We start from the raw sequence: 133,183 nt of genomic DNA, 5'->3' as shown, positions 1-133,183 counted from the left end.
CGTTTATATTTATTGATTGAGAAAGTGAAAAGGGAGGATAATACAAATGCTAACTATCGCATATCATCGGAGTAGCAATGATTTTTCTCTTTTCAAACGAATAGAGGTCAGACCAGTAGAGCATCGCTGCTGATTCTTTCTGATCCAGGGGACTGAACACCGTAAAGCATCCTGAACATCCTTCATCACCTCTCTCAGCTACATCACGCCCGGTGTCTTTGAGCAATGTGCAAAATCAGCACAATTAAATACATCATTATAAATTATGCCGTGGTTTATATGGACAATATAAACATTTTGAAGAAGAAAAAAGGTCAAAACAACTTCTTTGATATTTTAAATTAAATTTATTCAAAAACAACGACTTAATGGACAAGAGTAAAATACTGTGCTCATAGACAGGATCACTTATAAACAAACGTATACAACACTTGTGAAATATCATACTTTACACTTCTGTACATAACTGCAATCAATACATTTTTTCCCCACGAGAAATAATGCCATAAATAAAGTTGCTGCTGGCTGCTCCTTTAAGAACAGCGCGCCTCTCAAACAAAGTGCAAATTGAAGAAGGTATTCGTTGAGACGCAGGGAATCCAAAATTATTCGCTCCTTATCTGTGGAGCTGGAGATTTTCCCACTGCTGTTTTAAAGTGCACCTGATAGTGTAAAGGGGTATCATAAGGATATAATGTGGATTTGTTGCCTTTTTTATTCACAATTAGGATAAAATTGGAAATTCATTATTTGTTGCTCATAATTTTAAAAAAAATCAAATTTTCATCAACTGATGGAATGTGTAATTTTTCATTTTCACTTCGACTTCTGATTAAGAAGCTTTTGCGAAACAACAGGCTACATCTTTCTTGGGGACACGTGGATTTTTAGGGAAAAAAAGTGACTCATCTTCCGCTCAAAAAACTCATATGATTTTATTTACGGGCTGCACATTTGCCTTTGATGTGTTTTGTTTTATTTTTAGGTGTTTTTTTTTCCTTGACTGTGGCGGATGTTGGGTCAGTGTTGGTGTTTTTGTGCAGTCGATATCTGCACCGAGCAGGTGAACTTGTTGTAGCATTATTTATGAAAGCAAAACCCAAAAAGCCACGGATATTTTTTTTTCTTGGAGCAAAAAACAGTTTGAACCTCATTGAGAGATTTTTTTTCTGATAACAGCAAACTCTCAGTCAGTTTGGACAGAGGGATGCGCTTAAATCAATATCTAAAATGTAAAAAAAAAAAAAAAAAAAGATACAGTAAAGGCTCGGATGAGATTGATGATGTAGATGTGATTAAAAGTCAATAATAGGTGTCTCTGTTGGTCTAAACATGTCTCAGTCATTATTTTTGCTGGACTCCTGGTCGCTCTGGTCGTCGGTGAAGCACACGTCTACGTCACTGTCATTGTCGCTCTTGTGCTCTGCGTCCTCGTACAGGCCTCCCGCTTTGTCCTCCAGTTTCTTGATGGTCTGCCCTGGATGCCTGGACTTCACGTGCCTCTCCAGGTCCCGCCTCCGCACGAGCACCTTTCCGCAGAAGTCGCACCTGTAAGGTGTGTTTCCCTCCGCGTGCAGGCGGATGTGTTTGTTCAGGTTGCTGGGGTCTCCAAACGGCCTGAAGCACACTTTGCACTTGAGCGGCTTGTAACCTGTGTGAGTCCTCATGTGGATTTTCAAGCCGTATTTTCTCGAGTATAGCTTTCCACAGTATAGACACAAGTGCCCCTTTTTCGGTTTCCCAGACCCGGCGCTGCCAGTGCCACCAGTGGGCATTGAGTCCAGCCTGGTTCGGTTCTTCTCCGCTGCAATTTCAGACAGCTGTTGCGTGTGCATAGCGATCTCCCGGTCGATGTTGGTGATGGAGCCCAGGTCTTGGCTGAGGGGAGGTGCACCAAAGTAGGACACGGACTCGGGGTACTTGAGGAGGTTGCTAAAGTGGAATTTTAGCGGATAGTATGGTGAGCTGTACAGAAGCTCCCCGTTATACACAGTGAAGGGCATGAGTGGGATGTTGCAGTCTCCTCCGTATGACTTCATGCCGTCAAAGTGGGGGAGAGAGAACCTTTCAAAGTGGAGTCCTGGGGGCATCTGAGGGTAGCGGGATGGAGACAGGCTGGAGTGCATCCTGCTCTCCACGTGCTTAAAAGCAGAGGTCTCCTCCATGTGAGGCAACAACGGGAAGCCTCGGATATTGTTTGTGCATGGCACTATTGGAGAAGTGGAGTCCATGATTGTAGGTGTGCACTTGGGAGGATGGTTCCCTCCTCCACTGAGAGCCTCGCCAACGTTTCGGATTGGTTTCATGTTTCCAATGAGTTTGCTGAATCCCATGCTGCTCAGTTTCCCATTCGCGTCTTCTCTCGACGCGTCCGTACCCGGGACTTTGGAGACACCGGTTGGTTTGAAGGCAGAGCGCACGCCAGGGTGGAAGCCCATGCTGCTCAGCATTGATGATGTGGTGCCCAGACCTAGGATGTGTCCTTGGTTCCTGGCTGAGGTGACGCTCATGTCGAGTGCTCTGTCCTGATCTTCAGAGCTGCTTTTCTTTGAAAGTCCCACTTTGTTTAGGAAAGGTGAGGAAGGCACCCCCCTCCTACCAGAGTCTGAGATTGAGGTGTTGCTGTGACCGCTCCTCGGAGAGGTGGAGGTGTTGGGGATATCTCCTGACTTTGGTGACCTGCTGAAGGTCTCCGTGCCTCTTGCCTGCTCGCTGCTCACAAACCCCCGCCCATTGCTCAGGGCGCAATGAAAGTGCACGTGGGCCTTGAGTGTGTTGGGGTATTTGAATATTCTCCAGCAGTACCAGCAAATGTAACGCTCCTCACCTGCGGAGACAGAATCAAACATGGCATTTAATTTTCATGTTGAAAAATGATTATTAATCATCATTAAATATCACTAATTTCAACGACACAGGTTTATGCCAGCTTACATGATGTCATTATATGTTATATTTCTGCGCATAAAAGCCCACACCCGTGCGTAAAACCTAATAACAGGTTTTTTAACCTGTAGGAAAAATAATACCTTTAAAAACCAACAAGTATCCTGCAACCTATTTACTATTTAACACCACCAACATATACCCAGGACACGCATATAAAATACAATCACATGTTTCAGAAAGAAACATGGTTAAAGGCCACAAAAAGACATGTTATTAAACGCATATAAATGAATCGAATTTCCTTTCAGATTGTCCCTTTAACTCCAGCATTTACTCAGTAATCTGATCAGGAACCCCGGCCTATTTCAAATTGAAGCTCTAATGGATATGATCCGGGTTTTAAGATGTTGTGCCAAATGGTAATAGACACAGGAGGCTATTTAAATGACCCCCAGTCGAGCACTCAGGGGTTAATATAGATGTAATGATTTTGTAATCCTCATACGGGCCTTTGTTTATGATAGCCATCAAAAGAGCAAACGCCCTGCCCAATCTGGCGCTCCGAGTGTGCTGCTTTGAATGCGGGACTTCTCTCTCTGCGCTCTTTCCCGTGGAAGTGACAGCAGCTGTTGCTTGAAATCGCAAGTCTCCAGAAACAATGGTGAAGGCCCATCTGTTGACGCCTAATAATGGAAGCGAGCGTATGTCCAGGAGCGCACTCGGTGTGTTGGGCCGGAGAATCAGGGCAATATACACCCCACATAAAAGTTAGCATTCATTAGGCCACAATACCTTGACGCACCCACCTAATTTACCGTGAAGCACTTGTTTTTGAATTTATTTGCTTTTGAATACATGAATATTAATGACGCGATGACATTTGTTAACCTCCGTCTCGAGACTGAATCACCAGCCTCTTCTTCCTCCACGGTCGCGAGACACGTCTATTACTGCTTTTAATTGCTTTTTTTATTCCCTGCGTCGAGCACCGTTATTACTTTATCACTATTATTTTTCACGATGCAAGAGTGATACCATTTCAAGCTTTGCCATTTTGCTTTTACATTTATTCAATTAGCGAAGAGGCCCCTCCAGATCCAAAAGTGTATAATCCAAAATCATCATCAGCTGATGAATTTCTCTTCTAAGTATGTGTCGAGGATTATTTTCTTCTCATTTCATAAACGGATTACCTCCTGTTGAGCTGGTGTTTAACAAAGATTAGACAATAATCCTCACGCACAAACGCCAGATTCTCAGCACCAGCCAAAACAAACAGATTAAAAGACAAAACAGATTACAAGAGTTTGGAAATAATATCGGTACTGCAAAAGAAAAAAAAACTTGTATTTTTTTTTATATTTTTCGATTAGAGTTTGTTTCATTTTTCAATTCTCAGTTAAAAAAATTGATAAATAACAAAAAAGCAGACTGCCTGCCCGAGGTAACAATAACAATCGATGGGTTTCCATCACTGATTTACAAAGAAGAGCTATATTTTATTGGCAGTCATTTAACTGTGCAGTGATGGACGCTCAACATGTCGATGGTGTGTCAGCTTGAGTCCTCGGTGTACAGCTGAGACCGAGCTCACAACAAGCCAGCCATCAGATTTTACTCCAAACATTTTTATACAAAGAAAATTTAGGCTTCCCACTTGATAGCTCTGTTTTTCTTTTCCTATTATTATTATTATTATTATTATTATTATTATTATTATTATTATTATTATTATTATTATTATTAACAACTCATCATCCCACTGGATCGTTAGGATAATTTTAATTAGCAGTCTGAGTTACCTTTTTCGTCGTGCGTGGGGGTGGCCGTGGTGGGGATGTCGTACCACTGAGCCAAGGCATTGGAGTACCAAACACTGAGCTCCTCTCCGGCAGGGATTTCTCTCAGCACACGGTAGAAAATCTTAAAGAAGAAGAAAAGCTGTGGTTAACTTTTTCTTTCATTCCTATTAAATTTGGATGGAAAAAAACAAAGTCTTAATATCACGGCCTAAAGATGTGCTGCAAAAAGAAAAATCACCTGTCCGCCAGGTAGATCAGACACTGCCTCCAGGTTTTGCTCCTGACTGTTCCTGGCTGCGCGGATGAATCCGATCCAGTCTGGTACGGGGCAGCCCGACTCATCCAAGAACTCTCCCCGTACTAAACGGACCTAAAACAGCAGTAAACGGACAAAGTGAGCCCGAGCTTTGTGACAGACTTTTTATGGGAAATTTAAACACCAAGGCCTTTAACAAGTGTCCCCCCGGAGACAGATTAATGTTGGTGCAAATAAAAACGTGAGCTACACTACTGAAGAAAAAAACTTACCTATTTTTAAAAATGCACTCACCCCAAAAACTTTATTTATACTTACACTTAAATTATTTTTAAATTCGATTAAGCCTTATGTTATTTCACATATATCATCATCAATATGTGAAAAACATACATATCATCGCCCAAGGCAGCCAGCTCTACCTAGAGGTGCTGCGACCAAAACGCGCTTAATGCGTCTTTATCCGCTCTGCTGATGATTTACTAAAGAGAATGACACTCGGGCCTAATTGAGTTGATATGGGAAACGAATTTGAGGAGTGTCAGAGCGTTTCTAAACTGTTCAAGGACATTAAAGATCGAAGCGCGACATTTGACACAGAGAGTGCACCTGATGATCGCCGGCAGCCCGGGGCCACGCATTTAGACGCATCAATCACATCTGCTGACAGCTGCAACAATAACAGGCTGCGCTTATATTTGCACTTATATTCTGCTATCCTGTTGACCCCTCTGTAAAGTAATGTTTGAAAGCTAGAATATTTTAGTTTCGTTCCGTGTCAGCATAAGACTTTTATTTATTTATTTTTAAATGTTTTTAATTTTCATGAATTTAAATTGTGAGTTAGTCTCTGCATGTCTTGGTCTGAATTTATCCTCTCCGTTACATAAATTCACCTGTACTTCTATGTTATCTTTTATTGTTATTATTTATAATATCCCGGTTTTTCCACGCCCCAGGCTGTGGTCTGTGGCCTCAGTGGCATCTTTCTGTGGCCGGATTACATTAAAATTAAACGGCTCATCGGGATAACAGGCCCGCCAGGCAGTGAAATGTGAGGCGGCTGAGGGCATGAAATCCCACACAGCGGAGCCGGGCCGCCCATTAGGCCGGTTAAGTAGAAGCACAGACTGACAAGTCGGCCACTAATGGAGCTCAATTATTTCCAACCTGACAGGCCAAAGCAATTAATGAGTGAAGGCCCGATGGAGTTTGACAGTGCAGCTTTAAAATCCACATCCAGTCCACTCCTGCTCTATTTTATCATCCAACAGTTTAGAGGAAAACAAAATCTCTGTAGATATATAGAAAGGGCTTGTTATTTTTCTAAGTCTCTAAGAAAGAAAACAAGTTTATAGAACCTGGTTAAAAATGACAATAAAAGTTTATTTTATATTTAAAAATTTAAGACAAATCCATTAATATAATAATTTATCCAGTATCCTTTGAATAAATTCAATCCAGGAGTGATGAGCAACAACCGCTTGTGATGTTGCAACGAAAAATAAAACATTTCTTTGATCTGACAGTCAAAAAGCAAACAGATACAGAGAAATGTTTTTATATTTATATATATATATACATTATTTTGAAAGTTGAAATATCTGATACGCACCTTCTTTTTTGGTCCAACTTCCTTTCTGTCCGACACGTACTTCCCAAGTTTGAAGATGCCCGGTACCGGTCCTATTCGGAGTCCGGCCGGGATGCTGCAGTCCGCGAACACACAGACGGTTGTGGACGCCCGGGTGGGTTGCATGGCTTGGGGTGAGATCAGAACCATGAAGACTGATGGAGACCGATTTGAAGAGTGCAGGGAAGGAGGAAGAGGAGGATGAGGAGAGGATGAGGACCGGCCGATATCCGCCCTCAAAGTGACGCGCTGGCGTTAGGCACTCCGGCTTTTCTAGTGATGGTGCAGGCTAGGTAGCCCCCCTCACTCAACAGCCCCCCACCGCCCCGACCTCTCCAGCTCAGGATGCGTGTGTGTGTGTGTGTAAGTGTGTATGGAAAGGGAGGGGGCGTAGAGAGGTGATGCTGTGCTGTTAGGTACTTTAAAGAGGGAGGGGGAAGGAGGGGGGCAGCGGTCCTGAGTTTGCAGCAGCAGCGTGTGTTTGTCCGTGTGAGGGAGTGTGAGAGAGTTGGGTTCTCCCAGCAGCTGTGCGGAGAGGGGAAACGGGCCTGCCTGGTCACATGGAGACTTTCCCTCACCCCGCCGCATAATGAATTGCTCCAAAACGGTCAAGAGACACAAAGGGCCAGGCGACCTTCCCATCCCCAAAATCCAATTTGTCAAGGGCAGAGAAAAGAGGGAGCAGAATCAAAGGTCCAGAGCGACCATTAATCCTCAGCATGTGGCTTTGTCCCCCAGACAGTTCCGATATTTTAACTGACAAATCCACTGTATAATTTCTCCATAAATCCTCACCCTTTCCTATTCTTCCCTTTCAAGCCAGGTTTTGGAAATCAGTGGCTACTTTAAATCTACTTGGCTGGCATTCTTTGGCTTTTATACACTTCAAAGCGCTTTATTCGCTCTCCCCCTTTGTATCCTAAGTGCAACAAAAGGAGCTGGAAAGTTTAGAGGACTTGTTAACTTGTATTGACTCTCGGCGTGTGCCGGGTTGAGATCAGGCAGGTACTGAACCACCAGCAGGAAGCGAGAGAGGGAGAGGAAGGGGAAAGAAAATGACCGTCCGCATCTTCCCGATGGCATGGCTTTTCTTGCCATATTTTCTTTTTAACACGCAAAGAGTATTGTAAAAAAAATTTGAATTGGAAAATCAGTTTCAGAACATTTACATGAATGTATTGTTTCTCATTTTGTCCAGGCATAAAAAAACAGTTTTAACCTTAAAGTTGCTCCATTAAAAAAAAAGACGAAGGGCGTGCATGCAGCAGGGTGCAATTTTTTATGCTTCATTTTATTGTAAGTTTTTTTTAGGAAAACTGATCAAAAATTAGACTCAAGTTTTTTGAATGCCTGGCCGAGTACTGATTCAGTGAATTGTGTTTTTTTCACTGTAAGAATCTGAACATCTCTGCTCTGTGAAAAGCACATTTCTCTGAAATGATCAGAAGCAGCCCTGAATTCAGCTGAAGACCATGCTCTCCAGCTCATTTTTCAACAGTGGTGTTTAGACACGTTCAGTAATGTCTTCCTATAGGGAGATGACTTTAACTTAAAACCTGTAAGGGTGCACTTTGGGGGTCCCCGGTTAAACCAACAAGAATATCACAAACTAGTTGAGGACTCTGGTGAAAGGATTCTTGCAGAAAGCATTTTCTTGCTCAGTGGTATTTAAAACTTTATTGGTATTAACAGTGAAATTGAGTTTGGGTATAAATGGAGCCTGCAGTATATCTCTCTGTGCAGCAGCTTGTAGTATAAAAGGCTGTTGGAGCCTTTTGATGCTCTGCTGATGAGTCTCTGCGGAGAGAACAAGAACCTGTGGGCGATCAACTCAGACCATGACCATGGTGACCTCTGACCTCTGCACTGTGGACTTCATCCCTGAGTCACAACAAGTACTTGTCATGTCCAAAACCTATGAGACTCTGGGGCTGCAGAGACACATAAAATTAAATGATGGAATGTCCAGAAATGGAAAATCTAAGACCTGCTGTTCACCGGTGTTGCTGGATTGATGAAATGAAGAAGTACAGTTTTATTCTTTAGCGCATTTATTGTTCGCAAGAATAGAAACCCATCATTTAAAAGGCTGTGTTAAAGCCAGAAAACTCTCTTTCTCACTGTCACCCTTTCTCTCTCTACAGGAATCCTATGTTGGCCCTTTCTCTTTCTCCTCCCTGCGCTCCTCCACAGTCAAAAAAGCCTGAACGACACGCGAACAATCTCATCAATGGGCGCAATGTTTGCGCCTGGCTGTGCGGAGGGTTATTTATTAACGCTTCGCCATTTGCGGCTGGTTCCCATCCACCCCGCTCCTCTCCAGAATGAACAGAGTACAATTAATTATTCTCCGTGAAAAGGGGAGGGCTGGGTTCGGGGGGCGTCAAAAAGGAGAAGAACACTTTTCCTTTTTCTATTTGCGGCGGAGTCGCTGCGGTGAAGCTGCGCTCCGCTGTGCGCACTGGCGCAGTCAAAAGGCTCCATGTCAGAGAGAAGACGGGGTTGGAGGTAAATGGGATGGAGAATTAAATGAGTTTAAATGGCCTGACCGGCGGTTTTGTTCCTCCTCATTTTTTAAAGGGAAAAGACACATTAATTACACGACTGGATCTTTATCCAGCCACAGTATTGCGGAGTCCATCGGCAGTATTCCACAAGTGCGCTCCTCTCAAATCTGCTTCGCTTCTCTTTAATGAACTTAAATAACGAGCTGAGAAGAATCGGGGCTGTGAGAGGAGGGAGACGTTTTTATGGGCGGCCCTGCCTGGCTCTTGCCAGCCTTTCTTAGATTTTAACTGTCTAAACGGTGGGGCTCTGATTTAACTGGTTGGCCATTAATGAGCCATGAATATAGAGGAACAACCTGCCTGCAAAGCAACGCGGTAAATACTGAGAGCAATGCCCCACCAGGGATCTCCATTCATGCTCCTTGACTATACTTCAGGGGTGCCAAGGGTTCACCACCACCTCTCCTGGGCTGGTTTCAATAGCCTACCATTAAGACCCCTCTGAGCTCAGAAGAAAACACATTTTTTATGTCGACCCATAAACTTTGTTTGGCTCCATTCAATGGATCCCAATCATTGTCCCACTTAGCAATGTGGCCTATTTCTCACAGATTCCCACGTCTCAGAAGTAACTTAATCCATTTATTTCTCAACATGTAAGCCCACACCTTTGGCACCTCTCACATTTATTTAGTCACACTTGTTTTTGTTTTAAAAAAAGGAAAGTTAAAACCCCGCGCGTTTGGTTTTCTGACTGGGTGGACTCCGTTCAGCCGAAGAATCAGAACTTGTTATTATTCCTTTCAGATCTTATAGGCTGTGAACAACAAGAGAAAAGCTTTGGACAGGCCTGTTTATCTTCCTCCTCGCCTCTCTTGTCTTTATTTAAAGCTGCCTGGTCATTTCAGAGGTGTTTCCTTTTCTGTGAAACCTGGGGAAAGTTGCAAGCTGCACCGAGGGCAGACCAGCTGCCTTGATGCGGGTGGGACATTAGCGACGCGTTTGAATAGTAATGATGCTTGTATGGGACTCCCACCAGATGACATGATTGGGGTTTAACCCAGACTAATATTCAAAATCGCATTAGAGAGGAGCCGAATAAACGGCACCTGATTCAACGCTGTTCATGCGTGGTTTCATTCAAAATGCCCCCTCTCTTTTTTTCCAAGAAGTGGGCTGAACCGTTTCGTTATTCAAAGTCTCTACAAAGTTTCTCCGCCAGCCTTTTCCAAGGCACATTTCCCTGACTTAAAATCACTTTGTCTCGCATGAGGAGACGCAGAGAAAAGCGTGAGAAGTTGCCTGAATTGATATGTTTCGGTGTACCTTATAAATTCATACCTTTTCTCACTCGAACGCCTCAGAAAGAACGTGTCAGTCAGGCCGATTCTCTCTGCTGTCCAACGCATTTAGCAGGAGATCTATTTGAGGAGTTCATTCCTAGGCAAATGTATGCACGCAAGGCCCTGCATGAATAGAGCAGCGTGTCAGCCGACCCTAATTGGGATTTAGCCACCCAAAGCATATGCACAAAGTGACAGAAAATCACAGGTTTCAAAGAAAGTCACAACTTTTGCCCTTCTTGCTGAATATAAGGAGCTTTCCTATCCGGCGCGAAGTTAAACTGGATTTTTCTCAGAGGATGGAGGTTAGTGACCCATTTGGCTTTAGGATGTGTTTAAGCAAAGTCAGAGTGTGAGAAAAACATCTGAAATGGCAAAGAGCATGATTCAGGACATGTAGCTTTGACTGGCCTGTAGCCCCGAATTAGGCCAGAGTTAAATTTCTAGTCACCATAGAGCTTTTTCCTTTTAAATGATTTTTTTCCACTTGGTTTTTCAAAGTTTTCATCTTTATTGACGTTTTTAGTATAATAATAATAATAATAATAATAATAATAATAATAATAATAATAATAATAATTATTATTATTATTATTATTATTATTATTATTATTATTATTATTATTATTATTATTATTATTATTATTATTATTATTATCTCGCAATTATTAATTAAATTGTGTTAAATTCTTAAATTATGTGTTAATCTTAAATCAATTACTTGTCCCCTGAGTGAATTCCGTTCCGCTGCAGCCTCATTTCTCCAGCCTGCAGACGAAGCACCATGGAGAGCTCCGCGTTCCACACGCGCGCACACAGACACATGTGTGCGCGTGTCATAAATCATGATTATAATAAATTCCGTCGTATCATGAGAAGTGCATTTTCCTCCCATGATTAAAGCCTAAATATATAGCCTGATTTACATCTCTCGGGCTGGATGCACATTGATAATTCGCTGTAACGAAATGTAATCTGATGATATGAACGTCTCCACTCTCTGGCGCGCGCGGCTCCTCATTATATCTTCGATTGACAGTCCGGGACTCAAACTAATTGTGTCCTGCCTGCTCGGGTGGGATGAGCTTGTGGAAATGATGTCCGAGAGAAACTGTTTATTCCAACATGGTCCCTGTGCATAATCGTGTAAATGGTGATGAGGAAGACGCAGTTAATTCCCACAGATAGACAAACCTTTGTTGTTACTGTAGTGCAGGTACAGTAACATTGACTGGCTATTTAAGGTCATAAGGAATAACAGCAAAGATCACTGGAAATTATCCTAGGTATAAAAACTATCCTAAAACCACACAAGAAACCATGCACCAAATGTTGCACTTTGCCCTTGTATACTCTTCAACCTCTACATTTTTTTTAAATTTTCTGGTGGACAATACACCAGATTACAAGTGATGCTCCTAAAAAGAAGGTGGTACATAGAATAATACACTAAAGCAACTTTTTTAATCTACTTTGCTTTATTTTTTTATGTGTTTCACATTATATATGTTTTCAAATGAAGGTAGGATTGAATATTTCTTTAACGTAATAAATGCCAATACTTTATTTATTCTGGAATCATTTTGATGTAATTTGTTGTTTTTGAGAAAAAATATTTTTTTTATACATTGTGCTTATATTAGGGGTTATATAGAAATTAAGGTCAAAGCCAAAACAGGTGTTTCACCAAAATAATTCCTGATTACATCTAAAGCAAAAATATTATAAAATAAATAGCATAATATGTGTGTATTTTTCATTATTCTAATAACTCAACTGAAAAAAGTTAATTATTGGTGATATTTGTGTAAGTAGAAGCAATGGGCTGCAGAATAATACATGTTTTTCTTATTTCGTTGATGGAGTGCTCAGATGTGTCCTGTTAGAATAATAATCCCACAGCGGTGTTATTGCTGCCATAATAACACTGGTCCTCTTCCTATCTTTTGTTGCAGTTTTTGTCAGAGGATTGGTGTGTTGCATGTTTTTGCTTTCAGGCCCTGAGCGGGACACTGAATGTGTTTGGCATCTGCTGGCCAGATCCAATCGCTCCCAATCAGCAGCAGGAGGAAAAGGTGTGGATGTGGATGGAATGAGGACAGAAAACGGCTGTGTGCCGTCACTCTGCTGCAGGACAAAACATGACTGACGGATTCCTCAGCCCTGCAGAAAGTGTCAGGGTGACCGCCTCAACCCTCAGGTGACTCAGTCCTTCTCTGTCTTTTACGGTCCCCTTACTTCTTTCTTTCCCTTTTTTCATTCGTACTCTTTACCTTCAAGCAAAAGCCATCAAAATAAGCAGCATTTTTCCCAGTTGAGCAAAAATGTACCTTTACCTTCTTTTTATGAATGTTAAAGCTTCATGTGTCTTAAAAAGCTCATCAAACACAAACGGTGAAAAAGACATCAAAAGACAAAAGGACGAGGTGATTGAATGCTGATAGCTTTATTGCAGCACGTAGGGGAGAAAGGAGGAGGGGGTAAGGCTTACAAAACTTTGGAAACCATGTAGAGTGGTCAGGGTGAGGCACATTTAAACCCTAAATAAAGGTTTGGTTTAGTGGCAGAGGGTCATCCATGGTCTTCATGTCCAGGGCAAAGGCCGAAGGTCAGTGTCCAGACACGGGGTTTGGTCAGTGCGAAGCTCAGAGGGGCGTGAATGGTGAAGGGCGAGAGGAGGTCACTTGCGAATTTATGCTGCTTACTCTTCATCAGAGTCATCGGCTGCGCCAGTAATGGTGTAGGTTTGTTCCTGGTGGTCCATCTCAAGCACATCATCTTCATTTTTGACGGTCCTGAAAGGGAGAAAAATGGCAATGGCTTAGGACACTTATGGAAGTGTTTTACAGCTGGTAAATCTGTTAGACCTCAAGAAGTATCATAGAACAAACTCTTGTGGTCATTCTTTTGAATTTGAGGGCGTGTCAAATTTTAGTTCCTGAGGTTTGATGCTCTAAAATAAAAGATACCATACTTTTGATTGATAGAAAGATACCTTGTGGTACCTTTACCTAATAAGCACCGTCCTTCTCTCTGTCAGCTCCACAGCCTGCTCCGCGTAGGCCTCAAGGTTGCCATCAAAACCACTGGATCCATATCCCACCCCAGATCCCCTGGTGTCACCCACTCCTTTCTGTCCTGACCCACCAACACCTGATAATGCCAAATCTCCCCCACCAGTACCCTCTGTAATTCCACAGCCACTGACCCTACCACCCAACCCTGGATCCTTACTACCATCCCTTTCAATGCCTAGATCACCCACTCCTACACCAACACCGCCTGCTGTGCCACCACCAGAAACAGTTCCAGCAACTCCCACAGCACTGCCACCCTTGCCTCCAACACCAGCAGCCAAACCCCCAGCGCCAGAGCCTACACCTCCAGCACTGCCAACCCCTGCTGCAGTCCCCAAACCTCCAGCCCCAGCACCCAAGGCCCCTGTGCCTACACCTCCAGCCCCAGAACCCAAGCCTCCAGCACCTAAAACTCCAGCCCCAGTGCCCAAGTCCCCAACACCTACCCCTCCAGCCCCAGTGCCCAAGCCCCCAGCCCCAACAACCCCAGTCCCAGTGCCGAAGCCCCCAGCACCCACACCTCCAGCCCCAGTGCCCAAGCCCCCAGCCCCAACACCTCCAGCCCCAGTGCCCAAGCCCCCAGCCCCATGACCCAAGCCCCCAGCCCCAACACCTCCAGCCCCAGTGCCTAAGCCCCCAGCCCCAACACCTCCAGCCCCAGTGCCCAAGCCCCCAGCCCCAGTGCCCAAGCCCCCAGCCCCAACACCTCCAGCCCCAGTGCCTACACCTCCAGCTCCAGTGCCCACACCTCCAGCACCAGTGCCCATCCTGCCCACACCAGGTCCAACCCCAGCTCCCAAACCACTACCAACACCCATGTCTGCCCCACTTATCCCACCTGCCCTACTCAGAGGACCCCTCTTGTCATCTGGACCTCCGAGACCTATTCTCCCACCCATTCCTCCTGCACTGCTTCCTGACCCTGTGCCCATGCCCCCACCTATTCCCACTCCAGCTCCCAAGCTGCCAACACTGCCACTACCTCCAATCATCCCGCCACTTACTCCACCAGCACCACCCACGCCTCCTCCACTGATGCTCATCCCTGCACCAATGGCGCTCATGCTACAGCTGGTGAGAGACAAGGTTTGCATCATCCCAGAAAGTCGCAGGTCCTCTCCCTCGATTAGTTTTCTGTAAGACAAAAAAAAAAATTCTTAATGAGATTTTTAGGTGGTATTTCAGAAATATATTCAAGACACCTTTTTGATTTCCCCTTACCTGTACGTGGTGATCTCAAGTTCCAGAGACATTTTGACATTCAGGAGGTCCTGGTACTCACGCAGGTGAAGAGCAATTTTCTCCTTTGTGGTTTTCAGCTCAAGCTGCAGACTCTCAATCCGAGCCTGTGAGTGGACACAGCTTCGAATTACTGTTGGAATTAACTATTGTGCGCTCTTTGCGTTTTGCATTCACAAAGACACATTTTTGAGTTTTTCATCAGCTCTACAGCCACAAGGGATACACCCTTTAACTATGCAAGCATTTCTTTACCTGCAGTTCTTCCTGTTCCTTTCTGTACTTTTCATGCATCTCTCGGATCTGGGCCTCAAGGGCTTCATTCCTGGTCCTCAGTGCGTCCAAGTCGCGCTCTTTGCTTTGGATCTGGAGTTATTTTTGCTTGAATGAATAAAGTAGTGGTGGCCCAGTTGTCAATCAAACTTTATTTCACCTTTTGATACTTACATCTTTTTTGGCGCCTGCTATTTCCTCTCTGAAGCCTCGAACCCTATCCACATGCTTTGAAGTCTTACTAGTGAGATCTTCAAACTTGTTTTTATACCACGAATCCATCTCCTGAAAATAGATAAGAGATGAGGAAATCATAACTGAACACAAGGAGAACGTATGTATGCAGTGCCATTGTGTGAGGATTTTACCTGGAGATTTTTGGCTGCAATGTCATCGTACTGGTTTTGGATTTGTTTCATAGCAGCAGCCAGATCAGGCAGGGCGAATGCACTCTCAGCTGAGGCATGAGCTGCATAGATCTGTTTCATGAGATCATCTATTTCCTGGAAGAAAAGAAATCTTTAGGTGTAATGAAAAGAAATGCACCTGATCTTTGTCATGCACATGTGAATGTGTAATGAACCTGCTGATGGACGCGCTTTAGGAATTCTATTTCAACTTCCAGCTGCTCCAGCTTCTTCTCCAAAGCAATGCGGGAGGATGTAGCTTTGTCAACATCCTGAGTAAAATAAAAACACCATGATTGTTGATTATGAACTGAAAATCAAAAATGATTGTGAGTAAAAGATCAGTGGATTATTGATTGGAACTTACAGGACGGAAGGCTTCAATGTCTAACTCTGCTTTCTTGCGCAGCTCCACTGACTCCTCATATTTGATTTTGATTGCCTCAAGTTGAGCAGCTGTGGACTCTTTAGCCGCCAAGGAGATGTCCTGAAAACCAGGAGCCAGAAGTAATATGACTGTCTGCTACATTTGAAGGTGTGTGCAAGGATTTGTGCAGAATTGGTGTCTCGGATTGCGAGTAAATGTGTTTTTTATCTGTGTGTGTGCATATGTGTGTGCAAATGCATAATCTAGCTGTCTCATGAGTGCATAAAACATAGCTGAAGACAGCTGTACTCTATGACACCTCAGTGCACTCAGCCTCCTCTCCATTTGCCTCCCAGCAGTGAGCCTGTTACCAGGTGAGGAACCTTAAAAACACCAAGTTGACGTCTTGTATCGTAGCTTGGATGGATCTGCAGCTCGGTGAGGCGTAAACCTCGCCAGAAACAAGGAATTCTTTCTTTTTGCTCTATTAATGGTCTGAAACTGATAAGAAAAGGGTAATATGTGGCTTTAGAAACTCCTGTCTCACCCGTTGAACTCTCATCTGTTCAGCGATCTTCCTCAGCTCTCTCAGTTGTTCCTCATACATGAGGCGCAGACCTGTTGGCTTTTCAAAGCGGTTCTTGTAAGCCTCAATCTCTGTTTCCAAAAGCTTGTTCTGCTGCTCAAGAGATCGAACCTGCAAACAAAAGAAGACCATTAAGTTTCCTGTGACTGAAGTGGTACAAGGTAAGCAGTTGCAGGATGCCTCACCTTGTCAATGTAGATAGCAAGTCTGTCGTTGAGGACAATCATCTCCTGTCTTTCATTTGTGCGGGTGCTGCGGAACTCTTGGTTCTCAGCTGCAGCAGCATCCAGATCCATAGCAGGTTCTCCAGTGGGACCAACACACACCATGGCTCCTGCTCCCACACTGAAAGCAAGAGTAGGTGGCATATCAAAAGAAAGACAGATTGAGGAACATGTTTGTAACTTGTCATAAAAGGCAGAAACAAGCCTATTTGTTCCTGAAAATGAACAGATTCTCAGAGCTTACCCTGCTCCAATCATGCGAGTTCTTCGTGCAGCCGAGATGTTCCTTCGTCCCACTGACTCCACCCGCATGCTGCTGGCCCCAGCTCTGCAGGAGTAGCCGACAGAAGCATTGCGGGTGTCTCTCCTGGTGGGGGATGGGCTGGACACCCTGACCTGGTAGGACGAGCTGCTGCTGTCCTCAAAGTGACGACGGTAGGACGAAATCCTCTCTGGGCTGTGGCTCATGGTGGCGGCAGTGACTGTTCCTCTGCTATGTGATGGGAAGGATGAGATACTCAAGCGATGGTAGGCTGTTTGTCGCTCAGGGCTGTTCCACCTTGTCTGCACTCCCCGTTGGTCACCCCAGTAGCAGGTTTTATACTGCCCTCGGTCAGGCAGGTCTGCCAAAGACAGCCCAGTTCATGAACCAACACCTGTGGAATCTTGAACCTCGGCACCAACTCAGGCCTGACCTGCTGCTCAGATATCTGTCAGCAGCCTGTGAGGAGCTGAGCTGAGCCTGGGTTGTGAATGATGGCATTGAAGGTTCACCAATTAGCCCATTGCAAAATACAGTTACATCTTTTTTTTCCTTCCAACCAGAACCATCATAGGGTATTTTTTAAGAATTACAGAATATCCCCATTATGAGTGCTCTCTACAGCCCCAAGCAGTAGATGGGCAAGCTGGCCAACAGACAAGCAGCCAGGGTCTGCTCAGTCATAGCAGCCAGTAGGTGCAGCACTGATGTGATCTGCTCTGATGGGGTGAGGGACTCTAATTGAATGCTGAGCAAAAGCTGGAGGGTGACCTGATGAGGCCTTAGCAGCAGAGGAACCAAGATTTGACCCAAATTAGTACTTATTAGCCTGGTCTACTTTCAAAATATCAAAACTAGAGTATTGAAAAGAAAAATCGTAATTAACCGCTTCTGTAGGAAATAAAAGATGCAGAGGAGAGGGAGGGGTATAAGTCTGGAGTTCACGGTTGACAAGGCACAGTGATGTGAGGGGAGAAACCAGTGGTCAGGTCATCTAAGGCCCATCCTCCATTTACACCTACAGAGTCATTGAGTCAGGCATCAATAAACACTCAAAGATCATGTTAAACAGCTGGTCGATATAAACCTGAGGTTTCATAAGAAACAAAGATAATCAGAACCTGTTTGTGTTGATATATTTTTTTGTAACACATTCAAAGAACAATGCTTGTAAAATGATTTTGTGTCTCGGTGAAATCCCATTTCAGTAGAATAAACAAGCATCTATTCCTTCACACTGACCTCACATCTTGCAGCAATGTGGGACTTTTGGGAAGAGATGGAATTACATGTCAACAATTTATCTCCACTGACCAGCTCTTTTCCAACCGCAGCCAATGACATCCCTCATCATCGTGGTATTTTCTATTACAGCGCGTCTCTCCGATGCCAACAGGACATCACCCCCTGCCATGAAGTGTTTACTCAGCTTCAAATGAATTAACACAAACTACAGAGGACACAGATATGCTTCATTTACTGCAGATTGTATGTTTTTCTAACGAAACAGGTCAAAAGATACACTGAGATGTCAGACTCTGGACCTGCTGTCACACTTAAATGATTTAGGGTGTTCCTCTATTACATGCTGCATAATGTTTAGAGCAAATAGCAGAACTTGTTTTAGCACCTTTGAGCCAGATTATTTACTCATGCACCTGGACAGTCACTTGCAGATCACTTTCCTGTTCAGAGATAAAGATTTGGGATTAACACATTGCTTTGAAGTTTTGCAGGGCACTTTGATCATTTCTACATCTTGGCCAGACTGATCAAGACAAGTTGTCATGTGCCTGGACTTTCAGCTTTAAGCTATATAAAGAGGAGGAAATGGGGAACAAAGTCCATGGCCAGGATTGCTCTGCTGTAGTAGACATTCCTCTCAGTTCACAACAAACACATTCATTATCATGAATGATGAAGGGCCCCGTTAATGTTCCCTAAAGGGTTGGTGGCAAATTCATACAGGGACACAGTGGATATTAGACACAGCATTGTAGTGTTGTAGATCATCTTGGCCTCAGTGGCTGTCACCTCAGCCAACCGCCCCATGTCTATTTATATCATATGATATGCAAATAATCTGATTTGTCATTGTTTATGAGATGGAAAAGAATTATTAATAAAAAAGATCAAATATCATTGTTAATCAAAACTAAATATTTTATTGAATCATGTTGGCAACAACGGAACATTTTTATCTATGTGCAAAAGACATAAAATATTTACAATACATCAAGTTGAAATGTTGAGCTGTTCATAACGTGCAATGGAAGACTTCACATTGAACCAGGCAGACACAGTTAGTAGTCTTTTGCATAGATAGACTGAAACTGATAATAGCACTTTTTATCTATTCAGCAAAGAGCTTCAAAAAAAGTATCTGGTTATTTATTAGTTTGTTGTGAAGTCGTAAAGGAGTTATCAGTAGTTTCTTCTATCAGAGGACGGAGTTGTTGATGTGTACTGAGCCCTCTGGTTTCAGTCTTTGGGATTTATGGTTTAAGAAAAGAGTCTTAAAATCAGTGTTTCTCAATACAATAAAGAAAATTAACTTTTTAAATACCCCATACCCAACTTCTTGTTTTGAACCTTCACTTTAAAGTCAAATTTCAATACACTTCTTAAAAAGAGCTTTAGATAACATTTCAGTGCAGGCTATTCTCGCCATTTTATTATTTGTGTTGTTCGTTTTTTGTCCAGTCTTGCCATCCACCAGGGTAATGCTGAACACTGAAATAGAAAGCAAAGTAATAAAGTGAATGATCTGATGTATAAACAGTCAAAAATAAAATGTAGAGACTTCTATGATAAAAGAAGTTATGAAGACAGATGCCAAGCAAACATGTCTCACTCATTGTATCCCAGTGAAGTGGCTGCTTTGAGAGCGTTCCTGCTCCGGACCCCTGCCAGACACGAAAATACAATGTGATCTTCCTGCTGGGGCATGTCGGCACCAAACTTTTCTTTGAACTCTTCTGGAGCCAGCTGGAGAGCAGTGTTCACCTGTCCCACTGAAAAATCAGAGCAGAGTCAATCATCAGAAGTGTTTTTAATACTGGCTTGTGTTCATAAACCTGCTGTATGCAACTTATCACAGACTGTCTGTATGTTCTGCAGAGATAAGAGGCAAGGTTTAACATGCTGTCCGCTGATACAATCAGTACTGTCGTCAAAAGTGTTTTTTTTTCCCCGTCATGTTTATATGATGATAAATGACTCCCTAACTGACTCATCATCTGCTGACAACCCAATCTGGTTATTTGAAACAAAGGAGTCTGATGCAACATCAACTTGTCTTTAATTCACAGAGTAGATCAGATTAAAGGACACTCACGGGGAATATTAATTGACCCAGGGATGAAGCCGTACTCCCTGAGCTCCCATGGCTCTCTGACATCGATAACCACAGATTTCCGGGCAGCCAGGAGCTGCTTTAGCTCTTCATAGCTCACATCCGTGCCAGCTGGCTCCGAGCTGAACCTACGGGGCAGCAACACTGTAGCTGGAAGCCGGATACATAACATACATACAAGACACAACATACACATAGCATTAATCATTTTTCTGTGTTATAAGCCAATGGGACAGATAAGCTCTATAATAATTTCGATTCCAAAGTGTTTAAGTAACTCACTTTTGCAACCCGGGTGAGTGTTAATGAGGCTGGACACAAAGCCTCGTCCTCCGGGGACAGAGGCTCCGGGAAGGACGGTACTCTTCCATATCATCCGCGGGACAACCCCTGCAAATCTCCAACACCTTCTGAGAGCCATTTCTGTGGAGTTACACCCAATGTTAACACTTTACCAACATAAACCTGCAGTTATGTACTAACACTGCGTGACACAACCGTTAAAGTCACACCGTGCCAACAACGTCCTGCGCATGCGCACATGTACGGATCACAGAAAGGACAAACATATTCTCCTTTGACATTTTATCATCGTAAACACGTTATTATTAGCTCCATGTCATTCACTTCAATTATAATTCAGCCCCAATAAAGCTCTGTGGGCTCCTAGTTTGACCCCATTCATACAGTAAAAAAAATTACCGGAAACATCATTGGTGATGCATTCAATGTCATGTGAATTAAGGAAATCTGTCAATCGCACATCCATACCAAATAAGTGTATCATACATACCCTCAACCAATTTAGATGATCTAGATCTTTTAAAAACAAAACAACCAATTGCTGTTTATCTTTTTCCAATTAAAGAATAGAGCAAGCATTAACATACCCATATAAAAAGTTTAAAATTTCTTTTTTTTTTCCTTCTTCACCGATTAAAATCAATCAAAACAAGTGATACATCAGCACTTTCATATTTTTCATAAACTATAAAAGCATCAGCAAAGTTTAAGGATTGTGGCACTCTGCCCAGGGTCTGGATAACAAGATAGTAAAGACCTGCAGATTCCTTTACAATAAACTAGACTGGTCACACTACGCAAATGTCCAAGAAGGGCCAAAGTTGTTCTCCACCTGCTGAGGGGACTGAGATCATTTGGAGTGTGCAGGACTTTGCTCTGGATATTTTATGACTTTGTAGCAGTATCTAAACTTGCTGGGGAGGAGGGGGCACAGAGAAGGCCAGTTCTGTCCTGGTCTGCTCCCTGGACTTCACAACATTAGCACCACTGTCATCCACAACACATTGCACATGTATTTTTATACTAAATGTTGTTCTTTCATAGAATTTGTTGCAAATTTGCACACTTTGTAACCCCCATTTGTATTACTTTCTCTTATTCTTTTATTGCCTTTTGCAGTGTGTTCCTTTCTGTCAATTAAGATGTAACAAAACACTTTCTCCAATAGATATTAAATATAACGATGTTCCATAAATGTCGGATTTTGTGTTGCCCCTGAACGCAGCACCGGGGCATTTTGGGTTGCCGTAGTGCGTCACATGTTGACGAAGTCTCTCCGTTGTAGCTTCCGAAAGCTGTACAAAATTAATCAATTCAAGGGTTAAAACGAGGAATTATGGATGTGAGAGTAACGTCGTTGTCGTGGCGTTGTATTTTACGTTGACATGCTTTAACGTCCGTGCGTAGAGTTTGTCTAAACATGCCTGTTATTATATATTTGTATACTGTCAAGCTAATGTAGCTAGCATATCTGCTAGCCAGGAAGAGTTAACATATTACTGTTGGCTTAGTTAGCAACAGAGTCAACATAGGAGCCCCATTAAAGAGGTAAGTGTATTCTTCTTTTAAGATATTAGTGAACACGTACAAGCTGTGCATCTATTGTCCTGAGTATTCCCGTAAATAAGCTCTTGCCTGTGTACACATATATAGCCTCTTGAGGTTAATTGTGGCTTGTCAAACGTGTTAATGCAATCATTTTTTCTTTGATCTATTAAGTGAAAATGTTTTTAGTAAGATCCTGAGTAAGACTCAAGTATAGGAAAGGTCATTTTCTCTTCAGCCTCAATAGTTTTTGATTGGTTTAAAAATGCTGGTTTTAGTGATTGAGAAGTTACAAAGTTTAAGATAGTTTCACTTCATTGTAGGTAAATGCAGGGAATGGCTTATCTCAAGTTACGACCATTGAATGACAGGACTGATAAGAAGAATTAATATTGTGTGTAATAAAGAAAAGTGGCAATTGTACATCCATATCTAATCATTGTAATGGCACCATACATGTCTACTTGAGCAGGTGCTACACACTAATAAGTAGACTGAATGTGTAAAGTCATAAGTGAATTGGTGGCAAGGTTATAATAGTTAACTAAAACGAAACTAAAAAGGAAAACTAAAATTTAAAATACATTGCAGTTAACTCAAACTAATAAAAACTAGAAAAGAAAACAAAAGTGATAAGTAAACTATAACTGTATCTTGTGTTCACAAAACTAACTGAAACTAACTAAAATTAAAGACAAAATTCCCTTAGTTATAGTTTTTGACAATATTAATAGCCTTTAGGATTTAAATTAATCCGACACATTTTCCCAACCAATTTTACGACAGTTTTTGGCAGTTGTCAGCACTGTACGGCACCATCACAGCGACGTACTGGGACGTGCTTGTTTACTTCACTGACTGGCTGTGCGCTGTGCTGTGACGAAACGTAGAGGAGCAATGAATCAGAGCATCTGTAATAGTGTAACTTCATGTGAGTCTGACTTTATTGTTACAGAGTCCAAGTTTCTAATTATTGAAGCTCATATTATTTTGTTTTATATAATTTATTTTTTTATTTTTTTTATTTAATTCATGTTAACATTATTTTATTTAATTTATGTTTATATTTTTACATTAAGTTTATATTATTTTCATGTGTTGAAGGCAGCAGCCAACAGTTCAGTATCTGCATTAGCTGAGCAGTGAGCACTGTGTTGGAATTGAAAATAAACAGTATGACAAAAAATTTACTCTGACCTTTTTCAATCCTGCACCTGGTTAATAAGGTATGAAAAAACTTAAACTAAACTAAAACTAAGCCTTGTTGCAAAAATCAAAACTAAATAAAAGAAAGAATGCCTGCTCTAAAACTAATTAAAACTAAACTGTAATGGAAAAAAATGTCAAAACTAACTAAAACTAAACTATAATGAAAAATCCAAAACTATTTTAACCTTGATTGGTGGCGATGATTATAGGCTATTTTTGCAAGATTTGCTCTTGCACAGCTCTTTATGAACTGCAATAGCGGTCTTTGGAAAGCTTGGGCTCCATCAGCGTGTGGTGCTTGATTTTACAGCCACAGTGGTGGCCAAAATTATCTGATCTGACTGGTCTGAAAATGTTGCCCCTTTTTGTCTCCAAAGCATGATCATGAAACATGCAGAGGATAGCTCTGGCACAGCAAATATCAGACAAAGTGAGTCCCAACTTCAATATTTGGTTTGTCCACCTCTTGCAGCAGCTACAACAGCACATGCCTCCGACATAGTGTTAATATAATACCTGAGAACTTTAACACGAATGGTTTCTCATGTCTTCTGCAACTCAAGCCAAACGCTGTCCTTTGAATGTCCAGTTAATCTGTCCTTTTTATTTCAGAATACTTTATTTTTCCCAGAAGGGTAGTTCAGTTTACCAGTCAACCCTACTATAGCTCAAAAATATGTACAATGCAGTGAAGGAAATAAATAATACATCATGGCATCAACAACAACAACCAGAAACAGTACAGCAGAGCAGGATGTAAAATAATTCTTTTGTTTTAATTTTGAGTATTTAACACATTTCTGGGAGAATAGAGTTTTTTTGTTTTTCGCACTGGACAACTCTCCCACATCAGCTGGTTAGGGTTGAGGTCTGGACTTGAGTGGGTCAGTCCGTCATTTTCACGTGTTCTTTTTTAAAAGGAAAATGACCTACATCTCTTCATGATGGCTCTACTCTCTGGTATAAAGAGCATAATGATGACTGTGTAGTTATTACTTTTCTTTTGTGGGTATTTTAATGGCCAATCCAACAAACACAGCTAAAACCTCATAAATACGCCAAGTGTGATGATAATTTTGGCTGCCACTCTGTGTTTTAAAAAAGGATGTTTTAGAAACAAAATAAATGTATAGAGGTAAAATAGTGCTTCAGAAAATTCATAGGAATTAAAAAATAAACTAGAGCTGAAACGATTCCTCAAATGATTCGAGGTACTCGATTACAAAAAATACTCGAGTAATTTTCTCTGCCTCGAGGAATCGTTTAATTTTAAAAAAAGATCAAAGAATGGTGTTTCAAATAGAGCTGAGGCCATATTAAGAGAGTTTTCAGACCCCTCAAGCTACCTCTGATACAAAATAGCAACTAGCAACAAATCTAGCTTCTTTTCTGGAGTTTGGAGACTAATTGGTCATTCTACGAAACGGGTGCCATTTGGGTTCGCAACATTTGGTGAGATGTCCAAGGCACAAAAAATGTGTCAAAGTGTGTTTACAAATTTTGGAGCTACCAAAGCAAGTGCTCTTATTGACATGCTGTATCAGAAAAGACCAAGTCTGAAAGAGAAAAGTTTTCATTTGAAAAATAACTGCTCTTTAACTTAACAAAAAAGTATTTTATCCGATTACTCGATTAATCGATGGGATTTTCAGTAGAATACTCGAATACTAAAATATTCGATAGCTGCAGCCCTAAAATAAACATAAAAGTATATTTCTGGTTATCTTTAGAGAAATGGTCAGACATATCTGCAGTATGAACTGGTGTCTTTAGCCGAGCCATTTTTTGGAAAACTTGACTAAGTGTAGAAAACTTTAGGGAGCTATTTATCTTTTAAAGTTTTCATTTAACTTTATTAGACAGCTGCTGAGCTTGTGAGCTGTTTAATAAACATATGCTTAAAGGCTTTTAAACAAACTTAATTGATGAAGTTTGTATCATCCCAAATTTTGGCACCAATTTTTTCACTTTTACTGCAAATGAATATCAGCCCCAAATATCAGTTATCGTCTTCCTTGACATCTAATAAACGGTATCGGCCCTGAAAAAAACAATTTCTCGGTTAATCTCTAGTATTCTGTATGAACACAGGTGTAAAGGTATGCGTAAACTTAGTTATGTTGTGTGACAGTATACTTTAATTTTGTCTAATAAAGGAAATATTGTCTCTGTCTCTAGAGCTCCAGATGCGGCTAAAAGACCCCTTCTCCCTGAAAGCCGCCGAAATGACCAAGCGGACTAATAAGCCGAAGAAACCTCGAGATGAGGAGTCATCGGATGAAGTCGGTGGTAAGATCCTGAAGTCACACTAATTCAAAGATGGTGAAAGAAGTCAAAAAATAATTAGTGTTTATGACTCATCATACTGTTTGGTACAAAGGTCGGCAAGTAGATTCAGTGGATTAATGTTTAAGTACAATACAGACCCTGAGGGGTATATACTTTTATTCTTGTAGAGCAGAGACATCAGCTGCATGATAAAAAAGGATAAGTCCCATGACCCCATGAGTTACACTGAATATCCCTTTAAAAATGAAAATTACTCAGAATCCTGCCTCAAATGAAATAGAAAGCAAAACTTAAACAATATTTTTCTTTGTTTTAACAGGGTTGCCTTGCCAGCACGTGACTAAAGCTGTGGATCTGAACTCAGTGAAGAAATCAGTTCTGTCCAATGTGTGGCTTGTGTGCTCTGAATGTTTGAAGGAGAGGACAATGATTGATGGAGAGCCCGCAGCATCCAGTGAGATCCTGGTCTGCTTAAAGTGTGGTTTCCAGGTAAGTGTCATTATAATACTGGTTTTTGCAGGCAGTTTTTGAATAAACAAAAGACTTAACGACATATTAAAAATGACCTGGAGCAACAAAACAGTCAAAAAATGTACAATTTGATTCTTTTTTTATATTCATTTACATGCAGTTTGATGCATTTGAGCATCACAAATCACACAAATCACAAATAATGTATTAATACAGATTATTATGCTCACACTGATCCCTTGTTTTTAAATTCACACATTATAAAATTTTCTGATTTGTTTTATTATAAAATAATGTTACTCATGTTTACTGCAAAACTAAACTCTCTTCCTCGTGCTGTGCAAACGTTTTTCTCAATTTGGGAGACTCAATTTGATTTAAGAGGTGTTTGCAAGTTTTCTGTTCAGAAAGCTAGAAAAGGTATAAAAAGGAGATGTGTTTCTGTTGTTGGGGTTAAACTATGGAATGATGCAAAAATAAATATAAAAACCTGCAATTCATGTTATGTCTTCAGAAAAATGGTCTCCAAATTTATCTTTGAAAACTATAAGTGTTGATCATGTAATGATGTTGTTAATGTTGATTCTTTATCTTTGTTTGTTTGTTTATTTATTTATTTATTTATTTATTGGTAGCTTATCTTTGTTTAAATATATGGGCTAGGCTCAGATAAGCATCTGCAAGTTTGTTTAAAATGTCTATTTTGTGACAAATATTGTATAATGTATGTTGACTGAATAAAAAATCCTACTAAATCCTACTAAAAATAAGCCATTTTCAGAAGTTGTTTGTCACAATAAGTTATTAATCTTGTCGTCATAAAAAAGTTTTATTCATTCAGTGTCTTTCATGTGTTGTGGCTTTTTGTGTTGTTATTTGACCGTTAATGCTTGGGTTTGTAAGGCAAGCAGAGTTGGAGATAGAGTAATATATCAAAATTGATCAAAAACTGTATTCATAAATAATGGTCATGCCATTTTCAGTATCACATCATTTATAATGGACATTTTATATTAGGCTGACTTCTTTTTTTCATTTACTTTAAACAGGGCTGTAACCAGTCAGAGATCCAGCACGCAATCAAGCACCATCAAGCTTTCCACCCAGAGTCTCACTGCATCACCATCAGCCTGAGCACATGGAAGGCCTGGTACGAAAAATAATAATAATAATTATACGGAAAATAAAATTCAATACGTCTCAAACTGTCATGTGTATAAACCTGTAGTGTTGCTAGTGTGTATGCTTGCTTGCATTTGACCCATGAAACATTATTTACATTCTGGATATATGTTTAGGTAAGGGTAAATCTTTCTTTCTAAAGTCAAGTGAAATGCTGTTTTCCCCATTCATTAATTTTCACTGTTTACAGCTGTTTTTCTCCTTAAACATGTAATTCTGTCATAGAAAACAGTTAATTCCAACTTCTGACTCTGAAGGGTTGTTGTGGTTCTCCTCTCCGTGTTTGTCTCTGACCCCTTCTCATTGTAACAGGTGTTTTGAATGCAACGAGGAGCTTTCCATTCACTGCAATAAGAAGGCTCTGGCGCAGACCCTGGACTTTTTACAAAAGCACTCTGTCAAGGCAACAACAGGTAAGATTTTTGGCAAGTCTTTGGATGTTTGGCACCTTGCAGATGTTAAGAAAAGCTTTAATTAGACACAGACTTTCTCTCAGTATATCAGCAAGGCTAAATAAGTTAAGTCTGAGTCTTTTAATGTAGCAGCCTTGCCATTAGGTCAAGTATGTGTTGGCCATTGATAAAAGTACCTTGGACTGGTTGTCACATATCAATAGATAATGAAGCTGTTCAAAATTATTCATTGGACGGCTTCAAGCCAATTCAGTGTGCTCAGCTTCAGTGTCCACTTTGGACCTGTGCACAACAGACTAAAAGCACTTTTAGAGCAGCATGGCTAGTCAGGTGAAACTAGTTATATTAAAACTGTTAAGATCTAATACTGTGAAACACATGTACTAACTTACCTGGTCAAATGGGTCCTCATCTTTCACCGTTACTTTTTTTTTGAATACCTGTGTAGAGCTGACTGCAGTACACCTGCTCCCCCTGGTGGCAGTGGACTTTGAATCCCTGAATTTAAACTGACATCTTTAGTGTAGAGTCAGAAATCTCTTTGTATGATACTGAAAAAAACCTAATGTGTATAACCCCACTTGTATTGTTTCTTATGCATAAAAATACTTTTCCTTTGGCTTGATGAAGTTATGAAGCCTTTTCTTGGCGTTGTAAGGGTCATGAACGTTAGAAGAGTGCAGCATCAATGCAGAAGTATTGTGCTATGGTTAGAAAGATTGTTCCTTAAAAGTGGTTTAACAGATAACGCTCAAAGCTTTCAGGTAAAATCCTGTGAAGAGTTTGTGCTTGGAGGGACTAAAAGTTGCAGCAGCAGCAGATTGTATTTGAACTCATATTTTTTAGTCTACTTTTATTCCTCTGTCCTTCTCTTCACCACGCTGCCTGACCCCCTTAAAAGTCGCTCACCCGTACAGACATTTACACCTAACCTCCTTTTCCTGCTCACACGCTCACACACCTTCTGTTCCTGCCTCTGCGTACCCCGCCATTGTGTGCTGGCATGTCAGCAGACTGTTGCTGATCAGGGTGGTAGGCGTTATCACTTTCGGTCTCACTGGGTGCCTCAGCTTGGCCCAGTCGCCAGTGGCCAAAGGCCAGTTGCCCAGGCCCAGTCAGACTGGTCCTCCATCAGTCTCTCAGCCACAGAATCAGAGTTTTGGGACTGATGCTGCAGCACCCCCCTCCACCCTCACCCCCTCCCTACACATTGCATGACTGCACACATTAGAGGAATTAGGCGCTTGAGCGATGCTTCCCGGCTGGGTTCCCTGAAGAACAAGAGCAGCTGTGTGAGGTTCAGCCATTGCTCTGTTGTTCTTTGTCTTTCCATCGCTATCTGTTTCTGTCCCTTGCTTCCTCCACGAGCTGCTGTGTGTCTCACCACCTCTGGGCCTGTGCGCTGCACTAGTGGGAGCCAGGGTCCTCAACAAGTCAGAGCGACTGGATCCTAACAGCTGGAGCATGCTAACTCTCAGTGGACAAACACACATACGCAGAAGAATGATCAAATACATCAGAAAAAAACTTTCTGTACTCTTGTCAAATGTTGATTGGCTGTTAAAAATAACTTAATTTTTGAGTGTAAGAAGTGTAACTCTACCGACACTTTTTATGACATAGCATCTCTTCAACAAAAGCACACGATCTTCTCCCTGGAGCTGACTCGGAATAACTTTTTTTTTGCCAAGTACATTACAAACCTGAGGAATTTCAGATTCTTTCAGTAAAAAGTGTTTTCAGAAAACTTATTTATTTAGAAATTCTCTGCTTCCCCCTGATGTGCTGCATATTTAGTACAAAATACACCTTGCAGAGTGCAAGAAATGACGACAAGTTGTTAAAAATAAGATGCGACACATACCTATCTTCTAAATTAAAAATGTCTCAAAAATACTCAGAATATGATTCAGCAATTTGCTATCTAGTCTTCAGCTAAACAAAGGTAATTATATCTGATCCACTTTGTTTGTTTATTGGAGGAGCTGCCCTGTGGTGGACATGGGGCCACTTAGGGTCCACATTTGTGGGAAACGTTCTGCCGAGCTGGACAGTGACTACTTACAGCTTCCCCTTTGCCTCTTTAAATTACCTGTCACCTTTCTTGCCACCTGATTGTTCCACACCGGTCGGCCAAATGGATATAGAAGCAGGCAGCCATTGTTGCAGTAAAATGGGTGGTTGTTGTCTGTTAAGGAGCTTGTGAAATTGCATTTCAGTATGAAGGCCATGTTTTCAGAGGAAGCTGCTGTTGTACTGTTTTCCCATATACCCAAAGCACAAAAGGGCCCCAGCAAGGTTTCTTTTTTTCAGATTCTATAATAATTTTGTACAACAACGGCACAGGGTAGAAAGAAAGTCGATTAACTGTGCTCTCTCACCATCAAGGCCTTCAGCTCAAGTACCAGAGTCCCAGTAAAAAAGCGAATTGACCTCAGGGAGGAAGACTCCAGCTTGTAACACAGCTGTAGAGTCTTTGTGGAGCAAATTAAAATGTTGGTTCTGAATAGGCATCAGAGCCTGTTTCTCATTAGAATCTTTCAGTTCTGCCTTTGTTAAGTCTGTGATTGTCATAAATCACAGCTCCTAAACCTTCATTTTTACCATATTACAAGCTTTCATTTTAAATTTATACAACTTAATAACTACTTTAAATTATTTGTATGGATATTCTGGGTTTATTTCAACATTTAATTATCAGGTCTTCCATTCATTTTGACACAGCTCAGAGAAATATAAATGAATAAATACAATATGTTTGATGGACATGATTTTGAACACAAAGAGCTGTTCTCACTGGATTTTGTTTGTATGATCTCGTTAAAGGTCTGCTGAAAGAATTAGTGGCTCTAGCTTTAAGTTTGCATTGACTTTTATACATAAAGAAATCTAATTTCATACATGGATTTCATTATAATGAAGGATGGCAATTGTGGAAATATGTTTTAGACTTAAAATTAAGGATGTTCGATACCACTTTTTATGCAGACCAACACCAGCACAAGTACTCCCTCTTGAGTACTCACCGATACCGAGCACCGACAATTAACAGACAGCACAGTCCTTCTGCCATTAAGCCTAAATAAAACACAAACAACTCTCTCTGAGTTTACTATTTTTTTTAGATAGATATAAAAATAGAATAAATAAAAAAACTAAAAGTGCACAATAAAACTAACAGCTTTCAGAGTTAAAGTATTTTTTTAAGTGAGCTAAAGTGCAAAATAAAACAGTTTAACTGTTAACTCTCCCTGGTTCAATCATGTTGTCTGAAAAGGACCAAGTGCACATTTGCGGTGGTGTTAAACCGCAGCAATTAGCAGCTTTGAGTGGCGAGGAGGACGTGCTCGACATAAGATTTTCTTGCCTGGAGTATCTGCTACTGATATCTCCAGCCGTCACGAGTACCAATACCTTGAAAAAAGGCTGGTATCGGGCCGATACCAATACCTGGTATCGGAGCTCGCCCATCCCTACGTAAAAATGAAGAACAGGAATTAAAACAGAAGCGACTTTATAGTTTTAAAACAGTACAAAAAAAGTTTGTTTTATCACTGAAATAAATTCTACTCACAACACTGAAAGGATGCTTTTTTTGCTACCTTGCAGTTTACTTACTCACACCTACTGCATTGAGTCACAGAAACGCACACTGATATCCTCTGTGACTTAAAAAATAATTTATTGTAATATGTGGAGGGGAAATATCAAATATACTCGACGTATCACAGGTTGTTGCACGTGAGATGTATGAAATGACTGTACTGCGACCATTGCGACCACCAATTGAAGAAAAACAATTAATATGCCACACAGTGTAGATGTATGCAAGTTCCTGTGCTTCATAGCTCTTCTGTGTTCCATGTGCAGCCACAGCGAGTGTGTGTGACTTATGTGTATCAATAATACTGTATGTGCCACTTGCTGGTTCTTTAAAGTTGTGTTTAAATCAGTACTGAAGTTTTTGAATAAATGAATAATTGTGTATATTAATTGTGATTTCAATATCACTTAAAATAATCGGGATTCTTATTTTTACCATAATCGCCCAGCCCTAATATCCAGTGAGTTGCAAGTTTGGGATTAGATTTTAAAAATCCAACAGAAGGGTCTGCTTCTGCTGGTGTTACTTTATGCATCAAAGCATTGAATTTAAAATTAATATCATGATTTAGAGGAGAAATCAGAAAATCCAGATGTATATTGTGTTTTGAGATATAGCTTAAAAATATTGAGAAATTGGTTTTAAGGTCATATCCTGCAGCCCTAACTGTAATTAGTGTGATATTTTACCTGTTGGACTCACACTTTGTCATATTTGATCGAGCTTGTGAAGCAACAAACTGCCCAAACATTTTTGTCGGTCACCAGTTTAGTTGAATGTCTTGTTGTTCATAATAAGGATTATTTAACAGCACACACACAATTTGCTGTGGCTGAAAATACAGTTTTTCACCATAAATCAATGAATACATCAGTGATGTATAGAGTGCATTGTGCTGAGACGTGTGCGAATGTGGATGTTATTGTGCAGTAATGCAGTGTAGCAGGTCATGACTGAACGTCTTCTGAGAATTCTCATCCAAAGGCTGAAATACAACAGGGTTTTAAGAGTTTCTGCGCCTCACTTCACCTGGTTTCCTTCCTCTGGGTGTTGATTTTTTTTTAAACTATAATCCTTAGTTAACTGTCAGTGTTGCTCATCTGAGCCAGTAGTCAGCATGATGCTTGTCCCCTGGTGGTGCTTTCATGGAGGTAATCAAGGGTGACTCTGTCTTTATTCCCACCATCGCACATGAAAGTAGGCCAGATAGCAGTAAGCAAGTGTGTGTGTGTGTGTTTGTGTGCATCTGTGTGTGTAAGTAACATGGCACTGGGTTCTTTTGGCCTCAGATGGTAAGGAAACCGGCTTTTCATGCCCTGCAGTCACAACAAATTAGCGAATTAATAAGACATTTGGTGTTGCTCGGCCTTCCTCTTGACTGCCTGCTCTGCATGAGGGGAGCTGGCCTTGCCCCCTCCCCACTGTTACTCTGTTAGTGAACAAGGAGGCATGAAACCCACTGGCCTCAGCATTTTAAGGATTCTCAGTGTAGTTATCTGGACGGGAGAAAGAAACTGGTCACAAATAATTTGTATGATGCAAATATGTTTAGGGTATTTTTTAATTTTTTTTTTTGTAATAAATCGGAATTTGCAATGAAAACTGCAAATAGACTGAAAGATACTAAATTTAGCTTATGGCATTGATTTAAAGGCTTTAACTCTTAAAGGGTTTGGCCCGTCTTCAGAAACATATCTAACTACATGCATCACTGTTTTTATAAAGACTTCTAGCTCTGTGCCTTTCTTTTTCCTCCTGCAAACATCCTGGCTCTGTTTTCAGTGAAAGCAAATGATTCCCATGTTTCTTTGTGCCTCTCTTGTGTGAAAAAGAGCAGAGAGTGCAGGAGGTGTTAGCGTACACGCGTGCATGTGGATGATCCCGAGCACCGTGATGAATTCCTCTACCCTGGGGAAAGGCTCCACAGTGTCACTGCTGCCCGAACTCGGTGGCTGAGCAAGGAGGGCCAGGTGGTGGTGCCGAGCGCAGCACAGTCAAGCGTGGATGCAGCGCATGCTGACATTTGCCTTTACTGACTGCTGGAGGGAGAGGAAAAATCTGCTTTTCCATATGCTTGTGCTCGTTGCAACCCTTCCCTCCACCCTCTGCCCTCCTCTTGTCCTCTTCTACCCCCCTCTCTCTGGTCTCTACCAGATGGCTTCCTGAACATTGTTTACCTTGGGTGACGGTCCCAGATGCAGAGTGTGTCCATCGGCATCCCCATTCTGCCCAGTTAGTTTCTTCATTCCTCTGCTGTCTTGGAGCTGAAGTGCCAGTTGCAGAATACTTTGGTTACATGATCTCTGTTTTTGCATGTCCTTCTATAAACACCACAACAACCAGACCCAGTTAATAACACACTCTGAATCTCTCTCTGTCTCCCTTAATTTCTTCCTCTTTGTCTCATTTTCTAAAACACACCTTTCAAATCTCACAAAAGAAGGTAGGGGAGGGCTGCCGTTTCTCCCCATGTCCACTTGTTTTGAACGTATAATGTGTGTTGACATATGGGGGTTCCCATATGGCTGCTATTGAAGATAGAAATATGCTTCCAGATGTTGAAAGCACAGAGGGCCAGATGCATTTAGCACCACTGGGTTGAGTGACACAAATTATGGCGTCTCTACAAGCTGAACCTCACCCAGCCATGGTCCCAAGCCACAAGCCTAAAAAAGCCCCTTATCTGTCCTCAGTGCTGAGCGTTGTATCCATGCTGGATTAAAAAAATAGCACAGTTAGTTTAGAGAAGAGAAATACAGAATGCAGCAGGCCTCAAACAGACCGCTCTGTGTGTGTGTGTGTGTGTGTATGTTCAGTTAATAGTGTTTTTTCATGGTATATCTGTTCAATGGGGGAGATGTCCTTTCCCTTTGAGTGGATTGTGATTGTGTGTGAAATGCAAAAAGCCCCTGGTTCACATTCCAGTGACTGTGTCCAGGGCACTTCTGCTCATGTCCTTGGCCTTCAGGAGGAACAGCTCGCTGGGTAGTGTCCAGTGGTGGGCCTATGACGCCTGTAGGTTGAATACTTTTTCAACAAGCGTGTTGTGGAAAAGGAGAGGTTCAAAGAATTCAATGTGTGCAAGGGCAAGGCCATTTCTGTGTTAAGGGGATGAGCGGAGCAAAGGTGCAGGTTGAAATTACGATTCACAGTTCAATTGAATTTCCTCACTTTGGTTATAGGCAGGTTCAGGCCGGTGACCCTGCAGCTAGCCTTCTCTCTTGACTGCCTAATTCAGGTGAAGTGCTCATAGACCAAAAGTCTTTTTGTGCAAGCCAACCTCTAGCTGATTTTTTTTCTCTGCCAGAAGGTGCGACTGTTTTGTCCTGCTGTATCAGCTCATTATGATGAACCTTGTGGTTTCATTAACCATTAAAACTTGCTGAAAAACATGTTGAAATTGTAAAGAAAATAATACATTTAGCATTATTAATCATTGTACAGCAGCCATGATCTTAACGTCTAGATATTATTTGTCCTTTTTGCTCGTACTTCATGGGGTTATGTGACTATGCAACACAATAGAGCACCTACAGTGTTTCAAGGCTTGACGTCATTAAATGCGCACAAAAAGATAAATGTAGACACAAAAAAGAGAAATGGATAAAGTCAATGTTGCAATGCCTGAATAATACAACATTTAGTGAAAAAAATCTGACCACCGGTTATTAAAACAAGAAAACCATCATGAAGTGCTTCAATTCAGATTCTCAGTGAGTTCTCTACACTTCATCATTTTGAACAGGAGTACAGAGTTTCAAACTGGATTCATGTTTTATCTGTAAATCTGAGCCAGAAAACTGGGAAAACTGGGATTCTTTGAGAACTCAGAAATTAATCAGGAATAACAAACAACCACTGAAAAACAATCTTTTCAGGAATAAAAAGAAATAATTGTATTTTTTCAATCAAACAAATAATAATAACGTGCTAAACAATTTTTTCTGATTTTTTTGTAAAACAAAACATTTGGAAGTTTATGGACAACAACAATAATTATGTTTTGGCATTAAAGATATTATTTTGATTAAAGATCTTGCAAATCCTGGTGGATTTGGACATTTACTTTTACTGTTTTGTGTGACTTTCTTTTGGAAGAATTGAAATGTCAGCAGTTATTCATGAAATCAACAGAAAGGTTTTTGATAAGTGTAATTTTGTAAAGAAGCTTTAGGGTTCTTTAAACACAAAGGAAGCTTGAAAAATCTAAAATTTAAGCAGACAGAAGAGAAAATAAACTTGCTGTGGGTTTGAACTATAGAACAGGACACTTTAACAACTGATGATCTTTATGTTATAATACTTTAAAATTACAGGATCTTCCTCGGTAAACCCTAAGCTGAAACTTGAGTTCGGATTCTTTCTGGTTAAAAAAATGTACACGAGAGCTTGAAAACCTTTCAATATCAGGATTTCTTAAATTTAAGCAGATCACTAGTTTTGTACACATCTGTTTCATGTCATTGCTAACAACTTATTACAGCCTTCGTTTTGTTTTTAGCTGCCGTCCTAACTACTGCAGCCTGTCCCCAGCAGACTATCTGTATGTCGCTGTTAGATTCTCGCCATCTGTGCCTCAGTTTCTGTTTAAGGTTAGTTTCATTGATGATCAGGAGTAACAGCTGGCTCTGTAGCGCCATCTCTCCAACCCCAGCCCCCAACCCTTCCTCACCAACCAGCGGAAACTTCTACAGCTGTCATCTGCTTTCCCAAATGACCCTGCTTTCCTTCCAGCTGCCATCTCAGCACCCTGCTCCCAGCCCCAGTCTCGCTTCAAGGCTAAACCATTTTTTTCTGTATCAGGCCACAATCCTAATTTAATGGATACTGAAATGTACAGCTTCAAGGCTGATGTTGGTCTGCAATCTCAACCAAGCTGCAGACTCAGCCAACATCACTGCTCTAAGGTTAAGCTTAATGTCCAAAGAATGGCAAAAATATACATATATAATTATCACGATGGTTAATACTAGGGCTGCACGATTATCGCAATCGCAATCGCAATGTCAGCACATGCAATTCAGATTTTTCTCCATGATAACCAAGCAAGTCTGTAGACTCATTATGACACAACTTTTTTTATTAAATCGCAAGCACAATCGCAATCGCAATATTGTCCACCTAATCGCAAATCGCACCTTTTCCCCAAATCGTGCAGCACTAGTTAATACCAGCTTGAAATTCAGTTTTGAGTCAGTTTCAATCATTCTGTGTTCTTGTCAGATATCTGAACTGGGTAAAAAACACCAACTAATCTAGAAGCTTTAGCTTTCCATTTGTGATGTTAGTGAGTGCAGACCAAAGTTGGATCAAGAGAGCGACTAAATGTGCAAAGAAAGAAAGACACCATGGGATAATCCTTACAGGATTATCAGTCATATTCAGTCATATTGCATCTCACATGTATTTTTTTTTTACCCACAAAAGTTCGACCTAACAACATTATCAGATATTTGTCCACAAGACTCGAGGAAGAGAAACTGGCAAAAAAAAACATGAATCTCTGATAGTTTTCACCAACATAAACCGTTTATCTGAGCAGCGTTTGATAATAGGAACAAGAAAAGCACTCAGAGAGCGTAGACCTGCACCAAGCATATTGTGACTGACACGCAATACTTCAGTCCTACTTTAATGTTATACTCCCTTTCAGCAGACTGTCTGCAAAAAATTGATGTTAGTTGCAGGTTTGTACGATAATTTGTTCCCTGACAGTGTTGAAATTATGATGACCCAGTACATATTTCATATTGCCAGGATCTGGATCTTACTTTTACATGTGTCAGAAATTATGGTGACCTTGTTTTGTATTATTGCAAAGCAATCCAACCATTTATCATGGAGTTATATACACATATGGTGAAAACAGCCCTGTCTCACAATGATAAAGAGTCCTTCAAAAAAGTCCTTGATCCAAACGGTGATCCAGACGGTGATCCAGATCACCTCCAAAATTTAATCACTTCTTCCTTATCACATTTCAAACATTTCCTTAGAATTTCATCAGGATCTGTTCGTTAGTTTTTGAGTTATGTCGTTCACATACAAACAGACAAACTCTCCCAAAAACATAATTTCCTTGGTGGAGGTAACTAATCCACGGCAGGACCAAAACCTTGGCAGCTATGAGCCACTAAACAGTGCATAACTGCTTTTTTTTAAAAGAACAGTGTACCTCTACTATTGAATTAATTCATCAGGTGAAGCTCTAACAGTGAACTGATCGAACTTTTTAAGTCCCGATACCGTACCAATACCCTGCTTTGATATCAGCCGGAGCTGATACGATCTGATACCAGTCTGAATGTTCTCTATTTCTTAATATGATGATAAGACTGAGAATTATGTTTTGACAACTTCAGGCTACTTGTAAACTGTCTGTATTATTATCTTATGGGATAATAAATGTCAATCATTAACGGAAATTACAAATTTAACCCCAGTGTGGATAACTGAAGAATTAAACTTGCACATACTGCAAGTTGCCAACTGCTAAGCTGCTGTAGTTGTCATATTTCTTCATATTTAATCAGTTTTATGAGAATTAATGAGCTTTTCTTTTAATTTCTTCTACCTTGTATCACTGACCTGTTGTCTCTCTGTGTCCTAGGTGCATCACCCAAGCTGATCAAGCTCCAAGAGGAACCGTCAGAACACAATGACCCACCCAAAGGCAAAAGTCCAGCCATCAACACCACCCTGGTCCCCGTCAAAGGCATTAACAACCTTGGTAACACCTGCTTCTTCAATGCTGTCATGCAGGTGGGTATAGCAAACATATAGAACACGGAGATATAACATCCTTCAAATAATTGTTGTTAAATGTTTATTTACTGTGAACAATAATGTACCTGAAAATGCTTTTTGTCACACCTTTTGTTAGAATAACTGTTTTAAGTTCTTGTTCAGAAAAGCTGGTACGGTTGGAGATAATAACCCTTTTTAGAAACTATGTGAAGTATTAATGAATCAGCAGTTTCTTGACCGTAGATAAGCTGTCACTCATTGCTCTTTTTCAACAGATCCTGTGGTAGCATAAAGCAACAAGTGTATTCTGTCTAACGTGACAGTGTGATTAGGGATCCTCTCACAATGCTTTAACTCCTTAAGTGCAGCTTCTCATAGCTCTGGTTTATAGTAAACAAGACTGCGTCCTTATAACAGCAGTAAGTGTAAACAAACTATGCCAAGAGGTCACTTTTAAGTATATTCATAGCAGACCTGAATGCTGGCTGGCTTGAACGCCTTGTATGCATTCACCTGTCCACACATGAGTGGCACTCAGTTGGTGCAGAGCATGTTCACCACACAGCACGGTTATAGAGCCTTCCTGTCTTTCTCTGGTCGGTCATGGTGACTGCAAACTGACGTGCCTCTCCAACAATGAAGCTTTATTTTCTGCCATTTTGTTAATCACCCCAAGGGCCTTCCTTGTTGATTGAAATTTGAGTTAGTGCAGTTTACATGCTTTTTCCCTCCCTGTCCCTGTCTGTTTGTATTGTCTCCTTGAAAATTGCAGTCTTTCGATCCAAAACAGGTAATTGTGTGAGGATGAGCTGTGGCTGTGTTCACAATGCCAGCTCCATTGTGTGCTTTCCATAGCAACTGTCTTCATTGCCAGGATGTGACAAAACAAATATCTCTTGAAACGGAAGAAAAAGATGTTTCGTGAAAATGAAAGGACAATGACGGCTTCAGGCTATCTCATCTCCAAGGATCTTCTCTGTATTTCAGACCCACAGATCACAGACAGATTTGAAATCCTCTTGCAGAATAATGCACTCACAAGTTTCCAAAAATCTGCTGAAACGGAAGCTTTATTTCATGAGAGTATTTTAATGACTGCAGGGTTTGGCAGAGGTTAAGTATGGGTCCATTTTCATATTTTTTAAGGGAGTTTAAGCTTTTCTTTTTATCTTCTCTTGCCCCCAACATTGATAAGTCTTTTCATTTCATTAACAATAGAATCATCAAATATAACCAGCTCTAATCAACAGAATTCTTACATGAGTACAACATCTGTATATTCAATTCTCTAAATGATGGTTTAAAAATGTGAAATAAACGGTCTCAAAATAATCCTGTTTTCCCAACAGAACCTGTCTCAGACTCACATGCTCATCGACCTCATTCAGGAAGTGAAGGAGAAAGGCTACAAACTGAGGATCTCTCCACCTGCTGAGTCCAATCTGGTACAGTCTGCTGTCTACCTGTTCTTCTTTAACACCCCAGCTCTTTCCAAACAATACTCTAAATTGTACAAATAAAAAAACGCTCTGATTCTGAGATTATTATGCTTATGTTGTGTTGTTTGAACAACATTTCCCTCATGAATCCATTGGATAGATGCAAAAAAAGATAAGTGAGGGGTGACTCAGAAAACCTACTCATATACCAGAGTAGATCATTGCTTGTTCTCTGTCCTGTTTCAAAGCAACAGCATCATTCAGGGAGAAACTAATAAATAAAATTTGCAAGCAGGAAAAATAAGATGAAATCTGATTCTTGTTTTATTATGCTTCTGACCTTCTTCAGGAAATAGCAAATAAAGCCTTTTTTCAAGTGAATAAACAAAATCAACTCCAGTTGCCTAAAAATATAAATTTATTACTCAAACTGATGCAAAATTGATTGATCTGTTTCTCTTATATACTCTGGATTACTTCTTTTGACGTACGTCCTCTGCTTTTTTTTCATTTTACAGAACCCGTTGGTCGTAACGCTGTCCAATCCTGAGCCGCTGACTGCAGCCATGTTTCTCTTCCTGCACAGCATGAAAGAGCCTGGGAAAGGCCCGGTTAACCCCAAGGTTCTGTTCAACCAGCTCTGCCAGAAGTAAGGCACTGTCCCACATGTCTCTTTGCACAAAATCTGATTTAAAATTCTGCGTCCCAGTATTTATCTCAGGGTCACTCAAGAAAAAACTGGGTGGTGGTAACGCTACAGAACTTCATACAACCCAGGAGCCACAGCTTTGACCTGTCTTCCATTTCATAGGACAGTGGTGTCCACTTTAATAAACTGGACCCAGGTTCACTCCTCCTACAATTTCTAATATTTTTATGAACTGATACAATCCTCTAATAGAATCAGAAGTACCAATGCTTTTGAAATGACACAGATCTGAAGTACTATTTTTAACCCAAAGTTTCTGTAAGATGGAAAATGAGCAGCTGTGGTGGATTGATATAAAGGAGAAGGTGAGGAGAGGGGATGCTGCTCTTGAAAACAAAGCAAAGAAACAGATTTATATGAGTAAAAACAGAAGTTATATTTATCTTTGGTCCATACATTTTTGAAAGTGGATTTGTTTTTCCACTGTTATGTGGATACAGCACAGTCATTAGCCACGGTTACATGAGGAGTTTCTTTCTGAATGACATTTCCGAAAACAATAGTATACATGGAAAGGAATATTCTAATCTCTGGTCTACATGCGCCGCTATAATCAAATAAAATAGTCAATAGAGCATGCGCAGAAAAACGTAAACATCACGTGATTTATCAAAGAACATCTCTAGTTGTGTTTTACGCCATATCTGAGCATGCGCTGAAAGAACGCAACCTGACAATTTTCCGTCTGAGTGGATACATGATACCTCAATCCGTTTGGGGAAGGGAATATTCCACCCCTGTGAAACCGATTAAATGTCCATTTGGATTGGCACTTATCTTTCAGAATGAGGTGTATACAAAGGTTAAATTCTTTCCATTTGAGCAAATACACCAAATGCAAGCCGAACGTGGCTAGTGTGACATGTATCTCTTATTTCCTTATATAGGAAACACATTTAAGGTTATAGGTTAAAAATTGTCTTTAATGATTACTTTTTAATGCCCTGGAGATCATTCTTAGATGCTGAGATATATATAAAAAAAGGTTTAGATATGTTTTGATAGTGACTGGTACCAAATCAGAGGTACATTTTTCACACCATGACAGCCTGAGCTCTAGCTTAATTCCTCTCTAGCACTCAAAAAATAAAAACACACCAAGGGCACTGTGGCAGTAAAATCCAGCTTTTTGTATCCTGCTTGTCTCACCGGTGTGCCACCTGTGTCATATTTGATCCAGAGGAAGGTAGCAAGCAGGCAGAAACAGCGCAGCAGCCATCAGTCCAACTGTGGTTCTGTGCTTTTTATCTACAGTGTGAACATTTGGTTGGCTGGGCTCTCGTTTGCTCATGGTACAACGCTGGTTGGGTCCCTTCTATGTGTGTGTGTGTGTGTGTGTGTGTGTCGCTTCAGAGTGGGGGGTGTTGTACTGTTTAGTAGTGCAGGTGGGTGACCAGGGCATTTGACATTGGATGAGTGGCTACATCTCTGGTGCTGCTTTGACAGTTATTCTGGTACCTAGCTTTCATCAGAAAGATGTGTGTGTGTCTGCGTGTGTGTGAGTAGGTGTGTGTGTATGTGAAAAGCCACCTCACCTGGTACCACCTCAGTCTGCCGAACACATGCAGGCAATTGTGCATTCAGACAGTAAACATTGAACACACCTTTATGCAGTCATTCGTGACCAGTTTCAGGTAGGGTTAATCTGTTCCACTGATGTGAATTTGATGAGAGAGATGTGACTTCAAGCCTCAACTCCTCCAGTGTGTGAACTTTTGTTAAGACCAGTGCCGATATTTGAACATGAGTGTTTACACTTTGCATCAACCATGGGTCTCCAATGACCACTTGTAATGAGTCTCACTTTCCCACTTTAGATGCAAATAAGCACAAAGCCCCATTAACCTTCATTAGACTTTAAACAGCATTAAATGATGAAGGCTGCACCATCTCTAACCATCTTTCTATTTACAAGCTACACAATTAGCAGGGCTGATGGAGTGCTCTTCTGCACTGCTGATGTGATATCAGACAACATATTCATGGCATGGGGCTCCTGATGTTGGATTTACAGATGATCTTTTAATAAGGACTACAAAGCAAACCACAGTCTTAAGATTTTAGAGGAAAATCAGACTGAAAAAAACAAACAAAAAAAAAACAACAGATTTTTAAAGAGCCAAATCTGTGTTATGTCTCTTTTTGGCTGGATTAGCTAACTTTGGTTACTGCTCATTGTACTGCTTTGCATGTCATCAACCATGTGTGAAGACATTGATTATGTCCCATATCAGGATGTGTATTGAAATCAGGACAGACATTGCTGTTCATGTAGTAAAAGACACAGATTGATCCCAGTTTAATCTGTTCATCACCTCGTCTACGTGATGCACTATAACTACACATCAACTCAACTCAATTCAAAAAAATTTTATAGAGCACATTTAAAACAACCAAAGTTGACCAAAGTGCTGCACAGATTAAAAGTTGCACAAATAACATGAAAAACTACTAAGATACATAAAAACATAAGACTAGAGCAAATATAAAATAAAATAAAATTAATTAAAACATACATCTCTAACTTCCATGTCTTCCATTGAAAAAAAAAAAATCAGTCATTCTCGCTGAATTGAGGATTATAAAATCAGTAATTCATGAGAGCAGAGAGTGAAAGAGAAACTTGCAGGTTAATTCTCTAAATCATGTCATGAATTCATGTATTTGGCTATTTTGAGCCCTCATTGATTCCTTTTCAAAAACCTTTATCTTAACTTCACCATGTTAATACAAACTTAAGTTTTAGGTCCCAGCATGCCCTGCACCATCTCACCCTCATTGATGAACGTTCAGCGTGAATATAGTAAACAAATCTTCGTCAGTGAATGATTATCACATGATGGACTCTGCTGGAGTGTCATGCGGGTCAGAGTCTACTTTTCCAGAAGACACAATAGAAAATTTTGATGAAATCAGCCAGGTTGGTGGTCTGTTATTGATGATGAGCGTGCGTTGCTGGTTTGAAGAGTAGAGATCTCTAATGTGGCCCAGCAGACAGTGAGTTTGGCAATGCGAAGCCACCTTAGTTCATTCACATTGTTTGGCTGCCAAGATGAAAAACACGTGTGGCTTAAGCTACTTTATGATAACTTGTACCCTTGCTTGTTTCACAGATTTTAGGAAGCTGATCAATCAAATGACAGGTGTTATAGTTCCAGGAAAAAGGCCATTGATTAAAAGGTCGTCTCTTCACAGAGTGCAGTATCGATGCATATTGACAGAAGTAGATTTGAAGGGATAGTGTGAAAGAGAAAGGTGTGAAGCTGCAAGTTGATTCATAAGCTTGGGAAAGCTTCATCAGGAGTGGACTGAGGCTTATGTCTGTGTTACAAGAACTGTTGCACAGCAGCTCACACATCTTTAGGAAAGAGGCTTAAATTGTACACCCCTGAATCAGAGACATTCAAGGGGTCTTTCTCGATGGTCATCAAGGTTAAAATAGTTTTGGATTTGTCATTATAGTTTAGTTTTAGTTAGTTTTGACATTTTTTTTCCATTATAGTTTAGTTTTAGTTAGTTTTGACATTTTTTTCCATTACAGTTTAGTTTTAATTAGTTTTAGAGCAGGCATTCTAGTTTTTATTTAGTTTTAATTTTTGCAACAAGGCTTAGTTTTAGTTTAGTTTTAGTTTTTTCATACCTTATTAACCAGGTGCAGGATTCAAAAAGGTCAGAGTAAATAATTTGTGATACAGTTTATTTTCCAGTTTAACATAGTGCTAACTGCTCAGTCAATGCTGATACTGAACTGTTGGCTGCTGCCTTAAACACAATAAAATAATATAAACTTAATATAAAAGTATAAACATAGATTATATAAAATAATGTTAACATGAATTGAACAAAAATAATAAAAACATGAATTATATAAAACAATATAATATGAGCTTTAATAATTAGAAACTTTGACTCTGTAACAATAAAGTCAGATTCACATGAAATTAAACTATTACAGATGCTCTGAGTCATTGCTCCTCTACGTTTTGTCGCAACACAGCGCACAGCCAGTCAGTGCAGTAAACAAGCACGTCCCAGTATGTCGCTGTGATGGTGCCGTACGGCGCTGACAACTGCCGAAAACTGTTGTAAAATTGGTTGGGAAAATGTGTCGGATTAATTTAAATCCTAAAGGCTATTAATATTGTCAAAAACTATAACTAAGGACATTTTGTCTATAATTTTATTTAGTTTCAGTTAGTTTTGTGAACACAAGATAGAGTTTTAGTTTACTTATTGTTTTTTTTTCTATTTTTTATTAGTTTGAGTTAACTGCAATGTATTTTAAATTTTAGTTATCCTTTATAGTTTCGTTTTAGTTAACTATTATAACCTTGGTGGTCATAGCTCTCTTTTTATGAAAATAGATTAAGCATTTAGTTTGGAAGGTCCCTCAGTCTGGAGGAAGAGTGGAGAGGCCCAGACTTCACAGTGTTAAAAGACCAGTTTGAAGCTTCTTCGGTCAGTGAGGACTACAGGACCAGTTCCCGGTGTTGGTCTACTGTGTTTTTTCAGGTCCAAAGTCAAAACTATCAGGTGACTTTAAAGCACTTCATGCTTCTATCTGCAGATAAGCTTTATGGAAATGCTGGTTTAATTTTCCAGCAGGATTTGACACCTGCCTACAGCGCCAAAACTACTACTGAATGTTTTGCTGAGCGTGACTCTACTTTGCTTGATTGACCTGCCAGCTCGCCCAGCCTGACCCCCAAAGTAAATCTGTGAGATATTTGTCAAGAGGAAGATGAAAAACCCTCAACCCTAAAACACAGTTCAGCTGGAGTTCGCTCTCAAGGAACCTGGATCTGAACAACAGTCCAACAGAGCTAAAGGCTGATTGGCTCCAAGCCGTGCAAGATCAATGAAGCAGTTTGCTGTCAAGAAGCTGAGTGTTGAGTGTAAATGAACAAACCTTTCAACAGCTGGAATATTTATGTCTTACAGATAAATTTTGTGAATTGAATAATGAAAAGAAGTTTCTTCTTTGATTTTCCAATTCTTTCTTAACGCACTTGTCAATGACTTCACTGGTTATCTGATTCAGCCTGTGCTATGTAATGCTTCCTCTAACACTCCTCCACACAGCAACTCATGTACATTCAGTCAGAAGCTTTTGCAGGGTCAAGAACTGATCCCGTTTACTGAGATATTTCTTCATGTCAATGACCTTTCACTCCCTGAGTGTAGCTTATCATTCTCACCTGTCACTGCAGGCTCTTGTCACTCTAAAGATTTGATCTGCCCTTGGCCTGTAAGGGACTAAGAGCAATTTTCCATTTCCTTTCTCTATCTTTCTTTGTATGTTTGTGGTGGCAGGAAGGTTAATATGGCTTTCTGGATAAGATTAGAGGCCAGTTTGAGTGTTTATGTGGACCTCTATTGAGCTCAGTTTTGCGTGAACCAATGTGTGTTTCTGTGTGTGTGTGTGTGTGTGTGTGTGTGTGTGTGTGTGTGTGTGTGTGTGTGTGTGTGTGTGTGTGTGTGTGTGTGTGTGTGTAAGTGCACTTTACTCTACCAGCTGGGTACTCTCCAGCATGTCTGTTCCTCCTCCTTCCCCTTGCAAGTGGAGCGGGCCTGGTCTGGGCTCGGACTAGTGCCAGGCTTGAGTTTGGTTGGATGGTCAGCACCACACTCTCTATCTGGTGCCAGAGAGTGTCCCAGCTTGTATTCAGGCTAGTGAGAGGCCATAGACTCACGGTTTAATTACACATCGAAGTACTCACCCTGACCTTCATGGGCACCTGAAGTCTTTTGTCATTCAGGTTGTTTTTATCGAGGTCCTACTGAATAAGGGGAAAAACTGGGGCTTAACATTGTTCAGTTCTGATTTAATGCCAGAATTTGAAGTAAATAACTTATTGATGTGTGGAGACGCAGTTTCATTCACTGGCTTTCTGCTGGTTTTCATATCTTACACAGTACCAAAGAGTGTTGTAGCACTTGAATAAACCAGTTTCTGACGAATAAACACAAACTATATGGAGAGTAGCTGCATCAACAACTGAGTATTTAATTCACTACATAAGTGTTTCTATGCTGAATGTGATTGTTTGGCACATTAACATGGCATTTTTCATCTTTATTTTTGTGTTATTGGCCTCTTTAAGTTGTGATTGATGTTAATAATGAAAACATGGTCCGTCATATACCTGGTCTACTGCTTTCATGAAGGAAACCTTATGGTGGTTATGAGTCATCAATACCATGCCACGTTACGATCGGCCTGTTTGGACTGATGATATTGAATACCGTGCATGTTTAATGCATAAGGTAGACAAAAAGACCACGCAGAAGCATTCAGCTGCACCTGTTTCCCTCAAGGACTGATTAAATTTCAGAGCAGCCAGTGGACATCGTCTTGTACTACAAAAAAGTGAAAGGCTCCATTTGCTGTGTAAAAATGTCTACATACCCACATCTTTCAAATGTCACTCCTAAGCCTTTATGAAAAGCCTTACATCATTATAGAAACAGTGAAGGACAACAATGGAGTCCATCTAGTGCTTTGGCATCCAAAGCACATACACCCCGACAGGAACACACACAGAGGTAGAGCTGGCGTACAGGTCTGCCCAGCTGGAGAACCTTTTCAGATTGAAGAAAGCAGATATTCACAGTTTGTTTGAAGTAAGTAAATAAATAAAAATAGAAAATAAATGAGAGCTTGGGCTCACATGCTGAGCCTAGAATCACAGTACAAGGATTCTAACTTTACAACGTGATTACTGAAAAACATTCCCTCCAAACTATGAGCGATGAAAAGTGCATATCAGTCCAAATTAATGTCCTTGTGTACAGGAAGGGAAAGGAAAATCTGTGCAATTTAGTGAAGTTATTCACAGATTTATAGTTTTTATTGAATGTGACCTTCATGGAAAAGGTCAACCCAAAGTCTCATTAAGATGCTCCCCTCAAAACATGTTATACAGAAAGAGCTACAGAGCTTGATATGAGAGTCCTTCAGCATAATAGATCACACATTATGTTGTTATGGTTTAAGGTAATATATGATTATATAGTAAGAAAATATATACATGAATATATATGGTGTTTAAAGAGGCTGTGAGGAGTTTGAAAGTGATCCTGAAAAGGGCTTTCTTTCAGATAAATGCCCAATCGTAATCCACGCTTTAAAATGAGTTTATCAGTGCCAATGAAGGTTATGTTGAAATGCTACCTTGTAGCTTCTTGGTAGCTTCCCAATCTGGTCAAGAAAGATGAGATTGATTTACAGCTGACGAAGCTTAGTAGTGAGAAGAGAGATCTGTGTTTTTCTCTGCTAAAAACTACTGTGATTAATTTTGTAGTGATGGTGGACACTGGAGCCTAGCTGTCAGACAGAAAAAGGAGAGAAGAGCAGAAGAAAGCTGAACAGGGCTAGTTAGGCTAATTAGCCTTTAGCTTGGGCTGTATCATTCTATAACACAGGGGCTAAACTGTTTGTGCTTATGTTCATTTCAACCCACAGTCAGCAGTTATTCTGCAGTGGTCTGTTCAAACTTGAGAGTCTATCAATAAAATGAAGAGTGAGGTTACATTAGCTCTGCTTGGTAGATGACTGGCAGGACATAACCAGGATTCACTGGTAACACTGGACGGCTACTAAACGAACTGACTATTTGCTTGTTGTCACATTGGCCTACAGATGCTAGTAGTGCTGCAAGATTTGGGGAAAAGGTGCGATTTGCGATTAGGTGGACAATATTGCGATTGTGCTTGTGCTTGCGATTTAATAAAAAAAGTTGTGTCATGATGAGTCTACAGACTTGCTTGGTTATCATGGAGAAAAATCTGAATTGCATGTGCTGACATTGCGATTGCGATTGCGATATCCTCTGTTGCAATTACTTAATTGCATGTGCTGACATTGCTATTGCGATTGCGATTGCGATTGCGATAATCGTGCAGCCCTAGATGCTAGTAGTGCTACATTTAGCCTGCTACTGACGTACTGTACAAACTTACGTTTGCTTGTTGTCACGCTTCAAACAACAGCGCAGTTGCTATGACAAAAGGACAACTTGACTGTTAAATACCTTACCTCATCACGCTGTATCTCGTTGAAGTTGTCTTGAACAAAGAAAATTTGTCCAAAACAAACACACACTTGGTGAAAAGTCACATCTTTACAACAGTGTGTGTGAGACTCTGGGCCAGAGGGTGGTGAGGCAGACCCTCCTAAGAGCATTTTTAAGTAATCTTTGGTTTCAGTTATGTTTAACTGTCTCCTGAATAAGAGAAACTGCCACTGGCTCATTTTCATTTTCAGAATGTCTCAAGTTTCAACTAGTTTAAATTTTTATTGAAAATTTATTAAATAAAATTATTATAAAATTAAATTAAATTATTAAACCTGTATATTTTCAGTATGTAATTAGACTACCAGCAGTTTTTTTTAAGTTTCCTTCTGCCTATGAGTATATTCATACCCACAATCATTCCTTATGATGGATCATTTGTATTTATTTGTGTCAGTGTTAGTGTGGAATCAGGGATGATTTTTTAACACCGTCGAAGTATATGAAAAGCAGGAGATGCAGGAAAGACAACACTGCACAGCAGATTTTTTAGTACAACTCTTGGTGATGCAGGATCCACATTTTTCATTTTTGAATGCTTTATGTTCTAACTCATGGAGTCAATGCTGAAGGCGTTTAACATGTGATCCATGTGCGGGTACACTGTGTTACTCATACATGTTTTTTATTTTTTAATTCTTGTGGGGAGGGAGGGGGAAGGGGGCTTGTGTGGCCTTGCGTCTGGTACTAACTCATCCGGCTATTAATTGTGTTAGCTCCGCAGCTGTTTGCATTGGCCAGATTGAGAGCAGTGCTACAGGGCCCTTCTGCTTCTCTCCACTGGGCTGAGCTTCAGACCTCTTCATTTCCACTGATCCCAACCAAGCTTCCCTGATTGTTCCCTCAGTTATTCCCTGTGTCTGTCTCTGGTTATAAGTCTTATTCTCTCTCTGTCGCACTTGTTTCTCCCCCTCTTGGTTCATATTACCCTCTTGTGTGTGTGTGTGTGTGTGTGTGTGTGTGTGTGTGTGTGTGTGTGTGTGTGTGTGTGTGTGTGTGTGTGTGTGTGTCTCTCTCTCGGGAGGTTGACAGAATCGTCAACAGAACAAGAGCAGAGCATACCATCACATGCTGTTTGTTTCTGAGGCTGGCCAATAAATGACATATGGGCTCTCTACCACCCTCACCCCTCCACCCACCCTTCACCATGTGTCTGCACGAAAAGGGCATAGAAAGCAAATCATGTCAGTTTTTAAGAACAGGGTGACGTGAGGCTCCTCCAGACTTCCAGGTTGTGACCCGTGTTGAGGGCAGGTGGTTCACTGTGTCTCAACCAGGGACATGTGGTTTGGATGAAGTGATTCATTTGAAGTGTATCGGTCCAAAAAGTAGGATTATGAAGGTTGTCATTATTTGTTCTCAGAACACAATGGCCATGTTTTGATAGTGTAGGATAAAAAGATATCTAAAACAAGTAGCTCACATAAAGGAGATGAAGGAATCATTCACTGACTAAATGTGAAAGATTTTTCATTTTAAATATGCTTTATATAATCAAAGATAATGAGTTGTCTGCCTCTTATCTGTTGTCCTAGCTGATAATTAAACAACATAACAACCTCAAACCATTAGTCTAAACCGTAGGTTTCAGTGACAGACCTATTCTGAAAGGAGAGTAATAACCTTCTACCACAACTTTCCAAAACTTTACATTTTACCAATGGCTCCCTCACTCTGTTTGCTGGGCCTGTCAGGCCAACCTGTCCTGTGGTTGTGTGGCTGCCTCGGCCCTACAGGTTGCAGTGGCTGTAGCCTTGGCTGCCCATCTGCCCCTGGCATCTGTCCTCACATCTGCCTGGCTGTGGCCAGGGGACACAACCAAGGAGAGGCTCCCCTCTAACTACCCTGGGATTATTAATGAGGACTTATACACAAAAACATACTAAAAATATACTACTAATACTAAAAAATATGCTCAGAAAAATATCTGAGCATGAACAAAACAGCAGCTTATTAAAGCTGTTCGATCACTTTAATCCAGGTTTACTCAAACAAAACTAAGATTTTCTTTTCAACCAATGGATTTTCCTTCAATAGTTCATTCTTAAGGTCTGTGAGCTGTTTTAATTTGTAGACACAAAAAATACATTATAGCAAAATTTTAGAAACAAATCAAATATTTAAAAAAAGAGAGAGAGATGAAACGTGTAATTTTTCTGTTGGGGATTGATGATGTGATGTGAAGGTTTTGGCCTGTTAAGTTGTAAGTGCACCGACATTATAGGAGCAGGAGCATAAAACAAGAACTGAGAATGTAAATAAGAATACCAGTAAAATGTTTTTCTTGTTCTTCCAGGGCTCCACGCTTCAAGGGCTACCAACAACAAGACAGCCAGGAGCTCCTGCACTACTTACTGGACTCCATACGAGTGGAGGAAACCAAAGTGAGTCCACATTTCTCTACATACAGCCGTGTTTGACTTCTTTTAATGTTTTCAAGGAAACCAACATGTTTTTTTTTCTTTTCTGGGATTTATTTTTTGGATATCCTTTGTTATATGTTTTCAAAGTTTATGAAACTTTTTACTTTTTTATCATTGAAAGCCCTTCAAATAAGCACAAAGTACCCCTTGTACTGCTGTTATTTGATGCTTCTTTAGAAATGCTTTTGCAAAATTTGGCAGAAGAGAATGTGTAAGAAGTAAGGACACCATGGGTACGAGTTTAGTCAGACTGTTTGCCAAAATGGAGGAATTCATTTTTCAGCTATGGCACGGTTAACAAACCCATCATCCTCGTTTGTGTTTTGTGTTAATAAACTTTTTGGCATGCTCACACTCTGAGAAGTAAACATGAAAAACATAACGCCTGCCAAAACATCACCCAAGTAGGCATTGTCGCTGTTAATATTTTAGAACGCTGAAATAACCTCTTGGCTGATGGCGTCACATGAAAAGGAGCTTGGACGGCTACAAGCTCTTGAAACTGCAGGCTGTAGAATACAAGCGACAGACTTAAAAGACAGTTCAGTTCAATCACCAAACATCTTGAATCCTCTTACTTTTGAAGTCATTACTTTAACAGTGAGGGTATTTTTTTCACCGTCCTTACCAGCCCTCCATTTGCACAGGATATTTAATGATGTGGTGTAGCACAGATCTTACCTATTGTTCATTTTCATCCATCAGTAACTCACCCAGCCGTAACGTCATCTTCGTGTTTTGATGCCATGTTTTGGCAAGTACAGAGAATTCCCCTAAAAACCAGCTGCAGCAGCAATTAGGAGACCCCACAGAAGCCCTTTGCAGCAGAGCGCTGCCCCCCATGGCCCCACCAGTGGGTACGAGAACCAAGGAGGAGAAGTTAGCGGGTGTGTTTAGTGGTCAGCCGCAGACCCAGGAGGGGCCGCAGGCTGGGCTCTGCGGCTCTTATTCAAACTTGTGAACGCTGACAGTTGTGCCACTTAGGGGACTTGCAAGTGGCACAACCAGCATCATTGTGTTATCTTGGGAAACCCACAGCTGCTGAATGAGCTCCAGGGCTGTCCCATTGTGCTTTAGGGTCACCCACAGCCCCCTCCCACATACACACAGGCACACACACTCATCAGCCCTCTTCCAATCCAATCAGGGAAGAAAAGAGGGAGGGGGTATTCATCCTCTCATCATTCACTCAGAAACTCATTTAATCAGCCAGGAAAATTAAGATCTTCAGTCACATTTAAGCCTGTTCTGTTCTGTTCTTTCTTTTTTTTTAATCCAATATTCCAAAAAAAAATTCTGAATAAAAATAAAATTGTTTTGGAAGTTTTATTTATACAATTTCCTCAAACAGATGGCAAACATAGTACCTGAACATTTTTCTTTCCTTTGGTTAATGTGTTACTTTGAGAAGGCGCATATAAGGAAATCATCAATACTTTGATAATAAAAGCACATTGTCCTTTGTGGAAGTGTGATCAGTGAGTGGGCTGTGTTTAGTGAGGGATGCGGGTGTCTTGCAGTTGATGTCATCATCCTTTGAGAGGCCCTAAGTGTTTGTGTTTATCTGCCATTAGTATCAGAGATCTGAATATGCTAATTTGGCCTCAGTCAATTATCACCAATTAGCTGAGACGGTAGGTATTACTCTCTCCGGGCATGGACTGTCCTTCTTTGCCTCGTCTTCATTTTAGTTTCCACCCCTTCACTCTTGTACCAGTAACCCTCGGCGCCCCCTCTGCTCCCCCCGGTCCCCCCCCCCCTCACATACACACAGCCCATCCTGTGTGGGACAGTGCATGCTGTTACATTTGGGGGGAGTGAGGATGGGGGTTACTGGTAATTAATTAGTAGGAGAGCCCCCATTCGGGTCTGACCGGGCCGACTGAGTGGGGTGCAGACTGGCCAGGAAAGGATTAACAGGACTTTTTGACCTAAATAGCCAGTCCAGTGCGTGGGTCCCGGGACAATGGGGGCTGACTGGTCTCGTCCACAGACACAGACCATGGCCAATTATCTATTGATTGGTCCTTCACTGTGGCTGTGCCTCTTCACAGCTCTCTCACAACACACTCACTGACCATGTCACCCTCAATAAGAGGGCCCCACAGAGAACTTGGACACACACACAAACATGGACCGTTCATTAGGTTATCAAGTACTAACGCTTTTAGACAAGCACAATAATTATTTTACACTAATGATGCTTGTAAAAGGTAAACCCGTCACACTGAGCTACAGGCTACATTTTGATATTTCACTAATGGATGTAATTGAGAAAATTCAAGATGACAAAAATAAATCTGTTTCTATGTATCCTGTTTATTTTGCATTCAAGCGGCATCCATCACTTTTTTTTTGCAGTGTTTATAATTCTGTGTTTGTTGTTTGCAGAGAGTGAAAGCAGGAATTCTGAAGGCTTTCAATAATCCCACAGAGAAGACAGCGGACGAGGACACCAAACGACAAGTCAAAGGTACATATGCTCAGTGCAGCGTCTCCACTGCCAATGACTAAGATCAATAGTCCCATCTTCTGGCTGTAAATGGAAATACAGCTCACGTACTCATCTGACCATAGGGTGGTCTCATGGAAACAGAGAGCAGCATCCAGTCAGTTAAATTTAACTCAGTAAATTGTTTCGGTCTGAACGTCCGTCATGTGTCTGATAAATGTCTACTCAGTTGAAACTACTAACTCTGTTTTTTTGTAGGTTGTGTTGACTCAGTTGAATTACTCTCATACCATTAATGTGAAAACTGTGCCCATCTTTTCTACCAGCATACGGAAAGGAAGGTGTGAGGATGAACTTTGTCGACCGCATCTTCGTGGGCGAACTCACCAACACAATTATGTGTGAAGAGTGTGAACATGTAAGTGTTTATTGGTGAGGAATAACAGGGTTAGCAATTACACGATCTCCTGATCCAAACTGAGACTGCAGTAGATGTGAAATAATTAAATAATGAAGTGACCCTCATAATTCATCTTTTGGTTAGAGTCTGCTTTAAACGGTTATTGCACGGAGAACAACAGATTAGCCATTTTACAGTTGTATCTGCGGTATTATAAGTTGTGAAGGTATTTTTCAGCTACTAGACAGAAAGCTGACTTATATTGGCTTTTTTATTCCCTTACATGCTTTCCTTCTATATTTAGGGTGATAAAGCATGAGGTCATAATGAAAAACTAAAACTAGGCATCTGAATGACAGGCTCAGATTATACCCGGTCAAACTGGATATCGGAAATTTAGTGAAACTGTTCATTTGTGCAGCATTTCTACTATAGTTTTAGTATTTATATAGACTAAATGATACATGGAATTTGTTTATAAAGTGTTTTGGTCTTCTGACCTCTCGAAGCACTTTTTCACAACTTGCCACAATCATACACTGATGGCAGAGGCTGTTTTGAAAAGTACAGAATTAACTCACCCCCATTTACACACCAGTGTCTCTAAACCAGCGAAGCATGTGTGACTAGACTCAAGAAAAGCAAAATGAGGCAAAAGATCAGGAATTTTTTTTTAACTCCCTGTTTGAAGAGTTTTTGCCCACCGGTGTCTCCCTACTGGTTTTGTACAGCTCTGCAAAGTTTGTGTTGTTACATTAGCTCTGAAAGAAGTCACCATAAGTAATAGAGCAAAAAAAACTACTAGTAGTACAACTACATTTTAAGTTTCATTGTTTCAAACCTTTTCTCCAAAATTTTAACTACCAGCTTTAAAATCACCATTCTCAAGTTTTCAAAGAGGAGAAATTTCAACTTTGAACTTTTGGATAAAAGCACTTCTGCAGTAACCAAAAATACAAATCTTCAATAGTTAGTTTACCTTTTTCCAAAGCTGTGAATACAGTAACATTTGAGTGTCCTGTTGTTGATTTTTCTCTGACTTTATCCCTCTCAAGGCAGAAGTTGTAGATTTGCAACAGCTAATTGCTAGTTACCTGATTTCTCCACATCCACATTTTATGAGCCTTTTTTTTCTCAGAAGTACCACTGCAGAACTTAGGCCATGTCCACATGTAGCCTGGTATTTGGGAAATATAATTTTATACGTTTACGCCTGTCATCCACACGAAACCACAGCTTTACGTCACTAAAAACAATGTTTTCTGAAAACTCTGGCCAAAGTGAAGATTTTGGAAAACTCTGGTTTAATGGTTTAGTGTGGACGCAGGTAAACAGAGTTTTTTTGGGTTCTCAAATGTCACAGTTGAAAGACAGGGGCTCATTCTGATTGGTTGGCACAGGTTCTACGTCGGGAAAATACTGCCCATTATGGGTTTGTCGTGCTTGGAGCTGCACTCACCGGCGGATTAACCCATTGCGTGTGGACGAAAGTATTTTTTAAAACAAACGAGGGGGGATACTCATTTTTGAAAATACCCTGCTACATGTGTACATGGCCTTAGTTGTGCATTAGCAACAAACCTCCATTAAATTGAAACCAAAACTGCACTAGATGAATCCTGAATATATATATACATAAAGATATAGTACACGCCAATTAGTAGATTAGATCTCCTCAGGGTTTTCCCTAGGGGTAGCTTTATTACAATGTTGCAACATCCCAGAATGCATTGCATGTGAAGGTCTCTCTCAAAAAAAGTCAGAATTGTGTAAAACTATCCCATATGATATTTTTCCACAAATATCTGATTTTTTCTGTTACTAAAACTTAATTTAAGCCTGAAAGGGTTAAGAAAAATTGAAGTTTAGTGTTAACAGCTGATTATCATGGCGAATGATTTTAAATGCTGGTGCAAACGCTGACTTGTGCTCCCTCTTTCAGATCTCCACGGTGAAGGAGGCTTTCATAGACATCTCTTTACCCATCATAGAGGAGCGGGTGAGCTTTTGCGCTTGGTTTTACCACAGTTTGTTTTGAGTGATAGTGATTGGTTTCTAACAGATCAGAGTACAATTTATAGTTGGTTTGCTTCCACTTAGAATTAATTAGTTATTATGTTTGTTTTACTTGTTTGTGTGCTCAGATATCAAAACCAACAAACCCTGGGAGGCTGGGGAAGAGCGGACGGGAGCAGGACACCCACGTGACTCACAGTGACACAGTTTTTTCTTCAGCTCATCCAGTCAACAGAAACACGAGGAAGCTAAGTGGACAGGTAGGGTCATGTGTGAAATATGTGAGACCTTCACATTTGAAATAGATTTTTTTAGCCTTTTTTGATGAATGCCACTCATAAAGTGATTATTTTCTGGGTTTATTTCTTTGAGCTGTGTGAAACCTGTCTTCTTTAAAGGAACTTGAGTGTGTGTGATTTTACCCCCAGAAGCCGCCGAGCAGGAGGTCCTCGAGCTCTATGGAGGAGAAAGGAGCAGGCTGTAGTGCAGAGCGGCCTGATGAGGAGGGGGTTGCTGGTGGATCCGCCCGTGGTTTCTCAGTTTGTAAGATGGCTGTTGCTGGCAGTCTGTCAGACGGCAGTGAAAGGGACTCGGGCGCTCAGGACAGCAGTAATGATGCTGACAGTGAGGCCTCAGAAAGCGAGTGGGCCCCACGCATCTCCTCCTCTGGCCACAGCCACGAGCACACGTCCACCCCATCCTCTACCTCTACCCTCACTCCATCCCCTACGCCCGTCTCTGCCTCCTCCCCGTTATCGTCCTCGTCCGCGAGACAGGGTGGCGCTGTGGAGCAGCTGGTCACTGCAGTTTCTAAAGTCAACCTGGGGTTCAGCTCTGGGGACTGCTCTCCATCTACTCACTGTTCTCAGGAGGAGCAGGGAGAAACACACGCACGAGATAACCTCCACCATCAACAACACAAGGGGGCTTTCCAGGTGCTGTCCCACAGTTACACACCCAGCTCCAAGGAGTGCTCCATCCAGTCATGTCTCCATCAGTTCACCTCTGTGGAACTGCTGATGGGCAACAACAAGCTGCTGTGTGAGAGCTGCACTGAACGCAGACACAAGCAGCTGCGCAAGAGCGGCTCAGCAGGTAAGACAGAGGATCAAGAAGTACAAGATAGAGCTCAGTGAGGCTCCTCACCTGAAAATAACTTCACACATGCAGAATCATTACAGAATTATTTGAAAGTAGGGAGTTATCCCAAAGTTTCTACAAGCTGTCTTTCAGCTCTGCTCTGAAACACGTCCTTTGATATTGATTTTGTTTATGAACAAAAAGAAACTTTAATAAAAGTTGACCTGATGTTTCTTGATTTTCTGTGCTCTTGTTGTTGACACAGATAAAAAAGTGGAAAAGATTTACACCAGCGCAAGAAAGCAAATGCTAATATCATCACTGCCTCCTGTCATCACATTACATCTTAAACGTTTCCATCAGGTGAGCAAACACACGGTCTTTTTCTTAGCCAACGTTTAGGGTAAAAGATTTTTGTGTTGCATCTGCTGCAGTAGTCTGTGACATTTATAAACTCTGTTAGGTTTGTGTCGTGGCTTCAAGTCTAAATGTCAGTATGCTTTGTTTCTGATCTTGTGTTGAAGGCGGGGATGAACTTAAGAAAAGTAAACCGACATGTTGACTTTCCACTGGTCTTGGATCTCGCTCCGTTTTGCTCAGCGTCCAGCAAGGTAAATGAAACAAAAATGTTGATGTGCTTAAAAAAGACATAATGAAACTAACAAGTTAATCTATGAAAAAAATCTTAGCTGTTTACTTGTGATGGTAAAATAATGATTAATCTGCACATGATTCTTTGATTTATCAATTTGAAAAATACGTTTGAGATCAGTAGGTTTTCCTGGACCAAGCTCTGTAGCTCTCATTTCTTGCTTCTTCTATTCTGCTCATCTTCTGTCTCTTCTTTGCTAGAACCTGGCTGCTGGTGAGCGCGTCCTCTACAGCCTGTATGGGATTGTTGAACACAGTGGTTCGATGAGGGGCGGACACTACACAGCATACGTTAAAGTGCGATCTCCCCAGAGGAAAACAGAACAGCACCACAGGAATCTGTCAGGTCAGAGTTTGGCCCTTTTGAACATTCTTTGACACTTTTAATTTATTATTTTACAACATGTCTTCATATTGTGAAAGATAGCGATAGTGTCTCTACAAAAAGTAGGGTCAAAAGTGATCCTGATTTTCTGTACCCTCTGAATTTTCTTACCTTTTTCAACAGATAAATAATTATGTTTAAATAAATGGTAATAGTGATCTCAGCTAATAAACTGATGCAGGCTCCCACTGTACCTTCTCTGAGCTTCAGATCTCAGAACCAGAGTACACCTGAGTAGGTTATGTAGAATATGTGAGATCGTTTTTGTGCAGGTCATCTTTGACAGTTGGGAAAGAAAAAATACAAAGTGTACCCAGCCTGATTCTGCAGTTACCTGCGGACATCAGTTTTTAGAGACGAGACATATTATAACTGGAACCAATGGTTCTCTGTGTAATACAGTACAAGACAAACAGATCCATCTCACCCTCCTCTAGAAGTTTTCTTGGGAAATCTTGTACAGAAAACACAGAACTAAATATGTTTTACAGTCTCCAAAGACAATAAAACAAATAAATAGAAAGCTCGATAAGATTATAATTGATTCAAAGATGCTAAGCAGGTCTGAGAGTCCAAACAAAAACAGACTCATTTGTAGTCTTCAGGGCATATTATAATTGTCTCATTTGCCTGGTGCAAAGAAAAAAAAAACAATCTGTGACTCAACCAGGGTAAGTTTCAAACAGGGATATCTGTGATCTGGTTCAGCTTTAATATAAACAGTGTTATCTTTTGTCAGCCATCCATGTATTTGAGCACAGGATCATGCAGCAGCCTCAGTCTTACAAAGTTTTCTCGAGTCAATACTCAGAAGTTCTTGATGTGTTGGCTCCCACTTTGCAAAGAACAATCAAATAGAAATGCTCCAGCCCTCAGCAGGCAAAGTCTGATGCTATAATTTAAGATCGTCATGTCTGAATTCAATGAAATTATTGATGGTTTACTTTCCTGCTAGTGTGCCTAGAAAATCAACGCTGTCTAATAAAAAATGTTTTCTTCCACTTTTGCCAATTTGACTTTCTATCGTAAAGCATGAAAGTGTTCACAGTCTCCTCTGGCCACCGTGAGCATTTGGAACTTAATGACCAATAGAAAGACATTTTGTTGAGTGATCTAGATGGATCTAGATCTATCTTATTCTACAGTCTCTCACTAGCAGGAGGAGTTTTTTGTTAGGTTTACTCTCTAATGTATCAGTTTTTGAGTAAAACTGCATCATTTCGGACTACTGACCTTTTGATTATCATGATTTCAGAGTAAAATCCCAAGAAATAGCCTTAATCAGGGTAATCTGCCATGTGGAATCGTAAAACAGTCAGCTTTCAACCATTTACCAATGTAATGGGACATAAACCAGGAGACTCGAGGTTTGTAAATAAACGTCACTCCAGTGTATTATTAAAACATGTTTGTCGCTTACAATTATACACGTAAGTCCATCTGAAATATTAAAACGTTAACAGATGATTCAAAAAGTATAATGGTTTCATTTTGGGTCTTTTATGTGTCAAATCACAGTATTTAGTGTATTTTTTTAAGTTACTGTATGAGAATAAACATTTTTTACACTTATAGAAAAAAAGGAAACATTGCATAAAAGCTGTATTGTTATTTTGTTGTTGTGGAGACAACCTGTGACGGCTTGTCTGTATTAGTATGCCTCTGTCTTATGACATTAACATTAACTGTGTTTTTGTGTGTTTTCAGGTGCACGGGATGTAGGAGGAAGCTCCCAGGGCCAGTGGGTTTACATCAGTGATACCACTGTTCAGATGGTACCAGAGTCAAGGGTACTCAACTCTCAGGCCTACCTGCTCTTCTACGAGGAAATGCTGTAATATGAAAAAAAAACAATCCTGTAACTGTTTTCTTTGTATTCTTTTTGTACATGCCTGTACTGCTCCTCTTGCTGTATCTGTGAGTAGGTGGGAAAGGGAAAGACGACACTTACTTTTCTTATATTTGTGAAAAAGAACTTTGTTCTCTTGCATAGGAATTCTCAGAGTAATCTGACATATATTAAGATAAGTATCAAAGAGTTATTATTTTCTGATTTGATAGAACTTAGATCTTTCTTCATGTTTTGGGTTTTAAATATCCTCCCTTTAAAAAAGGGCTTGGAGAGGAGAGTCTTAACTCCTGCTGTCTCGGTCAGGATCACGTGCCTGGGAAGTTAAGTGCATGAGGGAGTTTACTACAGTAGCTTACAGGAAAAAGACAGAACTGTTGCATGCTTAAACCGTGCTCAGCACTGATTCGCTGATGTCAATTTTTGTGTGCTTGTGTTTGTGTGCGCACATGTATGAGTGAAAGGATAAGTGAGTGAGACACAGGAGATTGTAGATTTAAGGTGCTATGTGTGTCACTTGCACATCAGTACACACAACAAATCTGAGTGGGTATGGTCGTAAGATTTAATAAGGTTAGCACCATCATGGTGATCAGCGTCTCACACAAACGCTTTGACATCGTGTGGCTCCAGCTCACGTGTTGAGACGTATTCTTGATTTCTGCTGCTAGCAGACGATAGATGCTGAGAAATGCAGAGAGTAATGGATTCAGACATGTTTGTCCTTTTAAGTCAAGAGTAAAACACGTGAGGAGCAGTAGAGCGTTGTTTGTGACAGTTTATGATGGATGAAGATTAAATGTTTGGAAACATCTACAGTGTTAAAAAGAGTTAGGCCAAACTTTTACCCTTTTATTTAAGACGATGATTCCATACTGGTGACATACTGGTTTGAATTGCTACACACAGCACCTTGATCAAATAGCACAACTGTTATTTTACAGCCTACTTGGAAAGGGTTGTTCTTTTCTACAACAGAATGTATAATATTTAGACTATCGGTGAATTACATTTGCCAAAGACAAGTAAAAAAAACACAAGTCAGAGCAGAAAATCAGAACCAAACACAGAGTTTACTTCACTCAGTTTCATTAATGTTTGTTATGTTGAGGTAAGATTCTTCAGTGTTGTTGCACAAAACATTGCTTTTCAGAACAAGAAAGCACTTTTTCTGCCTTCATTCTACTTTAACTCCACTGTAACATGCAGCGGTACATACAGATCTATGAAGATGTCCAACAAAGAGTCACAGATTGACTTTGAATTCCTTCATATTCTGGGAAAGTTCAGCAAAATTTAAGCATGAAAAACTCAAAGGCTTTTTCTTTGCTGAAATGTGCATGAGTTGAATCTTCTAATGAATGTATTGCCTGTCCTCGAAAAGTCTGTCAAATGAACTGCTCATCTTTTTTCTATGAAATTACAAGTGAAAATGTTTTTCTTTCTCATTGGAAATTCGCCAAAAGTAGTAAATGAGGAAGTTTTTCACATCAGAATTTAGAGGATTACTTTTTTCTTTCTTTTTGCAAACAAAGACAAATACAGTGCCTGTGCTTCAGGTCAGAGGAACCTATGCATGGCGAAAAGATAAGAATAGACAATGCAAAGAGGGATACAAGTATAGTATTTATCTACAGTATGACCTACTGTAATCAGAGTTAACCAGAAGTATATGTACAAACTAAATAATACAAACTATGGTGCTTCAGGGGTGCAGGGTCTTTTCCTGAAGACACAGTTGTTTCCACAGAAAATAAAAGATTTCAGGTAATAAATAAACATTTGGAATGAGTATAACTGTATACTGTATCAAATAAATCTAATTTATGAACTGAATCCTCTCCAGGACTCTTCTTTATCCCTGAGTTTTATCCTCTCTGCCTCAAAAGCTCTAGCTGAAGAGAGATGAAAGATCACAAGGGTAGGTTTTGTTGTTTCTGCTCTGGACTCGATGTCACAGTGTTTTTACAGTGAGATGCCATCCAGCATCGCTCTCAGCTGTCACATGGTGCCATATTCAACCCATCATCACCGGTGATTGGCCCTGACGGGTGCAAAGCAGCACTGCTTCAGAACATGTCGCGAGCTGGTGAAGAGGAGGTGGGTGTGGAATCAGGAAAAGGGCAACGTCCAAAAACATCCTCCTCCACGTCCTCCTGCTCCCACATGCTGTGACATCGGAGTCATGCTGCTGGAACATTAAAACAGGTTGTCAAGCCTCCACCAACAAAAAGAGCAAATCTTTTCTGAAATGTATTTGTCTATTTTTAAAGCGTAAGGGGGGGTGGGTTTTGGCTTGGGGACATGCAGCCAAAGCATTTGATGTGATTTAATGCAACTTAATGAAAGGCACGCCACCCACTTTATAAGACAGCTAAACAGAACTAATGCTGGAATGCTCATTTGGGTTTCACTGCAGTCTCCAGCAGCAGTGTGGGTGAAATTTCACTCCTAACAATAAGAAAAAACACCAACACCGTCCCTCTCACTTTCTCTGACACCCTACCACACTTACCACGCATTAACAACAACACAGTTACCACATTTTCATGTCAAAGTCAACACCCATGACTCAGGCTTCACAACTCAAAGTCAATACAAATAAAGGTTGTTATTCACACCCAAAGTACACCAGACAGAGTGCTGAACAACACCTGCAAATAACTCTGTCCTAAGCACTGAGAATTTTATAATTTAGCAAAAAAAATTCATGTACAATAAGTCACTTTACACTGCTGCTGTAGTTACAGTAATTTTTGCTGAAATCCAACTTTTCAGTCTGTTATGTAAAGGGTAATGAGTGGCTGATAGGTGGTTATGCAAAGTACATCCCAAAAGTGTGAGACCCTGATAGTATTTCAGTGAGCTGTTGATGACTAAAATTTATATTTTAATTCTAAAAACTGGACTTAAAGGATGTTCCTATTTTAAGTTTCTTAGATTGAGCTGCTTTTCTTACCCATGACATGTTTGTGCTGAAGTTGCAACACACAAACAGGTGGAGGGGGCTACATGTTAATAAACCCCAAAGATCCTTACCTATCATACCACTATGCTGTAAAGTGTTACAGTGTGTGTGTCTTTATTTCTATTTATAAAATGAAAACATGTTGTAATAATTTCACTCAGGTTAAGAATTAACACAATTATTTCAAAATAATTTAGTGTAAGAACAAACCCTCAGTCAGCCAGTTTTCATTTATATAGTTCTGAAAAAAACATTTCATGACAATGTTTCATACAGAGAAAGTGATGCTCTTGAAATAACACATCTATATGAAAAAAAAGACCTGATAAATCCACCAGTAAGCAAGCGCCTGACCACAGCAAGGGCAGAATAAGACATACTTTTTTAACAGCCTTGTCACACAAAAGTTAAAAAAGATGGAATAGGGAAAGAAAAAGAAAAAAAGAGATGGATGGGGACAAGCAAAAAAAAAGGGTTTTCATAGCATGAAAAATTGAAGACCAGTTGTAGTGGTACTTGGAGAAATATGAAAAATTGGTCCCATATTGTATGTCAGTGATGGTAAAATTAAGACTTTTAATAATGTTTTGACACAACTTGGAGACTACGAGAACACAAGTGAGCTTGTTATTCTGATGCTGCAGAAAAGCTAAGAAGCGATCACTTTCACAGGATTAGAAACATGGAGCACTGTGGTGACAGTAAAACTGAATAATTTTGCCTAAATGTTGCGAATACATTGACTGGGTTTCAAAAAGGGTCTGTTCAGTGGGGAAAAAATTTTCGAGAGTGACATTGGGGTTAAGTCTCTCACTGAAGTGTGTTCAGATGTGAGAGCTGATGGTCATATCCTGTTTAAACATACATTCCAGATTATCAATAGAGCTGAATGCCATGTTGATTCTTCAGGGCACCTAATGTAACTGGCAACAAAACTGTGAATTGTTTAGTTATGCTGCAGAAATTTAAAGGTCATTTTGGTTTTGATAACCTAAAAGGCAGGTTTTCGAGTTTGGTAATAGCTTGCTGGTTTAGTAACATCTGCATAAAGATGAAAATGTAAGAAATGTTTTGATAATATTACCTGGAGAAAGCAGGTTTGGACAAAAAAGAAAAAAGATATGATTGTCTAGGATATAACTCTGACTTAGGCTACATCTGTTCTTCTTACAAGTAATGTAAAGAATAGAGTATTTAGAGCTTACTGGATGCTGGCATATATTATATTATATTATATGATATTATATTATATTATATTATATTATATTATATTATATTATATTATATTATATTATATTATATTATATTATATTATATATTATATCATATTATATCGTATTATATTATATTATATTATTATATACACTGCCAAGCATTTTCTGTGATTCTCCCGCAGTCGTAATGCTGCCTTCAAGGCTGCTTGTAAAATGACGACAGAGTTTGAGCACACTGAAAGAAGCGGAAAACTAACTTGTGATTATTGGTCAACATCTGGTATGTATGGATGTGTTTGATATAGTACTCTAGACTAGCCTCCATGGATGTATTCTGTTTAGATTTTTAACGATTTAAAACGAACATACTGGCACGAAAGTCCATTATTCCGTGCAGCCCATGAAGTAAGCAGCAGGACTTCACTTCCTGCGGTCCGGGGAGAGAGGAGGCTCCGTGGTGCAGCCATTTTGATTTGGAGCCGCAGCACTGGGGAGAAATTGTCTGGAAAAGGTGGGATTATGTTGCTGTAAGCACTGTGCAGATAAATTCCATCTCTAGGTGAGCTTTGATACGAAACTGAAGATTTAGAGAAAGGCACACCCATTTACCTGGAATGGTGCTGGTACAATTGTTCGTTGGTTTTCTTGTTTAGCTTAGCTTGCGTTCGCTAACGTTAGCTTGGAGAAGCTTCTCCAGCTCACAGACACATGACCAGAGGCAGCTTTGGAGGTTGTAGTTTTACTGGTCCCTAATTTTCAATTCTCATTGTCAAAATACAGAAAGCAGTTCCGCCAACCTCTTAGAGAGCATAGCTCATAGCTTGCTAGCAAACGGCTAGCCGGTCAGTTGAGGTAACAGCAGCTCACATCAAAGCTAACGCTCGCTCTTGAATGGTCATTGGACGACACACAAGCGTAGCGTCGCAGCACATGAACCGCAGCAGCTATTGCCTGTCAGTCAAAGAGATGCCAGTGATGCAAATCATAATCTAAATCTGGATGGGTTGCATATTTCAGGTGAATCAAGGGCAGAGAGATGTGGGACCAGGGAGGACAGCCCTGGCCGCAGTGGCCTTTGAGCCAGCAGCAGTGGATGCAGTCTTTCCAGCACCAGCAAGATCCAGGTTAGTGATGTGCATCCACTGCAAAGTGTATTTTCTTAACGTTTGCAAGGCCTGCCTCTTATGCAAATGCTGAAGTAGAGCGATGAGAAAAGAGTTGTACCTCAGTGCCTACACTGTCTTTTGCATGTGTGTAGTTTTAACTTACACAGGTTTATATTCTGTCATTATGAAGGCCAAGTAGACTGGGCTGCACTGGCGCAGGCATGGATTGCACAAAAGGAGTCGACAGGAACTGAACAGCCAAACATTCAGCCCAACGGCCAGGACATCCCAGGCATTGATGCTGTTGGACAGAGTAACCATGGCAGCTTCCAGGGTGACCCAGCGTTTGGCAGAATGTGGCAGCAGCCAGGTACGAGCTAAATCCCAATGGACCCCCTTTTAATCTTCTTTTGGCTGGTAAAATTAGTTTTTTTTTTTTTTTTTCAGAATCTTAGTTTTTTTTGTTAATTTAATAGGTTCCAGTGAGTCAAAACAACAGCCACAATAAGAACGATATGAAATTTGTGTAAATGTAAAGACAACTGCAAAAGTCTTTAAACATATAAATACGTAAACCCTTCATAAAGGATGTCAGTGAGAAGAAATAAATAAAGTTGATGTTTATTGTTTAAGTTTTATTGATGGTAACTGATCCTGTTTTTGTGCCTAGAATGGGGGATGCATGGCCAACCCCCTCCTCCACCACCCCCTGAACAGACCTGGATCCCTCCAGGGTCAGGACCCATGGATGTCGTGAACCCCAGTGAGGACAGCAACAGCCAGGACAGCGTGGAGTTCAACTCTGAAGCCCATCATGGGGTTTACCCCCAGAACAGCCATGGGTATGGGGCTCAGCCCGACAGCTACGCCATGGCCCCCATGGCCATGAACCAGTTTGATTATCAGGTATGCAGATGCTACGGTAGAAATTTTAGAAGCGTTTGAGTTTAAGTGTGACAGCCAAGTAACACAAGATGGAGCCAAACGGTCCCGGGTCCCAGCATCTTTGTGTGTCAGTCATTGCTATCTTAATTGGATGCAGATGAAGGCGTTGGCTTATTGAGGATCCAACATGGTTTGGTATCGTTCTCTAAACTGACTTTTATGCTTCACCAGGACTATTTGACAAATTTAGGCTGATAATCAGCTTTGTTTCAGAGGGTAGACCACACGACCCATTTTCAGTCTATTCCCCTGATTAAACATTTCTTTCTGTTCTTTGAGCTCAGTTTAATTTTCAGTTTGTGCTTTCTCTTCATAGCATGGCGCTGCCTCATCCTTTCCACCAGCACCCACTGGCTTCCACCCCCCGTACTGGCAGGGTCCCCCTCAGAACAGGCGAGACACACGACCCCCTGGCTTTAGAGAACGACCCAGGTCCCCTATCCAGGTTCCTGTGAAGCAGGAGGCCCCGGCACCATTAGGTGAGTGTTTTCACTGATCTGTGAACTCTTACATAATCAGCTTACAGACTGCTTTAGGTACCTGCATGTACCAGGAGGTTTGTCTTACACCTGCAAAAAGTGATTTCTCAGTATTTGCATCTGCATGTAAAACAAAGTAATAATGATAAGAGATCAAAACAAAATTATATTTTAAAGTTTGTATTGAATGTAGTAAAAAAAAAAAAAAAACAGACTTGTTAATTTGCACTGATTTCTTAAAATTCGTTAATTTCTGAGTAACTCTTAAATGCAGAAAAATCCATACAGCCATTTTCACATATTCATTCCTGAAATTTTCTAGAAATTTTCCAGAGCTATCGTGCAGAAATTTTCAGAGCTGCTCTTACTTGTGCGTTTCTCCATGTTAGACTGGAGGGCTGGTGGGCGGTGTATGTGCCATGACACTAGGAGTATGTTGTGGAGGCCAAGGTGTTACAGCGATGTGAAAGCAAACTTAAGAACAGAAAGCCTTTGTGTTGATACCAGTTGGACTAGCAAACAGACGGTTAAGCTGTCTTTGCTATTCTTGTCTTAAAGCAGTTCTTCTTTTCCAACCTCAGATGTTTTTTTTATTGATCTGTTTATATAGACGTGCACATTTGCACTGACTTCTTCATTTTCTTCTGGGTCACAGTACAGATGACATCACCCAGCCCAGTCACTTGCTTTGAGTTTTACCGTTTTTTTCTGCTGTGTTTTCAAGTCTGACCATCCTGACTATGCACAGGAACTTTTCTGGGAAGCTGTGGGGGAAAGTCAAGTAAACTCAGGGAAATTGGCACTCATCAATTGGCTGACCGATCAATTGGTGCATGTCTGTTTGGAATATCTTTTTTTTTTTTTCAGTCTGTAAAATGTTGGGGATTTATGCCAGAAAGTTTTCACGGTGTGCTCCATTGATTTTGACCTTGGATGTCACCTTCAGATGCTGTAAAAAGACGCACACTTCCTGCATGGATCCGCGAGGGCCTGGAAAAGATGGACCGAGAGAAGCAGAAGAAGCTGGAGCGAGAGCGGATGGAGAAGGAGCGAGCCAAAATATCAAAAGACGACAAAGAGGATGAGGCAGACCAGGACGGTGACGGGCCACGTGTGCCTCGCAAGAGCAAATTTGTAAGCAGCCCACTCACTGGTGGCTTCCATGGTGTCCTTTGGGTGACAGTTCATGTATTGTGTTAGTGAAAAAGAAACGTCTGATGTCACAGATGTTAACTCTGACACACTCTTTAGGACAATAGCGATTCATGCCTTCAGATATGAGCGCACACTTTGAGACTTTCATGAAATGAGTTTTTGCTTCTCTCTGCAACAGGACAGTGATGATGAGGGGAATGATGAGAATGAGGAGGAGGAAAAGATTCCTGTAAAGAAAGAGTTCTCTGTCCGGAGCCCATCGCCGCCTGCAGAGGACAGTGAGCCTGAAATGACTGATGAAGAGAAGGAATTCCAGCTGGTCAGTTTAGATTCCATCTTTTCATGAAAGATTTCTTTAGCAGTAAACTAATTCAAGATAAAAACCTGTTTTTTTTGTTTTTAGATGTTCATGACTAAAACACTCCTGACTGAGATCCTTCTCGAGGTGACTAATGAAGAGATCCAGCATGTAGCCAGAGAGACTCACCGGAAAGCCACCCGAGGTCTGCTCTTGTTTGTCCAGTTTATGAATCACTTCCTTGTCACCAAGACAGTTTATTTAAACCTGGACATAATCGTTTATGTGCATAAGAATCTCTTATGGCTGCACACAGTAATGGCCTGTAAATTCAAGTCACGTAGAGGAAGTAGGAATATGTCTGATGTGCGTTTTCAACCATTCTCTGCTAATGCATCCGGAGAGAGCAGAGCAGTATTTGAAAAACTGGCTCTGGCTCTGAGTATGAAGGGTTCTGCTGTAAAACTGTTTGATAAGACTTCACAAAGTCACTGCTGACTCTGAGCAGCTTTCACCCTCTGAAAGATTGGAGCAAGCATTAGTACAGATTGGTTCTTTCCTTCCTGTCCGACTGTTTGACTTGGAATGTGTAATAATTTTGTTTAACCCTCTCTCTTCTCTCCATTTTTTTCTTCTTTTTTTTCTTCTTATTTTTCTCTTGTTACCAACAACAGCTCTTGTGAATGTTGCTTTATCTGTGACCAACTTTTCTAGCGACTCTTCTTGCCTTTGAGAAAATGGCAGTATGTGTTTTAACATGTTGTTCCTGTTGTTGATGTGAATCAAAGCTCCTGCAAAACAGCTGGCACAGTCAAGTGCACTGGCTTCTCTGACTGGTCTCAGTGAGTATCCCTTTTTCTGTCACCGGGGCTGGGGAGAAGGGGGAGGGATTCTGGCGGCGTGCTAGCAGGAACATCTGAAAAGCTGTTTACACAAGACAACTCTGAAATTGACCGTTTATTTTTAGACTGATTTAAGTAGGAGGGAAGTCTCATTGGCTGATCTGGTCTTGCACTCTGAAAATAGAAGCATGCTCTTGAATGTAAAGACTTTCTATCATTTTATCTTAGTGGGCTTCATTAAGGGGATGCTTTTGAGGGATTTAGCACAAGTACATGTACACATTACAGGGTTAAGTCCATTTCAGTGCACCATCATGGGTTTAGATTGAGGACTTTAACAGGTTAAAGTGAATGTGAGGATGGGTCGACTTCCTTTCCAACACTCAACAACCTGGGGGCTCTGTTGTGGCAGGTGGGCTTGGTGACTATGGCTCAGACGAGAGTGAGGATGAGGATGAACGCAGCATGAGAGGCTCTGAATCCTCCGACACCGATGAGGAGGAGTTGCGCCATCGCATCCGGGAGAAGCAGGACGCCTTCCGGCGTAAAGAGCGTGAGATGCTGCAGCTGCAGGAAAAACAAGCACAAGAGGCTCTGCTTGCACGTGGTGAGACATAACTGTGTCTTTGCAAAGTTATCTACATTGTTCTGATACCTTTGAATGGAGAGTACGCTTCCACTCAAGTTTGGACCAACATCTCTGCAGAGATGGCTGAAACTTTATATTAACACATTTTTCACAGTCATATCTTTTTGAATATTCAAACTGAGGTAGAAAGAGTCACACCAGCTCTGATATTAAAGTTATCTCGAACACATCTCAGAATTGTGAAGACATAAAAGTGATCACTGTAGTGTGCTTCAGCTTCTTAATACTTCAAATGTACCTGTTTGACTTTTAACACTGGTCTCCTTTGTTTTGTTTTTTTTTGCAGAGGAGATGATGAAGGAGAGATTGATGAGAGAAAAGGGGGAATATGATGAGGGCCAGCCAGAGATCCCACATAAACAGGAAATAAAAGAAAGAGAGGCGGAGCCCTTGGTAGAGAGGCGTAGGTCTCGTAGTGAGAAAGAGGGCAGTGAGACGAAACACTCAGGAAGAGGGAAGGAACGATCAGGGAGAGGTAGCAGCGAATCCCCAGCCAACGGTCACAGCAGCAGCTCCCGCTCCTCCTCCAGCCACAGCAGCCGGCGTTCTTCCTCCTCCTCCTCTTCTTCCTCAGCATCTTCCCGCAGTTCATCTCGATCCTCTTCCCCAAGAAGGAAGAGGAGGCGTAGTCGCTCCTCTTCCCGCAAGGCTCGCCGACGCAGCCGCAGCCACAGCTCCCACAGGCACCGCAGTGAGAAGGTCAGGGACAGGAGGAGGAGCAGTGCAGAGAGATCAAGCCGCCACAAGAAAGACCGCAGTGACTCCAGGGAGCACAGGAGCCGAAGGAGCAGATCTAGATCCAGAGAGAGGGACAGGGGCAGAGCTAGGGCTAGAGACAGCCGTAGTCGCAGCAGAGACAGAGAAAAGGAGAGGGAAAGGGACAGGGAGAGGAAAAGGAGTCGAGATCGCAGGGACAGCAGTCACAGCCGTAGCAGCAAACACAAACAAAAGTCCTCCAGCAAAGACAGAGAGAGGAGGAGGGAAAGAAGTTACAGCCATGAGAAGGAAAAAAAGAAAAAGGATAAAGATAAGGACAGGGAGAAAGATTCGGATAAAAAGAAGGAGAAACCAAAGTCCAAAGACAAAGAAAAGGAGAAAGACAAAGAAAAACGAAGTTCTGTCGCCGAGGAAAATGGTAAATCAAAGAAAAGGAAAGAAAGTGACCCCAGCACTGACTCCCAGAGTGACAAGCACTCACGACAGGAAAGTAAATCAAGCAAGAAGGGCTCCGCCAAAGCTAGCAAGAGGTGCTCGGACTCTGATTCAAGTAGGTCCCCGACCCCTGAAGTTAGCAAGGAAAAGAAATCTAAAAAATCCAAACGTAGTCGCTCACGGTCGACGGAAAAGTCTCACAAGTCTGGTAAGAAGGCAAGCCGCAAACACAAGTCTAAGTCGCGATCAAGGTAGTATTCATTTTTTTCCTCTTCATTCATACTGTATGTTCTGATTGTATGTCTCTTGTGATTTCGCTGCAGTTTTCTAATGAATGTTTACAGTAACTTTACGGAGCAGAGTTCTGTAATCTGACTACATGTTGTAAAAATGTACTTTCAAATGCAGTTACATCTTCTAAACTGTATTAAGATAGGTTTTATGCAATAAAACGTTGATGTTCAATCATCTAATTATGCTAATTTGTTCCAGAAAGACTCAGTACTGTAGTGTGAAAGCTTTTGTGAGGTAGCACATTGTTCAGATGTGTAACCAGCTGTCTTTCCCCACAATGAAAATCAGATCAGGTCAAAGTTATGTCAAAGTGAACAAAGGACATTCTTGCTTCACTGGATCTACTGAAAGCTACAGAAATGTAGCTCCTATTGGGTCATAGTTTTTGTATGATTGGAGCACACTGTGTTGGGAGGGTTGGTGTTTGTGCATGTTGGTATTTTGTAGTCTGTGTGATTAGTGCAGTATTAATGTCATGTCCACCCCTGTCTTTCAGGTCAACTTCCCCCTCCCGTCGTAGCAGACGCTGAAGGAGCACAGTTAGCCTCCTGATCTGTGCACTTTACCATTTTTAATTCCATGAGTTGAACAGGCTTGTCTCATTATAGAGGCAATTGTGTAGGTGAACCCCCTCTCATACATTTCTTTCCTCTTTGTAAATATGTTATTTTTTAAGTGTGGCTGAAGAAAAAGACTGTTTGAATGGTAGGATTTTCACTTGTATCATTATGCAAAGCTTAAGAGGACTACGGACACCAAGAACTCAAGTTGTATTATTTTAAATGGTAACAAGATTAACTTTTTTCCTAACATTATTGTAAAATGTTCCAATAAAACTGTTTGTTCCTTGTTTTGCCTCCCAGTCTCCTTCATTCTAGTGTTAGATTTAAGGAAATCAATATTTATGAAAGTAGTACCATGCTATTAAAAGTCAGCATAATCACAAATAGGAGACCTACATTACTCTGTCATGAAACGTGACGAATATAACACTCATTAATTTCTCAACATTACCAATCATGAAATTTCCTCAGAGCCCAACACCAGTCACTTTGATCCCATCCTTATGCAATGAAGACAATGACTGGGGGCTGCTTTGGGAGAGGCATAATCTCCAAAATATATAACCACCTAGTGGCTGAGTCCTCAGTCATCTGTAAAAAAGTTCAAAAGGATCCACATAATGATGTAACCATCAGGAACTGGTGGAGGGCATGTACCAAAGCACAATCATTGACAACACACATCTGAACTGACTGCAGTATAGTTTGTTGATGAAAACATCAACTAAATACTCAGTTAATACAATAGTATTATTGTTATGTGAAGCGTAGGAAGACTTTTTCCTGTCTTTGGCAATGTGTTCAAATACGGTAGTTTTGAGATGCTGTGAGGAAGTGTGTCCAGGATGTGTTAAAAACACAGACTCCTCTGGTTTCTTAACTTTTATTTATTTATTTAATTTTTTTAGATTCATTCATTTATTTTTAACTGGTTATTGCATTGGCATGAAGAGTAACTGCTCTATCATGGAAAAGTTTGGTACACCAAGTTTAAGTTGATGTTGTTCTGGTCTGTCCACAGCTGTGCCTTTAGAACAGGTAACGTACACTTTAAGTGGCAAGGAGTACTCTTCAATTACTTCTGGGGTCCCTTCTTTGACTACTCAGAGTAGACAGGCACAACTCATCTCATAGAAGAACCTAGGGGAGAATAGATGGTCCTCTAAGAAAACCATGTTACATGTTTACTAAACTTCAGTAAAGCACTTTAAACATTGTCCAACTCAAACTCCTAATATGATACAACAATTATTTTACTTTTCTTAATTGTATCTATTTCTTTGTTTAGTAATTTATTTTTAATTACGAGATACTGTTAATTTCGAACCTCATGATTACCCACTTAAAAATTTATATTTTTTAGTTATTCAATTGTTTGTTCGTTTATCCATTTTTTTTCTGGTGCAAAATGGGTTTCCAAAGGCTTCAATACCTCAGTATGGCGTGTCCTGTTTTTTGTCTGTAATTCACAAAACAAGTGGCGGAACGAATGTGCAGCTGTTTCTACCCGAACTTAAAATAGCGGAGCACAGGCAGCGTACTGCACAAACTGACAGTAGTTTTTTTTTTTTTTAACGTTTATGAGAAAATGTACTGCAATAAGTTTGGCCGCCTCATGCTGGGTCTGTTGAGCCGCAAACAGAGCTCTGTGTGCGGTGTTGTTCAGAGCTGTGTCGGACGGAGCTCGTTGAGCTGGACTGCGGTGTGTAAACAGAGGACACTGTGGCTGCAGAGGGGCGGCTGTCTGAAGAGCCAGCAGCATGTCCTGCCTTCTCATATCAGGTAACGTCAACTGAAAGGGTTACAGGGTTCCGTGAATCCAATTGTGATAAGGAAGGCTGTATTCAAGCTGTTACAATAGCTAATTTATGTAGAAGGGAGGGAATTCTGGAGGAGAGTAACAGTCAACAATGCTGCCTGCCCCAGATTCATACATCTTTGACAGTTACTCTCCTTCCAAATCAATAATACCCTTTCAAATGACATCAGTTTGCTTCTGTAAAATCTTCCACTGTATATCCAGGTGCAACTCAGTGAATCAGAATATTGTGGGGGAAAAATATTTCTGTGCCTCAACTCAAAAAGCAAGCAGCAGGAATAACCACGGCTTGGAGAGGATTGTCAAGCAAAACCCATACAAGAATTTGGGGGAATTATCAAAGGGGTGCACTATTATGTCCATTATTTTAGCTCAGGGGTCCAAAGTCCTATTTCCAGATGAAAGTAATATTTGCATTACATTTGGGAATCAAGCACCCAGAGTCTTGAGGAAGAGTGGAGAGCCACTGAACCCAAATTTCCAGTTAGTGATGGTTTGGGGTGCCTTATTATCTGCTGCTGTCAGTCCACTGCCTTTTTTTATCTGAAGTTCAGAGTCAACTCAGTCTTAACCAGGAAATTTAAGAGAACTCAATGCTTAATTCTGCTTACAAGCTTTATGGAGACACTGATTATATTTTCCAGCCAGACTTTGCTCTTGCCCACACTGCGGGACTTCCCAAAGTACACAAAATTGGTCAAATGACCATGATGTTACCGTGCTTAATTGGCCATCAATCTTAAAGGACTGGAATACCCCGAGTATTTTTATTCTACAATTTCATTTAGCAGATGCTTTCGTCCAAAGTGGTTTACAACACAAGCAAGAATTTAGACAGAAGAGAAAATCTTTGTTAGTGCGCCAAAGTGCTTGAAGTTATTTGGCTGCAGGTGCTGCCATCAAGTACAAGTAGAAGTTCCTTTTCTTTCATATAAAATAATGTAGCCCTAGCTAACCACATTTGAAGTCACTGCAACAATGGGCGGAGAATCTATGAGGTATTGTCAAAAGGAAGATGAGAGACACTTGGCCCAGTAACACAGACGAGCTGAAGACTGCTGTCACATGGGCTTCGATAACACCTCAGAAGACCCTGCAATAATGCAGCAATTCATGCAAAAGAAGCCCCAAAAAAGTATGGATTGAATAGAAATGAAAATACTTTTCAGAATATTACATTTCTAAGAGATATTGAATTTGGGGTTTCCATTAACTGTAAGCCATACACATCACAATTGAAAATAAACAAATACCTGATATTTTTTCACCCTGTTTGCACTGATTCTATATAATATAAACTTTACTTTTTTAGCTGAAATAATGAAATGAGTTATCTTTTTCATAATATTCTGATTAATTGAGAAGAACCTGTTTATCACACTCTGACTTTACTTAAAGGGTTTTGGTGTCAACATATTTGTGTGATTGTCAAATTTTATCTTTCCAGATGTGATGTTAAGGCATGTTCAGTGTTAATGTGGCCCTCTCTCTTCTGCCCCAGCGCTAGGTCTGCCTCCCACACCACAGTGGACCCTGATGAGGTGAGGAGGTTCCAGTCACTGGCCAACAAGTGGTGGGATGAGCAGGGAGAATTTGCAGCTCTTCATGCCATGAATGACCTGAGGGTGCCTTTTATACGGTTTGTGTTTCCAAAATATGCACTTCTATGTTTGTTCTTTTTTTTTGAAATGCCAAGATGTCAAACTTTCGTCGGCGTCAACACACAGGATTGAGTGGCAGAGGCGTCAAGAAGCTGTGTAAAAACATGACCAGAGGAGTTTCAGCCTTGAGATATTTGGGAGCTGAAAAAAGCATGAGAGGACCTTTGGAGTAACACACATTGAAAGAGACAGGATTCCTCCACAACAGCATATTTTCAGGCAACAGCAGTTCAGATGCTCTGATGTGACATACTTGAATGTTTTGGCGGCTGGCTCGGCTGTTTTGATTGATAAGATCTGCTGTAGGGGCCCCACAACATAACCATTACATTACCCATCCAGCCAAGAGCCTGCTGCCGCCCTGCCCTCCCCCCTCCCCCTCCACCCTGTTAGCAGTGGTTTTGTTGATGATGTGTGTTTATGGTGACAGTGTGACAGATCCAGTCGCAGTGTATGTCTGAGTGTCGTGGATTTGCCTGAAATAAGTCTGCCCCTAGGGCATGTCTAAATGAGAAGCAGCAGCAGCACTTCTACTGTTGCTGCCGTACCTTTTCCAATAACCTTACACTGATGCTGCTCGCATAATGCTCCCTGTTTAATTTAGGTCGATTAATAAAGATGTTGTTTGCAAAGTCTCACCCTACCAGAAATCCTAAATTCACAACATGCAAATTTGTGATTTACATGCATACAATGCTTAATAAAAACAGTTTTCTTCAAAGATAACAAAGTGTATTTCCATCCAACTAAAAGACCTTTTCTATCTAACTCCATTTCATGTATATCAATACACTACAGTAAATTGAAGAAGTTGTTAATTAATACTGGCTACAGCAAAATACACCGTATACATGTAAATCATTGATTTACATGATTGCCCTCATGCTGAATGCTGGGGTATTGGCAAGAACCTCATGACATGATATGCATCACGAAACTTGGGTCATGTTACAAAAATGCCACAATATCACAATATTGTGAAATATTGGGATATTTTACCCAGATAACTATTTGGTTGAAAACATCTTTTCCATTTTACTGTGTTTAAATAATGAAAGTTAGATGCAGTGTTTCATTCTAACACTTAACTTGAAAACATAAAGTGCATCAAGTTGGTCACTTAAACTACTGTGACTTTGAACTAATGTTGCATAGAAGTTATTGGTTAAAGACGTGGTCAGTTGGTAAAACTGATAAATGTCACTTGGTGAAACTAATGTTACTCATAAAAAATCAAATATTGCACAAACATGACTATAGTTATTATTCTATCATTCTAATGCACTGTAAAAAAATAAACTTGTTTTTAACTGACTGACCCAAGAATAGAGAGAAAACATTGATGTTTACGACATCAAAACCCACATGATCAAGTTTAGGGATAAAATACTTTGAATATACTTTGAGATTATATTTATTATCAATTTATGGGCATCGTACAGCAGAGTAACTTGTCACCACCATACCTCAGTGGAGGTGTGGCAGACATATTGTACTTCCAAGTCACCTAAAATATAAATTTTAATTGAACAAAAATTGATGTAAGGAGTTGAAATATGGATATTTTATCACAGGTCAAATTATTGCAAAATATTGTCGTATCGATATTTTTCACACCTCTTGATGCATATTTGTTTTTGAAATGCATGGAATAGATGTAAAAAAAAAATTAAGATGTGAAAAAATAAGGATAGAAAACAGAGGGAAAATTGTTGATTTCCCTGTTAACCTAATTTTATATATATATATATATATTTTTTTTTTATTCATTTGTATATATTTGTATATATTTATATGAATTTAGAGGCCAGATAAGAATAACTACTAATAGGGTTACTGAAGGTTAATGTTAAATTTCTACTGATAGCATTTGTTCCTTGAGGCAGAGATGTGTGACACTGGATCTTTGTTGAATCCTGTACAGGACTAAAGGAGTCAAAATGGCTGTATTTAAGCTAAAGTGGGGCTAAGCTCGACGATTTCAAATAAAAAGTCTGGCAACACAAAGTCTGAAAGTGTGGAAATTTTATAGACAAATGTCAGTGATTTCACCTGCCATGATTTACTGCAGCAAATATAAGGTATGAATATAAAAATATTGCTTGGTCTTTAACCCATTTAAGAAACTCCAGCACAACAGTTTTGATATGTCAGAGTACATCTGATTAATATGTTATTTTTTGTGAGTAATTATTACTAATGAGGAGATAATAGTTTTCTATCCCACTCACACTGTGGTGAAATAGCTTTTCTTTGTGTCCCCCTGCTTTAGACAGGGACAGGGAGCTAGTTAGGTGGATGTCTGCCAACACCTAATCTTCTTTTCCTCACTGTTTGCACGAATGCTCCTGTGCCCCAGCACAGCTTTAATGAGGATGATGCATACCCAGATCCTGGCCTGTTCTGCATGTTTAAGGCCTGGGGCAGACTGTCATCAGACATGTGGAAGAAAAGCAAAGAGGGTAAAAAATGCAGGGAAGCAGGAGCGACATGAGGATGAATTAAAGCCAGAGGATATGTATGGTTGTTAGCAGACTCACACTGAAGCACAAGGTGAAATGGGGGTGGTGGTGACAGCTGATGGTGTAAGCTGTGTGTAGAGATTTTTACAGTCTGCAACTACCCACACGCCTCCTTGAATTTCACAGCATCACAGAGGTTGATGTTTTTTAGTTTCAAAGTAGCATGATTGGTCGATGTTTGATTATATGCATTTATATAACATATAACTGTATGTTTTCAGGGACAATCTGCTGAGTGTGCATAGAGCACGGCATCCTGGGAAGCCACTTGCAGGACTGAAAATCCTGGATGTAGGCTGTGGAGGAGGTTTGCTAACCGAGGTGAGTGTGTGTTTGAGAGGGAGATATGAGGGTTCAGTGTATATAAGCACATGCTGATAAAAATATCTGTACCAGTATACATCCTCTACTGATTCCCAATAGTTCCAATTGCTTCCTTTCACATCATGTTGAGTCTTTCCTCCAGGACAGCAGTCTGTTTCAGCATCAGATTCTGCTTTAAATGCACCACAGTGCCCGTCTTTTCACATCCATACAAACCGAAAAAACATTTCTATGCCAGCCTGATTCTGGCTCTCCTTTGATTTGACTGGTCTCAGCGTGGTGGATCGGACAGTCGGTCGTTTACAGTTGTTTATCTGTTTGTTAGTGTTGATAGCTGGGCAGCCAGGACACAGCTTCTGTCTCTGCCTTCATTTGAACTGAGCACGTACGAGTGGTGTCGTGTGATCTAAGAAGACAAAATCAGGTCCTGTGTTTTGTACGTCTTTATCACACAGGCTGTCATGTTCAGACACAGACACACACAAAATACGAAAAAAGTGTCCAGTAGGATTGCAGCTGTGGTTGTGTCTCTGGGTGTCTTGTCACTGCAGCCCCTCCCATCAGGACGGATCAGCTGTGGGAGGATGGAGATCGGCCCCAAGGCAGACAACTGCAGCTCAATGCACAGGCCTGTGTGTAAGGCTTTTATCCAGAAGAGGGCGCTGTTGTTCAACTACAGCAGTTTCTGACTCAGGATTTCTCTGTGGTGTTGCCATCCTGTCACATGCACTGAGAGTTTTTTGTTTCAGTGCTTTAAATCTATCCATTTATGCTGTAAGCTGTAATTTTTTTTTTTTTTTCACTTTTTTAAAACAATATATTTATTGTTTTATATTACAATACAAATAAAAATAATAAAATTGGCATAAAGTATGCAATTAAACTTACAACATAATCTCCCAAATAAAGTACAATAGTACATAAAAAAGACAAACATAGAAGTGAAATAAAATGAATAGACGTGCCTTCATTTTGGGTGATTGGTGATCAGCTTATTCTTGCATATGAAACTGATCTTATATATCTCTGGGAAGGTCTGACAGCCAGCCTTTGTTGCTTTTTGCTCTGAGACCTAAAACTCAGGACACGTTGTTGGTTGTTTAAGTTAAGACATAAAGAATTTATCATTTCACAGGTATTGTTCTAGGGCTGAACGATTTTGGAAAATATCTCATTGCGATTTTTTTTGGACCAATATTGCAATTGTGATTTAGCATGCAATTTTTTGGGGGTGAAGTTTATATTTTCATTATTCACTCAACACAAGCAATAAACGGTTCTACAGTATGACCAACACGACAAAGGATGCTGTCAACATGTAAACTATCCTTTCCTTTAGGCCAGGTCTACATGTTATGATGAAATGACATAAATTGGTTCATGAATTGATACGAATAACATCTTTATTTAACTACTACAATTACAGCAGAATATTGACTGATTGGTTTAACTTCAAGCCTTGTAGACATGTAATAAAATTATTAATTTTCTTGAATGACATCAGAGAAAGGAACAAAGCACTACAGAACAACAGGCCTGGTATGACCAATAATCTGAAAAATAAATATGAATCCTCTCTTCCATGAATCTCACTCTAAATAAAGTGAAGAAATGTAAATAAAATAGAATCTCTGGCTCAACCTCTGAAATATGTCAACATGTGAAGTGCTCTTTTATAAAGAAACGGTGTGTAAACATACATATCAAATGTATTAAAAAACTCACTGATCTCTCATCAGTAACAAAACACATATTAAGGTGCAGAAATGTAAATTAAAACAAAGTTTTGGCTCAACCACTGTAATATGTAAACATTTGGGTTACAGTTTTTAACTGCATTTTTATTTTTTTTATTAAAAAGAAATCGCCTTTGCGATTAAAAAAATTGCATTTTATTACATTTCGATGTCTGTTTAAATTTGATTAATAGTTCAGCCCTATATTGTTCAATGATTTTCAATAAAATAAAATTGAAACATTGAAGGTATATGCTGTCAGTTAAAAAAAATAAAATAAATAAAACTCAGTAATGGCCCAAATTGGTATCGGTAGGTCAGGCTTTTCAGTGATTGGTCATTGTCCAGAAAATTGTGATAGGTGCACCCTTAAAAATAAACAAACACACAACTAACAACTCAGCAAAAACTCAGCACCATTTTCAAATTAATTGGCTTTGTAAGGTCCGAGAAACTTAAGTAAAGGTGACCATATTTCTTGAAAATCTCCCCCCTTTCCCCTGACAATAAGGGTAAGTCGTTCCTCAATACATGATGCCATCTCCTTCACCCACATATGTACTGAGGGCACATTTATTTTCCTCCAATACAAAGATATCAACCTCCTGGCCTGCAGGAGTCCAAGGTCAATGAGCTTCAGTTGTCTTGTGGCAAAAGTACAGTAATCTTTTTCTATTGAGTTAATAATATGTTTAAAAACTCTTCCTAACGTTAGCTAATGAGCATCAAAATTCTCATAACTGTGGTTCACTTTTTATTGTGTTGTACAAAATAAAAATAAATGTTGATCATTTTCTGAAACTGTCTTAAATATATTCCACCCATAAGTCTGACCCCTATTAGATCCAGTTCTGACCCCATCTCCCTTTCTGTTCCCACCAGCCTCTGGGTCGCCTGGGAGCCCAAGTGTTGGGTATAGATCCTGTAGAAGACAGCATCGGGACAGCAAAGCTGCATTCATCTTTTGATCCAGACCTTCAAGACCGTATCAGATATGAGGCCTGCACTCTGGAGGAGCTCTCAGCGGGGGAGAGAGAGGGAGGGTCAGAGGAGCAGGGAGGCGCCCAGTTTGATGCTATTGTAGCATCAGAAGTGGTGGAACATCTGGCCGACCTGGAAACATTTGCCTACTGCTGCAGCCGTGTGCTGAAGGTGTGTTCTGGGACTGTGTGTGTTTGTGAGTGTGTCTTCTGGCAGCTGCTAACAGATTGTTCTGTAACAGTACAGTGTGTGTGTGTTTATCAGAGTGTACGCCAATATGCACATGTGATGTGTTGTTTTTTATTTGTTGTGTGTCACTGGGGAAAGGTGAGCATGTGTTTTATTTGTGTGGGTCACACTGAAACTTGACAAGATTTAGTGAAAGCTGTGCATCAATACTGAGAGTTGATGATCATAATCTCGTAGGTCAGTGGGCCAGAGGAGCTGAGATGGAAAAAAAGAGGCCTTAATCTTCACTTAATGCCTGGACTCTCTCTCTGTCCCTGTCTCTGGCCCCAATCCCTCAATTTTGCTCTTTTACCAAAAATAGCATTTAAAATGTTTTCCGCTACAGGGCATCTACGCTGGAATGAGTTATTGCATTGTTTGGATTCATTTCAAAAAAGTATTTCACTCAAGCTCTCATCTTTTGCATTTTCCTTTCTATCCCTTTTCTATCTGCGTCTTCCCTTTTGCTGAATTTGTCAACACTGACCAAGGTTGAACTTTGAGATTGGTCCTCAGGCTGTACTGTTGGCCTCTTTTTTTATCCAGCAGTAACCAGTTTTTAAAACAGGGTGTGTTACCTGTTCTCTGATTGGACAGGTCTCCACTGCTGCAAATTAGAGACCACTCAAACTTGGTGCCCTCAATTAGAAATTACAAAGTTCTCAACATGGCTTCAGTCAGCCCTTCCCAAATTTAGCATTACAACTCACATTGAAATACACCATTACGCCAGGAGAACCTCTACTTATACATTTATTGGTAAGGCAGGAAGGTAATTCTTTTTAAATGTATTAAAAAATACTTTGTTCCTAACAACTTATAGAATCAGTATTATCTTATCTCTTAAAACACTTATCATTCCCCTTAACTAAGTGAATGTTCTCTAAAACTGAAATGCTTATGCAACATACACACACAGAAAACACACACTCATCTTTTTATACACACTGATACACACTGCAAAAACTGATATTGAGGCAAATGTTTGTCTCATTTCAGCAAATGTTGTCCCATTAGATTTAATATGAGCCACATTCAGCTGACAAGTCCAGGAGGATGACTAATTTCAAAATGTTAAAAAAAAATGATGCCTGAATTTTTTGTAAAGAGTAAAAGAAAAATCTGCTGATGGGTTGAGACAAAAAGTGCTGGTCAAGATTTTTAATATGAGTGATTAATAAAAAAAACAAAACAAAACAAATTATTGAATAAAATAAAATAAAAACAGAAAATAAGACGCACATGCTTCCCTAGATTTCAGTTTTTGCATTGCATCAAAAATTAATTCATTATTTATACATCTTCTTAGAGTCTAAATATGCTGTTTGTGATTGTAGTTACTGAAGCAAACTTAACGGGAGGATAATACAGAGGACTTTCCTGAGACCTTTAACGGCCCACATGCAGTACCTTGGTGGGCTGCACACCATGCTTTGGAAATCTTAATGATAGACCTTTGAAATACTTTAACACACAGTTTAGACCATGAGTGCAGCAGAAGAATATCAGATGTAAACTTAAAGTAAAAAAACTAAAAGTATGGTGTTTCGACCGTGGTTTAGCTCAGCAGTTGAAGCACTGAGGCTTTGGTCCCTGTGACTGTGGGTCAGATTTCCATGTTGGCCCTTTGGTGGTACGTGTCCTACTCTCTCTTATCAACATTCCCTTCTCTCTTCAGTTGACCTGGACAATAACGCTGAAAGGACCATGAAGGTAGCTTTCAAAAGGAAAAAAAGGAGGGTCAGTTTGGGGTCTAACAAGACATATCATGAGCCCCCTGCTGGCTAGTAGACAGAATCTACCTACAAGGCACATCTCCAATGATTTGCTTTTCTAAACCAAGATACCACAACATGTCAGCTTCTTATGTATGTTTTATTGCTTTGGTTTGGGAACCTAATGTTCCAGTATTCTTAAAGCTCTAGTCCATTTTCACTCAGGTACACCTCACCTGTAAATAAACCATTATTAGTTTCATCTAGTCATAACACAAAAACAAGTTTTTTGAAGTTATATCAAAGTGAACACTGTCAGTGGTTGTGCACATAAACTAAAACTGTTTCTCTTCTCTTTGCACAGCCCGGCGGCTCGCTCTTCATCACCACCATTAATAAAACCAACTTGTCGTATGCGTTGGGTATCGTGGTGGCAGAGCAGCTGCTGCGCATTGTTCCCAGTGGGACTCATGACTGGGAGAAATTTATCAGCCCTGAGGAGCTGGAGCGTCTTCTGGAGCCCAGTAAGTCCCTGCCCACACAGGATTTCTTTGAAGTGATGTAAATCAGATTATGTTTTTCATGATCTGTTCAGTGAATGAATATTTAACACTTTGATTTTTGATATGCCCTTTGCCTTTCTGGAGATTTAAAAAGCTTTACTCCAAGTATCCTAAATGAGGAGATAGTTTTGCAGTCATCTGTGGGTTTATTTCTATAAAGAATAAACTCAGATTAAATAAGGAATGAACAAATATCTAGTTAAAAGAATGACAGTTAGGTTTTTGTGTGGCTCATTTTTTAGGGATGAGAAAAGAAAGCTTGTATTGTTGCTCTGATTCTATTTTTCCTCTGTGGCTCTCTCAGATGGTTTCTCTGTGCAGTCTGTGGAAGGAATGATGTACAACCCAGTATCAGGAGCCTGGAGCTGGGTTAACAGCACTGCCATCAACTACGCCCTCCACGCTGTCAAACTGAGAGACGATCCGCAGCCTGACCAGTCAGAGGAGAGCAGCTCCCACAGAGACCCCTCTGCAGCCACACACAGCTGAACCGGTTAACTCAATCAGTCAGGAAACAGGGGAGCAGAAAGTCCTGGCTTCCTTATGGGAAGCTGAGGTAATGAATTAAAGAGGCAGGCTGAATAATGGTTGCATTGTAGTGGCTTGTTTGCACACAGAGTGACATTGCATTATGCTGTTGTTGTGGTTTGAGAAGTCGTAAGCTTATGTTGGCTGATAACAGCTGTTTGTCCTCTCTTGTCATTCAGAGTTTATCAAATTCATATAAACCAGTCTACTGGGGCTGCCTCATCTATTCGAGGTTACTGTTTGACGTGATTGCCACATCCTTTCATAATCTGTATTTCATTTGATTCAAGAATGAAGGAGCAATAATAAAATATGGTTCACAGCATGGGTTTCATGTTAGTTTTGTTGGTAATTTTTATTCTGGAGCTTTAGCAGTGGAGGACTCAGTCACATCCTCTGGGATTAAAATGGGTCTCATGTGGAGTGTTATATAATGCAAATGAACCCTGTGACAGAAGAAATCAGGCTGCATGGAAATCTTAAAGATGCTGATAGCTCTGTTTGCAGAGATGGTGTTTGTGTGCAGTACAGCAGTGAAAAATCAGACTCTGAATTTCTGGATCTTTCTGGATCCGTCAAGAAATGTTCCTTGAGCGTGTTATCAAATTAACTAGACTGCACAAGACAGATGATGATGATGATGATGATGATGATGATGACTAATGTCCTCTTTAACTAAGGGATGTGAAACAAATGCCTCCATATTCTATCTTCAGCTTCAGAAGTATCTGCAGGGAGCTCTTTCTATTTTTTCTAAACACAGTCAATGAAAACAAACGCTGCTGCTCCAATGCGCGCTCCTCGCAGCCACGAAGCGCGCACCTAACTTGCAGTAGTCATGGCTGCAGTGAGGACTTTACGGCCAACATCATCAAACATTGCAGCTGTTATCGACCTGGACATTTCGTAACCGGCTGACCGACAGGAGAGCGGATTTCACAGGCATCAGGTGGCAAGGTTGGTGATGTAAGTTGAGACGTTTGGAGCTTTACGAAACCTGCAGTTCTCCAAGTTGTCTGCGTCCTGATCTCGGCATGCTCGACAACCAGAAACAGAAATCACCCGCTGGACAGAGCCTTCAAGATGAACGTCTTCCTACACTTCCGAAGTTGTTCCAGAGTAAGTTGAATCCCCTTCATGTTTGTTTACATGCTTCTGCTGCAGTTGTCATCAGGTGTTTGTCACATCCGTTAGTGCCAATGGTTATCAATCATTTTAATTTCTCTGCGGAGCTAAGATAGTGTACAGTAGCAGGGATGATTTATGTACGTATTTATCTATTCATTCATTTATTTATTATTAAACCTGATAGATAAGTGTCAGGGTTTTATCAGTCAGTTTATAAAAGAAAACAAATGCTATCCTTGTTATGCAGTAAGTGAGGATGCTTGCAGTAACAGAGCCCTGCAGGGTGAGCTTCAGATGCGCAGAAACGTTTCTTACATGAAATTCACACACATGCATGTCGTCATTTCGAGCTGCCGGCCAATGGACAAGGTGTTCATCATGGGAAGCCACTGGTTACACTGGGATGCAGGGGCTCGTCAGGGCGGGGTGTCTCTCTACCACTGAAGCAGACAATGGGCTGGCTGCGTCAAGGTGCCGCAGTTTGATGCGTAAATACCGGATGTTGTTTAAGCTCCACTGGAAAATAAAATCAGGCTTTAAAAACTTTTTTTTTTTCTCAAAGGAAAACATAGTTAAGGTTAGTTACTAAAAATAGCGTGTTATAATCTTATCTTACAAAAGATAAGATCTAAAACGAAGAAGAAAAATTATCTTCTTAGAAAAGTGACCAAATCTCCTCTTTCCAGCATCCTGTTTCTTTCTGATGTGCAAAATGTTTCTGTACGACACAATATTTGGCTGATCATGGGGCTATAAAAGCTGTGTGAAAGACGTATTTAAAGAAAGAAATGAAGTATTTCAAATTGAATATGGTAAATATTTTCAATGACAAGCAAAAGTAAGTATATAACTTTGATTTATTCAAAGTAATTAGGACCACACTAAAACAAAACTTGTGAAAAATAAACCAATCACTTAAGTCAAATTTCATGTTCTTTGTGGAAATGTGACCAGGTCTGGTCTCTTTGGCATCAAGTACAATAAATGATAATACATAATTTCCTGCTTTAAATTGAGTCACTCTAGGTGGGTTGCTTTAGATGTGAACCACAATGAGCTTTTGACGCTTGAAACAAAAGAGACTCTGGGCAAAGCTAGCATTTTAGCCTGCAGACAGAGTGATTGGTCTGGGGGAAAATTAGCTGACCTAGATTATAACATGAAAACTAAAAGTTTACTTTTAATCAAAAGTTAACTAACCTAGTTCTGCTATCAAACCACTGTCTGAGTGTCCAATATAGTTCAAATTATTGAGCTTTTTCAATTCTTTAAGTACTACTATTGGAAAAGTACACAAAAATATGTAAAGTAAAAGTTATATTTTAATACTGGATGTACCTTCTCACAAACTGCCATCCAATTAGTTTTTACTGAACCCTGAAATGTGATTTTATTTTGAAATCCTGAACAGGAAGTGAGGTTGCTGTGTTAGTGAGTAGCTTGATGATCACCTAAAACCTGCTAAGGGAAAGCGAGCTGGGTGCTGTAGGCATCATCCCAGGGAGGGGAGGTCGATATGTTTACTCCTTCTGGTTTCTGGAAGGTTATCAGCCGCACCGCCGCCATGCCGTAGACGACCCAGCGGGCCTGTGAATGCAGCCTGACGGGGACTACAGCAGGCAGGACGCTGGGTGGCTGTAACCGAGGGAGGGAGGATGTACTGGGCTGCTGGTTTCGCCTCTTCCCGTCCGTGTGTGGTTGAGCTGGGGCGGAATCACAGCCTGCCTCTGGGGCTGTGCGGCTCCGAGCAGCAGCAGTCTTTGTATGGCTATATCATCGCCTTCCCTTTACAGGACTACGGGGGCATCATGTCCGCTCTGGGATCGGACTCCTGGTGGAAGAAGACCCTGTACATCACTGGGGGGGCCCTGCTGGCTGCTGCAGCCTACCTACTGCATGAGCTGCTCGCCATCAGGTAGGAACCCACTGTGTGCCTGCTGGTCTATTAAATATCAACATCTCTGTCTGTTAAGAGTACACAGAAATGATCTGATTAGTAATCACAGCTGACTGATAAATGCCACTGATAAAACCATGAATGGACTTGAGTGAGCCCTTCTGTGGGATGCGAGTTCCCGCAGATCTCGCGTTGATTTTTGAGGTTTCAGCCCATGTTTTCCTCCTCCCAAGGACACGACACTGGATGGGGAGAAAAAAAATCAAATAAATAAAAAGGAGTCACGAGTCTGCTCATGTGCCAGCTCTCGTGCCAGCTCCGTCTGCACCTGAGCGTGAATAAACGGAGCAATCCTCAGGCGCTGCAGAGTCAGAGCGACCTTTAATGAACTCTAGCATGAGATGCACAGCTGCTACTGACAGATATTCAAAGAAAACACCATCACCTACACCTGGAGCTCGTTAAGAAGGAGGATGCAGGGGGTGTGATGATGAGCAGGCCTACCAGGGGTGTAAACGTGATTATCTTAGAGCAGGAAATGCGTGCCTGTCAATGGGGGGATTATTTTGGGCCAGGCCAGTACCGGGGTGTAAGTACATCCTGTCACAGTGGCCTGGTAGTTTCTGCTTTCACTCCACCCCCTCCCCCTCGTGATAATCTGTGTAACCTTGCATCTCGTGCAGAGACGCTGCTGCTGAATCACGTGCAGCCTACTGAGGCTGGACCCGCAGCCTGCCAGCATCATCTGTTCGTGCCATGTGATGTGGTCGTTGGCACTGGCAGCAGCTCTGCCACTGTAGTCAGCTTCTATTATCCATAGCTCTTCAAGTTAACGACATCTTTGGTGTTTGAAAAGCTCTCCAAGCCGTGGCTTTCAGGGAGATTTGGGCACTACATCTAAGCAGACTGAGGACATGATGTAGAGGACACTTCAGGTGTAATAACAGCACACAGGGATGTTGGAGGATACAGGCTGCACAGACTTGGAATGAGTTCAGCACCATATGACTGTGGACAGCGACTTACAAGGCTTGGAATAGTTTCAGCACCACAAGAAGCTGGACAGAGACAACAACACGCACCTGCAGTACACTTACAGTACATTTACATCCTGTTGTCCAGGCAAACCATTCTAAAACTTACAGTGTAATGACACAGCCCTTAACTGAGCAGAGTTAAAGAGTTCATTTTGTGGTGTTGTGATTCCTTACACAGGAAGCTGTGTGTAAGCCAACACTCAGTGAATCTCACTCTTAGAAAGTGATATTCAGAATGAGAGGAACACCATCTGTAAACCTACACTGCTTGTGGTTTCCAGAATGATCACAAAGGCACAACGATCCTTATCTAACCTAGATCTTTCACAGTCTCTCCAACAAGTTATATCAGGCACATGGGCGTTTTTTTTTCAGTAGGACAGTGTATGTGACTGTGTATGGCTGTTGTGTTTTTGTGTGTTTTTCTTTTCACTCTACTGCACATGAATTTCCTCAATTGTTGTGTTTGGTCTTAAAATCTAAGAATGATACAAAAACTGAACCTTCTTAAAAATCAGATTTAAATAGTGCCATGTATTGGACAGCATGATATTGAGGTAACTTGCCATTGATTGTTTTATTTATGACACAAAGTGAGACAGAAATTCAAGTACATACAGCCAGCCCACTTTGATATTCTACTGAATAATTTAGATTTGACGAGGAGGTGATAAAGTAATGCAGATCAGACCAGACAGGCTTTGTCTGTTGCTGTGTGAAAAAGATGCTGAAGCCAGTTTACATTTATTTTTACCACATCTGCAGACATAGTATCTAAAGAAATGTGTAGCCTCTTACTAAATATTGTTTATATTATGCATATCCTGCAGTGACTGTGTTTCTTTAGGGCAATTCTTAGAGAGTACACATCAAATAGAAACCTCCCTGTGGTTTTAGCATTTCCAGCTTATCTCGTTATTAAAAAGTGTTTATTTTCCCAAATGAGACCTCAAAGTGTGACTGGCTCGGATACGAATCAATTTTTACCCACAAAGTAATGACAATGCAAAGAAGACTCATCATAAAATATGCATTTCAGCACAATGATCTCTCATCCAGTATGCCAGATCAGAGATAAGTGTTGGGAGTAGGTCACCAGTGTGTTTGGCTGGAACTGGGGCAGTGTGATTCATTTGGTCAATAATTTCACTTGTAACAGAAGCTGTGTGACTCCCACACAGCTCAGTGGTGTTAGTGATACAGAAGATCAGCTGCTATTTTCAAATGTTAAAAAAAAACAATCCATAAAACCCTGAAAACATTTGATTTCTGGACTTTTGTGCTGAATGCAACATAAATTATATAATATACACTAAATACTTGCAAACAAGATTTATTTAATGAGGGTTTAGTTTGGTATTATCTAGAATAGACTGACAGTTAAGCAGAATGGTTTTTTTCCTCATAAGGCTCAACCATGAAAACAAAATGTAGGTCTAGCTGAGCTGTTGGTTGAGAATGATTAGACAGAGATGCCTCCACATTTGCTGAAAATTAAAGCATGCATGCTCAGTGGGTGGTTGAGCTCAGGGCCACAGGGATTTACTGCTGTGTCGTGGTGCTATAATAAACTGCAGGTGTGACCTTTTTCTTCCTGGAAGGTTTGCAGAGCCTGAAACTGAACAGTAAATCCAGCTTTCTCTTTGGGAGCTGAGTTCTGTTTAGTGTTTATCTCACAGACAGGCTGACCCAGAAAACAGGTAGTTTGACCAACAGCTTTACAACTGAATCAGCTGATAGTGTAGCTGTCTTTAAGATTTTATCAAAGCACTCTTTACAGATTCTACTGGTGTCTACACGGAGAGAAGCAGGTTTAAAATTTTAAAGCTGTTTTTCACTTTAGAGGAATCAGTGGTTTGTTGCAGTTTATTTCCTAACTGCAGTTAGAAGGGGATATCAATCAATGCAAATACAAAGAAAACAATAAAACATGTTTTTTAAATCAGATGCATTTGTTAGGGTTGATTGCAAATGCATCAGAGTTTATTTTAAGATCACAAAAAATGGGCTTGAAGCGTAAATGTGGGATACAGAAATCAAATCAGAATGATTCAAGTGTAAAAGTTGGAATCGAACAAAGTGTTCAAACACAGGTGTCTTTGTTTTTTCTCTCTGTGTAGGAAGGAGCAGGAGCTGGACTCTAAAGACGCCATCATCCTCCATCAGTTCTCCAGGCCAAAGAATGGCGTGCCCAGCCTCTCACCCTTCTGCCTGAAAATAGAGACTTACCTGCGCATGGTGGACCTGCCCTACCAGGTGATCCTTAGCACACTGCTGCAGATTAAACTCTAAATGTGCTCTAATGCTCTACAGTAGTTCATCGTTGTGTAATTGATTTGTTTACAGAAGTTTCTTACATCAGTTTGACTTATATATGTATTTTTTCAAAAAAATGCGTCCCAAACGTTACCAGTCTTAACTCCTTGATAAAAAGTCACAGTTGCACTTTTCTTCTCTGGTTATCATATTCAGCTTTGAAAAATAAAAACAAAACTTTTTTTTCTGGTCAGTTTTTTTCAATCCCTTTTGGATATTGATTTGTTTTTCTGTTAAAGTCCTGTCAGCTGTTAGATTAAAATTAGCATAAAAAAAACAAAAAAAAAAACATGTTGTTTTATGTGTTAAATCTGGATTATTCTGCTCTTACCTGTCCTGTAAAAAACATTCTGCAGATGTTTGGTGTTGCACTCACACCCTAACCCTCTATTGGGGAATGACTTATGTTTGTTAACTTCTGCACACATTACAATTTGAAAATTTGTGAAAAATGTCACAAGTTAAAAAAAAGTTTTGCTATGTCCTCCTATAACACTCTAGGGATGAAATTTTATTCATTTTCTGAACCACTTATCCGTCATTGGGCGAGAGGCGGGGTACACCCTGGACTGGTCGCCAGCCAATCACAGGCACAGACAGACAACCATTCACGCACACACTCACACCTAGGGACAATTTAGAGTGCTCAATCAACCTGATGAGCATGTTTTTGGACTGTGGGAGGAAGCTGGATAACCCTGAAAGAGCCCACACATGCACGGAGAGAACATGCAAACTCCACACAGACAGGCCCACCACCCCGCTGGGCATCGAACCGGCGACCTTCTTGAGGCTGCAGTGCTAACTGTTGCGCCACCGTGCAGCCCCAGTTGAAATTTTGAATTTCAAAATTCTTTGAGTCCCCAAAAACAGTTACCACTGACTTAACAGTTAACAAAGGATTATCTAAAACTGTGTATGAGGTTTCTTGTTATCTGTACTTCATTTCCCTGTTGTGAATTAACCTTCAGAACCATTTATCTCAAACTCTTTACACTCCAGGTTTATTATCCTTATAATCAGAGATTATGAGTGTTTTTCAGATTCAGTAGCCTTTTAAAAAATATGCAGCTATTGTCAGTATCTGAAAATGCTTCTTAAGACAGTTGAGCCAAACTTTTTGTTTATATCTGAGAGGTGACTGGTGAGGTGCCCTATCGCACTGACTGGAAAACGCAAAAATCCAAAACTGCATTTAAAAAGCTGTAATCAACAATTAAACAATGATTTTTATCCAAAACATTTTCTACAATTCTACATGTTTCTTTGTTTCCTCCTGCAGAACTACTTTGATGGGAAGCTGTCCCCACAGGGCAAGATGCCGTGGATGGAGTACAACCACCAGCAGGCGTCAGGCTCAGAGTTCATCATAGACTTCCTGGAGGAGAAGCTGGGTGTTAACCTCAACCAGAACCTCACCCCACAGGAGAGAGCTGTGTCCCGAGCTGTAACCAAAATGGTTGAGGAGCACCTGTACTGGTAAGGATCTCACACTCAGAGCTCACGTTTTAAACAAAACTCACTGTCTCTGGAAACCCGGTAGGACCTGGGATTCCCAATGCTGCAAAGTACATTTTTTTAATCATATCTTCACATTTCTGAACACAGTATGACACATCAGCTCGATGTAAAGCTGTAACAGCAGCTCCACGTTGATTTTACACGTTGTCACATTCATTTAAACAGCTAAAAAGACGTTTCAGGTCCTTGGTTTGTTCTCTTTGAGGTTGTTTTTTAGTGTGAGCATTATTCATGCAGCCTTTCAGCCCAGGCTCACTCTATCCACACCATCACTTTGTATGGGCCATCCTTCGCTGTGGTGAGTCACTCAAGTACCTCTGGGTGAGAACGCTTTGCTGCTAGGAAGTCGTTTACCACCCCTCCCACACCCAGAGAGGCTCAGAGTGTTTTCCATTACCTAAAAGCTCCATCCATCTTCACAATAACCCCCCTACACACACATGCACACACACACACTTAACCACCAGTCTAACACTGTGTCTTGTACTCTTTTCTTCTCCGTTTAATAATGTAAGGAAGTATTCAGAGCTAAACTTGTTGATTTCAATCGTCACACTATGGTTGTTTGATGCTGCAGATTTGTCGTAATCGTCTAAATAGAGTTGTGAGGTTCCATAACATTCAATCTTAAGCCTTTAAGGTCGGTCATGTAACCCACAGCCTCCATGTCCTCCCTCTCTCATTGTGTCTCTTTCTTACTCTGATCCTCCACCCACTCTGTGCCATCTTTAGACCCACATATAGACCTATTGATTCAATTATTTATGTCAGGGAAGGGCAGTGAGGCGGCGTGTTGCTATTTGAGCCACAGAGCTACAGGCCAGCAAGAAAACAGAGGGTGAGGTCATTTCCTGTCAACTCCTCTATTGATGCTGCTTTAAAAATAAGAAAGTTGTTCTCATAAAGCTTCACTTTTTAATGTTTATCTTTTACACATGCACAGGCTAAATAACTGTTGTTAATGAGACATGGTTTCCCTTTAATAGAAAGTTTCCCTTTAGCTGTATTTTAGCCTCTTAAGCTCTATGGCTCTGTTTCCTGTTTCCTGACTTCAGAAAACTGTTTTCAGACAGTTTTAAAAACTACATCAGGACACCAGACTAGCATCAAATGTCAGATAGAAAACATGAAACATCCAGCTGGTGAACATCGTGGAGCATTTGCAGCTGATAAGATCAAAAGAGGAGCTTGAACAAAGGGTTTCTATTCACCAGGTGCACTCAAACAGACTCCTAACGGATGCTAATATTGCTCTGTGTGTTAATCTATTCTGCTGTCTAAACAGGCTTTGATTGTGTTCTTCAAAAAACTTAAGTTTTGTAAAAGTGAAATTTTAAAAAGTCAACAAATTCACTGTTATATTAATTTAAGGAGGTTAACACAGGTTGTACATGAAGTCATTTATATTCAACTGTTGATTTTCACGTGGAATGACTTGTTCTGTAAACCATTAGTTCCTGCAGTCAGACACTTTTTACTTCTTGTTCTGGCCCAAAGTTAAAAAAATAAAATTTAAAAAATCTCAAGGCACCAGTTTATCCTAGTGGTCTAGGTTGTGCCCACCATGAAACAAGCTCTCAAGCAGGTGGCCTGGATTAGAGTCCAACCTGTGGCTCCTTTACTGCGGCTATGAACACGTAGCAGGGTATTTTTTTAAAACGAGTATTCCCCCCCGTTCGTTTTTGAGAATACTTCCGTCCACGCGCAGCTGGTAAATCCGCCGGTGAGTGCGGCTCGAGGCATACCAAATTCATAATGGGCAGTGTTTTCCTGACGTACACCCCGTGTCAGCCAACCAGCACAAGCCCCCGTCGTTCAGCTGTGACGTTAAAGAACTGAAAACTCCGTTTGCCGGCGTCTACACGAAACCATGAAACCGGAGTTTTCCAAAATCTTCACTTTGGCTGGAGTTTTTAGGAAACATCGTTTTCGGTGACGTAAAACTGCGGTTTCGTGTGGACGACAGACGTAAACGTATAAAAATATATGCGTTTTTCTAAATACCCTGCTACGTGTGGACATGGCCTGCATGTCACTCCCCACTCTCACCCTATTTCCAGCTCTATCCATTTTCTTGTCCTCTCTAATTAAATGCATGAAAACTCCCAAAAAAATACTTCAAAAAAAGAGAAAAAAAAGATCCATGTGCAAACATTTTATATCCCAAGTTAAGGTGACCTTGTAGGTCTAACAACAATACAAAAATCCAGTACTACCACCAAAAATGATTAATCAATATTTGCACATAATAAACAACAGAAATCTCTCAGAATAAGCAGCAGGCCAGCTGTCCACAAATCAAATGTTTCTTCCCATTACAGGCTGCAGTGAGCTCTTAAACACCCCAGACCAGGTGACCCTCTGAGCAATTAGCTCACCTGCAGGGATAAGGTGCTCAGAAGAGGGAAGGGGAGACACATGACATACAGCTGTAACAGAGACTAAATACACAGAGGATAATCTGACACAGGTGTAAGACATGGCAGGTCAAACTCATGAGCGCTGTCAAAAGCAGAGGTAAACACACAAGGACAAGAGGTAAAAATAAACCATACACAGGAGCAAGAAGTACAAAATAACACAGGAAACACTAAAGACTTAACACACAAGGAATACAACACAAGACATGGATCACGCATTAACAACAGAGAAGACATGAGGAAAACTAACAGCAATCTGAGAAAAAGCCATAAAACATGAGGTGAATCTATGAAGCGAGACAGGAAATCAAAGACGGATAACAACACAAGAAGGATACAGAACAAAAGAACGACAAATGACGCATTATTTTATATCAAGGTTAAAAAAATAAAAAGTGTTAAAAAGACTTTTGCCCCAATGATTCGATTCCCTGCCAGCACAGATGTTTCCCCCATAATCTTCATATGCTGATATTATTTTACCAAGGCTCTGTCCACTGGTTACATCTGGAAAACATGCAGTATGTGTGCAGTCTTCAGTGCAGCTTTCAGATAAGTGCAGATAAAGAACCATTGTTTGGCTGGTTGTGCCTTCAGGCGTAGAAATCATGGCCCACGTGGGGAAGCCTTTTCAGTTTTAAAGCTCAGACAGAAAGAATGGAGAAAAACAGCTGGGACAAAGATCCTTGTGGTGTGCCAGATAATGTAAAAGGAGGAAACGTTAGGCTGCTGGACAGTAACCACTCCCACATTATGTTGCCAGATGCTTTGATTTAATTTCTATTGAGCGACTGGTCATATGGAGTCTTCTGAAAGACTGCAGGCTGGACACAGAGGCTCCTGTCCGGTCCTGTCACTGTTCATGGATCAGTCACTGCCAGCTCTCAGTAGGGCTGTGGTAGAAGCTCAGTCTGTATTTTTAACAAGCTGGCGTTAGAAAGTGTGCAAGAATAAAGCAGCTTAATCTCATTAGCGTCTGCACGCACTAACAGCTTGGCTGAGAAAAACATTGACGATGAATGTTCCAAATAGCAGACAGTGACCCTCCTGCAATGTGTATTTTAATGGGATAAAGGTAAAACAATTGTCCCTTATTGGTTTCCCGGGGTAAATCTCTGTTGGTCACAAAGGATTAGGTGCAGATAAAGAGGAGAAGAATTAAAGAGGGATTGTGAGGTTTGGTGTTTGGCTTGTTTGCACATAGACAATCAGTTTGTCAGTCTGCTGCCTGACACAGATTTGATGTTGGAATGACTCATGGTGCTGCTCAGCTTTCCTTTTTTATTTGAACTTAAGTCAGAATGAATCCACACAAAGGGACGCTCAATCACTTGTGGGTGTAACAGTTTTTCTTTTTTTCTTTTTTACAAAACCTCTAAAGGACTTTTTCTTATTTCATCCCCTCACCTGTTTCAGTGTGAAAGGCTGCAAAGACACATCCAGACAGCTCCTCATCATCATGACTGCAGCCTGAAAGATTTAACAGCTGAATACTTGATGTTGTGTCCTTGCAGCCATTTGAGAGCAGCTGAAAAATGTGGCAGTGGAGCGTGTGGAGCATCATTTTTATTGATCGGGATGAGATTAATGATCACAGGGTAAAGGGCCCATGGTAACAAGATGCAGGGACTGGAGCTAAGATTAAAATGTCTTTCCCTCTTTTCTGACAGAAGAGCTGGTGAGGAATTACTGTCAGAATTTTGTGTGTCTGAGGATCTTATTACATCTCAAAAATATAACATTTAGCTGGTTCTTACAGTCCTTACATGATCAAACCATGAAATTTGTGGTACTGTGTATGATACTTATGAAATGTTTGTCTGCCAACTGTGATAACCTGTTGTCTGTTTTGAAGTAGACTTGTGTTATCCTGTTGCTGGGTCAATATTTAGTTTTGCAAAATGCTTTTTTGGTAACATTTTATTTAAAAAGTCCATCTGTTGACACTTAACAAGTTATCAGTAGATATTCAGCACAAATTTTCAACAGACAGGTAACATAGATTCAGCCAACTATTAATAGACTGTGAGGTGCATTTCAAGGTTTTACAACATTTTACAAAAATTGTCTCTCTTTTTTTTTTTAAACAGGCTATTAACTGATATTCGACTACTGTAGAAAACTTACTCAGCAGTCACACAAAATCATAGTAACATTTTAGTTTACTTATACTTTAACCTGTGTTTTCCCCTAAACAACTGTACAACTGTTTTCTGAAAAAAATCCCATGCGGGAAACCAGAGGCAGCTTCACTTCATCTTATCTGTGGTAAAAATTTCAACTGATAGATCGATGAGTCTTGTTAAATAAAAACGTATAAACTGTTGATATGAAACTAGAAATCTATTGAAACTAGAATAGAATAGAATAGAATAGAATAGAATAGAATAGAATAGCAGCTGCAGTAAAAACAATAACAATAAGAAATAGAATAATAATAAAAATATGAAGTTACAAATTTGAAGGAAAAATAGAAAAGTAGAAAATATAGAAACAATGGAAAAATATTTCTATTTACATATTTACAGTAAGATAAATGCACATTATAGTCTACTTATAGTTAGTTGAATGTTATTTACTTGTCTGTTGTAGGGCTGGACGATTATGGTAAAAATAAGAATCCCGATTATTTTAAGTGATATTGAAATCACAATTAATATAAACAATTATTCATTTATTCAAAAACTTCAGTACTGATTTAATTTAACACAACTTTAAAGAACCAGCAAGTGGCACAGACAGTATTATTGACACACATAAGTCACACACACTCGCTGTGGATCACAGAAGAGCTATGAAGCACAGGAACTTGCATACATCTACACTGTGTGGCATATTAATTAATATAATATAATCTTCGATTATATTGTTTTTATGATTGTCAGATGGCAATATTGAAATCACGATTAAAATCTGATTAATTGTCCAGCCCTTGTCTGTTGCCCAGTCTTGTTATTTATCAGCAGACAAACAGTTGATATTCAACTACTACCCTGCTGATAGTTTGTTGAGTGTCAACAGACGGACTCTCAAAATACAGTGTTACCGTTTATTTACAACTTAAAAAAAAAAAAAAAAAGCCACTGACAACTTTCTGCTCTTTGTTTAGGATCACATTTAACTAAATGCTTTAAACAAGACCCCAAAATACGTAACAAACAAACAGAACCTCTTACTTCCTAACTCAGTGTTGGACCTTATGCCACTCTGACACACTGTGCTGTGTGTTTCAGGACAATAGCCTACTGTCAGTGGGTGGACAATCTTGAGGAAACTCAGAAGCTTCTGGCGATGAGCGGTCCCCTGAGCGACACGCTGAAGTGGTTACTCTGTCACCTGAACGGCAGCATGGTGCGCAGGGAGATGTACGGCCACGGCATCGGACGCTTCTCCAAGGAGGAAGTCTACACACTGATGGAGAAGGACCTGAGGACACTGGCCACACTGCTGGGTAAGGACAGGGCTCTGCTAGTGTGTGTGCATAAGCTTTCTCTATATTACTAATTTATCAATTAATCAGACTTTAGTTTAGAAGCCTTTTTTCACGTACGTCTGAAACCTTTTTCGCTGCTGCTGTCTTGGCCAGGACCCTCCTGAAAATGAGATTTATAATTTGAATGAAGTTTTATCTCCTGGTTAAATAAATAGATAAATAAAACCCAGTGAAGCTGTAAGTGCTGAACATAACCAAAAAATAAACAACTGTTAGACCCCCGAGAAATCCCTTTGAATAAAAGAGTCAGTGAAATCAAGAGCCTAACAGCTGAGGTCCATTATGAGGATACACTTAAGGAAAAGTCAAGTATAAAAATCTAAGACAAACAAAACAGAAACATTAAACAAGACAATAAATCACTATCTGGTAACCCATAAAAATCACCTTGCAAGGGATAAAAGTTACATAAATAAACATATTAAAAATATAAAGGTATATAAAATGGTCCCTATGATAGATTTAAAATAAGACAGTTTGTGAGTTGTTAAAACAGACTTCAATTTATTTTGATAAACAATTATATAAGTGAATAAATAAATAAATAAGTAAAGGCATGTAATGTAAGATAGAATAAGATATTTAAAGTGAGACTTAAATTTTAAGTCTTGACTCAGTCCTCCAAAGTGTTCCCAGTCCAACCATTGTTAACAAAACGTGCTCCATCAGGGCATTGACTTCCCTCATCACATTTATGAACAACAATGTACGTAGTGTTCAAGAGATTACCCAAACTCTGTTACATAACATGATAATAGAGTTCCAGAGTTATTATCTGGGTAAACATAATTCCATGCCCTTGTTTTGTCATTTAAATCCCTCTGCATCAGAAGAGGGATTTTTCTTTTTGTACTAAAGCAACAGACGCAGTCAAGGCAACAAAGGGCTCAAAGCATATTGTGTCTTAAAGTGATATTTTGACCAAAAAAGAGATGGAAACTGAAGATCGCATGATTGAGCTCACATAGTTTTTGAGCTGCACTAAGAGCAGAGATTTTTACCAAACGTTTTTACAAAGCAGCTTAACCATAACTTTTGATAAGAATGCTGGTCATGTTTTGGTGACAGCTTAAAGAAAATAAGTCGGTCTCATCAGACACAGGAGGAATCCATATTGATACAGTGAAACAACATCTGAGTCAACAACAGGTCAGGAAACAGTCGTACAAGCTGTCGTTGTGTCAGGGGTTTTACATAAAGTAGCAGAGGAAATATGCAAAAACAGGACCAGGTCTGGATATCTGCCACAGCGATACGATATCAGAGAGATCAGATGGGAACAAAGAGTCCGGTGCCGGAGAGAAAAGTGATTTTCATTGATCTGTTTGTGCTCTTTTAATGGGAAGCACTTCTTCTAAAAAGCAAAAGTTTTACAGAGCGAAAGCCTGGGTACACTCTTCAAACAAAGAGCTTTCCTTCTTCTGTTTGGCTCTTTAAGGCTTGAGTGTTCACAGTGTGAGTCAGAGATCTGTGAAAGAGCCAGCTTTAACGAGAAAAGAGTTCATTTTGATGTGTTATCCTTTGAGGAAAACATTTACCAGTGACCACCACATTTCACAGTTCACAGATACTTGATCATTTTGTTTCACTCGGCTCTCCTGTCATGTTTGGAAAAGGAAACAAATATATTTGTAAATGGACTTTAACTAGTGTCATAGTGATGAGCAGCTCTTACCAGTGTCCTGATGTGGGAAACAAATGAATGTAATTAAATGCATTCAGTGATTTTGGCTTTAGAGTTGTTATTCAGATAGTTGCTGTTCTGAAAACAGGGGTTATGCTGTCAGCCTTTGTTTTTGATTTCTACCTTGAAGGACAGCTCTGTGGCACACATGTAAATGCATATGTAGAAGCATGTATGGACTCTGCAGTTAGCGTCAGTGTGGTGTGCAGTTCTCCAGAGACCGTTTCAATGTATTACTGACTCCATTGGTTCCCAGTAAATGCTGCAGTACTTCCAGGCGTTCCAGTTCAGTTTCTTCCACTTTTTCTTGAACTAGTTTGCTCCACAGGTCTATGGTGACTCACACATTCCCAAACAGCACCCCGATGGCTTCTGTGATGCAGTTGCCTGCTGACGTCAGTCTGAGCTTATTTCTCTCTCCACAAACACTGCACTGGGAGTGATCTTTCTAAATAACTCATTAGTTTTGAAGATATTAAGGTCATGAGTTTTGTTTAATCAGGGACATGGTTGACCTGACTGACAGGTGGGCACACTGTAGCTGTTAGTGCAGAGGTTAAAGGCCTACCTGAACTCCACCTCTTGGCCTTGTGTTAGGTTAACTTAAAGACAGTCTGAGTCAGTATTTCCGGAATGGCGATTGCTTTCAGCGGCTTCAAAATCCAGTAGATGATGACTGGGGACATGTTTTACACTGTCTGTAGCTGCACCACCTTTAATCCATGTGACCAAACACAGAGGGCATTAAAGCTGGTGGGCAGGAAAATGAAGATCAGAATGTCATTCTGGTGACTATAAACTAAAAAATAACTTAAAACAGTAAACAAAAAAGCAGAGTTATTGCATTCATTTTCTGGACCAGTGAAAGGGATTGTATTCTTAAAGTGATTGATAAATTGTGAAAACATCATCTTCTAGAGTAGAGTAGGGTTTATACATTTTAATGCGGTTATTTAAATAATAGCTGAGCAAGACCAAATGAGGTCACAGCCAAACTTCTTTCTTTTCATCATAACCATCATCAATAAATAAATACATAAATAAACCAACAAATGAGTGAATGAATAAACCTTTGACCCCTGAGACTAACAAGCAAAAGAAGTAAATGCACCATCTAATGGGTGCATGATTTGGCCTGAGGTAGTTTGACTGTTTTCATGCGGGCAGACTGACAAACAGAAGAAAAGAGGACTGAAGCTTAGAGAAAGTGAGCAGTGACATCCAGGGCAGGTGGCGCAGGTCAGTATTTAACCCAGGCTGTCCACTTTGTGACTATTTTCAGTACATCACGTCAACTCTTGGTAACATTTGCAATCATTTTTTAACTTTCTGAGTAACGAATATCTTCAAATATTCAGGACAAGTCTTTTGTATTTTGTGATATTTCTACATCATTAATTGAGTTTTTTAAAATTAAATCAAAAGTTGGGCTTGGCCTTTAAATAAACATGAAGTGATGATAAATTTATAAAGGTGTGGTTTTCTGCTGTCTGACATCATCGGCTGTTACTATTTATTCTGTTTGTTTTGTATTTTCTAAACCCTTTATACCTTGAATTCAGGGGGGATGAGACAGCAAATAAAGAAAGAACCATAAAAATGTGACATGTGGTAAAAGGACTACAGGTTAGAGCTGTACCCAGGCTCCTGGTAGAGGACAAAAGGACTTATGGAAAGCTGTTTGAGCTTAAAATTGATATCAGTGATATCAACCATAGTTTAGCTCTACAAACACTCAATTTTAGAGTACATGTACTCTATATTAGTTTACTATTGCACCTGTAGACTTTACTAGTAAAGCATAAAGTGTCACTAGAACTACTAGTAGACAGAAAGATGTTTACTAGTAGTACTTCAAACTGATACACGAATCAGCTCTTTTTTCTGGGAAAGTTTCTTTGAAGATAAGGAATAATATAAGAACAAACATCATTCAAAGATGTCTTTTTAAGACAGGGCTTCAGTGCTTTACTAAATAAATAAATAAATAAATAAATAAAAGGAATTTTAATTAAAGAGAACTGGAACAGAAATGTGTGGAGGACAAGATTAAAACCACAAAAATAACATAAGAAAATCCAACAATACAAAAAGGCTAAAAACCACCGACAGATAAAAGGAAGTATAACATCAGAATAAAAACAATAAAGATTAAAAATCGGACTAGCTTTCACCTTTGTGTTTTTCCTTATTTACTTGTATGTCTGAGATGCACCTTCCTTCTTGTATGCGATTTGTTGCCTTGAATGTTAAATGTTTCTTATAGGAGGTGCTTAAGTTTCATGTTAAAATGCAGATATGCACTTTCAAAACAGCCTACACCAAAAACACATCTGTGTGAATTGAAGTAAATAAGTCAGTCTGTGTTTTAATGTTGAAATGATTTTTTTTGCATTTTTTCAAAGTAAAATTTATTGGAGAAAAAAGATGCCGTTTTACTGAGAGACAAAACTATTCTTATGCTGTAAACTGATGTGTGTTTAAGCCTTTACCCTTAACCCTGAGCCATAGTCCTGCAGAGCAAATGCACCAAGGCTGACCTGGATGTGGAGCCTACTTTAGTAGCTTAAATCAGCTTTACTGTCCTCACATTTTGGCATGATGTGGTCTACGCCGTCAACCAGAGCTCCAATAACTAGAGGGGACACGTTAGCTAATCATTACACCTGCACTGGGGGAGTGTGCCGTTCTTTTCAGTCCCATTTAAAATTACACCCAGCAGATACACACAGACATGATACAGCAGTATGAATTGTCTGACTTGCCAACAGCCCTTTTTTTATGAGTCCCCTTCTTGCCATTATTTGCCCATGTTTGTACTTTTCCTCTGCTAATCCTGAATCAAAGCTTTAACTTTTTTCATATGGAGGCCTTCCTCTTCTTTCCATTTCCTCCTTTACCTTCCCAGATGTCTTCCACTCCTCACACACAAAGGCTCATTTCAGCATTCATCTCTCTTTGTTAAAGCCTCTTCTGTTTTTCTCTCTTCTATGTTTTTCTTCTCCATCTGTAGAGCTGTCCATATCCATGTCAGCCTTTTCTGCCAGTGCTATCTCTCTATTTTTCTAAACATGTTCTCATTGTCATGTAACACATCATTTTAAGCCTCATGGGCCTTCTCTTCCTCATACCCTGTACTCTGAGCTCCTTTCCCCTGCTGGACAGTCTGCCTCATCCACTGTACCTCGAACGTCTCTGTTGGTTCCTCTTATTTCTCCTCTTTTCAAAGGCCCTCCTTCACTCACATACTACATTTTCCTCTGCATTAGCAGCCTCCTTATTCTTTTCCTGAGTTCCTCCTTAAAGTTTGTGCTTTAAGTTTCCTTTTTCTCCAGCTGGAACTAGCATCACTCATCTGAGTCATTTGATCACTCTCTTCCTCTTCTCCCTGTCTGGCCATCCTTTGCCTCTCTGTCTCAAGCTTTTGGGCTAGTTTGTCCTGAGTGAGGCAGAGAACACTGTGCTGTCTGCCACCAGAGGATCTCTTTATATCTGCTGCTCCTGAGAGGACACAAAAACTATACCTGCATCACCCTGAAACACTCAGGATAGAGGGGATAATTTTTATTTCCTGGTTATTTTATGCACCAAATTTTAATACTTTTTTCATAAATTGTATTGTTAAGGAAGAATCTGTTGGAAATCATTCATGGAACTACCAAAGTCTTTACCTCCAAAACCTCTAACAACCAATCCTCTTTTTAGATCAGGATCAGGTTCTGAACCCTCAAGACAAACTCCTTTCATGACAAGCGTATTCAGACATTGTTTCTCTGAGGCTGGGGGTTGTTTTAAGCCTGTATGTTTACTGTGATGGGATGGTTCAAGGTTGTTGTTCTTTTTAAGAGGAGCTGTATGAGATATTTATCAATGATAAGTGCTCTTACATACAGAATATAACAGTCAGCCTGGCTCCCGTAAGAGGAAGCTGACTGAAGTTCCTGCATCAGAGTGAAGCTACATATCACTATTGAAAGGGTCAAGTATTGAAGCCAGTGGAAAAATGACCTACATACAAGTAAAAATCAGTTTAAGAGGACTTAAAGTTTAAGGTGTCATACTCCCTTCAGCTCTTTCTACTCGTAGATCATCTTATTCTCTACAGTGAGCCTGTGCTGTAATCTACAACACAAAGTATGAGAAGTAGTATCTGTGAAAGGCAGCTGACAGTAGAAACACAAATAAAAGAAAATACAGCATCAACAACAACAACAAAAATAATTCCTGTTAACAAGAAGATGCTCTTTAAGACGCTGGAAGTCCCTTTACATATAGGAGTGGTCAGAGACAGGAAGACTGCTGTTATTCTTTCCAGTGACAAGCAGATTTAGTGGCTGTATCAGAACAATTTGTTTATTTCAGATGTTTTAACTCATGATTCTTTTTAGACAGGGAAAGATCAGTGTTTATCAGGCTGAGATGTTCTTTAGTATCTTGAGCTTTTTGTTTGACTTCAACACAAAGAAAAGAAAACATTCATACTCATCAAGATTCAAAACTACAAGATGAGCTGGTTTCTTTTAAATCAAAGAGTGAGGGGGCATGGAGGAGTCAAATACTTAAGGTACAGACCTTCATATTATCATTTCTACCAAAGCGGCAACATTTTAAGACATTCGGGACAGAAAGAAACAACAGTGGATACAATTTCATCATTCAGCTCAATCTGTCTGTATATCTTTTTTTATTCATTTTATTTTCATTGCAAACTGCAGTGAAACTGTCATGGTGAGGTAACAAATGTTTAGGAAGCTGTTACTGCAGACATTTTTAATGGCGTTGGTCAAGCCTTGGAGCTCCACAATGAAATCTCTCAACCCCTATTTCAGCTTGTGCAGAAAAACTAGAGCAAATAACAGTAAAATTATCTTTATCAAGAAATCTCAAGAGGAAAAGAGGACATGTTTTGTTTTGTCTTTTTCATGGTACTTTGTAAACCAACCTTTAAAAAAACTGAATTATTCTGAATTATTATTCTAGTATCTAAACAATCTAAGATGGACTTCAATGAATGAAAGAGGGGTGTTATACATAAACAAGAACAGTGTATTTACTCTGAGACTGTACTGCTGAATTACACTTTCACTGTAAAGTGTCTAATACCCCCCTGATAGAGGACCAGTGACATAGACAACCACAAGCAGTGGAGGAGAGTATATAAAAAGCAAGACTATAAAAAAGAAGACTGGCAGCGACAAACTGTGAATCAGACCAAACAAAAAGCATTTGTCTCTGGAGCAGAGATGTTTATCAACCTGTTTCCCATTTTAGGCTTTAGCATCAATTTAAGTATGTTTGTGTGAGTGCCCCACAACATTTTCTGTCCATACACATCCCACAAATATATGAAATTATGAATGTGAGAGACATAAATCAAAAGTTCTGACTTTGACCCTCATCTCTCCTTGTAAAGAAGGGAGTTGAACTTTGTGAAATAATAATGATAAAAGTTTCTGTGAGGGCTTGGAGTGGTTTAGAAATACTTTGTTAGAACATTAAGATAACACTTTTGGAGATAATGTCAGTGGGCTAGTTCACTGATGTCTGTTTGAAAAAAAGAGGACGCAACATTTTTCTTCATCAGAGCTGAAATATCTGTTTGTTCTCTGTCCTATAGGAGATAAGAAGTACTTCATGGGCTCCAAGATGTCAACATTAGACGCTACAGTGTTTGGACATTTGGCCCAGGCCATGTGGACTCTGCCTGGGACACGACCTGAGCAGCTCATTAAAGGTCAGTAGATCTGTGATAAGATGAACCAGATGATGATGTATAATCGTTACATCATTACTAGGGATGGGCGAGTACTGGTATTGGTATCAGGTATCAGGCTGATACTAGCCATTATTTAAGGTATTGGTATTTGTGAAGGCTGCCGACACCAACAGCAGATACTCAAAGCAAAAAAATCTTACGTTGAGTGAATCCTCCTCGCCAGAATTTGGTGCTACTTTCTGCAGTTTAACACCACAGTAAATATGAGTCAGGTCCTGTTCAGACAACAAGAATGAACCATGGAGAGTTAACAGTTTAACATTGTTTCATTTTGCACTTCACTTTATTTAAAAAAATACTCTGAAAGTTGTTAGTCTGTGCTGTCTTTGATCAAATGGTGCGTTACTGTGAACTTAAATTTTATTCATCAAAAGTATTAGTAGTATCAGTACTTGGCATGAGAGAGTACTCAAGAGGTAGTGCTCATACTTGTATCAGTCTGAAAAAAAGTGGTATCGAACATCCCCGATCATTACTATAGTTACTGTTTCTCTTTTTGAGTTTAGTTATGAACATGATTTTCTCACATGTAGTTGTAAAATGTCATTCATTGTTTATAGGGTATTTTTACAGGTACTGACTAAATTCTGTCTGCAGTACCGAGTACCAATTCACATAAAATCAAACAGTACCATGTTTCGGTACCTAAGCACATCTTTGTGACTGTGAGGAAGTGAAACAGTAGACGAATTTCCATGCTGGCCATGAACACAGCATTGAAAGGTCATAAATTGAGATATGAATATGTTAAGCAGAAAAACTTTGAGATTTTATTACCACATAAACACACACAAAAGTTCCGAACATTGGCACCGTTGAGTACTGATACCGATTGCTGCGTACTGGGCATTGGTACTTTATCGTTTCATATGTCAAAGGTACCCATCCCTGATTGTTTACCCCACTATCTTGTAGATAGATGTATTTGTCAGTCACAGCCACTAGATGGCAGTGACACTCTTCTGCAGCACTGTGTTGTTGACAGGCTTTGGTTTGCTGTAATTCTTGGAGGAGGTAACATTATCTTACCTCTTATCTTTTAAAAAAGCAGAATCAAAGCTTGTAATGTCACAAATGAAGGTTTTCTGATCTCACTTTGATTTAGAGGAAACGTTTGTAGTAAAGAGATATTAATAAAAAGGATGAAAGTATCCCAGCTGGGTTGTCTTCCTCTTTATCAGACTGACACAGCAGCAGTGATACCTCCTGCTGGTGTTCAGTGTTCCTGCTAAAGCTTTGTGTCTGTCGTCTGTACAGGAGAGCTGATCAACCTGGCCATGTTCTGCGAGCGGATGCGGAGGAAGTTCTGGCCTGAGTGGTTTGTGGAGGTGGAGGATCTGTATTACGAAGGAGACAGTGAAAGCAGCGGCGGCGGCTCTCCTACAGGCCTGCTGGACTTTGGCCTCTTCTCCAGGACTGACACTCTGGACGACAGCGACGGCAGCAGCCACTCAGCCGGACACACGCACACACACTCCCCTGACTCTGACCACTCGCTCTTTGACTCGGACGTGGGAACGGGATCTGACAATGACATTCAGCTTAAGGAGGAGTTAATGCCCGACCTGGAGGTTTGACCTGAGAGTGGCCGTGATTGGCTGACTGACTGAAACTGACAGGAGGTGGGAAAAGTCTGGCAGTCAAGAGATGTTGCCGGTTGAAGCCTCACACAGTCGATCGAAATATTCCAGCTCCTCCACCTCCAAAATCTAATATGGTTTTCCTTCCAGGACTGGGTGTTCATATGCAGAGCATTGAAACTGAACCTCATAATAAACATGCTACTGCATGGATTTTCTCCTCCTGTTATGTCAGAACTGTCTGTGTGACGGTTCCTCTTTGCCTTATTTGTCTCGTCCCAACACAGAATCTGATGTGAGAAGGTTAACTCTTAGGAAACGTGTCATCTCATGAAAAGTGCAGAGATTACAGAGCGGTGTCGTAGGAAAAACAGGTGGCACTTCACTTGGTATGAAACGATGCAACTAATCACCACTCTGCCATGTGTCTTAACGCACAAACCCATTTGAACAGGTGGAGATTGATCATGTGGCTAAAAGGAACAGCTGCCGTGTCTCGGCTGTTAACCATGCGAGTGCTGGAGAGGAAGTATGGATGACATTGAGTCCCAGCTCGTGCTCTAAATCGATCCTCATGTCATGTCCTGTATGCTCCTGTAGATGAGGAGAGTCTGTGTCAAACATGAAGTATGTCTCCCTCAGACTCTAGATGCACGTGGTAGTTCTGTGAAAGAAAAGAGGAGCAGACTTGTGCCTGTGTATTTATCCGTTATATTTCATTTTATCTAATTATTCATGTAGTTATTGCTAAAGAAGGAGATTTTAACCATTCATTCCAACCTCTCTTTGGTACAGACCTGCTGTTTGACTATTTGACCACTAGATGGAGTCACCTGTCAGCCTGATGCTGTTTTCATCCTGCATCACTCAAGGTCATTGCACCCTGAACTGCTGCACGTTGAACACAGTGGGGTTTTTTTTTTTCGTTCTCAGTTGTTCACGTAGATATCAGCGTTCCCATCTATAAATAACCTGTCAGGGTGTGTGTGTGTGTGTGTGTGTAGGCAGGAATTAATGCATGAATCTGCATAAAAACAGACATATCAGCCTTAGTTCTCTCAAAGTCTGCAGTGTTTCTTTTAGGTGTGTAATTCTTACCAGTGCCACTTTGTTATTCTTTACAGGATCTTACGTGTCAAATATATATGTTTGTTTATTTTTATTACTCTCAAAGAGAGGGGTTATTTTGCACTAGTGGAAATTTATTTTCACCTTATTTCAATGGGAGCAGTCTGCTACAGAGGTAGAGAAGAGTATGGGATAAATAAATGTGTAAATCTGTAGCGGGGGACGCCAGGTTTTCTGATTGTGATTGTGTTGGGAGGGGACCCTGCTGCTTATGCTGGATGTGTGTATGTGGATTTTTCCTGGGTGTGAATGTCATAACGTAGATGAAGAATTCTTTGCAGAGACAGTCAAAATACCAAATCAGTGGATAGAAATGTCACTATTCAAAAAGTAGGATGTGGATAAAATGGACCAAAATGTCTGAGTGAGTAATTGCAACACTTCATTGGTTGGATTGCTTGTTATGGCAATAAGATTGATGTAAGACAAAGATTGTGGTTTGTAGAGAATAGATTTCAGGCTCAGAGTCGGTTCGTCATGTTATAAAAACATGTTAAAACGTGCTCGCTGACGTCTGGTTGTGTTGAGTCATGCTGATGGTTTTCTGCTGCTGGGTCAGTGAAACACAAAGGAAACATTAATGATGCTCACAGCTCTGGAAACAAATGAGCTGAGTCTCATCAGTATTTCTTTGGATAACCCAGAGATTAAAAAAACTCTGTCCACAGTCTTCAGAAGTGCTTCTTTAGACAAATAACAAAGGCCTCAGTGAAAACTGTGAAATCACTGTTTTAAATCAGTCAATTCAGGCAAATTACAGTTGATGATTAATATGAAAATCAATTAAAAGCTGCAAATCAGACATGACTTTAGATGTGTGGAAAGTTCATCTTCTTAAATTAAAAGCTTATGAGATTTTTTTCTGCTTTTTTTTTTGGTCATGTGATTGTAAGATAGTGATGATGATGGTGACCATCAAATGGTTTTATTGGGATAACAAACAGCCTCATCTTATCTGTGTTTTTTTCTATTGTATTTATTTTTTCAAACCCTAAATGTTCAAGTTCATCCAGACTGTTTTCAGCTCAGAATGAAAAAGACATTTTTATTTTTTTTAATGATTGTGTATGATCTGACGGATGATCAGTGAAACAAAATGATGTTCCATAAACAGAGAATCACTCTGCAGCTTGTCTGATGAAAAACATCTTGGATTGTGCATTTGTTTTTTGTTTTTTTTTCTTTTATCCAAGACCTCTTACGTTTTGTTTTATTGCAATGTCATCTTTAAATTCAGAAGGCTGAAGCTTTATTCAAACAGAATTATATTAAAAACACCAAACAGCAAGAGGACAGCAAACACAGAGGTACATTTAGCTGCTTTAAAGATAAGTATTTCTCTCCAGGGTTGTTATGGAACAAAAATTCAAAGTCGATATAGGGAATCACAAATTGAAATGAGTGTTACTCAGTGCCAGTTTGACGTACACATATGTTTTCTAAAACATTTGCTAATTACCAGTTGTCCAATATTTTCAACCTAATTAATCATAGCAAATTAAAGATTTATTTTTTACTTTTTTATTAAAGATTTACTCTAGAAGCTTTTTAACTTTCTTGAAGACACAGTAAATTAGAGAAGAGTAAAGCTGGGTTAACAAGCATCAAGGTGTCAAAGGAGGGCTGCAGCCTCTCTGTTGGCGTCCCCTGCTTGACTAACTGAGCTTAACCTGCTCCTCTAGAAGTCATCTTCCACTCATGTAGGCACCCCAACCTCAGTTTGCTTTCCTCAAACTGATCTGAAACAGAAATCTCAAAGCAAACAGAACCAGAAAACTCTCTGCATGGCTACACACCACTTGGAGAAACTGAGAAGACGTGGAGATTTGTTGCAGTTTTTTAAGAATCGACCATTAAATAAGTGGAGCGATGGGTTAGTGAAGGAAGGTCGTAGTTTAATCCAGATCTGGGACTCCAGAGGCAACCTTCTTCCATCGTGTCGCCCCGTGGTTCGTCCTCTAACCCGCCCCGGCCTTGGTTGTGTTCTTTTCAGTCGTATCATCCGGGCTGGACATTGTATACTGTCGGACTGCTTTAATCAAGCCATATTAAAACTAAATGTCTTCTTACTGGATCCATGTTGTTGCATTACTTCTTGGGTAATGTAAATATTTTATGTGTGACAATGTGTACCATACTGTATGTAGAGCAGACTGACTGAGCAAACTACCTATGGATGTGCAGTCATAAACAGAGCGACTGGTTGATTTCAATAAAAAAGAAATAGCTGTGACAATTTTAACCTTACTGCTGTATTGAGTTTCATTTTACTCTCCTGCATGTTCCAGGTTATTAATTTAAAGCTTGTTTTAATCGCTGTAGTTAAACGACCTGTCTCCAGATCGTGTTATATGTATTGTCTTACCTCTAACTGTGTTTTCTGTGTGTTGTGTGTTTCAATCAGACTAATAAGTCATAATCATTCAGGGGCAATGCAAGCTGATTAAGACTCTGCCAGCCGCTGGAGGCGAGACAGAAGGAGAGCGGGGAGGAGAGCAGGAGCTGGAAGAGAAAAAAGTTATAAACAGGGTGAGGAAAAAAGATTAGGATGAAGTTGAGCCAGGGCAAAGAGGCAAAACAAAAGGTGCACGTAACCAGGAGCAAGAGGAGAATGAGGGATAAAGAGGAGGAGAGGAGCAGGTGGTGGAGAGGAGAGAAGGGGTGAAGAGGCCAGGACTGAGGAGTGAAGGGATAGAGGGAAGTCACGAGGGAACAAGGAAAGGAGCATCAGGAGCTCTGGAAGGGAGAGATGGAGAGTTAAAGTTTAAGAAGAGAAAGATGGAGGCTGCAGAAGAGGAGAAAAGAGGAAAAGCAGGGGATAAGGAGGAGTAAAACATGGACGAGAAATAGAAGGAATTATAGGAGAGGAGAGGAGAAGAGGCGGCTGGGCTAGGGGCCCGGGGAGGAGCGAGGGCCACGGATCAGGAACCAGGCTCCTGGGGGACGGAGCAGGTGCAGGCTGCGAGCGAGGCCTTTGGGCCTGAAGGGGCTGCCAGAGCTTAAAACAATCTGCACTGCTCCTTTTTTAATTTGGCTCTGTGAACAGCCCACCCTCCACACTGACTGTCTCTCCCTCTCTCTGCTTAACAGATCAGCGATCCACAAAGAGGGGTAAACACACAGAGCAAAATTAAAATCGGAACTCCCCTGGCACAGAAAAACAAATTAGAGCAAACAAATTACTGAGAGTCAACACACAAACAGTGGAGCATCTGTGGCTCTCTGGACTACTGGAGCCGGTGGCTACCTCCCACACCAGCCCCCTCACCTACAGAGCATGTTCACCATGGATCCTGTCAACTCCACTCACCACATACATCTTCTCTTAAACCACTGCATCCACATTCATCCCCCACAAGTTCTCACTGACAGTTTGTAGCATACAGTCTTCTGCTTTGTGATGGGGTTTTGTCTCACCCTGCTGAAATTCTAATCTGCATAACCACCCACTCACTATACATTATCTCACTAAAGACACAACAAGCAGATACAAAATGTTTATTTAAAGTTGACCTTAAGATTCTATTTCTTTGACAGTCATTTATTTCCTCCGACAAGGAGGTTATGTATTTGGGAGAGTTTTTCTGAGAACAACATAACTCAAAGACTAAGAAAGGGATCTTGATGAAATTTTCAGGAAATGTTTAAAATGTGAAAAGGAAGAAGTGATTAAATTTTGGAGGTGACCTGAATCACCGACTGGATCCAGGACTTTTTTAAAGGATTCTTTATCACTGTGAGATTGGGCTGTTTTCACCACATGTGTATATAACTCCACCATAAATGGTTTAATCGCTTTGCAAAAATGCAGAAATGTTTTTGACTCCTTTCTGTGGATTTATTTGATATGAGGTGTGTGATATGTCTGTCCCCGACATTACTTTAGCTTCCAAGATTTAATCACTGTTGTGATGTGGTTTTGACCATATTATCTTTAGATTCTTTACAAAAATGTTGACAAGATAGGTAAAGACTCGGTTTCCCATGGGTACTTGCACCCACTATTGTGAGGATGTGACTCTTACCAGAGTTGTGTTTGTTTTGAGACAAATGAATTGGGATCAGACCTTTCAACACTACTTTTCGTTGTCCAAGACATTTTTTTTTTTACCAGATACAAGGAGATCATTTATTAATTAATAGTTACATAGCGCTATTGTTTGAAATGTGACAACGAGTAAACTTTGTAAACTCAGTTTGTACCGTAGTTTTGTTGCTGGCTGTATTTAGTGCTACTCACAGCTGATGATCTGAGACATGTTTGTAATGTGTAACGTTGGTAAATCCTGGTTATGTCCTGCCAGTCATCTACCAATCAGAGCTAACGTAACCTCACTCTTCATTTTATTGATAGACTCTCAAGTTTGAACAGACCACTGCAGAATAACTGCTGACTGTGGGTTGGAATCAACATTATCACAAACAGTTTAGCTCCTGTGTTAGCCTTTAGCCTGCAAGCTAGCACTCTACTGTATAGCTTCTTCTGCTCTGACCTCCTTTTACTTCTAAACAGTCTAGCTCCAGTGTCCACCATCACCACAGAATTAATTCAAGACATTATTTTCAGCAGTGGAAACAGATCTCTCTTCTCACTACTAAACTTTGTCAGCCAGTGTGGTGTTGCCAGAGGTGCTCCTACATGCTGTATATCAATACTTGACCGGGAAGCTGAGAAATAGCATTGAGAAATAATCTATATTGGTGCCCATAATCTTATTCCAAGTTGTGGATTGCGATCAGGCATTTCTACAAATGAGACTTTTTCAAGATCACCTAGAAACTCCTCCCAGGGATTTATAGGCTACTCGACATTTGGAAAACCTGGGCCGAACCAGACTCATATTTCACAGACATCCATTCTCTAAGCATTAACAAAATCCCTTACCTTTTATAGCAGTTGTCTTTTAAAAGTTTTGATTGTGGAAATCTCAACAGCCCACACAGACTTTTGAAGTTTCATTGCTTTGAACAGACATGTTTCAAGCCTCTTTTGGGAGACTTTCAAAGGCTTTAAGGGAAATTGTGGGATTTACTAAACAATGTTGGCAAGTTGTGGATCAGTTAAAACCAAATCTTGTTTTAAGGAAAAAGTCTAATTTAAAAGTCAATGTTTTTATCAAAAAAAGAACACCAAAGACCTTAGATCTCATGACTCAGAGATACAGATTTATGAATGATAAATAATGACAGAAAAAGTATGAAAATAATATACATCTAGACATTTAAAAAAGGGAATTTACCAGGTTTAAAATCAGCCAAAAATGATTTTAAAAAAGACTGTTTCTGCCATATTACATAAAGAAATTTGTATCTAATGGTTAGATGAAATTGAGTAAGTTTTGTGTTTCAGATACGTTTCGTCTAATTTTTCTTTTGTTTTTGTTGTGTGTGTTGTTTTCCTTTATTTGTCTTTTTGTGTGTGAGCCCCATCGGTCTTGGCTGGTCCTCTCCACCGGCCCCGTGGCCCCTCTGGCCCTCTGGCACTGGCTGTGGCCTGTCCATCTGCCTCCTACTGACTGGGTCTGGTGGGACAGGGGCCATGGAAGACCCCCCACACCCCTCTCAACCCACCCCATGCACCCACCCACCCACTGTACACCCTCACCAGCCCCCAGGCCAGCTGCTCAGGCCCCAAAATCTGCACATAGCTGCCAGGTGGGCCCCAGGACACGTGGTTGGACCCCTTAACATACACACATGTAAGCCGAGGGGCACACACACATACACACACAATACCAACACATATGCTCAGTAAGCCCCTTTACAAATGGAGGCAATGCAACACACATGGTTACATGGGTGGCCTGCACGGAGAGGAACTTCCTCTGTCACAAACACACACACACACTTTGCAGTCTCGCCAACCCTTTAACATACAGCCTTTGCCTGCTCAGGTGTTCCCACAGCACTGTGTAATGGTCTGAGTTCACAGGGGTTGGGTGCCAACAGGTGGCGCTGTTTTCTCTGCTAATTACAGCTTTATTTATTCATTGGCACGTGAAAGCTTCCAGATGACTTTGGCTGGCTTGCCCGTTCACGGGATAAAAGCTGTCATGCCCGTGTGTGAGTTTGTGAGTTTCCAGAGTTCTTTCTTCTCTCCTCTGGGACTCAAACCATCACCTGCTTTTTCACATCTTCCTGTACCTCTGATCTGCTCTTCTAAAGGATTTACACTCCTTTTATACTGAAACAAAATGACTTAATGAGTGTTTTAGCAATAACTTTGTCTTCCAAGGCAAACAGTCCCAGCAGTGGCTCAGGTTTGTTATAACACTAACATAAACCATCATATCTGGGACCAAAACATTGACCCTTTGTTTTTAAAGCTTTAAAGATAGTTTTTCTGATTTTACTGTTTGTCACACTTCAGTGGAAGCATCTCCTTATTAGCTTCATCCCAGGACAAATTAACATCAAACCAACATTAAACTGAACTTTTCATTTCAGTCCAGTTAAAATATCATGCTGAAATTTCTGTAATATTCACATTAAACAGAACCCTACCACTGAGGGTGTGTTTGGTGGTACTGAATGGTACTTGTATATGATTATTTTTCAGTTATCTTCTTTTTCTTGTCTTATCCCTCCTTTCTTTGTGGAGCGTTGCTTTTGACACACCTTTAAACACCAAAGGCGTAAACGTTACTATCTTTCTCTCTGTCACTAAGTTGCTGTGTACCGGTTGCCAACTTAAAAGAAGCTTTGAGTAACTCTACTTCATATCAACTCAACCAAGTTTCATATTCTCAGTCTGGCTAACAGAGTACTGTCTGATCCTTCTCACACTCTTTTTTTCAGAGTACGGGCTGTTACATTCTGGTAGACGCTATAGAGTGCGTCACACTAAAGCCGCATTTCCACCAAGCAGTCTGGTTCGGTTCAGTATGGTTTGGCACGGTTTGGTACAGTTAAGCCTGATCCCATTTGTGTTTCCACAGCAAACTGTGCCCTCTCGTGGTAGGCGGTGTGTAAACTGGATGCCGAAAGCCGCAGCTGGTAAACAATAGCGTGACGTCGTAGCAGCGCGACACAGTTTACTCTGCTAATAAATCCAACGGAGAAGAAAAACATGACACAGTAAACAAAGAGCATAGATGGAAGACATGCAGCATTTCGTTGTCTATGATTGTCATGTAGCTCTTTGATACAAAGTGCAATCAAGTTTTGTTTCAGAGAAGTCTGTGTGCCGCCAGGAGACATGCAGCTGCTGCCGCACAGTGACGATTCTTTCGACCAATCAACAGTTTGCAGTGTTGTAGCTCCACCTTCTGAGAGCGGATTGGTTCAGTCTGGCACCCATACGAAAGGGTCCCAATAAAGGAGGCCGGCTCGTCTGGTTTTTGGGGAACTGTCCTGGGATAAGTCAGTGGAAACGTCGCAAAATGCAAGCCATACCAAGACGAACCAAAATGGTCTGCTTGGTGGAAACGTGGCTTAAGAGTAACTGTTTTAAACTTTCCTTCATTCCTGTTTCTATTGTGTTATTAAACAGCCGACATATAGTGCACAGTTCTAACTAAGGTGCCAGCTACTGGCTATTGCAGGACTGATATTCCTGCACTCACTGTTCTGTCTCACTTAACAGGAATGTGTATTTCATGTCAGTGTCTTCTCAAAATACTGTACTTTGCTGCTATTGTGGTTTTAATGTTTTTTTTGTCTTTTATATGTTTGATGTAGCACTTAACACTTTACACAAGACAGATTTCCCAAGTGGGACAATAAAGTTTATTTATCTATCTATCTATCTATCTATCTATCTATCTATCTATCTATCTATCTATCTATCTATCTATCTATCTATCTATCTATCTATCTAAAAAAACTAATAATTCAAATGTCCTCTGTGCTGTTGGAAGCTTGTAAGTTAGGCTAACAAAAACTAACATTTGAGACACAGTGTTAACAGGCAGGGAAGAATAGTTTCAGACTCCTTACTGTGGTGTTGTTTGATATGACATGGGCGATACGTGTGTCCCTGACATCACTTTTGCTTCTGAGATTTAATCTCTGCTGTCATGTGGTTTTCACCATATTATCTCAAAATTCTTCACAAAAGTTAAATTCAACTATCAAAGACCCCAAATCAAGACAGTATAGGAAGAACCAAAGGACCAAAACATCGACCCTTAAAGAAAAAATATGCTTAATTGCTATGCTGATGACACACAGATCTATTACTGTATACCAGCTGAAGGTATGACTGGTGATATTTAAATCACAAAAAGTCAATCTACTTTCTGACTTCTGTCCCTCTGAAGTTGATTTAATCCCATCATTAGTTTTGAACCACTTTGTAGAAATGTTTACTAAATGTCATTTCCTTTCACGGCCATTTCTTTTGTTTCTACATTGGTCTCCATTTACAAACCAGGGAAAATATTAGGCTTTTCAACTCTTCTATTATGTGTCCTGTTTGAAAATCAATAACTTTATTGTCCTGCTGCGTGGTGCAGGGCAGAAAGCACAGAGCCAGTAAAAAGATTTTTTTTTTTTTTATTGCTGAAAACAGGTACCTGCTGTGGTTCAAACAATCCTTAAACAGAACAAAAACAATGAAGGACAAGGCCGATTCAAAAGACACATGGATGCTGCAGTACAGCTCTGTTCAGCTTTGGAAATCATAATAAAAATCCATCTCTTCTCAAGAACTGCTGACTCGAATGATCATTCTCTATAAGTTTGTAGTCATGTGACTTATCTATGACACAAAAAGTAACCATAGCAGCTTAAACTCACCTTACCTTCAGTCTGCTTTTATGAGCTGTTTTCTTTTGCTACATTTGGCTCAGGATGTGTAAAGAAAAGCTTAGATATTGTGTCGTTCTTTAGGTTTCTGCTCTCTTAACCTTTTCTGATATCTGTCACCACATCCCTCCAACATTCAGAACTCAAAGTCGTCAAGTTTCCTCCTGTTTTAAGCTCTTTGGAGACACAGAGAATCTCTGAGTCTCCTGATACTGTGCTGAGTTTCACCACAGAGACGGCGGCACCGCCATGGACCCGACCCTATCATAGCTCCCCTTCTGTCAACCTATTATCTTTCTCCCCCATGCTCGTCTTCCCTATTCTCCTCTCTTCCTCCCCTCGCCTTCCCCTGGATGTTATCTCCTGCAGCTTATGCCCTAATACCCCAATTGTTGTACTCTAAAAACAATAATTAGCAATCCCAAACGAGACCGAGAGGCGAATTTAGCAGCTTTCTTCTGATGTGTTTTTTCCCCTCTTTTTTTCTCTTTATCTCCCCCTCCTTTTTTCATATTGAGCAAAGAGAGGTGGTGGTGGGAGGGGGGTCGGGGAGGAATTGGCAAAGCCTCTTTAAACTCTCTGGTATTATGGAGGATTATTTTGTGCCGAGATCCTGGCTTGTGTGTCTGTTTTTTTTCCTCTCCTTTTCTCTTCCTGGTTGTGGCAGACACGCTAGGTAAACAGTTTGTGTCACACTTGATTGCGTTCGAGAAATTAAAAAACAGGAATGACAATAGGTCGGGGCTTGGGATGAGGACTGGGGGGACATTGACACCATAAGACCCGGGCTCTTTGGGGACCCCTGGTACGCTGTGTGACAGAGCGGCCCTCGCAGCCACAACAATACAAGACCTCGTCCTTCAGAGAACACTCCTCGCTTCCAGTCTCTGAGTCTATCTGCACCGGGCCATCTGCTCTCCCTCTCCTCCTCCTCTGTCTCCTCCACCTCCTCACCTTCCTCCTCCTCCTCCTCTTGCTCTTTTATGACTACTTTTGGAGGGACTGTGTGTTTGAATCTGGCTCAATTATTTAAGTGTTTACAAGCACAAACCCTCTGCCAGGTTGAAGGTGTGTGCGAGTGTGTGTGTGTGAGTGTTTTCTAGACATATTCCCTTTGTGATTCCCGCAGAGTCTGTGTACACACACAAAGACAGACCAACATCTGTGCCTGTCACTGAAACCAGTCCAAAGTTATAATCGAGGAGAGCATTTGCAGTTTAAAGTGAATACAGCTCAGGAAATGTAGCAGAGAAATCCAAATGTGTAATTCTGTCTGTGTTGAGACTCAGATCAGTATGTGCTGTGAAAACAACTTCGTGGGATATATAATTTAAACCACATCTCTGTGTTTAGGATGAATGCAGAGCAGTGTTGATCCCTCCCTATAGAGGGCAGTGTGATGCTATAAAAGAAAACTTGTCCCAACATGTTTTCAAAGACAACACGGAGCAGAAGAACTCTAACAGGGTGGTGCTCACGTGGTTCACTGTTGACATCTTGTAAATATTTTTAAAGTATCATTTTTTCTCTTGAGACTGACTTCAAACATCTCTAAACAAGAAGTAAAGGAAAGTGTTTGAATGTCAAAAAATGAGATTATAGAGTCAAGATCAGCAGCTGAATTTTGTTTTCCTTTGGGACATTTAACTTTCTTGCAAATTCATGATGTTTTGTCTTCTAGTCAAATATGAAGGGATATTGCAGAAAGTTTTCTACTGATGGAAAAGCGCTCTTACACACAAATCAAGAAATCAATACTAGCTTAGGGGAATATCTCAGGTACTTCAGTGTTGCTGAATTAAATATATTTACATAAACCTGAGACAAAACTTGGAGATCAAGCAGAAAAAAGAACAATAGAGCAGAAAGTGAGAGAAAAACCTGATTTAGAAAGGAACTCTCCATCTTGTGCTCTGCATGTGAAAACTACTACAAGTGAGTGTCTCCACCACTCTAATTGATTGAAAGAGGAAAGTCAGAGTCTGTTCAAAGGCAACCTGCAGAAATGTTGCTTAGGAAGGCAGAAGTGTCAGGGAAAGCTGAAAAAAAGATGGTTTCAGATTCACTCCAGAGAAAAACATTCTGCGATATTCTTGCAGCTGCCATCAACATCGGAAAGTGGCCAACGGCATGCCATCAAGTGGTCGCCTGGCACATCTGTAGATCAGTCAGGAGTGTTTCTGCAGCATGCCTTTGTCGCTAAGCCAGTGTGCTAATAAAGTAAGTCTGTATTTATCTATTTAATTATATTTTTTTATTGACAATGAAAAAAAGGGAAGTAAACAAATGCAAGTACAGTTCCCACTGTCTAACTTGGTATATGGTTGTTTTGAACCTCTGTGACAGCGTAAAGTAATTCATCCATATGGTTTGCTTGTTAGTCTAGCCTCATAATCCACTAGCCAAAAGGAGCAAGGTTTTACAAAATAAAGCCTTGAAGTTCAAAGGTTGCAGTTTATTGAATTTCTGCTTGAGGCTTGTTAGAGCCCATAATGTAAAAACTGACCCAAAATGTAATTTTTATTTTATTTTTTTGTAAAGCCTGTAATGTAATAACTGGTTGATAATGTAACAAAAAGTACTGAGCCTGAAATGTAATTAAAAAAATATAATAAATCCCAAAATTTAACCAGTTGTTATATTTTGGGCAAAAAGTTGTTACATTTCAGGTTTTATTACATGCAAGTTTTTCCTTGCCATTGTAACCTGCTAAATGCTGCAAAGTCCTGTACTTATGGTGGATTAAGATAAGTTAAGACTCCTTATCTTGTCTTGATGTTGGGTTTCTCCTAATAAAATTTTATTAACATTTACGGGTCTAGACCTGTAAATGTTTTTGTAAAGTGTCTTGAGATAACATTTGTTATGATTTGGCGCTATACAAATAAAGACTGTTTGATTGATTGATTGATTTTTAAAATTACATTTTGGGTTGTTACATTACAGGCTCTAACAAGGCTGGCTGCAGAAAGACCAGAAACCAACAACACACCCAGCCAAAAAGAAAAAAAAAAACCAAGGCATTAAAAAAACATATGCAAAGCCTGGTTTAAAAAGCAGCTTGGTCCTGAATCTATATTTCACTGTCAGCACAGGGGTGGGTGTTACTAGCTCAGCGGTTTAGAAGATATTAAGATCACGAGTTTGTCCAATCAGAGGCACTGCTTAATGACTGGCAGGTCTGGAAACCTGTAACTGTCAGTGTGGAGGCTCAAAACCCGCCTCTAGAGTCAGTATTTCCAGTATGGCCACTGCCAACAGTAGAGTTCATTACTCCATATCAGGAACAGATGGGTGATGTCACAGAGACTATGTCCATATATTATTCAGTCTATGCAAACAAACAGTCCCACATCATAACTGGAACCAGAAATGCTTTTACTATTAGTGAGGTGTGCGCATACAGGTAACAGTGTAACTTGGGAGAGCATTCTGTCTGCTGTCAGTAAGTCTAACAGGCTTTGGTGGCAACGTTATCAGGCTAACCACTGACCAACGCTTTACCTGCAGTAGTCAAGCTGGTGCTATACCTTTGCTGGAATGTTATTACTGCAACTCTGTCACCTTTTGTCCAATCTGAAAAATTTAAACGGAGTTGGAAACCTAAAGCCCTGTTTCCAACAAGCAGTTCAGTTTGGATCAGTACAGTTTGGTACAGGCTGGACTGGTAAAGCATGTTCCTGTTTGTGTTTTAACAGCCAACCGCGCCCTTCTTGGTGGCGTGTAAGCCAGATGCTGATAGCTGCGTAAGCGACAGAATAGTGTGATGTCACAGCAGCGCTGCACTGAGTACACTGCTGATAAATAAATAAATAAATCTAAGGAAGAAAAATATGACACAGTAAACAAAGAGCAACAATGGAGGACATCCAGCAATTCGTCCTCTCTGTGATTGGCGTGTAGCTCTTTGATACAAAGCGCAATCAAGCTTTGTTTCAGAGAAGACTGTGTGCCGCCAGGAGAAATACTGTCACATGGTAAGTGATGATTCTTTCGACCAATCAACAGATTGCAGTGTTTCCAGTTCGGTACCAGAAGGGTACCAAAAAGTGGTGTGGCACAGGTTGGTAATTTGGGGACCTGTCTCAGGATTAGTCAATGGAAACGCCACAAAAAGTGTGCTATGACATAATGAACTGAACTAAACAGCTTGGTGGAAACTAGGGCTGCACGATTATCGCAATCGCAATCGCAATCGCAATCGCAATCGCAATCGCAATGTCAGCACATGCAATTACGTAATCGCAAAAGAGGATATCGCAATCGCAATCGCAATGTCAGCACATGCAATTCAGATTTTTCTCCATGATAACCAAGCAAGTCTGTAGACTCATCATGACACAACTTTTTTTATTAAATCGCAAGCACAATCGCAATCGCAATATTGTCCTCCTAATCGCAAATCGCACCTTTTCCCCAAATCGTGCAGCACTAGTGGAAACAAGGCTTTTGGTTAATCATACTTATGTACTGTGATAGCACCGGGGCTATAATACATTTGCCAAAGGGTTATTCTCCGTCACCATGTTCCAACCTGGTAAATTCAAACAGAATTGGAAACCTAAGAGTTTGTGCTTTCTGGTGATATACGATTTATTACTGTAATCACAAACATGACATACCCCTGCCAAGCTAAACAATTGCAACATAGCGGAAATGCTAAACAGCTGGGTTTTTTGCCTAAGTCAAATAATTCCAGCACTGACAGAAAGCTGAGAAGCTGTCCTTTTCATCGATTACAGTGTTGTCAAACCACCCCCCCATACACACACACAAAACAAAGAAAAAAAAAAAAAGATTTTGTCTCAGTCTTTTTCTTCCTTTAAACTGCTAATTATTAAATACCGTGTGCAGTAATCATTCAGCAGGTATTAAAAATTTTAGTTTATGTACCACTGGAAAAGGGGCCAAAGAACTCAGACAAAGGGCATTTTCAGACCGCATTTTACAGCCATAACAACAAAATGTTTCTGGACCATTTTTGCCTCATTAAATAAGGCAACTTTTATGTTAGCACAGAGTTTCTAACCAGACACATGAAAGCTGGATGAAAGGATCTATTTCTTTATTTACACCACAACTTTGCATTTTTGTTGTCTTGAAGACCAAAAAATGTATTGTGACAAACTGGTGGCGTACCACTGAGTGGACTGGCACACCAGTCTAGAAGCCAGCGACATGTTAGAGTACCACAGAGTATAAACCACATAACCACAGTTGTAGTGTCCCTGTCACTCCAGAGGAGTATTTTCTCTGCCCACCAAACCACTGGCTGTTTGAAGAAGTTTCATTTAGAGTTTTTTGACACGATTCTTGCGGGTGACTGAAATCTTTAAATGTTCCCGACAAGTTTGTGTCAAACTCAAAGACCCATGCAGCTTTTCATTTCCCCTTTTCTGTGTTATGTGTGGAAACATTTACTTGTAGTCGGCCAGAAACACAGAAACTAGCTTAAAGCCAAACATGGGCGCTAACCCATTTATCACCCTGGGCTCTGTTGCCTCTGTTTGTGTTTCCCTTGTGTTACAATCAATCATGTTTAATTCAGTGGGCCTCACTTTGCTAAATCAAATCTGGAGTTTTGGGTACAACTAAGTTTGTGTTTACTGTTGCAGCACATTTGCTTATGATTATTTGCATCTGACAATTTAGCAGGAGTTAACCTGAGACAGGTTCCACCCAAACCGTCACACATCTCGCCTTTTGTCGAGGGACCAACCTGCACCGGCCTGCCTGCAGCACACAGGCCTCCCCTAATATATAATCTGTTGTTATACTGTCACCGCAAGGAGCACAACCAACCCCATGGAGACACCACCGAAATTCATTAATCTAATTAAATATGTCGTATTGCCCAAATGAGACGCTGGTACAGCTTTGCTGCAGGATAAGAGCAAAGTAAGGCTGGGTCCCACAAGAGCAGCACACAGCCGACGTGCGCTAACGCTACTGCGCTTCATTACACTCTTAATTACCTATTGTTTCTAACTAGTTGGTGGCGTTTTAATGAGAATCTACAGGCAGTTAAATGTAATCTAAATTTTCTAATCTACTGGTCCATTACCAAGGAGTCAAAATGTTATTGGTTTTGTGAGTAATCAGACTTTTAAATGGTGCTGATATCACTCCCGGAGGGCAAGGAGTGGGTTTCAACTGTGTAATTGAATTCTGTTTTTTCCCCCTCCTCCTCCTCCTTCTTCCTCTTCTTTCTCAGGGAACTGAGAGGAAGGTTTTTCTGTTGCGGCTGGTCGCTTGGGTCGAAGAGCATGTCTTCGGTTCCGGTCGGATCACAAGGCTTTTCCGCTTAAGGGTCACCATGGCGACCCCTTCAGAAAATATGTGTGTTTGTCTCTGCAGAGAGAGAGGGTGTGTGTGTGTTTATGTGGAATTTATGTGGAATGCGACTCTGTGTTTGTGTATGTGTGAGTGTGTGTGTGCATTTTTGTGCGTGTTTCTGTGTTTGTGCCCCAGTCAGCCTGAGTGCTCTGCTGTGCTGTCACCTGCAGCCAGATAAGCCAAAGGATTTATCACCCAGTGAATTGCCTTTGAGTGGTGGATAAAATGGCTCCAATACATTCTCATATGAAAACGCTGCGAGGTTAATGAGAGCCAAATTCGCAGAGGGCTAAATCTATTAGGTTTTCATGGATGGAATCAATCAACATGCACCACACCGGCTGATTTGTCATATTGAAGCATTGCCCGTTTGAATTCCAAAACACAATCCTCCTCACGGAATGATTCACTTTGATTTTGATTGCCTCTTCATCAAGAAGATGACAGCTATGAACTAATTTTCTTTTCTATCATGTTACACACTTATTAGCTCCGGCTGTCCTTGGCAGATGACTGATTCTCTCCTTTTATGGAGCTACAGTTGGATTTTCCTCAGGTCTCTTCAAACTGTTACAATGTGCCTGTATTTTTAAATCAAGTTGTTTGGTTTCCAGGATATTCATTTGCATAACAAATTTGTTTTTGACTAATTAGATTATTATAGAGATGAGATTTTACACCTTCTTGTAGACAGGGTTAAATCTTTGTTAGTGCTTGTATACCTTTACATCCCTGTCAGTTCGAAGGAATTGTTGCTTTTCTCTCTGATGTTAAAAACCATGTGAGGAGAAACCTTCTAGAGCTGGTTAGCTGAACATGAAGCTACTAATATTTTCTGGTTGCATGATTAGAGTCGCAGGACAACAGTCTCTGCTGTGTCCTAAAGTCAACTGAGACCACCTGTCAAGACTGCAGATCTCCTATGCTTTGAATCAACAGTTTAAATACAGGGTGTCCATAAAGCCTCTTTATGATTTAAAATTGTTTAACCAAAGCAAATGAGCAGAAAAATGGGGAAATTGTTAGAAAATAAGGGATATATATTGAGTTATTTTTTTTTAACCAATTCAATAGGAGAACGCTGAAAGGCTTGTCCTACACGACCTTATTATCTAACACTGTCCCTGTTTCCATAAATTTCTTGCACTATGCACAAACTTAAGGTGGATCTCTTCCATACTTGGTTTTGTAGTTTTGGCTGAGTCTGCTTATCTTATTTTATGAACCATGACACACACATTGTGACTTTGGCTGTTTTCCAAACCGCCTTCTACATACTACATGTGAATGTAGTATGTAGTAGGCACTACATACTACCCACTCCTTTTGCTTTCAGTATGTAGTATGACTGTTCTGTTGGGTCTGTCTTGTAGTACACCACTCTGATTTCCAGCTCCAGAAGTGGAGCTACAGATTTTGTTTTTGTGCCTTTATTATAAATGTACAAAACAATCTATGGGCAGATCTCTGCTTTTTAGTTATTTGTTAATCATATCAAACAGAATCATCATACTTGATTTCTAATCTTACACCAAAAGTTATATTGTTTACTGAAAAGAAACCTGAAAGTATTTTTCATTTTTTACAGCTGATGAAAAAACACTTCTGTATAATTCACGTATGGTTTAAAAAGTGAATTAGTGGTTTTGGGCTTTGATGAATTTGTAGAAGTAAACACATTTTTTACGACTGGAAGTGACAAGATTTACTGATGTCTCTTTGCATTACTTCACTTCTATCTCCTAGACTGTCGACATTAGTGTTGTGTTGTAGTTATAATGCTGACTCATTCCAGTAGATGGCGGTAATTCACCATAACCTGTCACCCACATAGACAAACAGCGTTAGCGCCGTGCATTGTGGGAAACAGTATGCCAGGTAGACTGGTCTGCTGTATACTGAGAAATTTTCCTGGATCAGTAGGACATCCAGGGATTTTTAGTATAGGTCTACTGCAGATTTTGCAAGTTTTCGCATACTGACTACTAGATACTGAACTCTGGCCAAAACAGCAGGCACCGCTAGTGTAGTAGGCGGTTCGGAAAACAGCCATTTTCTTTAGGAGAAGCCATTTTTTAAGGGTTAATTTAACTGAACCTCTTTTTATCAACAGGATACCTGAAATACAAAAATGCAATGTGATTAAAAACTTTGGTAACTACTAAGTCACTGAAACAAATGTGATGAAGATATTTCAACAATTGCCTTTGTAATATATATATATAATTTTTTATAACGTAAATAGACTTTATGGACATTCTATATTATATCTGTATTATAAGTAAGTAGGAGGGGTTACATTCAGTTTACAGCCTGTAAAAACAACAAAACACGGAATTTAAGAAAAATTTGTCATATTTCTAGTAAAGAAAAAAAATGTCCTATGGGACTGAGCCACATTCACCTACAAGTCCAGAAAAAATGTCTTGATTCAAAATACTAAAAGAAAAAACAATGCCTGAACTGCTTTTAGAGTATTGATGTTTTTACTTTTTACATGAAATTCAGCTGTTATTTTTGTCTTTTAATATCTTAAAGTAAGACATCTTTCAGGTCTTGTCAGGTAAATTTGGCTCATTTTAAGCCTAATAAGACATTTTCTAGCAAAAAAAAAAAAAAAGACATTAAATCTTGTTTAGATTTCAGTGTTTACAGGGTAACTGTGTAGGCTATGCTCACTAGATGATGGTTGTATGTTTTATTGTGAGTGTACATTTAAAATGATTGGCCCTGATATTTCTTTACTACCTCTCAACAAGAACAGAAACACCGCTGCTGAAAGGCTGAGTGACATTTGAGAGCTCCGTATCTGACTCAGACTCAAAGGAAAAATCCTCTTTGGATGCCAAATTATACTGATGAGTGTTTTTGTGTGTGGTGAGTCAGGGGCTTCGTTATCGCTGCTGGGAGTGCTGATCCTGGAGTTGATAAAGGATTTCCAGCGGCTCGGGTCTCCACTGGATTCTCAGATCCTTCCTCTGTGGTTCTTTCTGGATGGCACCCCGTACAGTACGAGAGGAGCTGGCATCACTTTATTCCTCTGTGAGGATGCTGTGATGCTCCTCGAGAGGAAATGTCTAATCATTGCAGAGGAAATAAAAAACACAGAGGGGCATTTGTCTTAGGCAGCGTGTACCTTTCTCTCAGTGTGGTGATGGATGACAACCTTGGTGTTGAGTGTGTGTGTTTGTCTATCGCTGCAGTGCAAAGTGACCAGGGACAGGCGCCAACAGAAAAAGGCCCTGTCCCCCAACTAATGAGCAGCATTATTCAAATGGAGTCTTTGTTGTCAGTGCACTGTGCTGTAGTCCACACACGGCTGTCACAGGCAGCATCGCCTCATTTTTTGACGCTCATCAGTTTATTGTCTGGTGAATGCACATGTGCAAAAAGACACCTTGAAACCAGGAGTTCAGATTTTACTCAGTATATCCTACGAACATCATCATGCATGATTATACTGTGTGATAATTATTCACATTTACAGACTCATAATTTAAGAACCCTAAAAAAACAGTCTTATTGTTGCTGTGTAGTCTTGGAGGTTTCAGATAAAAGCAGTTTCACAGGAGGATTACCCTCTGTGCTGCCATACATGGTGTCAGCACAGGATCAAACAGTAGGTGGGCACTGAGCAAAAGGCACAAAGAAGACAGCAAACACAAAATGTCAACAAATAGAGGAATAACACCCAGTTTGTCTATCAAACTGTGGAGTCACATAAAAAAATAAAAACCTGGAGAGGAGCTTTCAAGACCTTTGCCAGCTGACAGGAGGAACAGTGATGAATAAAGGAGCAGGAAAAACGATGGAAGTCGAAAGAGAAAAATCGGCCTTTCTACAAAGGACGGGGGGGAAGGAGATGGCAGGGTGTTGGAGGAAGCTCCTCCGACCGAGCCCATCTCCAGCTGTCACAAATCATTTCTGCTCGGGAAGTGAGGGGAGGCGAAATGTCAAAATATTTGAATAAATTCCACAGAAGCCTGTTGAGAGTGGGGCGGTGCAGTGAGAGGGGTATTGTTGGCGCAAATGGGGTGGAGAGGGGATGAGAGGGTTGGGGGAATAAAAAAGGTGGGGTCTGTGGGGTGGAAGTGGAGGGGGGTTTGGTTGTGAAACAGCGTTCACAGGCCTGAGAAAGAGCACGAGCTAACTAGAAACCAGAAGCCTGGCCCACGCTGTGATGTTTGAGCTCATTTAGGCAATTTCTGGCTTCAATAAATGATACAGACAGTGACAGCGCACCTCAGAGCAGACAAACAAGACTCTGTGAGAGCCTCTGTGTACTTAGCACTGCACAATCCTGCTTTTTGACTGATAGTGTTACTTGGCTGTGTGTTACAAAATCAAAAGAACTTGATAAATTTGAGTGTTAAGACATGTAGCTATCATCCTCTCTGAAAGTCCTGCAGTGCAAAAGCAAAATGATGTTCTCTGCAAACTACATTGCAAATGTACAACAACCCTTTTTGCACACTTGTACCACAATAATACATTTGTATCTCAAATTATACTCCAGATTTAATCTCATTTGTCATGTTAACACAGACAACATTCTTGACACTCCTTCAAATGCGTTTACACAGATGTTTCTGCTGCCAGTTTTGGTTGTAATTTTTTAGAGCATTGTTTCTACAAACCTTCCTTTATTGAGAACACAATTATTTGCTGATTTTGTTGAGCTACTTCTTTAACATATTGTAGCTTTGCCCATGAGGAAATTTTTTTTAAAAAAAGCTGTCTGTCATCAATGCAACAGAGTTTGAGACTATGAGACTTTTGTCTTTGGGTGAATTGAAGAAGGTTACACAAAATCAGTGAGAACTAGCATAAAAAATTGCATGTGCTTCCTATCACTTAAAGATGCTGTGAGGAGGATCTGTTTTAATTGCACTCCCCCGCCACCTTGTGGCTCAGAGTCTCATGCACACTGTTGTAAATTACTTATGGCAAGGCGTGTTTGTTTAGGAATTAAATGGAGATCAGATCAGAACAAACTTCTTTCAAGACAACTTTTTACTTGATACAACGCACCAAGGTAAGGTATTTATCAGTACAGTTATGTAGCGCTTGTTGTAGCTGGCTATATGTAGCGACATCAGCAGCCTGGTGCTCTGACGTAACTGTAGGCTAACGTGACAACAAGCAAATACTGGATAAGTTTACATGCGATCAATATTCAGTTTCTAGAATGTTAGGAATGACTCATTTAAAGACATGAGCAAACAGAGTTCTTTCTGTTTACATGGTATCCCGATCAAAACGGCAATGCACGGGCAACATCTCCACACATGGAACACGACATAACGCAATGCACATCATCTCCGCTTTGTCTTGCTGTATTCATAGCAACAACAACAACAACAGCAGCAGCATGGTGGACTTCTCATACTCAAAAGACCATGATTCCTTGCAAACAGAACAAGTGTAGAACACAAGTTAATGTTCTCCTTGTGATGGTGATATCCTAATAGGGGTATAAATGACCAAATATTCAGGTGAGAAAAGGAAAAACCCAGAGGCGATTTTTAGGTTTTTAAAAACTGGAATATAAACATATTCTTTTTTTTTTTAAAGGGGATATTGGTGTTTATATGGCCCTTGTGCTTCCAGGTTATTCCTAGTATTCCGAATATGAAAGGGTGACTGATTGCATGTAAATGCACTGACTGTCAATTTGTAAGTAGTTTAGTAGCTGTCTATATTGAGCGCAGCTGGCAGCCTGGTGCTCTAAGACATGTTTGTAATGTGTAACATTAGTAAATCCTGGTTATGTCCTGCCAGTCATCTACCAAGCAGAGCTAACATAACCTCACTCTTCATTTAGACTCTCAAGTTTGAACAGACCACTGCAAGGCTAATAAGCCCTTAGCTCTCTCACCCGTTTGGCTTTCTTCTGCTCCTCTGTCCTTTTTTTGTGTGACAGTTCAGCTCCAGTGTCCACCATAACTACAAAATTAATCAGAGAAATCATTTTTAGCAGAGAAAAACACAGATCTCTCTTCTCCCTTCTAAACTTCGTCAGCTGGCGTTATGTTGCCATAGAGACCTAGATGTGCCGTAAATCGATTCGGGAAGCTAAATAATAGCAATTTAAAACAACTTGTAACCTTTAACATTGGTGCTGATAATCTCATTTAAAAGTGTGGATAATGATCAGGCAGATATCTAGAGGGGAGACTTTTTCAAGATCACTTTCAAACTCCTCACAGCCCCTTTAACATAAATTGGGTCAAACAATATTAATAACTTTATTTAGGTCATAGTCAAACAAAACATTTTAAGCTTGTTGTTATGTGCTTTGCCTTTAAATTGTGGCTTGCATCATGAGCACAGTGCTGGGTACGTACTTTCTCTATTCAGCGTTTGAGGTTTCACGCCTGAGCTGAAGCGAGCACCATCATGAGGTAATGTTTAGTTTCACTTAATTCCCTCTGAACTCTTATTAATATTTATCACACAAGGTGAAGAGTGAATCGAGGACAGGTTCTGGCGATAAAGGTCTGATGATGCTTGTTTGTTCAAAGTCTCTGAATGCATGTTCTCTATCAGCCTGTGTGCGTCGACTCTCTTTGTTCAGATGATCCCCGGGGTGCATCAGAAGTCGCAGGGTCAGTGTCTCCTCTGTTTGCCTCTGAACTCACCAACACTGTATTTAATTAGGCCTCTAATCAGCCACTAAACACACAATAAAATGAGACAATGTGTATCTGTTTACCTCCCTCTCAGCTCTCTCACACACATACACACACTCTGCATATTTGCATGTATAGTTGGTAGGAAAAAAAATCACTTATCAGGGAGAAAGATCAAGGTCATGACTCCTCTTCACACCCGATTCCCTGAAACCAATTAAACTGTCGGTCGGTGAAGTTCAGTTGGAGGACACGGACTGGAAAACAAAAGCAGATGACAGCTTCTCTCCGCTATCTCTGGCTGGGTTTTCTCGCAGCAGTAATTATATTTGCAGATTCTGTCATTAAGACTAAAAAGCCGGAGAAGTTTTGTAATCAGTCAGATGTACTCAAAATGTTCTGTTCAGAGGCATTATCTGCATCTGTAAAAAGAGTCAGATGAGATTATGATGGAGGTCAGACCTGAGTGAAGACTCAGATGATACAGAGAGGTGATCTGTGATGTTTTTACGTACACAGCTGTACAACAACAAAAATGTTTTCAATTCAACTTATGTGAAATTATCTAACATCAACAAAAATTTAAATGACTCACTAGACCTTGCGTCTTTTGAACTTCATCTGCTGAATCATATTACTGACATGAATAAGCTTTATTGCTAACAAAGTAAGTTATTTTAAATCATTCAGAATATGTATTAATTAAACCATGAGTATGTAATATATGATCACTGTCACCATCAACTGACGCCTGGTACATATGCTTTGAATGAAAAAAAGGGTCTTTGCTTTTCATAAACTGGATACCAAAGACAACCTTTGTTTATCTGTAGAAAATGTTAATGAAAACTTAATAAAAAATGTGGTTGTTTACAAGTTATTTAAAAGTCTAAATCTAATTCAAATGTTAAAACTGAAAAGGGTTTTTTGTTTCATGAAGTGAAATAATCTTTATTTTAAATTTGATGCCAACACTGTTTCAACATACTTGGGAAGAGACAAAAACATTTAAAAAGATGTGCAATGCTAAAATAATAATACAAATAAAAACAAAAAAACTCAGGGAACATCTTCTCATTCATAAGTGGTAGCGAGTTATTTCATGATTGTATATAAAAGGTTGCTCCAGGGGGGCTGAGTATTTCAACAGGAAAGATGGAAGAGGATCACCACTCTGTGAGAGACTGAGTTAGCAAATAGTTGAAATGGTATACATTTAGGAAAATTCTCCTGAGCAAGATATTTGAGAGAATTTGAGGAGCTACACCAAGGTAAAAACTTCATCCAAAGATTCAGAAAAACTTTCAGATTTCAAATGAATGTCTGTCCAGTAGGAACAAGGCCAATAACTGCCCCTGATCTTTGGACTCTTGAGTGAATCACATCAGAGATAGCTCTGTACTGGAAATTACAGCATCGGTTTATAACTTCGCTAGGGTTAAGCCCATTTAAGACAGATTAAGGCAAATTGGAAAGTTGTACTCTGACAAGTCAAGAACGGACATTGCACCTGTAAATCCTTGATGCTGCATCCTGCTTTCCAAAAAAGGGAAGGACCACCCAACTTATTACCAGAGTACAGTTCAAAAGGCAGCATCTATGATGGTATGGGGATGAATGAGTGTTCCTATGCATACTGGAAGTCACCATATGTGCAGAGTAATACACACAGGTATTACATAGGAGACCTTACATCATACAGCAAAAATCTGTCAAAGCATAAACGCCAAAGTCATTTTCCAAAATTTTCATCAAATGGAAAAATAATATTTTTTATGTATATTCATTTTTTTATTATTATTTATACAATTTTATGTTATCTTGTAAAAGAAGTTAGATTGGTAATTTAACAGTTTGTTTTGTTTTTATTTTGGATTGTTTGCAGTTTTTATGTTCCAACATTCTGTTTATCTAAAGATATTTTTTTTCTTTAAGATTTTTCAAAATCAACATTTTCAATCAATCAACAAATCAAACAGTCAATCAAATATGTGATATTATTATTATTAAATTTATCTAAATTTCCATGATTAAGGCAATAATGCTATGTAGCAACAGCATGGCTCAGTAGAAGATGAGTCTAATCACCACTCTGGCCTTCCTGCTGTCCTGACATGACACAAAAGGATTCCATCACAGTTAAGTGGATGCTACTCAGCATCAGGTAAGATTGAGACAACATTTCACTTTCAGAAACACCAAATGTTTACAGAGTGTTGTTAAAAAAAAGAGGTGGCGCACCACAAAGGTAAGTCATTTTTCATAGAATAATTAAATAGTTCAGTTTCAACATCTGATATAACAGATTTGCACCATTTTCAACTCTTCTTTAAATGATTTTAAAAAAATCAAATTCTGTTTTCATACAGGGACTAAACTTTTGTGGAATGGGGTTGCATTGCAAACATCCCTGCATCTGGTTTTAGCACTATGATTGTTTCATTGCTTATTTGTTATTACTGATTGCATGCAGTAATATTTGTATTAAAGGAGAGCTCCATAATAAGGACAGATCTTTTAAAAGATGACCTCTAAACCAGGGGTAGGCAACCTTTTCTATGACTCAAGCCACTTTAAAACACAGTCGTGTCAAAAGTGCCAAGACTTGCTTCTTTCATAAAATCATCAACAGTTGAAGGAAGAGTCTCATTGAATGGTTTTCTGTGCTTTGCTGTGCAGTGAGAAATGGTCTTTCTTCCCTCCACTGCCTGCTTTCTCACAGTACAGTGTTTTTTTTTTTTTTGTTTGGAAACCTTTGCTAACACTGTTTTGATTTTTGGTCTTAAAAAAGAAAGAGAAAGAGCACGAGCTAACTAGAAACCAGAAGCCTGGCCCACGCTGTGATGTTTGAGCTCATTTAGGCAATTTCTGGCTTCAATAAATGATACAGACAGTGACAGCGCACCTCAGAGCAGACAAACAAGACTCTGTGAGAGCCTCTGTGTACTTAGCACAGCACAGTCCTGCTTTTACAATAAATGAATACTCTCTTGTCAAAATGTGCTTGAAAGAATAACTGGAACTTGGTTTGTTTGCCTTGATAACTAAATGCATGCGATTGCAAGCTAGCAGATGGACCTTCCAACAGATTTATGGCAACGCACTTGCAAAACACTTCTGTGCACTTGTAACATCATGATTTTAATTTATTATTTAACGTTATTTTTAAAATTTGTATGTAAGAACATTTATAGTTAACCCAAATTCTTGTGAAGTGTTTAATACAACGAACACAACAGTTTTATTCTTTATATATTTATCTATTTATTTATTTTTGTCTTTATTATTTATTATTTTTTAATTCTATTTTTATTTTATTTTATTTTATTTTATTTTATTTTATTTAATCTGTCCTTTGCCTCATTGTCATTTTTCTCTGCATGCCAACATAAATAGGCTCACGTGCCCCAGGTTGCCTACCCCTGCTCTAAACTATCATTAAAACAGTAAAGATCACTTTGTATAGCTTAACTTGAGCACGCCAGACTAAGCTGGTTAATACAGTTAATGTCATAGAAGCTGAACACAGATATGGAGCCTGAACCAAAGCAAACCTCACAGACCTGCTGACATTCCTTCTGTCTCTTAATTATTCAGAACACATATTCTGACATGCTGCATTACTTTCATTGACTTTGACATGCAGTAAACACGTAACAACACAAGTGGAGCATATATCTTTATTCCCATAATTTATTATTCACCCACACTATTCTAAATTCACACCCAACCCTTCAATCTTGGCTGGCTGATGAACAGCAGAGTAAATCTCTACCTGAGAACTTCTTCTCTGCCAACTCCACTCTCTGGTGTCAATCAGATGCAACCCTCTCAGCTGCAGGTACTTCACACTTTAACTGCCCATACAGGTTTGGCAGTGCTGCCATGCCAAAATGCATAAAACATGTTGGACTCAGAGGTTTATTTAAATGTGTGTGAATAATAAATGTCCTGCCACCTGGAAGTCATGTTTATAATGGCACTGACCACAGCCCTGTGAGAGGTAAATTATACTCTACTGTAACTCACCAAGGCCCGTTTATGAATCACAATCTTCCACATGAACCAGGACAAAACATGTGATGCACTGCTTCACAACTTGTGTTTTTTCCTCCTTTTGTTCCTGGGGAGAGCATTAAAAGAGGAGGTTAGTTTCAGTGCAAGGCTGTCTATCACTGCCTCAATCTAAACCGAGATGGGCAGGCGTGGATATTCCCAGAGCCTCATGAGACGTTCCCCCATGTGGGCTGACCACGCTGCAGCTGGAGAACACCACACATATT

The 133,183-nt window shown here is 40.2% G+C and overlaps 7 protein-coding genes across 9 annotated transcripts; 4 read left to right on the top strand and 3 right to left on the bottom strand.

Moving 5' to 3' along the window:
- Nucleotides 1-493: 493 nt before the first annotated feature.
- prdm13 (PR domain containing 13) lies at nucleotides 494-6,807 on the bottom strand. The gene is made up of 4 exons (XM_074683992.1): nucleotides 6,563-6,807; nucleotides 4,930-5,061; nucleotides 4,692-4,812; nucleotides 494-2,827 (listed from the first exon to the last, which is right to left on the bottom strand). Exons 1-4 carry the CDS (start codon nucleotides 6,728-6,730, stop codon nucleotides 1,338-1,340), a joined length of 1,911 nt encoding a protein of 636 aa, XP_074540093.1. The 5' UTR covers nucleotides 6,731-6,807; the 3' UTR covers nucleotides 494-1,337.
- Nucleotides 6,808-13,131: 6,324 nt separating this feature from the next.
- LOC141801217 (desmin) lies at nucleotides 13,132-17,071 on the bottom strand. The gene is made up of 14 exons (XM_074684190.1): nucleotides 16,848-17,071; nucleotides 16,565-16,724; nucleotides 16,341-16,490; nucleotides 15,794-15,913; nucleotides 15,603-15,698; nucleotides 15,388-15,522; nucleotides 15,194-15,304; nucleotides 15,002-15,112; nucleotides 14,729-14,853; nucleotides 14,487-14,641; nucleotides 14,391-14,447; nucleotides 13,990-14,327; nucleotides 13,442-13,494; nucleotides 13,132-13,225 (listed from the first exon to the last, which is right to left on the bottom strand). The coding sequence occupies exons 1-14, from the start codon at nucleotides 17,069-17,071 to the stop codon at nucleotides 13,132-13,134; spliced, it is 1,929 nt and encodes a 642-aa protein (XP_074540291.1).
- A 1,971-nt stretch (nucleotides 17,072-19,042) lies between these two features.
- Nucleotides 19,043-20,821, bottom strand: tstd3 (thiosulfate sulfurtransferase like domain containing 3). The gene is made up of 5 exons (XM_074683947.1): nucleotides 20,733-20,821; nucleotides 20,503-20,643; nucleotides 20,203-20,370; nucleotides 19,720-19,879; nucleotides 19,043-19,598 (listed from the first exon to the last, which is right to left on the bottom strand). The coding sequence occupies exons 1-5, from the start codon at nucleotides 20,761-20,763 to the stop codon at nucleotides 19,541-19,543; spliced, it is 558 nt and encodes a 185-aa protein (XP_074540048.1). The 5' UTR covers nucleotides 20,764-20,821; the 3' UTR covers nucleotides 19,043-19,540.
- Nucleotides 20,822-21,759: 938 nt separating this feature from the next.
- On the top strand, nucleotides 21,760-61,248 carry usp45 (ubiquitin specific peptidase 45). The gene is made up of 18 exons (XM_074682733.1): nucleotides 21,760-22,071; nucleotides 25,456-25,566; nucleotides 25,886-26,055; nucleotides 27,087-27,187; nucleotides 27,532-27,632; nucleotides 37,847-37,998; nucleotides 39,333-39,428; nucleotides 39,941-40,071; nucleotides 50,503-50,590; nucleotides 53,021-53,102; nucleotides 53,408-53,499; nucleotides 55,424-55,480; nucleotides 55,626-55,757; nucleotides 55,926-56,592; nucleotides 56,843-56,940; nucleotides 57,102-57,188; nucleotides 57,430-57,574; nucleotides 59,321-61,248. The coding sequence occupies exons 2-18, from the start codon at nucleotides 25,464-25,466 to the stop codon at nucleotides 59,449-59,451; spliced, it is 2,433 nt and encodes an 810-aa protein (XP_074538834.1). The 5' UTR covers nucleotides 21,760-22,071; nucleotides 25,456-25,463; the 3' UTR covers nucleotides 59,452-61,248.
- A 2,794-nt stretch (nucleotides 61,249-64,042) lies between these two features.
- pnisr (PNN-interacting serine/arginine-rich protein) lies at nucleotides 64,043-71,374 on the top strand. 2 transcript variants are annotated; one of them, XM_074682731.1, is made up of 12 exons: nucleotides 64,043-64,155; nucleotides 64,662-64,768; nucleotides 64,941-65,120; nucleotides 65,421-65,656; nucleotides 66,012-66,174; nucleotides 67,121-67,308; nucleotides 67,508-67,648; nucleotides 67,733-67,832; nucleotides 68,416-68,469; nucleotides 68,882-69,076; nucleotides 69,405-70,521; nucleotides 71,061-71,373. In XM_074682731.1, the coding sequence occupies exons 2-12, from the start codon at nucleotides 64,681-64,683 to the stop codon at nucleotides 71,092-71,094; spliced, it is 2,496 nt and encodes an 831-aa protein (XP_074538832.1). In that variant the 5' UTR covers nucleotides 64,043-64,155; nucleotides 64,662-64,680; the 3' UTR covers nucleotides 71,095-71,373. The 2 variants fall into 2 exon arrangements, with proteins under 2 accessions (XP_074538832.1, XP_074538833.1); XM_074682732.1 differs by lacking the exon at nucleotides 64,043-64,155 and adding an exon at nucleotides 64,185-64,203 and having other exon boundaries at nucleotides 71,061-71,374.
- A 1,255-nt stretch (nucleotides 71,375-72,629) lies between these two features.
- Nucleotides 72,630-83,527, top strand: coq3 (coenzyme Q3 methyltransferase). Its single transcript, XM_074683918.1, has 6 exons — nucleotides 72,630-72,909; nucleotides 74,448-74,585; nucleotides 77,351-77,450; nucleotides 80,072-80,341; nucleotides 82,478-82,637; nucleotides 82,981-83,527. Exons 1-6 carry the CDS (start codon nucleotides 72,716-72,718, stop codon nucleotides 83,163-83,165), a joined length of 1,047 nt encoding a protein of 348 aa, XP_074540019.1. The 5' UTR covers nucleotides 72,630-72,715; the 3' UTR covers nucleotides 83,166-83,527.
- A 474-nt stretch (nucleotides 83,528-84,001) lies between these two features.
- On the top strand, nucleotides 84,002-109,426 carry faxcb (failed axon connections homolog, metaxin like GST domain containing b). 2 transcript variants are annotated; one of them, XM_074684430.1, is made up of 7 exons: nucleotides 84,002-84,323; nucleotides 85,876-86,247; nucleotides 89,387-89,522; nucleotides 90,865-91,061; nucleotides 96,757-96,974; nucleotides 104,318-104,434; nucleotides 105,734-109,426. In XM_074684430.1, exons 2-7 carry the CDS (start codon nucleotides 85,988-85,990, stop codon nucleotides 106,051-106,053), a joined length of 1,248 nt encoding a protein of 415 aa, XP_074540531.1. In that variant the 5' UTR covers nucleotides 84,002-84,323; nucleotides 85,876-85,987; the 3' UTR covers nucleotides 106,054-109,426. The 2 variants fall into 2 exon arrangements, with proteins under 2 accessions (XP_074540531.1, XP_074540532.1); XM_074684431.1 differs by having other exon boundaries at nucleotides 84,003-84,323; nucleotides 86,126-86,247.
- The last annotated feature ends 23,757 nt before the right edge of the window (nucleotides 109,427-133,183 follow it).

Source organism: Halichoeres trimaculatus, unplaced genomic scaffold, assembly GCF_033239565.1.
Source record: "Halichoeres trimaculatus isolate MK-OKI-2021-1 unplaced genomic scaffold, fHalTri1.1 fHalTri1_scaffold_12, whole genome shotgun sequence".
Taxonomy (NCBI): domain Eukaryota; kingdom Metazoa; phylum Chordata; class Actinopteri; order Labriformes; family Labridae; genus Halichoeres; species Halichoeres trimaculatus.
This window is presented reverse-complemented; position numbering and strand designations above follow the sequence as displayed.

What these genes read in the sequence shown, in the direction of transcription:
- prdm13 (XM_074683992.1), bottom strand. Translation starts at nt 6,730, where the DNA reads ATGGTTCTGATCTCACCCCAAGCCATGCAACCCACCCGGGCGTCCACA. An exon ending in AAGTTGGACCAAAAAAGAAG is followed by an intron (nt 5,062 to 6,562) that starts GTGCGTATCAGA and finishes CTGCTGTTTTAG; the next exon opens with GTCCGTTTAGTACGGGGAGA. An exon ending in CCCCACGCACGACGAAAAAG is followed by an intron (nt 2,828 to 4,691) that starts GTAACTCAGACT and finishes CTGTCTCCGCAG; the next exon opens with GTGAGGAGCGTTACATTTGC.
- LOC141801217 (XM_074684190.1), bottom strand. Translation starts at nt 17,071, where the DNA reads ATGAGCCACAGCCCAGAGAGGATTTCGTCCTACCGTCGTCACTTTGAG. An exon ending in TTGCTATCTACATTGACAAG is followed by an intron (nt 16,491 to 16,564) that starts GTGAGGCATCCT and finishes TTTTGTTTGCAG; the next exon opens with GTTCGATCTCTTGAGCAGCA. An exon ending in ACATTGAAGCCTTCCGTCCT is followed by an intron (nt 15,699 to 15,793) that starts GTAAGTTCCAAT and finishes TATTTTACTCAG; the next exon opens with GATGTTGACAAAGCTACATC.
- tstd3 (XM_074683947.1), bottom strand. Translation starts at nt 20,763, where the DNA reads ATGTGCGCATGCGCAGGACGTTGTTGGCACG. An exon ending in CGCAGGACGTTGTTGGCACG is followed by an intron (nt 20,644 to 20,732) that starts GTGTGACTTTAA and finishes GTAACTCCACAG; the next exon opens with AAATGGCTCTCAGAAGGTGT. An exon ending in TGGGTCAATTAATATTCCCC is followed by an intron (nt 19,880 to 20,202) that starts GTGAGTGTCCTT and finishes CTGATTTTTCAG; the next exon opens with TGGGACAGGTGAACACTGCT.
- usp45 (XM_074682733.1), top strand. Translation starts at nt 25,464, where the DNA reads ATGCGGCTAAAAGACCCCTTCTCCCTGAAAGCCGCCGAAATGACCAAG. An exon ending in GCGCAAGAGCGGCTCAGCAG is followed by an intron (nt 56,593 to 56,842) that starts GTAAGACAGAGG and finishes TTGTTGACACAG; the next exon opens with ATAAAAAAGTGGAAAAGATT. An exon ending in GCACCACAGGAATCTGTCAG is followed by an intron (nt 57,575 to 59,320) that starts GTCAGAGTTTGG and finishes GTGTGTTTTCAG; the next exon opens with GTGCACGGGATGTAGGAGGA.
- pnisr (XM_074682732.1), top strand. Translation starts at nt 64,681, where the DNA reads ATGTGGGACCAGGGAGGACAGCCCTGGCCGCAGTGGCCTTTGAGCCAG. An exon ending in CAGAATGTGGCAGCAGCCAG is followed by an intron (nt 65,121 to 65,420) that starts GTACGAGCTAAA and finishes TTTTGTGCCTAG; the next exon opens with AATGGGGGATGCATGGCCAA. An exon ending in AAGAGAAGGAATTCCAGCTG is followed by an intron (nt 67,649 to 67,732) that starts GTCAGTTTAGAT and finishes TTTTGTTTTTAG; the next exon opens with ATGTTCATGACTAAAACACT.
- coq3 (XM_074683918.1), top strand. Translation starts at nt 72,716, where the DNA reads ATGTACTGCAATAAGTTTGGCCGCCTCATGCTGGGTCTGTTGAGCCGC. An exon ending in GTCCTGCCTTCTCATATCAG is followed by an intron (nt 72,910 to 74,447) that starts GTAACGTCAACT and finishes CTTCTGCCCCAG; the next exon opens with CGCTAGGTCTGCCTCCCACA. An exon ending in GGAGCGTCTTCTGGAGCCCA is followed by an intron (nt 82,638 to 82,980) that starts GTAAGTCCCTGC and finishes TGGCTCTCTCAG; the next exon opens with ATGGTTTCTCTGTGCAGTCT.
- faxcb (XM_074684430.1), top strand. Translation starts at nt 85,988, where the DNA reads ATGTACTGGGCTGCTGGTTTCGCCTCTTCCCGTCCGTGTGTGGTTGAG. An exon ending in CATGAGCTGCTCGCCATCAG is followed by an intron (nt 86,248 to 89,386) that starts GTAGGAACCCAC and finishes CTCTCTGTGTAG; the next exon opens with GAAGGAGCAGGAGCTGGACT. An exon ending in ACCTGAGCAGCTCATTAAAG is followed by an intron (nt 104,435 to 105,733) that starts GTCAGTAGATCT and finishes TCGTCTGTACAG; the next exon opens with GAGAGCTGATCAACCTGGCC.